At 40.1% G+C, this 138945-nt stretch overlaps 3 protein-coding genes and 1 pseudogene across 8 annotated transcripts; 3 read left to right on the forward strand and 1 right to left on the reverse strand.

Moving 5' to 3' along the window:
• The first annotated feature begins 29127 nt into the window (after positions 1-29127).
• Krt24 (keratin 24) lies at positions 29128-33776 on the forward strand. The gene is made up of 8 exons (XM_047545306.1): positions 29128-29862; positions 30841-30923; positions 31317-31473; positions 31719-31880; positions 31974-32099; positions 32441-32658; positions 33114-33226; positions 33434-33776. Exons 1-8 carry the CDS (start codon positions 29299-29301, stop codon positions 33535-33537), a joined length of 1527 nt encoding a protein of 508 aa, XP_047401262.1. The 5' UTR covers positions 29128-29298; the 3' UTR covers positions 33538-33776.
• Positions 33777-55023: 21247 nt separating this feature from the next.
• LOC124979274 (39S ribosomal protein L52, mitochondrial-like) lies at positions 55024-67654 on the reverse strand (annotated as a pseudogene).
• Positions 67655-72846: 5192 nt separating this feature from the next.
• Positions 72847-81202, forward strand: Krt222 (keratin 222). 3 transcript variants are annotated; one of them, XM_047542787.1, is made up of 6 exons: positions 72847-73007; positions 76022-76150; positions 77071-77291; positions 79114-79190; positions 79373-79508; positions 80188-81202. In XM_047542787.1, exons 1-6 carry the CDS (start codon positions 72912-72914, stop codon positions 80414-80416), a joined length of 888 nt encoding a protein of 295 aa, XP_047398743.1. In that variant the 5' UTR covers positions 72847-72911; the 3' UTR covers positions 80417-81202. The 3 variants fall into 3 exon arrangements, with proteins under 3 accessions (XP_047398743.1, XP_047398744.1, XP_047398745.1); XM_047542788.1 differs by having other exon boundaries at positions 72869-73007; positions 75972-76150; XM_047542789.1 differs by having other exon boundaries at positions 72873-73089.
• Positions 81203-87346: 6144 nt separating this feature from the next.
• Positions 87347-106324, forward strand: Smarce1 (SWI/SNF related, matrix associated, actin dependent regulator of chromatin, subfamily e, member 1). 4 transcript variants are annotated; one of them, XM_047546327.1, is made up of 12 exons: positions 87347-87794; positions 89230-89356; positions 89769-89820; positions 89998-90041; positions 93086-93190; positions 98057-98137; positions 99198-99329; positions 99604-99775; positions 102335-102507; positions 103147-103248; positions 103897-104107; positions 106046-106324. In XM_047546327.1, the coding sequence occupies exons 3-12, from the start codon at positions 89814-89816 to the stop codon at positions 106252-106254; spliced, it is 1236 nt and encodes a 411-aa protein (XP_047402283.1). In that variant the 5' UTR covers positions 87347-87794; positions 89230-89356; positions 89769-89813; the 3' UTR covers positions 106255-106324. The 4 variants fall into 4 exon arrangements, with proteins under 4 accessions (XP_047402283.1, XP_047402282.1, XP_047402284.1 ...); XM_047546326.1 differs by lacking the exon at positions 89230-89356; XM_047546328.1 differs by lacking the exons at positions 89998-90041; positions 93086-93190 and having other exon boundaries at positions 87351-87794.
• The last annotated feature ends 32621 nt before the right edge of the window (positions 106325-138945 follow it).

Below are 138945 nucleotides of genomic sequence, written 5' to 3' on the forward strand. Positions count from 1 at the left end.
CTGCCAGGCATTGCCCCTGGCCTTTTACAAAATAACTTGCTCAATCCTTACAAAAATTCTATGAAGTAGGAACAAGTATCTTCATTTCAAATGTGAGGAAAAGGAGATACAGGGATGTTAAATCATTTCCTCAAGGTCTCAAAGCTAGTAAATGGTCAGATAGAAAACTATGACTCCAAATTTTTTTTTTTTTTTAAGCACCATGCCATGCTGACGTTTTGAAATTCGAGCAGTTGAGTCTGATGGAAGTGGCACAAGTCTTTGGCAACAGATGACAGATGAGGGTCTTGGTGTTAACAGCAGAGGAGCAGCACAAAACCTCTACAGCAAAACCGGGGAGAGAATCTGGGTTGTATTGCTGGTAGCAGGATGCGGCTGTAAGTCTGTGACAGAAGGTGTGGAAAAAGCATTGGCCTGGTGAGGTGAGCTTCTGGGGCCAAACTCCATGGAAAGTGGGTCTCTAACTAGGGCAGCTGTTTGTAAGCAAGGGGAGATAATAAACCAGCCATCTGCGACCCAGAGACTGCATCCAGGTCAGCACTTGGACAGTGACTACTTTCCCTATTGTTTCTCAGTGGGAAAAAGATGTAAATTACTTTTCTGAAAGTTTCTCCACGGTGTGACAAGTACAGAAGAGATTCTTGCTGTGATTATGTAAAATACTGCAAAAAAATTTGTGCACTAAGCGACATGTTTATTTTGTTTCCAAGATCTAGCAGAAGTTATTTGCAAGATGGTAAATTGATAATCGATAAGAGCTGGCTTATTACTGTTGTGTAAAATGCAAACTAAATTATCAGATAAAATAATTAATTATAGAAAGCAAATAATAGAATAAGTAGAATTGACAAATAAATAGGATAATAGTAAGTCAATATAATCACAATAAGTGAATAGTAAATGAAACAGGAGCACCAACTATAAACTAGTATATTCATCATAAACAAGACAATGAATTTAAAATAATTGGAGTATCATTATATAATATATAATAGAAGCAATAAATAAAACAGGCATTGAATTTATCTTTGCCTAAACTTACTCTGAAGCTATCAAAATTATCTTTTTTCATTTATGAAATCTGCACTATTGAAGGAAGGTGTGATTCCAGTTTATTCAATCATACATTTTGATCTGACTTCCTTTTTGGATATACCACCAAAATCTACAAAGCAACGTAAAGGAGGGTAGTCTTTGCATGTCAGTAAATAAACAAATAAAAATGTAAGTGTCTTGAATCTTTGTTCAAGCAATACCTCTAAAGTCTTAAGGAAATAACCTCTCTGAATCTTAAATTTTAAATGGAGGAATTTGTCTAAGTTCTTTGTCCTTTCTAAATGGTAAATAACTTTCCTCATTACATTAGATAACAGAAAAAACATATTTAACAGAAAATATTTTGGAAAAATTCTTTTTGAATCAATTTTAGCCACTTTCCAAAACAATTGTTATTCAAATAGTGTTTACCCACAGTACGAAGAGGAAGTCAACTGACATCTTAGAAACTTGGATCACTGTTGACCCAAATTGAAACACATGACTTGTCCCAAAAAGGAATCATGCTTTTTCTGCCTCCCCTCCAAAATAATCATTTTCCTTAGAGTTTATTCTAGTGAAAAAACTCAGAAGACAGAAATATACATTTTTCTGTTTTAGTTCATTTTAATTTTTTTTGTTCCTTTTAATTGGGCAGTGAGATGGAGGAATATTCCAGTAGTAACATAATTCCTGAGAGGAATACTTCCCTAGCTGCAGATCTGTCTTGACATTTGAATGATGATAAACACAACATGAAATTTTTGTCAAGCAAAACTAGAAGGAGGCTGAAAAACAGTAATTGATACAATATTTAGCACATAAAATGAGGGTGCAGGCAGAGGATATCTGTTTCTTGGTGCCTATCATCTGCCATTTGCCTGCCTCTCACCAGTCCATCTCCTGCCTTACTCCTATCCATCACCCAACGCACAAAGTTCACCTCCCGATAGTCCAACAACAGTCAGCAAACTGATCACCAACCACCAGTGGAGCACCAGCTGCCTGCTGTTGCCTGCAAGTTCTCTGTCACAGTACCTGCAGGTTTGATTACACGTGGCTGCCGCCAGTTTGAGACAACATCCAGACCCCGTAGGACCCCTGGCCGGACAGACTGAGCCCCATCTCCAGGAACCCTCAGCCCAACCAATCACTCCCTGCCTCTGGGGCCCTCACATCGACTGACTGCTCCCTGCCGCCAGGACCCCCAGACTAACTGACTGCGCGCTATCACCCGGACCCCAGACCAACTGATTGCACCCAGCCTCCAGGATCCCACAACCACACCAGGACCCCTGCCTGACCAACCACATCCCGCCTCCAGGACCTCCTGCTGACCACAGCCACACCCTGAGCTGCAGCTCCCCATTTGCCAACACGTTTCAAAACCAGAGCAGCCATCTTGGATAATCCTGGAAGCCGTAGCTCCGATCTTTAGGTGGGGCAAATCCCATCCTGAGACGCCTGCTGGAGGCTTGAAGCTCATTGTCAAGTACCTCTCATGCATCAGGCTACTGAACACTGGGAGGTTTCATTACTATATGACTGTTATACTACAGAGTTTCTTTTTTCTCCTCATTGAAAAAAATTAAGTTTTTATTTCTTTACTTTTCTTGCTCTCTTTTCCTTTTGTTTACCTGTTCCCTCAGAGTCTCTTTCTCCCTTTTTTGCATGCTAACATCCAATTATCTTCTGATTACACTCTCACCCTTTCTATTATCTAGAACATCTGTATATTCTTTTCTTATCCCATTAACAGCCACATTCCACATCCCTCTGCATCCTCTTTGTCCTCCACTTGAAACTGGAGACCTTATTGCAAATCTGTTTGTCTTACTGAAGATAATATTTGAACTCATTCTGTTTATTATGACAATTTTGTTATTGTCCTCATAGGGGCTATTTGGTCTAGGATTGCATAGTGTCTGACTTGGGCACTACTAATATTGATCTCCCCTTAAAGAAAGGGTTTTGGAAACCTATAGGGCCACTATAAGCCTATAGGGGGAAATGTGCAATACCCCAGATCTGCACTGCTAGAGGGGAAGATACATGAACAATATGAAGAAACAAGGGAAGAAAATGATCCAAAAAAATCTAGATTCTATAGTAATAGAATCCAATGACAGTATGTTAGAAGAAACATCAGAAAAGGACTTCAGATTATACATGATTAAGATGATTTGCGAAGCAAAGGATGAAATAAGAGAGCAAATACAGGCAATGAATGATAATACCAATAAGCTGAAAGAGCAACTGCAGGAAGCAAAAGATCATCTCAACAAAGAGATAGAGATTCTCAAAAAAAAACAAACAGAAATCCTTGAAATGAAGGAAACAGTAAACCAAATAAAAAACTCAATGGAAAGCATCACCAAAAGACTAGACGACTTGGAAGACAGAACCTCAGACAATGAAGACAAAATATTTAATCTTGAAAATAAAATTGCCCAAACAGAGAAGATGGTAAGAAATCATGAACAGAAGCTCCAAGAACTATGGGACATCATGAAAAGAACAAATTTAAGAATTACTGGGATTGAGGAATGAACAGAGATACAAACCAAAGGAATGAACAACCTAGTCAATGAAATAATACCAGAAAACTTTTCAAACCTGAAGAATGAAATGGAAAATCAAATACAAGAGGCTTACAGAACACCAAATGCACAAAATCACAACAGATCCACACCAAGGCATATTATAATGAAAATGCCTAACATTCAAAATAAAGACAGGATTTTGAAGGCCGCGAGAGAAAAGCATCAGATTACATATAGGGGGAGACCAATGCGGATAGCAGCAGACTTCTCAACACAGACTCTAAAAGCTAGAAGGGCCTGGAACAATGTATTTCAAGCTCTGAAAGAACATGGTTGCCAACCAAGAATCCTATACCCAGCAAACTTCAGATTTGAAGATGAAATAAAATCCTTCCATGATAAACAAAAGTTAAAAGAATATACAAATAGAAAGCCTATGCTACAGAATGTTCTCAACAAAATATTCCATGAGGAGGAAATGAAAAACAACAATGGAGGTCAGCAAAGGGAGAAACTACCTTAGAGAAAAACCACTCAAAGGAGAAACCAAGCCAACTTAAAAACCAAAAATAAGCCAAATGACTGGGAATACAAATCATATCTCAATAATAACCTTGAACGTTAATGGCCTAAACTCATCAATCAAAAGACATAGACTGGGGGGGCTTTCAAGATGGCAGTCTAGAGGGTGGCTGCATTTCATGTTGCTCCAGGACTCAGGATTCAAAAGAGAGATATTGAGAGACTTGGGACCAACTCAAAGCCACCGGGTGAGTCTCTCCCGTTGGGGAGGCGACCCGGATGGGGCGGTAGTCCCGGAACACAGGGAACTTTGTGAAGTAGAGTTGCCCGGCGAGACGCCCCTCCCACCACTGAAGCAGTGAACACGGACAACTGGGAGCTTTCTAGAGGAAGCCGCTCAGCACAGTGCTTGGTTTCAGAGTAACCCACCGGGCTTCAGCGGCTGCCCAGAGGAGGGGCCGCATAGGCAGGCGATTAGGTGCAGAGCAGGGTCCCAGGACCTAGGTGGCTTCTCGGTGGAAGAGCTGCAGAGACAAGCTGAGGGGCGGAGCAAAGGTTCCAGGACTGCAGGGAGATTCTCTAAGGAGAGGCAGACTAAGGAGACTCCTCTGAGAAGGGTGAGGCTCCCAGGCCCAGGAGGTAGGTCCGGGCCCCTGGGAACATTGCAGAGGAAGACTGCCCAGCCCAAGCGGCAAGATACCCCTCCCCCCACTGGAGCAGTGAACACAGACAGCTGGGAGCTTTGCAGAGGAAGCTGCTCAGCACAGCGCTTGGTTTTGGAGCAACCCGCCAGAGATCTGGCGGCTGCCCAGAGGAAGAGCTGGGCGGCGAGCTGTTTGGACTCAGAGCAACCTCCTAAACAACAAGGGGGGGGCTGCCCTGAGAAGGAGGAGGTGTGCAGTGAGTTGCTTGGTCTCCAAGCAACCACACAGAACACCGGGTGGCTGCCTGGAGGAAGAGGTGTGTGGCGGATCGCTGGGGCTCGGAGCATCTGTACGAGACTCCAGGTGGCTGCTCAGAGGAGGGGACGCATAGCCAGGCGATTAGGTGCAAAGCACGGTCCGGGGACCTAGGCGACTTCTTGGTGGAAGAGCTGCACAGAGACAAGCTGAGGGGCGGAGCAAAGGTTCCAGGACTGCGGGCAGCTTCTCTGAGGAGGGGCAGCCTAAGGAGACTCGTCTGCGAAAGGTAAGGCTCCCAGGCCCAGGAGGTAGGTCTGGGCCCCTGGGAACGTTGCCTGAGAAGGCTGCCCTGCCCAGGCGGTAGTTGTGGATTGAGCGGAACCTCCAGGAGGGGAACAGACCAGCGAGACCTCCCCACCGGGTGAGTCTTCCCCGCCGGTTGAGGTTTTCCCACAAGGATGGTAAAACCAGAGACACAGGCAAAAAACAGGCCTTGCCTCAGCCTGCAGCCTAGTTCCCCGTTGGATGACCATTGATCAACAAGTGGAGGCACCTCTGCCCACTAGCAGGGAATATACCCCACCTGAAGGTCACCACCCCTAGAGAGGCAGCCTCCTTGTGGAGCACCGCATTATCAACTTCCTCCAAGACTTCAGGCTACTGAAGGATAAGAGGGGATATACTAGCAATCTTCAGGGACATTATAAGTCAAGAGAGGAAATCTGCAACATCTCAGCAGTCCACTGATACCTGAACAATATGAGAAAACAAGGGAATGCCTCAAACAAATCTAGATGTTACATCAATAAAATCCAATGACAGCATGGCAGAAGAAATGTCAGAAAGGGAGTTCAGAATGTACATAATTAACACGATAAGGGAAGCAAACAATGAAATGAAAGAGCAAATGCAGACATTGAATGATCGCACCAATCGACAGTTAAAAGAGCAAATATAGGAAGCAAAGATCATTTCAATAAAGAGTTAGAGATATTGAAAAAATAAACAAACAGAAATCCTTGAAATGAAGGAAACAATAAACCAAATTAAGAACTCCATAGAAAGCACAACCAATAGGATAGAACACCTGGAAGACAGAACCTCAGATATTGAAGACAAAATATTTAACCTTGAAAACAAAGTTGAACAAACAGAGAAGATGGTAAGAAATCATGAACAGAATCTCCAAGAACTATGGAATATCATGAAAAGGCCAAATTTAAGAATTATTGGGATTGAGGAAGGCTTAGAGAAACAAACCAAAGGAATGAACAATCTATTCAGTGAAATAATTTCAGAAAATTTCCCAAATCTGAAGAATGAAATGGAAAATCAAGTTCAAGAGGCTTATAGGACTCCAAATACACAAAATTACAACAGACCCACACCAAGACACATAATAATGAAAATACCTAACATACAAAATAAAGACAGAATTTTAAAGGCTGTGAGAGAAAAGAACCAAATTACATTCAGGGGGAAACCAATATAGATATCAGCAGATTTTTCAATCCAGACCTTAAAAGCTAGAAGGGCCTGGAACAACCAACCAAGAATCTTATACCCAGCAAAACTTACCTTCAGATTTGATGATGAAATAAAATCCTTCCATGATAAACAAAAGCTAAAAGAATATACAAAAGGAAAACCAGCATTACAGAACATTCTCAGCAAAATATTCCATGAGGAAGAGATGAAAAACAAAGAAGCAAATCAGCAAAGGGAGGAGCTATCCTAAAGGGATGTCCATCGCTTCATTATTCAGAAATAATTTTCTGAAATTATTTCATTGAATAGATTGTTCATTCCTTTGGTTTGTTTCTCTAAGCCTTCCTCAATCCCAATAATTCTTAATAAAGAGGAACCAAGTCGTGTCAAAAATAAATAAATAAATAAATAAATAAATAAATAAAATGAGTCGAATGACCGGAATACAAATCATATCTCAATAATAACCCTGAATATTAATGGTCTGAATTCATCAATCAAAAGACATAGACTGGCAGATTGGATCAAAAAGAAAAATCCAACAATATGCTGCCTGCAAGAGACTCATCTCATAGAAAGAGATACCCATAGACTAAAGGTGAAAGGATGGGAAAAAACATACCATGCACATGGACTCAGCAAAAAAGCTGGGGTATCCATCCTCATTTCAGATAATGTGGACTTCAAGCCAAAGTTAGTCAGAAGTGATAAAGAAGGACATTTCATACTGTTTAAGGGAACCATAAATCAGCAAGACATAACAATCATAAATATCTATGCCCCAAACAGTGGCTCATCCATGTATGTCAAACAAATCCTTCTCAATCTCAGACCAAAAAGACCATAATACAATAATACTAGGTGATTTTAACATGCCTCTCTCACCACTGGACAGATCTTCCAAACAAAATTGAACAAAGAAACCATACAACTCAATAACACAATCAATAATTTAGACTTAACGGACATTTATAGAATATACCATCCAACGAAGAGAGAATACACTTTCTTCTCAGCAGCACATGGATCCTTCTCTAAAACAGACCATATATTATGCCACAAAGCTAATGTTAGCAAATACAAGAAGATAGAGACACTACCTTGTATTCTATCAGATCATAATGGATTGAAATTAGAAATAAATGCAACAGTAAAAACCAGAAATTACTCCAACACCTGGAGATTAAACAATATGCTATTATATGATGAATGGATAACAGAAGATATTAGGAAGGAAATTAAAAAATTCTTAGAGGTAAATGAGAACAAAGAAACATCATATCAAAATCTCTGGGACACTATGAAAGCAGTACTTAGAGGAAAATTTATTTCATGGAGCGCATTCAATAAAAGAAGTAAAACTCAACAAATAAACGACTTAACACTACAGCTCAAAGCCCTAGAAAAAGAAGAACAGACCAACACCAAAAGTAGTAGAAGACAGGAAGTAGTTAAACTCAGAGCTGAAATCAACGAAATTGAAACAAAAGAAACAATACAAAAAATTGACAAAATAAATAGTTGGGTCTTCAAAAAAATAAACAAAATTGATAAACCCTTGGCCACACTAACAAAGAGAAGACGAGAGAAAACCCAAATCACTAAAATTCGGAATGAACAAGGAAATATCACAACAGACACGATTGAAATACAAAACATAATTAGAAGCTATTTTGAAAATCTATACTCCAACAAAATAGAAAATTTCGAAGACATCAACAAGTTTCTAAAGACATATGAATTGCCTAAACTAAACGAGGAGGACATACACAATTTAAATAGACCAATTTCAAGTAATGAAATAGAAGAAGTCATCAAAAGCCTACCAAAACAAAGAAAAGTCCAGGACCAGATGGGTTCTCAGCCTAGTTCTACAAAACCTTTAAAGAAGAGCTCATTCCAATACTTTTCAAAGTATTCCATAAAATAGAAGAGGAGGGAACTCTCCCAAACTCATTCTATGAAGCCAATATCACCCTGATACCTAAACTAGACAGAGACACATCAAGGAAAGATAATTTTAGACCAATATCCTTAATGAACATCGATGCAAAAATTCTCAACAAAATTTTAGCAAATCGCATACAAAAACATATTAAAAAGATAGTGCACCATGATCAAGTGGGTTTCATCCCAGGGATGCAAGGTTGGTTCAACATCAGGAAATCAATAAATGTAATTCACCATATCAATAGACTTAAAGTCAAGAATCACATGATTATTTCAATAGATGCAGAAAAAGCATTTGATAAAATACAGCATCCCTTCATGCTCAAAACACTAGAAAAAGTAGGGATAGTGGGAACATTCCTTAACATTGTAAAGGCCATCTACGCTAAGCCCATGGCTAATATCATTCTAAATGGTGAAAAACTGAAAGCATTCCCCCTAAAATCTGGAACAAGGTAGCAATGCCCTCTTTCACCACTCCTATTCAATATCATCCTTGAAACTCTAGCCAGAGCAATTAGACAGACCAAAAAAATTAAAGGGATATGAATAGGAAAAGAAGAGCTCAAACTATCCCTATTTGCTGATGATATGATTATATACTTAGAGGAACCAGGAAATGCCACCAGAAAACTTTTAGAACTCATAAGTGAATTCAGTAAAGTAGTGGGATATAAGATCAATGCACATAAATCTAAGGCATTTTTATACATAAGTGATGAATCTTCAGAAAAAGAAGTTAGGAAAACTACCCCATTCACAATAGCTTCGAAAAAAATAAAATACTTGGGAATTAATCTCACAAAAGAGGTGAAAGACCTCTACAATGAGAACTACAGAACACTAAAGAAAGAAATTAAAGAAAACCTTAGAAGATGGAAAGATGTCCCATGTTCTTGGATAGGCAGAATTAATATTGTCAAAATGGCCATACTACCAAAAGTGCTATGCAGATTCAATGCAATTCCAATTAAAATCCCAATGACGTATCTTATAGAAATAGAAGAAACAATTATGAAATTCATCTGGAAGAATAAGAAACCAAGAATAGCTAAAACAATCCTTCGCAGAAAAAATGAAGCTGGGGTATTGCAATACCAGAACTTCAACTATACTACAAAGCAATAGGAACAAAAATGGCATGGTATTGGTACCAAAATAGACAGGTAGATCAATGGTACAGAATAGAGGACACAGACACAATCCCAAATAAATACAATTTTCTCATACTAGACAAAGGTGCCAAAAATATGCAATGGAGAAAAGATAGCCTCTTCAACAAATGGTGCTGGGAAAATTGGAAATCCATATGCAACAGAATGAAACTAAACCCATATCTCTCACCATGCACAAAACTAAACTCAAAATGGATTAAGGACCTTGGAATCAGACCAGAGACCCTGCATCTTATAGAAGAAAAAGTAGGTCCAGATCTTCAACATGTCGGCTTAGGACCAGACTTCCTCATCAGGACTCCCATAGCACAAGAAATAAAAGCAAGAATCAACAACTGGGATAGATTCAAACTAAAAAGCTTTCTCTCAGCAAAGGAAACTATCAGCAATGCGAAGAAAGAGCCTACAGAGTGGGAGAAAATCTTTGCCAATCATACTTCAGATAGAGCACTAATCTCCAGAATCTATAAAGAACTCAAAAAACTCAACACCAAGATTACAAATAACCCAATAGACAAATGGTCTAAGGAAATGAACGGACACTTCACAGAAGAAGATATACAAGCAATCAACAAACATATGGAAAAATGTTCGACATCTTTAGTAATAAGGGAAATGCAAATCAAAACCACCCAAAGATTCCATCTCACCCCAATTAGAATGGCGATTATCAAGAATACAAGCAACAACAGGTGTTGGCGAGGATGTGGGGGAAAAGGTACACTCACACATTGCTGGTGGGGCTGCAAATTAGTGCAGCCACTCTGGAAAGCAGTATGGTGATTCCTTAGAAAACTTGGAATGGAACCACCATTTGACCCAGCTATCCCACTCCTTGGCCTATACCCAAAGGACTTACAATCAGCATACTACAGAGATACAGCCACATCAATGTTCATAACTGCTCAATTCACCATAGCCAGATTGTGGAACCAACCTAGATGTCCTTCAAATGATGAATGGATAAAGAAACTGTGGCATATATATACAATGGAATATTACTCGGCCATAAAGAATGATAAAATTATGGCATTTGCAGGCAAATGGATGAAATTGGAGAATATCATGCTAAGTGAGATAAGCCAATCTCAAAAAACCAAAGGAAGAATGATCTCGCTGATAAGTGGATGATGACACATAATGGGGGGTGGGAGGGGTTAGTTTTAGGGTTAGAGTTAGGGTTAGGGAGGGGGGCAAGAATGGGGGAAGGAAGGACTGTATAGAGGGAAAAGAGGGGTGGGGGGAAGGGAAAATATAACAGAACGAATCAACCAATATTACCCTATGTAAATTTATGATTACACAAATGGTATGCCTTTACTCCATGTACAAACAGAGAAACAACATGTATCCCATTTGTTTCCAATTAAAAAAAAAAGACATAGACTGGCAGAATGGATTAAAAAGAAAGACCCAACAATATGCTGCCTTCAAGAGACTCATCTCAGAAAAAGACATCCACAGACTAAAGGTGAAAGGATGGGAAAAAACCTACCATGCACATGGACTCAGTAAAAAACCGGGTGTTTCCATCCTTATATCAGATAAAGTGGACTTCAAGCCAAAGTTAGTCAGAAGGGATAAAGAAGGACATTTCATACTGCTTAAGGGAACCATAAATCAGGAAGACATAACGATAGTAAATATTTATGCCCCAAACAATGGTGCACCCCTGTACATCAAACAAATCCTTCTCAATTTCAGGAATCACATAGACCACAACACAATAATTCTGGGTGACTTTAATGCACCGCTGTCACCACTAGATAGATCTTCCAAACAAAAACCAACCAAAGAAACCATAGAACTCAATTACACAATCAATAACCTAGACCTCTAGACATATACAGAATAATCCATCCATCAATGAGCGGATTCACTTTCTTCTCAGCAGCACATGGAACCTTCTCGAAAATAGACCACATGTTATGCCACAAAGCAGCCCTTAGGAAATGCAAAAAAATAGAGATAATGCCTTGTGTTCTATCAGATCATAATGGACTGAGAATAGAAATCAATGACAAAATAAAAAACAGAAATTACTCCAGCACCTGGAGACTAAATAATATGCTATTGAATGAAACATGGATAACAAAAAAACATCATGGAGGAGATAAAAAAATTCTTAGAGATCAAAGAGAATGACAATACAACATATCAAAATCTCTGGGACACTATGAAAGTGGTACTAAGAGGAAAATTCATTGCATGGAGCGCATTCCAGAAAAGAATGAAAAGTCAACAACTAAATGACCTAACATTACAGCTCAAAGTCCTAGAAAAAGAACAGAATAACAGCAAAAGTAGTAGAAGACAGGAAATAATTAAAATCAGAGTTGAAATCAATGAAATTGAAACAAAAGAAACAATTCAGGGAAAAGAGAGGTGGGAGGGGTGGGGGGAAGGGGAAAATAACAGAATGAATCAAGCAACATTGCCCTATGTAAATTTATGATTACACAAATGGTATGCCTTTACTCCATGTACAGAGAAACAACATGTATCCCATTTGATTACAATAAATAAAAAGAAACAATTCAAAAAATTGAAAAAACAAAAAGTTGGTTCTTTGAGAAAGTAAACAAAATAGACAAACCCTGAGCCACACTAACTAAGAGAAGGAGAGAGAAAACTCAAATTACTAAAATTTGTGATGAAAAAGGAAACATCACGACAGACACCACTGAGATACAGAACATAATGAGAAGCTACTTTGAAAATCTGTATTTCAACAAAATAGAAACTATCGAAGACATTGACAAATTTCTAGAGACATATGCTCCTCCCGAACTGAACCAGGAGGACATACACAATTTAAACAGATCAATATCAAGCAATGAAATAGAAGAAGCCATTAAAAATCTACCATCCAAGAAGCCATTAAAAATCTACCATCCAAGAAAAGCCCAGGACCAGGCAGATTCTCAGCCAAGTTCTACAAGACCTTCTAAGAAGAACTCATTTCAACACTTCTCAAAGTATTCCAGGAAATAGAAAAGGAGGGTACGCTACCAAACTCATTCTATGAAGTTAATATCACCCTCATACCTGAACCAGGAAAAGACACATCAAGGAAAGAAAATTTTAGACCAATATCCTTGATGAATATAGATGCAAAGATCCTTAACAAAATATTGGCAAACCATATCCAAAAACATATTAAGAAAATTGTGCACCACGATCAAGTAGGGTTCATCCCTGGAATGCAAGGATGGTTTAATATCTGTAAATCAATAAACGTAATCCATCATGTCAATAGACTTAAGGATAAGAATCATATGGTTATTTCAACTGATGCAGAAAAAAGCGTTCGCCAAAATACAACACCCCTTCATGCTCAAAACACTAGAAAAAATAGGGATAGTAGGAACATACCTGAACATTGTAAAGGCTATTTATGCTAAGCCCAGGGCCAACATCATTCTTAATGGAGAAAAACTGAAACCATTCCCTTTAAAAATGGGAACAAGACAGGGATGTCCTCTTTCTCCACTTCTATTCAACATTGTCCTCGAAACTCTAGCCAGAGCACTTAGGCAGACTAAAGAAATTAAAGGGATACAAATAGGAAAAGAGGAACTTAAGCTGTCACTGTTCGCTGATGACATGATTCTATATTTAGAGGATCAAAAAAACTCCTCCAGAAAATTTCTAGACCTCATCAATGAATTCGGCAAAATAGCAGGCTATAAAGTCAACACGCATAAATCTAAAGCATTTTTATATGCAAGCGACGAAACAGTTGAAAGGGAAATGAGGAAAACAATGTCATTTGCAATAGCCTCAAAAAAATAAAATAAAATACTTGGGAATCAACCTAACCAAAGAGGTAAAAGATCTCTACAATGAAAACTACAAAACGTTGAAGAAAGAAATTGAGGAAGATCTTAGAAGATGGAAAGATCTCCCATGTTCTTGGATAGGCAGAATTTGTCAAAATGGCCATACTACCAAAAGTGCTATACAGATTCAATGCAATTCCAATTAAAATCCCAATGATGTACCTTACAGAAATAGAGCAAGCAATCATGAAATTCATCTGGAAGAATAAGAAACCAAGAATAGCTAAAGCAATCCTTAGCAGGAAGAATGAAACAGGGTGTCGCAATACCAGAACTTCAACTATACTACAAAGCAATAGGAAGAAAAACGGCATGGTATTGGTACCAAAATAGACAGGTAGATCAATGGTACAGAATAGAGGACACAGACACAAACCCAAATAAATACAATTTTCTAATACTAGACAAAGGTGCCAAAAATATGCAATGGAGAAAAGATAGCCTCTTCAACAAATGGTGCTGGGAAAACTGGAAATCCATATGCAACAGAATGAAACTAAACCCCTATCTCTCACCCCGCACAAAAATCAACTCACAATGGATCAAGGACCTTAAAATCAGACCAGAGACCCTGCATCTTATAGAAGAAAAAGTAGGTCCAAATCTTCAACTTGTTGGCTTAGGATCAGACTTCCTTAACAGGACTCCCATAGCACAAGAAATAAAAGCAAGAATCAATAACTGGGATGGATTCAAACTAAATAGCTTTCTCTCAGCAAAGGAAACTATCAGCAATGCGAAGAGAGAGCCTACAGAAATAGAGCAAGCAATCACGAAATTCATCTGGAAGAATAAGAAACCCAGAATAACTAAAGCAATCCTTAGCAGGAAGAATGAAACAGGGGGTGTTGCAATACCAGAACTTCAACTATACTACAAAGCAATAGTAACAAAAATGGGAGAATATCTTTGCCACTCATACTTCAGATAGAGCACTAATTTCCAGAATCTATAAAGAACTCAAAAAACTCTACACCAAGAATACAAATAAGCCAATCAACAAATGGGCTAAGGATATGAACAGACGCTTCACAGAAGAAGATCTACAAGCAATCAACAAACATATGAAAAAATGTTCACTATCTTCAGTGATAAGAGAAATGCAAATCAAAACTACACTAAGATTCCATCTCACCCCAATTAGAATTGCGATTATCAAGAATACAAGCAACAATAGGTGTTGGAGAGGATGTGGGGGAAAAGGTACACTCATACATTGCTGGTGGGGTTGCAAATTAGTGCAGTCACTCTGGAAAGCAGTGTGGAGATTTCTTAGAAAACTTGGAATGGACCCACCATTTGACCCAGCTATCCCACTCCTTGGCCTATACCCAAAGGATTTAAAATCAGCATACTACAGAGATACAGCCACATCAATGTTCATAGTTGCTCAATTCACAATAGCCAGATTGTGGAACCAACCTAGATGTCCTTCAATTGATGAATGGATAAAGAAACTGTGGTATATATATATATATACAATGGAATATTACTCAGCCATAAAGAATGATAAAATTATGGCATTTGCAGGCAAATGGATGAAACTGGAGAATATCATGCTAAGTGAGATAAGCCAATCTCAAAAATCCAAAAGACGAATGATCTCACTGATAAGCATATGATGACACATAATGAGGGGTGGGAGGGGGGCAAGAATGGAGGAAGGAAGGACTGTATAGAGGGAAAAGAGGGGTGGGGAAGGAAAAAATAACAGAATGAATCAAACCTCATTACCCTATGTGAATGTATGATTACGCAAATGGTATGCTGTTACTCCATGTACAAACAGAAACAACATGTATTACATTTGTTTACAAAATAAAAATAAATTTAAGAAAAAAATGAGGGTGCATTTTGAATTTCTATTCCACCATGATGTTACAGCCCTGTACTAACCAGTACTTGGCTAGTGGCCACTCCAAGAAGAGTGCCTTTGGCTACTGCTGCCTTGCTCAGTCCTTGAACAGGATCAGTTCCAAGAAAAGAGCAAGGAGAACCCTTGCTTATAAGGAGCCAACAGTCCTTACAGTTGGACAGTGAGTTTTTTCTTAAGAGAAATTTGGTTCTATCTCTGCGTCTGTCTCTAGGTTCCATTTATTCATCCATTCAAAAACATGTGTTTAGGCCAGACGCAGAGGTGCACTCCTGTAATCCCAGCAACCTCAGAGGCTGAGACAGGAGGATTCTGAGTTCAAAGCCAGCCTCAGCAACTTAGAGAGATCTTGAGCAACTTAGCAAAAAGATAAGAAGGGCTGGGAAATTGGCTCAGTGGTTAAGCGCCCCTGGGTTTAATCTGTTCTTAATACTGAGGATAAATAAAAGGTTTGGTTTCATTATCCCTCCAAACTCAGGCTGACATGTAATTGACATTGTAACAGTATAAAGAGATGGGACCTTTAAAAGGCGATCTTTAAGATGAATTAAGGCCTTTCTCATAGAAGTGGGTTAGTTATCACAGGAGTGGGCTCTTGATGAAATGGTAAATTCAGCCCAGTTCTGTTGTCTCACCCAGGGGTGCTTCCTCACTTTATGATCCCTTCTGCCATGTTATCATGCAGCATGAAGGTCCTCACTAGATGCCAGTTCCTCAATCTTGGACTCCCCAGCTTCCAATCTATAAATCTCTGTCCTTTCTATGAATTACCCAGTCTCAAGTATTCTGTAACAGCAGCAGAAAACAGACCAAGACAACAAAACAGACCTGTTACCAAACTTGGGTTCTTGGATCCAGAGAGGTAGAAATGATCCATAGCCTCAGAAAGAATTTAAGCACAGGCAAAACTTTATTCAGGACTTCAGATAGAACCAGACAGAGACAGCACTTGGGGGACAGAGATTCCAGGCTGGCTTCAGCCAAGAAGAGGGAATAGCATTCATGGCATCTCCGGGGTAGGCAGGAACTTGGTCTCTCGAGGCCATCACACGGAGAGGTGGGACTCGAGTCCTGCCTGCATACCTCCTCATCATGCTGCTTTACGGGTGGTTTACTTTGCTATCAAGGTAACTGCGGGTCACTCCGCTAACTAACTCTTCTATGCCCGTGCTTGCCCCACACCACCTGGCGTTGCCCTTATCGTCTGGAAAGTCTCTAATATTATTCTTTTCAGAGCTGGTGCACTTTTTAACTCCTAATTTTCTAGGATGACTGTTCACCCCATAAGACTGAGAGCTAGTTTGGCTGTCTTATTTCCCCTGAAAAGTGTTTATCCCTTTGTCCTAATGGGTCCTGTTTTTGTGTGGGTGGGGTTGTTTTGTTTTGTTTTGTTTTGATTTGTTTTTTCGGTACCAGGGGACTAAACCCAGGGGTGCTCGCCTACTGAGCCACACCCCCGCCTTTTAAAAAATATTTTATTTAGAGACTGGGTCTTACTGAGTTGCTTAGAGTTTTCGCCAAGTTTGCTGAGCCTGGCTTTGAACTTGCAATCCTCCTGTCTCAGCCTCCTGAGTTGCTGGGAAGCGTCATGTTTTTCACAGAGGGTTCCTGACCGTGTCAGACCTCCCTGCAAAAAAAAAAAATTAGAGTTTACATTTTAGAGGAGGAGGGGGGAGATGAAAGATGACAAGATAAATAAATGAAACAAAGTATGCTAGTGATAAATGCCAAGGAGAAAACTGAAGTATGAAAGAGAGATATAAAATATCAAGGGGATGGTGTGGCACATACCTATAATCCCAGCTACTCCAAAGGCTGAGGTAGGAGGATCCCAAGTTCGAGACCCTTCTGAGCAACATAGCAAGACCCTGTCTCAAAATAAAAACTAAAAAGGGATGGGTATATAGCTCAATAGTAAAGCACCCCTGGGTTCAATCCCCAGTACTAGAAGAAATAAACATCAAGGGGATATAAACTCCAAAAGGCTGGAGTTAGAATTTAAGATCTGTTGTCTCTCAAAGTCCTTCCTGCATGAAAACTGACTAAGACCTGAAGGAAGTGAAGAATCTAAACCATTCCAGTATCAGAGGGAAAAGCTTTTCAGGGTGAGCAAACACAAAGACCCTGAAACCTAGAGCATTTGAGGAAGTGGTGTCATATGAGTGGGAGGTACAGGAGGTAAGATGGGGATACTTTGTCTTTTTTTTTTTTTTTTGTGGTACTGGGGATTGAACCCAGGGCCTTGTACAAGGATACCAACTGAGCTATATCCCCAGCCCCACTTTGTCTTTTATTCTGAGTGAGATAGGAAGCCTCTACTTTAAGTAGAGTTGCATAGTCTTCTTGCAGGCTCACTCTGCTCTGTTGTGAATAGTTTGGGGATGTGGAGCGTTCAGGAGCACAGATGAGTTAGGGGGTACTATAGTATTCCTGATAGGGGCTGATGGTAACACCAAGGTTTTGGGCCTAGGCAACTAGAGAAGGAAGCTGTCATTAACTCAGATGGGGAAGGTTGCAGGAGTTATTGGGGGTCAAATTTTAGGGTCTCATTGTTGGACATATTGAGTCCAATTAAGACTCATATTGAGAGGCAATTAAGTATACAAATGCCAATGTCAAATAGGTAATCACATTTGCCAATTTGAATTTCCTGGGAGAAACCTGGTCTAGTGATATATTTGGAAGTCATCAGCACAGGAATGGTATTAAAATACACACATTAGAAGAGGCCACCTGGAAAATTAAATAGATAAAAAAGAGAAAATGTTATCACACAGGTTTATTGGGTCCCTGCATCAGTCACATGTGAGAAAATCCAAGGCACACACAATATAGTCAATTAGTATCCCCCTTAGTAAGTCTGATTTTTATAGTATTCAATTTAAATTGAGACATTCTGATCACCTGTATAGCTCACAAATGTGCAGGATTCTTCTGGGAAGAGTATAAAGCAAGATTTACTAAAAGCCTTAAGCTTTTGCATACTGTGGCTTAGTGTCTGTGTGCAACAGATTCTAAGCAGAGATTGCTTGTAAAGAGTTTATTGGAGAGTAACCCTGGGACTAACAATGCAATTGCCACAGAGGCCTCGGCTGGTCCAATTCCAGGGGCAGCTAGAGATGGGATGGCTCTCAAAACTGCCCCACCTTGAGGCAACATGGCCTTTATGTCCCCTCACCAACCAGTCATTAGATATAACTGTTCCAAGAAGGGAACATGACCACAAAGGAGTGAGATTCCCTGAGAGGGTCTCAGCTGAGAGTCACAATTCCCAGTTCTCCCAGTAGGAGGGGAATGAGTGCCCCAGTCCTACAGGGGGTCCTGGGCAGTACACCCTGCACTCACTGCAGCCTGAAATCCCACTCTTAGAGCCCATTTGAGAGAAGAGTCATGGATGCCTGCAGAGATTGAGCTATCAGGATGCTCAGCACAACCTCATTTCAACATTAGGTCCAACATTAGTGGAATGGTTAAATTTGCCTAATAGTGCATCCAGTTAAGGAAAGAGTCAATAATCATTAAAATAATGCTATACGACAGGAGTCAGCAAATTTATCAGTAAAAAGTCAGATAATAAATATTTTCATTTTGCAGACTCTATGATCTCTGTTGCAACTATTCATTTCTGCAGTGTGAAAGCAACTACAGACATTGTGTAAACAAAGGGGCATAGATATGTTCCAATAAAACATTATTTACAGGTTGGGAATGTAGCTCAGTTGGTAGAGTGCTTGCCGTGCAAGCACAAGGCCCTGGGTCCAAATTCCAGCACGGCAAAAAAACAAAACAAAACATTATTTATGAAAGCAGATGGTGGGCCAAGTATAGCCCACAGGACTTACTTTGGCGGCTGCTACTATCGAAGGAAATGATTGATTTGGGAACATGCTCAGGATATTTTAATAACTGAAAGTCACACTGTAAAATATTTAAAACATGTATGTCTATGTACACAAAGCACAAAGCATGAATAGGAAAAAAGGATAGTTTGTATCAAGAAAATGATGTATAGCAACAAAAAAAACAAAATTAAAAGAAGAAATTTTAATCTTTAGTGAAATATGGTAAAAGCCTATCCTGACGCTAAGGAGATCCTGTGTACCTTACCAACCCAGAGTCTGGATTTGGATGGCATTTAAATCATCTCCTCCTGGCTGTGGCTTAGCGCCACCTGCTGTTACTAGAAGATAAGAACATTAGCCCAGCCTCCCAGGGGGAATGGAAGCCAACCAACCACCCACTAGGTTAGGTCTACATTGTTGAAAGTGCCCCTATTATATCAGGAGTTTTCACTGCAATTGTCCTGTGTGGCCATCCAAGGGCTGATGTCCCCAGTACATAAACTCTTGAATGGATCTAATAATAGAGATAATAATATCAATAAGAACTAGGTACATGATACATACCAGCAATTCATAAAACAGGAATGGCCAACAAACATAATGAAATGCCCAATCCCCAACATCTCTATCCATCATAGGAAGGCGAATTTAAACAAAGAAATGTCATTTGTAGCATCAAAACAGATCTTTTGCTTAAATATAATAAATACTCATTTTTAGCAAAGGTATCAGGGAAAAGCACCCATACCTTGCTGAATGGAGTATAAATTGGAAAAATCTTCAAGAGAACAATTCAGCAACAGATATCAAAGTCTTAAAAAAACTATCCTAAGAACAAGCAGTTCCATTTCTAGGAATTTATCCTTACATAATCAATTATTAATATATTTATTCCCATCAGCAATGTATATCAGAGTGAAACCTTAGCCAAAATAAAATGTCCAACAATAAAGAATCAGAAAGCTGAGTTGTGAAACACCCATCAGTGTCCATCAAAGGACTGTCATGCAGTCACTAATGTTCATGCATTGACCTGAAAAGATGTCAATCATTTACTGAGAAACAAAAAGTAGGACTTCAAGTATTATACACAATATGACCCATTTGTGTAAGAAAATAATTGCATATATATGTGCTTATAAAATCTAAAACAATATGCACCAACATGTTAACAAGGCTGTTCTGGGAGAGTAGAAATATAGGATAGTGGATAGTGGAAATAAAGTAGAATTACTTTCTACTGCCTATTTGCATGCATTTTCTAATATTCTGAAATAAGCATGTATTACTTGGAAAATTTAAAACTCTCTAAAGAAAAAACCTTTGCACATTTAAGTGTTTTTACAATGAATATTCTATTCATTTTCAAGAAAAAAAATACAAGAAAGTCAAGTAATAAGATAGAAACTAAAAACAAGAAGGAAAAAATTATTTGAGGAAAGAAGAAACTAGAATTAAGGGTTGAAGCAGGGACAAGAAAAGTGTTCTAAAAGAGGCAGCCCTGGAAAGGTAGTAAAATTTGGGTTCATAGAAAGAAAAGTACAGGGTGTGGTGGTAGGTCTTGCTCCAGGACCAATCACATCAAAAGTACTTCTAGAAATACTCAGTCACCTACAGAGAATGGGTCACAAGTTGGTACATACATATCATCCATTAGCCCTCTGTAGAAATGCTTGTATTCACTCTATACCCAGAAGGGCAATGGCAGGCTTTGGACTTGCTCTTGTATGCTACTGTGGGAGGGGCACGAGGTCTACCTGGCACCTTTCAACCAAGGTTTCCTGGCACCTGGCTTCTCTGTCTCCTCCTGGGCATGAGCACTAAAGGAGAACAATTGCTTGCTAGAACCTGCATCTTGCTCCATCTAATCAGCCCCACATGAAAGCTGAATCTTGTTCCTTTTCTCCACTCATGGGAGGATTTGGTTAGGTAGTTGATATTCCCTACTGGTTCCCCTCCATGTTCTGTTAACTCTATCAGGTGACCCCTGCGACCTAACCCCACAGCCAACCCTCCCAAGACTAGCCTGAATCTGTAACCTTTCCAAACAGATGCTTGCTGGTGGCAAAGAGGAAGCATTAAGAGAAAAAAGAGAAAGTGGAGCCAAGTGGTAGAATAAAATTTACCAGCAATTATCCTGAAGAAACATAAATTTGAACAACTACTCACAAAAATACCTTCCCTAGTGCTAAGGATACCAAGTGACAGTTCACAGGTTATAGCATTATAATAAGATTTGCATGAAGAGGGCAAAGGGACAGTTGTACATTACCTGTGTCATCCTTCTCCCAAGCTGAGGTAGTAGAGACCAGAAAGATAACAATTGCTTGGGGAAAAGAGGGAGACGCAAACAAAAGACTTTGCACTAGGCCCCACCACAGCCTCTGGAAGATCCCCACATCCCCTGATTCAGGCTAATACCCATGAACTGAACCTATAGACTTGTCACAGAACCAGGCAAGAACCTGTAGCACCTGTAATGGACGGGATCTGCAGTTCATGTCATTGTCAGCCAACAAAGCAGTCCTGGGCCCAGAGAAACCTGTGGAGTCAGCATCAATGGCCACAGGGCTTTGGGCACATCTCAGCATTACACCAAACTTAGCAGTCATGGAATTCCAGCCCAGCACCAGGCTGACCACCATGATCCTGAGCTTGGGACACTCCCCTAATGCCATCATGACCCCAGGCATGGGGACCATGACAAATGACCTGCCTGGGATCTGTGGGCAGAATGAATTGTCCTGGTATAAAGGGTTTTTCTAGATGAACCCAGTTTGCAAAAACTGGAATACGTGACTGTTTCTTCAAAGGCACAGTCATCAACAGACAGTCACAAGGATCGAGTATAATCGGGGAAATATGACATCTCCAGGGAGACAAAGTGCCAGTGATGGACCCTGAACAGATGGAGCTGTAGGAACTGCTGGGCAGTGTATTCAAAATAACTGTTTTAAGGAAGCGCAGCAATATGAGGGAGACAATAAATTAGTAGAATGAGAAATTTAACAATGAGATTGAATTTTTAAAAATATCAAATAACCTACTCAGGGCCGGGTGCGGTGGCACATGCCTGTAATCCCAGCTGTTTGGGAGGCTGAGGCAGGAGGATCACAAATTCAAAGCCAGCTTCAGCAACAGTGAGGCGCTCAGCAACTCAGTGAGACCCCGTCTCTAAATAAAATACAAATAGGGCTGGGGATGTGGCTCAGTGATCCGGTGCCCCAAGTTCAATCCCTGCTACCCAAAATGAACAAACAAACAAAAGTGTAAAACTGAAAAATATAACAAATAAAATGAAAAATGTAGTAGGGAGCATTGATAGAAGAACCGATCAAGCCAAAGAAAGGGTCTGTGAGCCTAAAGATAGGTTATTAGAAAGTATACAGTCAGAGGAGGAAAAAAAAGAATGAAAAGAATGAAGAAAGTTCAGAGGATTTATGTGACAAAAAGCAAATGTTTGAGTCGCTGACATCCAAAGGAGAGAAAAAGAAAGACAGCAGAAAGCTTATTTAAAGAAATAATAGCAAAATTTTTTCAAAGCCCAGAGGAAAAAAATAAATATCCAAGTAAAGAAAAGTCAAAGGTCCCCATTCAGAGTCAACCAGATCCAACCCAAAGATGACTTCTAAGACATGTTATAATCACACTGACAAAAATAAATAAATAAAAAGGGATCCTGAAAGCAACAGGAAAAAAGAAGCAAATCACATATTAGAGAGTTCAAATACCCCTCACGACAGACTTCTCAGCAGAAACTTTGCAGGCCAGGAGAAAGTGGGATGATATATATTCAAAGTGCTGGTGGGTATCGGGAGGGGTGCTGCCAACAGAATACTTACCGAACCCAGCAAGGCGTCCTTAAGAAACCAAGGAGAGATGAAGACATTCCCAGACAAACAAAAGTTGAGGGAGTTCATCAGGATCAGACCTGTCTTACAAGAAAGGAGTTCTTGAGGGTGAAAGAAAAGGACGCTAAGGAGTAACAGGAAAACACCTGAAAGTCTAAAACTCACCAGTAAAAGTAAGTGCACGGTCAAGTTCAGAGCACTCTAGTACTGAAGTATAAATCCCTATACCTTCAATGTGAAGGTTAAAACACAAAACTACTGAAAATAATAATAATCTACTAAGTGATACACAATATGAAAAGACATAAATCATGCCCCCGAAATTCACAATGTGACTGGACACAGTGGCACACACCTGTAATCCCAGCTACTTGGGAGGCTGAGACGGGGGATTGCAAGTTCAAGGCCAACCTCAGCAATTTAGGGAGATCCTATCTCAAAAAATAAAAAGGACTTGGGTGTAGCACCCTGGATTCAATCCCCAGTACAAAAAAAAAATTAAAAAACAAATCAAAATGTCAGAGAGAGTGAAATTAAAGTGTAGAGGGTTTTTTTTTTTCCCCTTCTTGCAATCAAAGTTAAGTTACTATCAGTTTAAAATAGTCTGTTTTGACTACCAGATGTTTTTCATAAGCCTCAAGGTAACCACAGAGCAAAAATCTATAGTTGATACACACACAAAAATTAAAGCAAGGAATCCAAGCAAAACTAGAGAAAAAAAGGAAGACAGTAAGGGAGGATTAAAGGATCTACAAAACAACTAGAAAAACAATTAACAAAATGGCAGTAGTAAGTCCTTATCTATCAATTATAACCTTTCCTGAAATGGATTAAATTCTTGTATCTAAGACAAAGTGAATGGATTTAAAAAAACAACAACTACATGCTGCCTACAAGAGACTCACTTCACCTAAGGACCCACATAGACTGAAGGTCAAGGGATAGAAAAAGACCCTTCAAACCATACTGGGATCAAATAGACAATAAAACAAAAACAAGTCTGTGATCCCAGTGGTTACAGAGCCTGAGACAGAAGGATCACAGCTTAGCAAGGCCCTAAACAACTTAGTGAGACTTTGTCTTAAAATTCAAAAAAAAAAAAAAAATTTAAAAAAAATTTTTTAAAAGACTGAGGATGTGGTTCAGTGATAAAGTGCTTTCAGTTCAATCCCCAGAACTCCAAAAAAATCAAAAACTGTAAAAAAGAAGACAGAAGGTAATTAATTATATAATTATAAGGGGGTCAGTACAGCAAAAAAGACCTAATTATAAATATATATACACCCAACATCAGAGCACATAAATATAGAAAGCAAATATTAATGTATATAAAGGGAGAGAAAGACTGCAATACAATTGTAGTAGGGGACTTCGACACCTCACTTTGAGCAACAGACAGGTTCTCCAGACAGAAAATCAATAAGGAAGAATCATAGCAAACATTCCATCCAACAGTTGTAAAATATACATTCTTCTCAACTGCCCGTGGAACACCCCCCAGGACAAACCACATATTAGACCTCAAAATTAGTCCTAGTGCATTTAAGAAGAGTGAAACAATGCCAGGTGTCTATTCTGACCACAGTAGAATGAACTAGAAATCAATAACAGAAGGAACTTGGGAAGCTCACAAATATGTACAAATTAAATAACATGTTCCTGAACAGCCAATAGATAGATCAAGAAGCTAGAAGGGAAATTTGAAGAAAAAAAAATTGGGACACATAAAAATGGAAATCAGCACTGCTTTTTAGTTTGTGACTTCTTTGGGTCTGACAATAGCACCAGGCTGGAATCAAGGAAAAGATGTTCTGGACCCACAAGAGTGGCCTCTCAGTTCCCATGTTATTGAAAAACTTCTTTTGTTTTTTCTTCCAAGCTAACCAAAAAGCTAACGGAAACAATGATTCTGTATAGGGGACATCCCAGGTGATCTTAAATGACCTTCACTGACCCTCCCTCCCCACCACCATGCACCTGGAGAATCACAAACCCAGGATCATATTTTAAAAAAAACCACAACAACAACAACAACAACAAAAAAGGATATAGAAAACAAAACATAAAGTAAAAAGACAAAATAATCAGTGATCCAAGATGTTCACAAAGCAAATCAGGCTATAATTTTTTTATTCATTTGAGGAATATTTATCACCATCTAAAATATTTATAAAAGGGTCAATTCAGCAAAAAGACCTAACAATTATATATATCTATACACCCAACATCAGAGCACATCACTCATCACTACAGTGAGACTATCCAAACCTCAGATCTGTACTGCCCATTTCTATGTGTTGTGTGGCACAAAGAAGTTCTATCAACATTCAACAAAGGTTCTATGCCCAATTACTTCTCTTAATTATTTTGATCTTCTGCCTTACTTGAAAAACACATAATGGAATATTCCCCAGAATGAGTAAGAGATAGAAGCCCTGAGTTCTATTCTCAAATCTGCAAAGATCTGTCAGGAGCAATATGCCAAACCTTGCAATATTTGGTTTTCTTGCTAATCTAAATACATGCAATATGTTAAGCTGAAATTTTAAAAATATTAGTCATCTGCATCATCAAAAAACAAAATGTTAGTGTTTGCTATATGCAAATCATTGGGCACTTTTTACAAAAAAAAATTATATTCTATAGAAGGCTGAGGCAGGAGGATCCCAAGTTTGAGGCCAGCCTTGGCAACTCAGTAAGACCCTGTCCCAAATATTAAAAATTAAAAGGGCTGGACTTGTAGCTCAGTGGTAGATCCACTGGTTCAAAATCCAGTACCACACAAACAAAAAAATCATTTTCTATAATGAAATGTACTTTATATGATTCTTTACAAATCAAAACAAATTGCTATTTACAAACTATTAAAAACTGCATATAACTAAGGGCAAAGAATTGTTCTGGGAGTCCAAATATCCGGGACTCAGGTCTTTTTCTTTTAAACTATCATATATCAAACAACTCCTGCCACTTGGGAACATTTTATTTTACTGGAACTTCATCAGAATCTTGAAGCTTCCAATGTACAGATGAAAGAAATTCCAAGAACTAACTTGTTATCTTTGGCAAGTCATTATTTCAAATAAAGACAGAGTATTAAATTTGAGGTTGTCTCAAAACAATGGCAACTAATGTTTACTAAAGAATTCTAACACTTCAGTGAAGAACAGAATTGCACTTATACACCAATGTTCTAGGCAGTTTGCAAATCACAGAATTAAGATTAGCTTATTCAACAGATTCGTCATCGTTTAAAAGAAAAGTCACATAGAAACAACAGAAAGAAAGCACGAAATGCATTTAAGGAAAGAGGAACAAGAAGAAAATCCTGTGGCTTTGCTGTATGTTGATTTTTACACTGATTCATTAGGCAAAGAATTTGAGGCAGTGATAGCTGTTTAAATCATGAACGCCCTTCCTGCCCGTCAATTCTGAACAGACCTGGGGAAACATAAGAACTAAATTTCAAAGCTAAATTTACAAAGCAAAAGAAGAGATGGAAGATGAAAAAAAAAGCTATAACTCAAATGATGGCTATAGAAAAACTCCACCAACCCCAGGCGAAGTTCAGAGGGAACAGATAACGTTAAATCTTGTCCTTTCTCATTCTTTCCATACGAAGCTCTTTCCCCCCACACCCAGCCTCTTAAATTTCTAAGTTCCATCAAATTTCCTTCACTTAGCTATTCTTTCTTTCTTTGAATTTTCTCTTAGTCAATGACAGTCTTTATGAAAATGAAAAGATTCTATTTCATAATTTAAAAAGGGAAAGGAACCTGATGACTGATCATCGCATCTCCAGCCAGCATTTGCATATCATTTTATCGTTAGCGTTTAGACTGCCTTCTTGATTCCACCATTTGGGGGAAGGATAAGGAAAGATGACCAACATATTATGCTTTGGACACTTTTTTTAAACCACCGTCTAAGGGTATCGTGGCAATTATTCCCAGTTTAACCATTTAAAAGCTTGCAAAACATGGGCTGGGGTGTAAGCTCAGTGGTAGAGCGCCTGCCTCGTACGCATGCGCAAAGCCCTGGTCCCAGTTCCAAAAGAAAAAAAATAATCTGGTAAAACACATAATAGACCCTGAAGAGATGCCACCCTAAATATGAGAAGTAGCATCATGCCAGTGTGAAAACAGTACAGGTGCAGCATAAAACCTGATAACCCAAAGGGCTCCATAAAGGGAATCCCCGCCTAACTTAATAACGCATCCCAATAAACGCAGTTTAAGAAAAAATTAAGAGAAGCCAGGACACTGGATAACAAATGGTGGAGTATACAGATTAAAGTATGTACGTAACTCAACGGAGACTGAATAGACAAGGAAGAAAGTTTTAAATAAACGCAAGTCAACTACATAAGCATAAAGCCAGAGGCTAAGATGTATTTTTGGAAGCATCTATGCTTTTTTTAAAAGACACCTTTTAAAAATTGTGGTAAGATATAGACATAACATAAAATTTGCCATTTTCTTTAAAAACATTTTAGTTGTAGATGGACGCAATAACTTTATTTTTATGTGGTACTGAGGATCTAACCCAGTGCCTCGCAAGTGCTAGGTAAGTGTTCTACCACTGAGTCACAACCCCAGCCTGAAATTTACCATCTTAGTCAGTTTTTTAGCACACAGTTCCGTGGTGGTACATACACTCACACTGTTGTGCAACCCATCTCCAGAACTCTTTTTATGCCACGAAACTAAAACTCTACACCCACTAAACGACTCCTTAACCCCCATCCACTGTTCTGCTGTCTCTATGAATTTACTCTAGAAATTTCATATAAGTGGAATCATATAGTATTTTTTTTTGGTAGTGGAGATTGAACCCATAGGCTCAATACCACTGAGTTAAGGCCGACCTCAAACTTGCCAACTCCCTGCCTCTGCCAGCCCCCGCCCCCGCCCCCGCCCCCGAGTTGCTGGGATTACGAGCATGCGCCACTGCACCTAGCAAAATTTTAAAAAGACAATTTTAAACCAGAGAAACTACAAACTGAAATGAAAGGAAATTGTCAAGAGTACTCAGGGACAGCACACCACCAAGCAGAAATGGAATTGGAAGGGCTGTGGATTTCAGAGCAGACACAGTGACCCCAATCATAACCCGAGTTATCAGAAGTAGATATAGATCCTCTTTTCTTAAATGTCTTTTTTAACAAAAGCAGAAAAACTGGAGCAAAGAGATTTCAACATCTGTGAACTGACTCCAGGAATAATATGTGTTATTAAAAGTGTGTTCAGATCTTCAACTCTGGGCATCTTTCTTGCAAAAAGTGGAGAAAGTCAACATCATGTCTTTGCTTCTTAAGACCTGAGAAAGGGGTTGGGGTTGTGGCTCAGCAGTAGAGCGCCTGCCTAGCATGTGTGAGGCACTGGGTTCTAATCCTTAGCATGGTAAATAAATAAACAAGATTAAAGTCCATCCACTACTAAAACAGGATTTTTTAAAAAAGATCTGAAAATGAAGGAAATTGCTATCATTATGTCAGACTAGAGTTCAATTGAAGGAAAAGCATATTTGGGGCATCACACCAGTACTCTGACCCCCTACTAAATCAAGTTATCTGAAATTTGGTCTTTCTTAGACATTACCTACTTCAGCACAGGTGTTCCTGGGATCTAACAATACTTACCTGGAAGGCTATCTATTTAAGTTTTCATTAACAGCAAAAACATATCAAAATGCAAAAATCTAACTGCATAAATCTTAACAACCCTCAAAACAGGCTGATTGAAATAATCAAAGAGAATACTTAATTAAATCTGGAATTAACCCTGATGTCAGAGCCAAATTCTAACTTTTGACAACAATACGGACAAAAAGTTCCGTGTTGGAAATTTTTCATTCTCGTCATTTTAATTACATGTGATAATCTGCGGGTGTTCCCTGCAATTGGGAAGTCATGAAGCAAATTTAATGGAATTATATTTTCAGAAAAGAATTACCAGTCATCTAAATCTCTGAAAGGTTAAAACTATAATTCTGGATTTTTTTTTTCTTTGCTCCACCTTTTTTTTTTTTTTTTTTCAGTATAGTAAATGCCCCAGGGCTCTGACCCAGCCTTAGAAAAACAGCCAGTAGAGTGGGTTCATGAAAAAGAAATTATCCAATTATGGATTAGCAAAACTGTAACAGGAATTAAGAAGTGACAAAGAAAAGGAACACCCTGGAAAAGTGTGTATATAAGAGGGGAGAAGACAGACTCCACAGACTCTTCCCCCAACCTCTCGTATTCACTGGGACAAGCTAAACTTTGCAGGAGCAACATGTCTTGTTCTTCTCGCATCTCCTCCTCCAGGGCTGGTAGCAGCAGGGTGTCCACGGGCAGAAGCAGCGTCAGCAGTGGAAGCAGATGTGGTCTTGGGGGCAGCTCTGCCAGAGTCTTCCAAGAAGGAGCTGGCAACTGTGGCCTGAGTGGGGGATCTAGCAGTGGCTTTGGAGGTGGCTTTGCAGGAGGCTTTGGTAGCTGCTCAGTAGGGGGTGGTTTGGGAGCAGCCTTGGGCTCTGGGACTGGTTTTGGTGGGGGCTCTAGATTCGGCAGCGGTGCTGGTAGAGGGTTCTACAGCCATGGAGGTAGTATGGGAGGTTGCCTGAGCGGTGGCGTTGGTGATGGGGGGCTTTTCTCTGGAGGTGAAAAGCAAACTATGCAGAACCTCAATGACCGCCTGGCCAATTACCTAGACAAGGTCAGAGCCCTGGAGGAGGCCAACACTGATCTAGAGAATAAAATCAAGGAGTGGTATGACAAATTTGGGCCTGGGTCTGGAAATGATGGTTCTGGAAGAGACTACAGCAAATACTATCCAATAATTGAAGATCTCAGGAACCAGGTGAGACACTATCTGCGGCTGTTTCCATGACGTATCTTTCACTTTTATTCAACTCTTATACTGTAATGAAAATTCAAAGTCAAGGAATTATTTGAAAATATATTTGTTTGTCATATATGCAAAATGGTACATGGTATATCTTAATGATTATAGCCCACTATATGCCATCTAACTGCATTAATTTTCTGTTTGCATCTCAGATTTGAGTGTTTCTCCATAAGAGTAAAATGTTTATCATGCCACACAGCTAACATGTATGTATAAGACTGATTGCAAAGAATCCATTAGTTGAATCTAATTATGTCATGGTTAATTCTAACAGAATAGCACATTTTAGTGTCTTACTAGATTTAAAAAGTCCTTGGCACTATTTTTCTTCCTAGAAAATCTAGTACAAATACTGTATGAGGACGTAATGGAACCTAAAATGCTTAGCCACTGTTGTATGGGAAATATATTTTAAAGGCATTTTTTTTTTTCCTAAGTGAAATTCAACCTTTGTCCTGTGTTCTGAAAGAGCTCATGGAATAACTGATCTTCCAAACAGTAAAAATACACAGAAGGGCTATGTTCCGTGCTTATTCCTATAAATGTGCAAACTGTTACCTTTTTGCAGAAAGATGTAATCCTAAATATACAGGTCCTAAATATACAAGTTTCTCTTTACTATGTAAGTTTGCAAATCAATTCACCATTAAGAGCTAATAACAGGGCCAGGGTTGTGGCTCAGTGGTAGAGTGCTTGTCTTGCATGTGTGGGGCACTGGGTTCGATCCTCAGCACCACATAAATAAATAAAAACTAAAGACATTGTGTCCATCTACAACTAAGTGTGTGTATATATATATATATATATATATATTTTTTTTTTTTTTTTTTTAAGAGCTAATAACACAGGAGACATCTGCCCTCACAGGCAGGCATGCAGACACAAGGCAAAAGTCATGAGTGAACCTTTCATTATTATCATCTTTTCTAGATCATCACTGCCACTGTTGAAAATGCTGGGACCATTTTGCAGATTGACAATGCTAGACTGGCTGCTGACGACTTCAGACTGAAGTAAGAGACATAAGACTTGGAAACAAGTGTGACGGGAAAAATAAAATTCAATCCATTTGTTTAAAAAAGAATTTTAAATATCTTTCTGGGAATTATGACCTAAATTCAATGCACAAACATCCCACGGGTAAACTTTAGAAACCAACATTCCAGGAAAAAAAAAAAAAAAAAGGAGGCAAGTGGAGGATGAGAATTTTATTATAAATTACTAGACATGATTACGACTAACAGACATCTGTTTTTCCTTATGGGGAGAAATCATCAGAGTAAATTTAGTAGCCTTCATTTATCAAAATGCAGAGAGGTGAGAACTTTCTCGATATGTAGGCAATGCAGGTACTCTTTGAAATATATCAGGCCAGCTCACTGCTGCCTTCCTGCTGCCCCTTCCAGGTATGAAAACGAGCTGTGTCTCCGGCAGAGCGTGGAGGCAGACATCAATGGCCTGCGGAAAGTCCTGGACGACCTGACCATGACCCGCTCTGATCTGGAGATGCAGATTGAGAGTCTCACTGAGGAGCTGGCCTACCTGAAGAAGAGTCACGAGGAGGTAGGGACCAGCTCGTCCACAGTGAAAGTGCTGACTTCCATCTTTTCCCTCACATCTGTTTTATAAGGATAAGCTCAATGAAGTTTCCACATCCAAAGACCAGAAAAAAAGTAATCATGAGCATAGCATATCTGAACTTGATTTTTTTTTTCCCCTCCTCGGTGTCCTAATTTCAAATTTGTGTTAGCGCTGCCCACTATTGCTTCTCTATTAGCATCACGGTGATCTTTTCTCCTTGGTGCCAGGAAATGAAGAGCATACAAGGAAGTTCTGGAGGGGACGTGACTGTGGAAATGAATGCTGCCCCAGGAACTGACCTGACCAAATTATTGAATGACATGAGGGCACAGTATGAGGAGCTGGCTGAGCAGAACCGCCGGGAGGCAGAGGAGCAATTCAACAAGCAGGTAGCTCCTCTCTGTGGGGCAGCTAGGCCTACAGCTACCCACTTCTGCTCCTGTCAGAAGTGCTGAGAAGAAATGCATTTTGTTTCTATTTAGAGTGCGTCCCTACAAGCACAGATCTCTACTGATGCTGGAGCCGCCAGTTCCGCCAAGAATGAGATAACAGAACTGAAACGTACCCTGCAAGCCCTGGAAATTGAGCTTCAGTCCCAACTGGCCATGGTATATGCAAACTGCTTTTCAAAATCTCCAACAGGGAGTTAAGCAAATGCACTTTTTTCTTTTTCTTTTTAGAGATGTTCACTAGTCACATGATAAAAGCAGCGTTTGGGAGAATTGTACGGTGGTTCTAGAACGCATAAAGCAGTTAATGTACTCTAGTTCCATAAAATATTTAATTTAAAAGATAATGCCAACAAAAATTAAAGAAGCAATGATTAATCAGTAGAGGTTGTTATTGGGTGAAGGTACACCTCTAGAACCATATAAATTTTTTTTTTTTTTTTAGATATCATCCATTGACTTATCTTCATGATGAATTTTTTATTTGCTTTTTCTCTTAGAAAAGTTCCCTGGAAGGCACTCTGGCTGACACAGAAGCTGGCTATGTGGCTCAATTGTCAGAAATTCAGATGCAGATCAGCAGCCTGGAGGAGCAGATCTGCCAGATCCGGGGTGAGACCGAATGCCAGAACACAGAATATGAGCAACTGCTGGACATCAAGACCCGCCTGGAGCTGGAGATTGAGACCTACCGCCGCCTGCTCGATGGAGAAGGAGGGTAAATGAAAGTCAGAAACGTGCCAAAATGCAGACTTTGGTGAATTCGTTGTATGAAACCGAAAAGAGACACTGAGCTTGGACATGTAGTTATAAAGTCCCAGACAAGGTCCAATCAAAAGATATCCAAGCTGGGAAGGGTGATTCATTCCTATAATCCCAGCAGTTTCTGAGGCTGAAGCAGGAGGATCTCAAGTTCAAAGCCAGCCTCAGCAACATAGGGAGGCCTTAAGCAATTTAGCAAGACCCTGTCTCAAAAAAAAAAAAAAAAAAAAAACACTGAGGATGTTGCTCAGTGGTTAAGCACCCCTGGGTTCAATCCATGGTACCAAAAAACAAAATGAACAAAAAATAAATAAAAAGATACCCAAAGCTTTATCATGGAGAATCCCCAGCATGGAGGGTTTTCCTTATTTTGCAAACTACAAAGGAAAACACAATTCTTCTTTTCTCTAGTGGTTCTAGTTTTGGAGGATCTGATTATAAAAACTCAGGATCCAGAAACATAGGATCCAGGGATTCATTACCAGGTGACTCAAGATCTGGAAGCTCTTCTGGTCAAGGAAGAGGTAGACTTTTTTTTTTTTAATGTTGATGATAACTTTTTAATTTTTAAATTTTACTTTTAAGTAAAAGCATGGTTTGCCTGTCATATTAAAGCATATACTGTTGTTTACATAATCCAGACAGAACACCCTTAATGAACGTAATTGAATTTCTCTTGATTTGCGTTTCTGTGAGTTCCCAGACTGACCTTGTCATCCCGTGATTTTCAGATCCCAACAAGACAAGAGTCACTAAGACCATCATAGAAGAGGTGGTGGATGGCAAAGTCGTCTCATCTCAAGTCAGCAGTATTTCAGAGGTGAAAATAAAATAAGCAGTTTCCAGGTCAACAGGAGTGCCTGTCAAAGAAAAAAAATCAAGAAAGACGCAAGCGAAGATATCACATCATTCTAGTAATCATCTAGTCTTTCTGAATATCTCCATGGAAACACGTCAGTCTAAAAATAGATGACTAGCCAATTTTTCTGCATCCTCTCATTTCTTTATTAGAATGCTCTCAAAAGTTGAAATGACAGCCCTGCTCTAATTGCTTCTGTGCTTCAATAAACTTACTCTTGCAAGTTTACAAAATCATTGCCGAATTGTTTTTCTTTTGTGATCTAGCTGCATCATTCTGTTACTCAAATTAATTCACTTTGGTGTGCCTTCTTCATAAAATCAGTTTTACAAAACTTACACATCTTGTATGTGGACATTTTTGAACATTGCACAAGAATGGAGTGACACGGTAGATTAGATTAGACCTCAGTGTCCCTAACACTGTGCCAGCAACTTAACACACTAAGAAGAATGAGATTATTTGAATCATCAACTCACCAACAGTGAATGCCCTATTTTTTGTGTGTCCATTGCTAAAATGGGGCATTTCATAAGAAAAAAAAGAGAGAGAGAAACGTAAGCTATGTCTCCTACTCTGGCAAGCTTATGCTGTGGGTGGGGAGGAAAGTTGAAACACAAAGAAGATAATAGGAATCAAGAGGTGTAAAGAGTAAAGGACTTGATTTCACAATATTCACCCGAAGTGCCACAGGAATCAGACATGACATGTTTGTAAGATGTTTTGGAGACGAGCCCAATAAAGAGCCTTGGGAAATAAGGTTGGATTATGGCACAGTGCCAGGTTTCCTAAAACCTTGAAAGTCCCAAAGAGAAATGATCTGGCACTCATTTCTTTGCCAAATCTAACCACATGAGCAGTGGTCACTCGGACAAGCTGGTGTTTCTTCTCCCCACTCTGCATTTCTGACATCTTTTACCCTGTGGGTGTTTACAGCCTCCATCTTTCACTTCAGCAGTATCCCTGGGGCCACAGGGCTCTGACTTGTCTTGCATAGGATGATGAATTCCTTCAACGTAGTGTAGGAAGAGGTACGGGTCACAAGAAGAACCGGTCATAAGACCAAGCCAGGCATTTCCATTTAAGGAATTGAATATAATCAGATCACAAATTAGAGAATCGACTCCATAGCCAGTCCTCAAGAAAAGGACACAGGATATGGCATGAAAAGTCAAATTTAAAGTTCTAAGAGGATGACCCCGAGCATAATTCACGTAATCAGTACCTTCAAATACAAAGCCAATAAGAGCTATATGAGAATATCAAACTTTAATCACGAAAACAAACAAAAATATGTAGTGTTTCCTCTTCTAGGCACATTGAATGAAGCATAAAAATGAACCTAAGGGTACACTGCAACTCTTTAATCTCTAGCCACAGAAAAAAGTGAATAGCTAAGCAGAAAACCACTACTCAAAAAAAACGCAAAGCCGTCTTAAATCAAACGTGTTTTTCATCAAATCATTACAGTAAATAAAACCCTGAATGTTTCTCTTCACTGGAAAATTAAGAAATATGTAATTAAGAATCTGAACCAGCTGATCCAGCCTGGATGTCTCCAGAAATGAAAACCTGTTCCATGCAGTCTCCAGTCCCAAGGGCCATCAAAGCCACCCAAGGAAGCCTGTTTCCATGGGTTCCCAGATCTAGTCTGCTAGCTATGGACTCTGCCCTACCTGGGACCTGTATTTATGGCTAATAGTATCCTCATACCAAGGCAACAGTATGAGGCAACTCAAAATCATCTGGAGGAAAAAACCCTCACTCTGTTTCTTGGCCTGTGTTAAGATGTTGCATTTATACTAAAGGACTGTTCAGAAACAGAAGCATCCAGTTCATTTACAGGTTCCAAGATACTGAGACACAATAGAAGGTATTGCTAAGAGCATCCTTGGTATTTAATACCAACTCTATGGAACCCTTTTGGATCCTGAAATTTATTTAGAGTACTGAATAAAAGGTTAAGAATAGCCAGGCACTGTGGCACACACCTGCAATCCCAGCAGCTCAGAAGACTGAGGGAGGAGGATCGAGAGTTCAAAACCAGCCTCAGCAAAAGTGAGGCACTAAGCAATTCAGTGAGACCCTGTCTTTAAATGAAATACAAAATAGGACTGGGGATGTGGCTCAGTGATCAAATGCTCCTGAGTTCAATCAGTGGTACCTTAAAAAAAAATGGTAAGAACAGAACATTCATTATTAACTGTCCTAAAATTACTTTTGAATGATGTAGGAAGAAAATGTTTATTTTGAAACTTCAAAGTTCAGCTCTCTGGTCAACTTTTAAGCAAGAGGAACACGTTTATTCTGAGTGGACATACTACCCATAGGGAGGAAAAGCCAGTGCCTACATGTATATGGATTTTCAGTCATTGACTTCTGATCTAGAGACTCATAGGATTGTTCTTGTCTCTCTGACCTCAAGGGACAGTGGATAAGAAGGATGAGAATTCTAGAAGTGGCATCTGTCATCACAGATTAGAAACAAGATGTATAGCAGGCAGCACAAAGGAAACAACCAAAGGGTTTGAAGCTCTAAGGAAAGAAGTCCAAACTTGCCTAATGACTTCATGGAATTAAACAGTGTTCAAACAAGAGGAGACAAAGGGATGGATGTAAATCACCCAAAATGTAGCTCAAGTCATATTATCCAAGCAACCTCCCCATGTGAAAAAACACTCCGAGTAAAAAGAAGTCACTTTTTAAAAAATCATAGTAGCTCAGATATGATGCCTGGATAAGAGAATAGATTGGTCAAACCAACCAATTTAATCATCCATAATATTAATGTCTGCATGAAATGATTGCGGGGAGATGAGCAAATACTGGGATAATGCTTCAACCACTTTTTCAAAACAGTAGTATGTAAATGGCATAGAAAGGACAAACCGAAGCTGCATGACAGAGCTACCATGTGTACAAAGCTTGGGCTCCCAGAGGAGAGACGGAGTGTTTATTTTGCTGACTGGATGGCACCTAGGGGAGCTCACAACAAAGCTGCAGTTGGATGTTCATGGCGTGGCTCAGGTTTGCCCCCTAATGACACATCGAGTGGGGCAATGTGTCCCCTCAGAGTTTTGTGCTAGAAGGTTGGTCCTCCGTTTGACAATGTGGGGAGGTGGGACCTTTAAGAGGTGGGGCCTAGTAGGAGGGCTTTAGGTCAGTTGGGGGCATGCCTTTGGAAAGGACTGTGGGACACCAGTTTCTCTCTGGCTTCCAATTTTCAAAGCAGTCTATCCTCCTGCACTCACTCCCACCATAGCTATCTGCCATGAGGAGATGCAACCAGGGAAGTCCTCGCCAGAACTGATACCCTGCTTTGGACTTTCAGCAGACAAAACTTTGAGCTTAATAAACCTCTTTTCTTTATAAAGTTATCCTACTTCGGGTTTTTCATCATAGGTAATAAAAAACAGACTATAACAGGTAGGAACCAAATGATCTGGAGAGAAGGAAAACACATTACAGGTATAAAAGCAATATTGCCATAGCTACTATAGGGGAAAAAAAGATTGCAAAAATGTACCATTGACCATCCTATAAATGTATCCCTATAAAATGCAATTAAGAAGTTATACTGACTTCTGAATAAATTTGTTAAGAAATCATTCACAACTTTTAGGCAAATTTCTTTATCCTTCTCAAAATTGATGCAAGAACCACTCAGAAGTTCCAGCGTGGAAAAAGCTGAGGCTCGGTTCAAAAACACGGGATGGCTGTCAGCAGATGGGGACAATTAGCCGTTCAAGAACAGATTCTTTCCTCTAACCTACCCACCCCAAAACTTGTCCAACATTCTGGAAACAGTTTTCAAGAAGGGGTAACAATCAAAGATAATAAGATACAGAGCTATAATGTGGAGTAGTCTCAGAAATTAAAAGATCAAGGTCACTCAGTTTGGGAAGCCAGCAAATACTTGTCACAATTGTGGGGGGAGGAATTATCTCAGTGCTCAACCATTCCTCATACTAAGACCTGTTAGTTTCCTTAAGACCCTTAGATCCAGACATCTGGTATATGTGAAAAAGTGTTTATTGTGATATTTTCTGAAAGAGAAAATACATGGGAATAGCCTGAATATTCATTAATAAGGAAATGATCGAATAAACTATGTGCATTCAGACACTGGGATATAATGTAGTCTTAAAAATAAATCTGTGACCAGTGTGATTCTACATCATGTACAACCAGAGGAATGAGAAGTTGTACTCCATTTATGTATGATGTGTCAGAATGCATTCTACTGTCATGTATAACTAATCAGAACAAATTTTTAAAATCTTATTAACTTGTTCCTATATCTATGCTATTTTGTTAAATAAAAAAAGCAAAATACAGAGTTCGCACATTGTGTAAACAAACATACTTTAAAAAGAGAGGAGAAACCTATATGTTTTGTATGTGTTTGTATGAGTATAGAAAAACATGCCTGTGTCAAAAGGTTAACAGTGTTTACCTGGTGGTCCTGCTGAGGAACTGGTGAGCAAGAAAGGGAGATCACTATTTTTTTCTTTTTCTTTTTTTCTTTTTTCCTTTTGAATCATCTGTCAATTGCTTGCCCTGGTCCAAGGAATAGACATTACCTTTGCATTTAAAAACAAATTAGAAAATGTATAACTGTATGTGATTCCACTTGTGATATGAAAGCATCACAATAAATGAATAAGTCTTCAATTAGGTACATTTATAATACTTACTATAAATGTCAAGCATAATAATTTTTCAAGAAAACCAAAGGAAGAGGAGGAGAAAAATTAGAAGGGGAAAATAAATTTACATTTCATGAGCACTTACTATGTATATAAATACTTGGTACGCTTTAGTCCACCTAATCACAAACCCTGTGTAGGTCTTACTGTTGCTTTTCACAGATGAAGAAAATGGATCTTGGAGAGGTGAGACCATTTATTCCAAGTCACACAGCAAGTGAGGGAAAGGGAAAGAATTAGAATTTGCAGCCCAGTCTTTCCAATTCCACAATTGTGTTTTTTTCCATTCTACCAACACCAGGGAAGTCCTATAGAGTCATATCCTAAACTCACAGAGTGACCCGCTCTGTGAACGGTACCTCAAAAGTACTATATATGTTTCCATTTTTCCCACACTGCTTCTCTCCCACCTGAAGTAAACAGGCAAGCTTCAGAATTTCTAGAACAGTTTTCTGTAAACATGGAGAGGAGGAAGCTGTTGAGGTCAGAGACCAAAAGAGCTAACAACCAAAAAAAAAAAAAAAAAACCTAAGCTCAGGATTAAAGCAGGATACCTACCAAATGCCCCAATGGCCATTAAAACTAAAGCAAGATTCCAAGTCAAGGGCAAAACCAGAGAGACCAGCTTTCTAAGTAGGACAGGAGCCTCTTCAGAACCTCACAATGACATCACAGGTGGTGCTGAGGCAGAGGGGCAGAGTTTATAGAAAATTACATTTTTATGAGCAAAAAATGCGTAAGATATGGAAGATAAGCAAAAAAACATTCTAAAATTGCCACAGTAATAAAGTGGCAGATCTGCAAAGGATTTTGTCTAAAAACAAAACCAAAAAAAGAAAAAGAAAAAGAAAATTTGGTTTTGATGTATATGTTTTGAGAAATGTAATCACACAGTTTTCCAGCATCCTCTCTCATCCTTGAAAAACCTTTACCAACACATTTATAACTGAGATTATTAACACCGGGAATTTGGTGACCTTGGGTTTTCCATAACTATCGCAACCTCTCTCAATTAATTAATTAAAAACACTCTCATCTTTAGAAACGCACAATGCCCTTGGCTTTTCTCATCGCTTGCATCTATCTGTAAATATATTATTTCAAGTGTTTTTTTGTTAATTTGTCTAAGACCAAGAAGCCACGTTTTTAAATCTCCATGAAGGCTTTTATGCAAATGAGGGCTGTGTTGCACCATGTCAAAATGAAGTAATTTTTTCCCCCGCTACTGGGTGTTCCACACCCAAAAGTTTCCATGAAGATCCAATATCAGTGCTTGTGATTTCTATTACAATCCTAGCAACATAAAAATCACAGAATTTTAAACAAGTTGGGCGGTGATTTTTACTTTAGCCTCCCACCCAGACCAGAAATTCTTTCTAGATAGTTCCCTGAGTTGAAAGTGCCCAGAACTGGGAAAACTCATGACTTTGAAAGGCAGCCCATTCTACTTAAGGACAGGTTCTAGACTAGTAATGTTTTCCTTATTTTGAGCCAAGCCTGTCTCTCTGTGTAACTTCCAGTTCTTTGATGCTGGTTCAGGTCTGAGAAGATATTTTTAAATGACCACGTGTCTTCTTTATTTCTAGACAAAAAAATCATGATTTCTTTGGCCGTGTCTCCTCGGACATTGTTTCCTATACTCTTCATTATCCGGAACACATGTTTTGGATATAATGAACATATTTCCAGTTAAATAGCTCTCTAAAATATGGCACCCAGAATTAAACACAAGGTTGAGAGGCACTGGAGGCTGACCTCTAGGCTTTGCAAAACTTTTCCCCTAGTCTAACACCAGCAACCATGTTTCACTCACAAACCCGGTGCAACTAGGGCCTTTGCAGAGAAACTTTCTCCTTCATTTGATGTTTTGTTTTGTTGACTCTCAAAGAGGTTTTCTGTTTAGTTTTGCTTTGTTTCTCACGGTACTGAGGATTAAATCCAGGGTTTCATGTACGATAGGCAAACACTCTATCATGGAGCTACATCCCAGCCCTTTTATTTATTTATTTTTTAATGTATGAGATAGAGTCTCATTAAGTTGTCCAAGCTGGCTTCCACCTTGAGAGTTTCCTGCCTCAGCCTCCCTGCTACTGAGATGACGAGCATGCGCCATTTCACCCTTAGAACTTCATTTTTTAAAATTCTACTTAGTTTACAAAATCTTACTCATTTGGAGTCATCATCTCACATTGAAAGATCTTTTAATACATATTTTCACTTCTCTCATTTAGCATATTAAATAAACTTTTTTTATTTTTTAAAAAAACAACAAAAATTAAAATACAAATAGTATTTCACTGATACCCCTATGCTTGCACATAGCAACAAATGTCATCTTGATATATATGTTTTCTAAATATGTCATTTGAATATTTTGTTATAAGTGTTGTTTCAATTTTGACAAAATTTTAAGAAATGTTCATTTAATGAGCAGGGTGTTCAAAGACATAGGAACAAAGATGTACTCTCCCTTGAAGTAAAACGAAGCTAAAGCCAAAGAAAGAACATCATCTGCACCAAGTTTATCTACCAGAAAATACTATCTTTCTGTGCGTGGCAGCTTCTATTAACTATGAGAGATAGAGAAAAGGAAGGAACGAAAGAAGGATCCTCCATCAACCTATGGGTTTATCTCACTGTTTTTGACAGTACATGTTATACAGAAAAATGCATTTGATAATATGGAAATAACGGAGTTCTGTTCCCCAAAACCAAAGAACTGCAAGGAGAATGAGATACAGTCACTGCAAACCCTAAAGAAACGCACACATTTGCTTTTTAACACTAAATCAACCACGGCACTATATTGTATCCATTTCTCCATTCCTCTTTCACTTTCTTGAGGGTTCTATACTTTTGTAAAATAAGGGGAAAGTTACTTATCATTCGTCATTTCAAAATTCCAAGGCAGGATTTGAGGAGATTTTTAAATTTTGTTTTTTTACAATTGACAAAATTCCAAAGGGGAAAAATAAGAATATTAAAATGAATCTGACAATTTCCCTTCCTAAATTTTATTCTTAAATATTCCTCATAATAAATGCACAGGATACATAAGCTAAGGATTCACCATTATTACTTCATAAGAAATCCTTAAAATTCCTGAAATTTTAAATTGTGTTATCATGTAATTCCAAAGTAAAATGAATTGTTATAGGCACCGTCCATGAAAACGTGTGAAGGCAAAAATTCCATAATGGAAAATCAAGTTTAATTAGGCTGATAACATATAAATATCAGCCACTTCATTTTTTTGATATAAAATAATAAATACCAGAAGGGGTTTTGTGTTTTTTTGTGTGTGTGTGTGTGTGTGTGTATGTGTGTGTGACTTTAAGTAAATAAGATGCTTTGTTGAGTTTAACAAATAATTAATAAAATAATAATTTAGTATGTCACTAAAAATCCTTAAAGTGATTACATCAGAGTTGAGACAACCAATTTTATCAATAATAAAAAGGAATTACTAATTGATAATTCCCTGAACACCCTTTACATGTGTTGAACTTTGCATGGTTGAAGTCCCTTCATCATGTCATACTCTGCCCAAAAATCAAGTCCATGGCCATTAGATTCTGGTCATTGGAAAGGAAGAATTTGTAGCAGAGAAATGTGGTGTAACTGGCTCCTCAGGTGGAGATTTTTCTAAAACCTTTGGAGATACCAACTTGGAAGGAGTTGAGAATGGACTATTTAGTAATGGGAACAATGTGAAACCTTAAGTGACCATCTCACAATTTCCCCAGACAAGGTTCGAGCTCTGGAACAGCTGAATGCTGTGCTTGAATATAAAATGGTAAAACAGCATAGGAAATTTGAGCCTGGGGCTGATGCTCAAGAAGAAAAATAAGATTATAAGAAGTATTGCTGTGTTGGTCAGTATTTTAGTCAGCTTTGTGTCACTCTGACCAAAATACTCTACAAGAACAACTTAGAGGAGGGAAAGTTTATTTGGGAGCTCATGGTTTCAGAGGCCTCAGTCCTATTGGTCAGCAGCCTCCATTGCCTGGGTCCAAAGTGAGGCAGAACATCATGACTAAAAGGCCCTGCAGAGGAAAGCTGCTTACCCCATGACAGCTAGGAAGTGGGGAGGAGGGGAAACCACCCAGTCAGTTCTTTCAAACCAGGATGAACTGATTAGGTTACATCACTCATATTCTAATCATCTCACCTCCAAACATTCCTGCTTGAACCCAAAAGCTTTTTGCAGGGGGCACCTTGTATCTAAACCACAACAGTTAGCGTTTGTTACTGCAACAAAAGAGGAGAGGCTTATCTTGTTCTATAGTTGAGAGGTTTCAGTTCCTGACAGATTGGCCCCATTGCTTTGGGCCTGTGGAGAGGCAGCACATCATGGTGGGGAGTGTGTGGTAGAGCAAATTCTTTACCTTATGGCCAGGACATGAAAAAGTAGAAGAGGAAGAAACTGGGTCCCATGGTCCCCTTTGAGGGCATGCCCCCAATGACCAGAAGACCTCCCCCAGGCCCCAGCTCTTAAAGGTCCCACCAGCTCCCAAAACTGCCACTTTAGAGATCAAACCTCTAACACACAAGACTTAGGGAGGACATTTCAGAACCGAAGTATAGCAATTACTGAATAATTGATGAATGTTAAACTAAGGTAAGAAAACTTGACTAGTGCTGAGCAAAAGAATCACACTTTTGGCAATATTTTACACTTACTCCTTTATTTTTCTCGAAATGAGCAATAGAATGTACCTCTTAGTTACATTATTTTTTTCTAATTTGCTTACTTTTATATAGTTCATTTTAAAGAATTATAGAAAGTTTCCAAAAATCAATAAAACTAAGTAAATCACCTGTGGTTATTTTATTCTCAAATGCAGAGATGAATGCTATGAAGAAATATTTAATCAATTATTTAATGAATTTGGTACTGAGGAACCACAAAATATAAAAATATATAAAATATAAATTACATAAAATTCCTTTGAAGGACCTGAAATGAACATGACTAAACATCAGCTTACGGCAGTTCAGAGCGTGAGCCTAACAAACTCCTTAGTATCCTGCTTTTCCAGATTTCAGAGACAACCATTAGCATGCCAACCTCATGCCTCTGACTGACAGCATCAAACCCGAAGCTGAGTACTTGAGAGAAAAGTAAGGTGTGGATTCCTTTTAAAGCACAATGGAAACATAAGCCATGGAGATAATCACAACATGAAGACATGCTTATTTATTATACTGGAATCACAAGTTATAAAGAGTATTTTCCTTTTTATAAAGTAATGAAATCCTAAATGTGGAGAAACATTCTAGCTAAAAATCTCACAGAAACTCATTATCTGTAAGAACACCAGGGTGATTGTAGGCCCAAACAAAGAAGCACCACTTCATTTATGTTTTATAAGTAAGAATTTTTACTTAGGTTATTTCGAGTGAAGTTCTTGAAAAGAGCCATCATTTATTTCTGAGGGTTCTTAATTAATTCACTACTTTGTGCCTGTGTAGAAGGCCCTCAACATGCAAGACAAACAAGGTATGACCACTGTGTCCTAAGATATAAAATACTGAAAAGATTCCTCCCCAAAGCTTTTGGCATCCTGCATGCCTTACCATCCTAACTAACTAAAGGTTAGCATTTCTAAAATATTTCTTTAGCAAGTTTTTCTTTTCGGCACTGGGGATTGAACTCAGGGCCTTGTGCTTGCAAGGCAAGCACTCTACCAACTGAGCTATCTCCCCAGCCCCTAGCAAGATGATTTAAATAAGATATACTAACACAAGCAGACCATTGAAAGCATTTGAAATTTTTTCCAGGTTTGAGACTGAACTGATCCTATGCCCAAAGGCCAAAGTTCACATCAATGACATGCAGTGAGTCCCAGGGATCTGACCTTGCCCAAGACTGCTGAGGGAATCAGATGAAACTCTACCAGAGTCAATTTATCCCAAGAAAAACTAAGAAAATGTATATGCCCATCCACTGAAGTGTAACTTTCCTCTTTCTTACTTAGTTCCTGTTTTCAATTCAAATCTAATGATGAGATGAAGGGAAACACTCATAAAGGAAGTAAATTCTCCTGCCATGATGGTGGAATTCCTTAATGGTTGTTTCCAGAAATTACAGGTCAGGGAACTGTTATAGGTTCTGATGTACATGTAGACATGGTCACAGCACCTAGGGATGTTCTCACTCTGCCCCTCAATGGCACGAGCATTCACCATGAAGCCACACCTAACAGTCACCAAGATGCTGAAATGAGGCTCAACAACCAGATAAACTAAAAATACAGTAAAGCTCAGAAAATCTAGGACAATTTTGCTTCACTGATAAATGACTCTGTTTTGAGAATGGTATTTCAGAGTAGAGTGCTACAACAGCACATTGCTGTTGCTGATGCTGCTGCTGATAATGCTGATGATGCTGCTGATGATGATGCATTCCATTCCAGTAAGACCAAATTAACAGAAGCTGACATTTCAAACCCTGGAGACAGAACTACAGTGTATAGCAGCCCTGGTATATAGAACTCTCCCCCTGGAGAAGTTCTAGCATAAACCAATTCTCTACACAGACAATTTCATAGTTTCACATGAGTTCTCTGCAATATGCTTCTAATATACTATACTCCCTACTACCATTTATTTTTAAAGGATCTTAAGAAAAATCCAAGATCTTGGGCTTCTTCAATCAGTAAATTGCACAAGAAATTTTCCATATAATGTATGAAAAATCTGGAAGTCAAATTAGTAATTGCACACATGAGGCCCAGTTTTGCAAATACTTTGGCCACAGAATTAGCTGAGATACTGAAACTGTCAGCATGAGATTGCCGTTAGGGAAATGTTGGCTCATATTCAGAATGAGATCACCTCCTCTCTCGCCAGGTAGGTGGTAAGGCAGGGCTCCTGTTTAAAAGCTTAAGAGAATTAATCTAGATAAAATGTCTGAATGTAGGTCAGCTAGGATTCCATTAAATATCCAGAAGTATATGTGCTCTTTTTTAATTAAGAAGATTTAATACACTTAAACTTGAGTAACAGTGTTTTGCTTTTAAAATAAATTTTCAAGTACACTCTGAAAAAGTAAGATTGTTCATGATAAGCACTTACTCGCCATCCAGTGTTTTGGGATCAGTGAGATAGGAACCAGGATAGCAATGTCATCTTTTTATCTTTTGGAAAATACACATTAACTATTGAGAAACTTTTATTAAATTAAGTTGCATTAGCAAGTTGCTATATTTTGCACTGATCTGGTAGACCTGAGCCTCGGTGCCAGGCTGTCTGTAAACTCACTAAGTAACCTTAGATAAGCAACTGTTGGAAAAAATATCCATCTCTAGGCCTCCTTTTTCTTCATCTATAAAATAAGAAGTTGGTGAGTTGTACGTAAGGTACTTCCTGGCTCTAAAATCTGCAACTCTGTACAAGTGAACTTTTTTAAAAATCAGAAAAATATCAAGATGGACATTACAGGGAATTCAAAGGAGATCAAACTCACCCTCATTTGAGTAGTTTCCTGAAACTTTTGTAATATATGAAATCCTAATGTCAAGTTTTAAAGCAGAGTGTCTCAATCTTGACTCCATAGATATTTGGACCTAACAGTTCTTTGGAGGTAGAGTCGATTGTCCTGTGGGTTGTAGGAAGTTTAGCAGCAACAGCCATGGCCTTTACCTAGTAGATGCCAGTAGTATCTCCCTCACTTATTGTGACAACCAAAAATATCTCCAGCGGTTGCCAAGTGAGAAGGAAAGCTTAATGCTCCCTCGAGAATCACTGCTATATCTTAAGAAAGCAGGATTTTCCTACTCCAGGAAAGCAAATCCTCACTGTAAATGCAGCTAAGGTATGAAAGACGCAGGGGGTCTGAGAGAGCTTCTTCCCATGAAATCACAAAACTCCACCCCCTGAAACATGGTACCCACATGGAAGAGATGATCTCTGTTTTACTTGACCAGAAGAGAGTAAACATCTGTACAATGTGTATTCTCTTCTTGGAAAGTGAACAGGAATATCGTCTGTTACTAATCTACCCAAATCACGTTTCACTTCATCTCTTCTCTTTAGCAAACTACACCCTATCCTCAGAAGACATCTTTGAAGACTGCCCTATAACAGAGTGAGAGGCCAAGTCCCAGACTCGGCTTTTGCCAACCCAAGTTCAGGTCAGCACCCTGAAGACCCAGCTCCTTCAAGTCCACCCTGAGAACGAGAGACAGAACACAAGCCAACCACAGTTCCTGGACATCAAGACACACCTGGAGAATGAGATCGCGATCTGCCACTACCTGCTTGAAGGGCAGGACTGGTATGTGAGAAGCTTCATGTTTGGTGAAAACGGGGAAGGGAATACTGGGGACAAGAACAGTTATCCAAGTTATCCATTACTCTTACTTACTTTTTTTTACTTTTTTTGGTACTAGGGATTGAACCCAGGGACAATTAACCACTTAGTCACATAGCCACATCCCGGCACCCCCTTTTTTTCGGTATTTTATTTAGAGACAGAAACTCAATGAGTTGCTTAGGGCCTAGCTAAATTGCTAAGGCTGGCTTTGAACTCCCAATCCTCCTGCCTCAGCCTCCCCAGCCACTGGGATTACAGTTGTGGGCCACCACACCTGGCTTATATTCTTAATTAAATGCAGCGATGTTGTACCTCTGGGACTGCACAAACTTCCACAGGGCCCATCCATTAAGTACTATTCTCAATACCTCATCTCTGCTCTGTGGAGGCAATGACTAGGGACTTCATTTAGGAACCCAGCTTCTAGTCCCACACTACTGCCAGGTTCAAGGTACTCCGTGGACTTTGCCTGATTGGACTGAGACAGGGCAGAGCTGTTGTTCTACCCTCCCTTCTATGTCAACAAGCTCATTATATTCAACACACAATAGTCTCAGTAGTCTTTGGAGTGATCCCATTCAAAAGAGGATAAATAAAAAAATATACAAAAAGCTGAAGTTCAGTGGTTCCAATTTAGAGCTCTTAAAAACCATTCCAGATGTTATAATTTTAATGAATACCTAAAACAATCAAAACAAGACTGCAACACTATCATATTTCTTTTCAGTTGTAAGTTTGAACCTGGATCAAAAAGAAATAAAATCAAAGGTAAGTTCTTTAAAAAAAAACTTTCCTTTATCCTATTTCATTTTCTTCAGAATGACAGTATACCCCAAGGTCTGAAACTGTTTTTATATGAAAACATTATTGTATTAAGCAGATAAAGTCATCTACAAATCAATACTCAGAGGAACAGTAATACTGAGACATCTGTCAAAGCAGCACTGTAATTGTTTTCTTTCCAGTTTGCACCTTGCTAAATAATAAATGATGTCTTAGAAGCCACTATTACGTCACATTTAAGTGGTTTTGTTTTGATGCTCTTCAATTCAAAATGTGAGGAGACATTTGCAATTATATTTACTGTGAAAAGTCAAAGGAAGTGAAGAGGAAGAGGGGATGGACTAAGTGGAGGTAGTAAGATACTTCAGTGAAGAGGGAAGCTCCACCAAACCAGACGGTTTAAAGGTGCAGGTTAGTTGAAGGCCATGTTTCTCTAACCGCGGGCTGCAACTCCTGAGTTAAAAAGACTGGGATACAATCAACATTTTTAAATGGAATAGAATGGAAAATATCAAGGTACATGTTACGCATGGTATTGGTTTAAATGGTTTTTCGTATAGTTGATAAATTGTAAATATCATTTTACAAAAGTTTTCATCCTACAAATGGGTACACATTGTGTATTGGTTACATTTGTGTATTTGGGTCACAGTGAAAAAAATTGGAACTTTTCCCGCCACCTGTCTGAACCTGTCAGTCCATCGTCCACACCGTAGCCACCCCTCCTAACTGCAGATCACGTCCTCCCAGTGCTTTGCAAACACACTCTCTGCTTCCTCGCTGCTACTGCGCGTGGTTTCCCATGGCCTGGGACACCCTCTGCCATCTGGCTCCAACCTACTTAGCTCTCCTTCCTCTTTCCTGCTAACCACCCCACCCCCTGCCAGCGTAGGTGCCATAAGCCCCAGCCAAAACAGCTTCCCATTGCACCCTAAACTTTCCCCTCTCCATAAACTACATGCTGCCACTGTTCTAAGCATTCTATGTGCATCAACTAATTCCACGCTCACTATGACCCTGTGAGGTAGGCTGATGCTCTCTCCATTTCACAGATGAGGAAACTGAGACACAGAGCAATTAAATAACTTGTCCAGGGCAGCTGCCAAGGGAACTTTTCAAGTTTCCAACCTCAACAATCTAGCTCCAGAGCCCATGCTCTCAATACCATGGTAATTTTTTCTTTCCCTTATTTTTTTTTTCTTTTTCCCCCTCTTTTCCACCTGCTCTACCCAGCAAACTCCTATTCATTCTTCAAGATCCAACTCAAAAGTTGCTTGATTTGTGAAAACTCCCTCCGTTGCCCCAGGCAGATGTGGTTTGCGCCCCCTACTTGTGCTTACTACCCACTTATTACTATTTATTTATTATGCAACATACAGTTTGTGAGTTCCAGGCATCATGCCCAGCCCTGGAGGATCCGGGATGAAGGAAATATTATTTCTGCCCCCAAAGCCTCCACAGTCCATCAAGCAAAAATTAAAAAGACAATATAAAGTGTTGACAAGGATGTGAAGCAACTGGAGCTCACATCTGCTAGGAATGGTGGGGGCAGCGGGAGAATTGGAGAATCTGAGACAAGATTTGGTTAACTATTAGCGTTTAAGGAGCTAAGACAAGGTAAACAAAAATTTTAAAATTTTGTGGTGGAATAAAAATTAGAAAGTTGTAGTGAAGAAAAGAATTAGAAGGAAAGATGATACAACAAGTCATAGGTGTACTGAGTTTGACCTGACCGTGGAACGCCCAACTGGAAATATCCAATAGAAAAAAACAGAGAAGCCAGGTATGGTGGTTCACACCTGTAATCCCAGCAACTCAGGAGGCTTAGGCAGGAGGATCCCAAGTTCAAGACCAGTCTCAGCAATTTAGTGACCTATCTCAAAATAAGAAGGGGAGGGGATGCAGCTCAGTCAAAGCTACATCGGTTCAATCAAAAAAAAATGGAAATTAGAAAAACTAGAAATACAAATAGACAACTGCTTACAAATTGTGCCAAGATATATACAGAAAGCATGGGAAACACAATAGTCTTTATTTCTATGAAAATCCATTATCCCTAACAAAAGTCCTCACCAACTGATAAATGTTCAAAACTTGTGTATGTGTTTCTAAAATCACTTTACAATGATCAAAACTTTAGAAATTCAAAACTAAATATTATATCTTGAGATGTGAATGATCTCAACCCAAGAACCACACACAGAGGTCCTTTCCAGAAGTGAGTAACGTGCAAAAAAGACACGTGCCATGATCAGAAAGGAATCCTGCAGAGCATGGTGTCACCTGAAGTATGCAAATACAACAATAAGGTGGTACCACTAAGCACACAGAGGTTTCAGACAGAATCACACCAAGTTGAAAAGATGGTAGGTTCTATTTTGTTCCATCTCTAAGATGAACGCTCAGGATTTCTCAAAGAGAACTGAAAACACTTCACTAATTCTGAAACAGTACCGACTTTAATGACCATCTGCTTTGAAGATATGAGTCACCAATTTGTGGCCACTTGCAGAGGTTTCAAAGATAATGATTTTTAAAGGTAACTGAGCTTGTGGCGCCTGTATGTCAACATATCAGATTCGTCCTTGGAGTCAACAATGACAGATGGCACTGAGCCACCCATGAGTTGTGACACTTGAGAAAAACAATTAAGAAGGAGCTGAAGCTTGATGACTTAGTATAATGAATTTCTCCCAAGGCAACAGTGTGAAAAATATTTATCAAAGGCGTGGCCAAGTGTGGAATAACTAATCTACTATTCTTGCCCTGCCAATTATTTTGTTTTTCATATAGGCTGGATTAAATTTCAGAAAGCTCATAAATTTCCAAATATAAATGTTTGGTCTTTGAGCCAAAAGACAACTGAAAATCTACTAAGCTTATTTTTCTTTTTTTTCCTGAATGGGCCAGTGGCATAAGAAGTCAAAGAAAAACAGAAATCCAACAAGGGGCCAAAAACTTACAAGGAAATAATAAAATGTTCACAAATTTCAGAACACTGGGTTTCACCAAAGAGCATGGCGTAACAGACTCCAAACTGTGGGAGATCACACAGTTGTAAATGAATTACACACTCTCTGATCTTACTATCAGACTATTTCTCAGAGATGACACAAAACTTACTGATGGCTAACGATACAAAGGCACCAGTACAGTAAAAAGCTAATGGAGCTATCCCAGGTATCATACAGAATGATGTAGATGAAGGAATTCTGTTTTCCTCAGTCTTTAGGATGAACACTGATGGGCGGGTGTAGCGTACTTGCCTAACACTCACGAGGCTCTAGGTTCCATCCAGTACCACGAAAAGAAAAGAAAAAGGGCGGGAAAGATTAACACCAAGGATTTATCAAGAAGTACTAAGCATATCCCTCTAATTTCCAAACAGCGTTGACTTCAATGACCATTTCCCAAGGCATGTGTCACTGGTCTTGTGGCTACTTTGGGAGGTTCCAAGGGTAATGGTTTTTGAGAGTAAAAACTGCAGATCACAGCATTTTCTCCAAAGGCTCAAAATTATTTACAGAAGTAGAAGTATTATATTCATGTAAATGCTATGATCTATAGAGGTAATTAAGTTGCCTTAAGCTGAATAATTACTGGTTATACCGTATTAATGTCTTTAATCTGAACATGGTCTCACGCCCAAAAGGAAAAGATTATCATTCCATCCTAAATATACAACAGTAATCCCTAAGTGAGCAACTCCTCTTCTGGTTATGCAATTAGAAAACCAAAGCAAACTTGAAACTTGCCATGAACATTTCCAAAACTCAAAGTTGGGGGTTTTGGGTTTATATTTTTGTTTGTTTGTTTAATATTGGGTTTTTTGCTTTTGGTTTTTTTTTTTTTTTGGTTTTTGGTTTTGTTTTGGTTTGGGGTTGTTTTTTGTTTTTTTGTTTTGTTTGTTTTGTTTTCATTTTGGCATTGGGGATTGAATTCAAGGTCTCATGCATGCCAAGCATGTACTCTACCACAAAGCCACAACCCCCATCCTTCAAAATATATTTTTAAGAGCCATTTAACGACAATCAATTCCTTTTGAGGATAAAACAAAAAGTCGATAAAAGATTGTCAACTCTTATGTTCACTCATTTTTTTTTTTTTGAAGCATTTAACTAAGCACTAAGTCTAGGGGTTGACCTGAAGAGGGAATTAGGGAAGTTTCCAAAGTAATATAGGACATGCACAATTTGACCTCAAAATGTAAGAACTGAGAAGAGTGGATGGAATTAATAAAAAATATTAAAGGATGTGATTCCTCATATCTGGCTATGACTTTGCATTCCTTCTGCATATTTCATATAAATAGAAGTCTATAAAATGGGATATTTGTGCCGGCCAGTGTAAGGTTTTTACTGGTGCAGTGTTACACCATAACCTGTGCTGGGGCTTCATTCCCTATTGTGACTGGTTCTTATTTCACTGTATATACCTAGCACCAATTTGTCCATTCGCCCTTTAATGGAAACTTGGGTTGTTTCTACTTCTTGGCAATTATGAAGAGTGTTGCTATTCCAAAAGCAAATAGGTGATTTCCAGGGAACTGGGACAGGGGGGAATGGGAAGTAGCAAATTAATGGGTATAGGTTTTCTTTTGGAGTGATGAAAATATTTTGAAACTTGATAGCAGTCTGGGTTACAAAACACTGTGTATGTCCTAAATGCCAGCGGACTGTAGATTTTACAATTGATTTTATATGAATGCCACCTCAATTCATTTTTCTTTATTTCAAAGCAAACTCTCTTGCACCTGTCTTCAATAGTGTCCCGTGTGTTAAGTGACAATAAGGATTCAACTTGTCTAGACTGTAGCCACCTTACATGATAACTGCCATGATTGCCCCTGGTCTGTGTTCCCGGCATAATTTCCCAGTTCACACTAAATCATTAGAGTGGTATGTAGAACTTTTCCACTGGACCCTGGGAACATTCACACCAGAATACGCCTGCAGTTTTTGAGATTAACGAGGTACACTCCAGCTTGGATGAAGTCACTTTTGTCCTGACCATTATGTAAACCCACTTCCACTGACCCAAGTTGTAGGGATCCACCTGTTTTGCTCTTGCCTAATACACGTATCTGTTTGTAAAAAGCCTAATAAATTGCATTCTGTGCAACCCTGCCTCTGCCTGCCTCTTTCTTTTAGTCTCATTGTGGCTGGAAGAGGTCTGAGGAGTCCCAGAGAGGGGGACCTCAACTAAGGAGAAGTAGGATCCTTGACATATATGATGGAAAAGAATTTCTGCACACCTCAGAGACACAGAGATATATTTAGGAAAACAGATACACACTCAAGAGAGAATGGGATCGTTTCAAGAGTGAAAGATGGCTTTTAGAGTCTTAGACTCTTCTTTAAAAGGAAATTTGGTGAGGGATGGACATGAGAAGGTATGCGGGGATGACCTCAGTCTGGTGATCCCAAGACAGTTTATGATGCTCTGATCATACTCAGAATCCTTCTGCTGGTATGATCTTTGACTGATCAGTAGATAATGTTGGAAAGTCCCCTAAACTATACATTTCTTAAAATGCCCTCTCTTTGCTTAATCTATTTATTGCATGAGTTATTTAACAGTGCACAAAGTAATTTTCAGAAATGAGTGTATTTATGGTCATTTTAAGATTTACAGATTTGTCAGAAATTTGGGGATCACAGACCTAGGAAAAGAACTAACTTGGGGAATGACAGACCTAGAAAGGTATGTACAACTTCAGATTAAAATTATATTTTCTTGTCCTTTCTTTTCATCTCCTTTCTACCTATTTTTTTTATTTCTTCTATCCTCTCTCATCATGGCACCTTAGAGTAGGTTCTCACACACTGGGACTGGGTTTTTCCAGAACAACTGGAAATGGGATTATGTCACACATATTAAATAAATCGCCTATAACATCTATGGATGCACTATCCTTCATGGCTGAAATTGGAATACTACCTCCTCCATGAAACCCATTAGGAAAATATTATTTAAAACAAATTTCTTCCAATTCAGAAATTCTCTCTACAAAGGTAGAAAGAAAGAAAACGAAAGAAAGAAAAAAAAAACACTTAGTATCAATGAAGCTTTAAACCAGGATGTGATGTGTAAGCAATCTAAGAGAGTCCAAAGACAGAAAGAAAACTCACCATTATACAGCCCAGCAGATACAACTCACTAAATACATGTTCTCAAGACAAGCAATGAAGCTGGGTACAGTGGCACATACTTGTAATCCCAGCTACTCAGGAGACTGAGGCAGGAGGATCAGAGTTTAGGGAGATGCTAAAATATATAAAATATAAAATATAAAGGGTTGGGGATGTAGCTCAGGGTAAGAGTGTTCCTGGGTTCAATCCCCAGTACCTCAGTGGGAATGAGGGGGCGGGGCAAGCAATAACTGGTTCTCGAGTGAGATGACTTAACAGCACCATTTATACCCTAACTGCACTGGATAATTAGGGTGGCCATCCATGTTAGTTAATAGGCCTGATATGAAGAAAAAATCAAATTCCTTATATCTTCACAACAGGAGATAGTTTTGGAGCAAAATGCCTCCTACCCTCCTGCAGAACCTGGGAGATAGAGGTGTTCATTTCCTTGGATGTTTACACCCCAGTGAGATGGTTCCCAGGTGCTTGAGAAAGGCATTCCTTGGTGGTGAAGCTGGCTAAATGTTTTTTCCAACTTTGACAAAGGCTCACTTACATTTCAAAGAGATAGAGAAAGAATTTGCAATTACATATTTTCTAAAATGAAATACTTTAAGGGAAGGAAATAGAGGAGTGTTCCTTCCCTTATTTTTAACATTAAGAATTAAACTTCTTGGGACTGGAGTTGTGGCTCAGTGGTAGAGCACTTGCCTGGCATGTATGAGGCCCTGGGTTCAATTCTCAGCACCACATATAAATAAATAAAATAAAATAATTTGGGCTGGGGAGATAGCTCAGTTGGTAGAGTGCTTGCCTTGTATGCACAAGGGTTCAATCCCCAGCACCACAAAATAAATAAATAAATAAATAAATAAAAAAGAATTAAGTCTCTTGCTTTTTTTAATTTTGTGTTTGCCCTTATCAGCCTCCTTTGAACCCCTACAAAGTAGTGCTGGGGGTGTAGCTCAGTGGTAGCACATGTGCTTAGCATGCTAGAGGCCCTGGGTTCAATCCCCAGCACACACACACACACACACACACACACACACACACAAGTACTTATTCCCTCTTCAGAAAAGCTTTCTTGTGGCACTTTGCACTTTATCCCTTGAATTGGAGGAATTTAGCAGGGTCAGTGTCTGGTCCCTTCTCTCTTTTTTTTTTTTTTTTTTTTTAATTTTTTCTTTCATCAAAACATTTATTAAATGCCAATTGCACATGGCCAGGCTGTGTAAGGGCTATTCAAGATTTACATGCCTGGCTAAAAACAGAAAAACTGTTGTCCCCTGTTCACATTGACAGAACAGCTACTGCTAAAGAGTTGGAACAGTCCTATGGCCTGCAAAGGAAGGGATAAAAATTCCAGAACAAGATTCAGCTGAACTGGAATGAAAACAGGGATGAGGGCACTGAGCAAAGCCTCCCAGGCAGTGACCTTATAGACTGTTCTTCTGGGTATCCAAGCTCTTTTGCTCTGAAGACAAATAGGACACAAAGGTTCTCTTCTGTCTGGGATGAGACATCCAGGTGATGGAAAAGAAAGCCAGAGAGAGGTTGAGGTAAGGAACAGGAATTGTTTTGTATTGATGTGGAAGTAGGCTCTGTAGTGAAGCCCTTTGGGTTTAAGAGCATGTTTCTGCTTCCTTTTTTCTTCCTGCAACTTCTGCTGTCTGAGCTGCCATGCCTGTATTCCAGCATCCATTTCCTGTGACAGCGGTACAACTCGTCTTGCAAACTTTTCCCTTTGGGTTTTTCTTCGAAGTTGGCCTTTCATTGGGGGAGCAGGGCGGCCATCCGCATAAGACCAGTCTGGGAGCTCCGTGAGGGGCCCATAGCCAGAAGGGTTGGCAGCCAGGCCCTGTTGGAGTCTCCACTGGCTGCCAGCCCAAGCCGACACGCTGCAGTGCAGCCTCCGCACACCTACGGAGAGCAGACTCCCTAAAGCCTCTGGTCCCTTCTTGATCTCTCATGGTGCCCAGTACACTGCCCAGAACCAAGCCTCAGAAAAGACCTTTAACGGAGATCACTGTGGCAATGAGTATCTTATGTTACCATTTGGGGAACTCCATAAAGGATACATAGGATTACTTTATACTGTTTCTTAGAACTGAATCTACAATTTTCTCAAAATAAAAAGTTTAATTAAAATGAGAAAGGTCTTTGAATAAATAAAAGCATGTATTATAAACCATTGAATAATCACTACAGCATATTATAAAAAGAAATACAGTTCTGATTGAGGAAAAGGAACCCCACAGCATATTCAGGGGTAGGTTTGGACTATGTTAAAGGGTAAGTGTTGGGGAAATAATATCAGAATGCTACAACTTGTTGTACAAAGAAGAAAGTCTGTGAGAAAGACCTCCGTAGAAATTTTTTTAACAAAATAAAAATTTTTAAAGAAAGAAAAAGAAGTCAACAAAGGGAAAATTCAAAAATGGAAAAATGTACATTCAAGGCCCTAAATTGTCTGGAATAAACTAAACTGGGGGTGTTAGTAATGCCACTGTGTGCGGGACACTTAACAGAAGACAGCAGCCAATGTCATAATGGAGAATCCTGAAGGACATCTGTCAAATTGGTGAGGATCAGGCACTTAGTGTAATTTTGGTGTCCAAGTACCTTCACCTGCTGCTTGCAAAGGGCCCAGTAAATCAAGGACAAGTTTCTGGGGCAAGAAAAAAAAAATTTTTTTTTCAGCAAGACTGCAAAATCAAGAAGATGGTGGACCAGCATCCTAAAAGACCACCTGAACTCAGTACAAGGTTTAACGTCCTTTTATCTTTAAGCAAGTGAAAAAGAAGAAGTGAGGTTTAGATTAGTTAAATAATTAATTGTAAATTTCTGGGCACCTCTCCAGTGGTCTAGAAGAGGATGTTGCAAAACTTGGTGGTTGTAGTCTGTTGATCCTAATGCCTCTATAAATCTTGAAACCATCTAGAAGGAGACTAATAACATAGTGCTCAGCTCTATGACCTCCAAAATTAGTGACTTTTCTTTCCATCTTTCCCTTCCTATCTCTCTCTCCCTCTCTTATCTCTTTTTCTGTACTTAGGGATTAAACCCAAACCCAGAGCTTTACACATGCTAGGCAAGCTCTCTACCACTATGCTGTACCTCCAGCCCCCCAAATTAGTGATTCTTCCCATATTTTTTATTGCTTCATAATAGTTGTACATAATGGTGGAATTCATTGTTACATGTTGATACATGCACACAATATAACAATATAATTTGGCCAAGGTCATTTCCCCAGCACCTCTCCCCAATTCCTCCCCATTTTCCACTCCCTGGCCCCTTTCTTCTACTGATCTCCCCTTGATTTTCATGAGATCCCCACCCCACACCAACACCTTTCTTTTCCATTTTCCTCTTCAGCTCCCACATATGAGAAAAAAAACAAGACTCAACTTTCTGAGTTTGGCTTATTTCGCTTAACATAATGTTCTCAGGTTCCACCCATTTTCCTGCAAATGACATAATTTCATTCTTTTTATGGGTGAATAAAACTCCATTATGTATATATACCACATTTTCTATATCCTTTCATCCATTGACAGACATCTGGGCTGGTTCCATAGTTTGGCTATTGTGAATTGTGTTGCTATACACATGGGTATGCATGTATCACTGTAGTACGCTGACTTAAATTCTTTTGGATAAATACCAAGGAGTGGTATAGCTGGGTTATAGGGTGGTTACTTGCCTAGTTTTCTGAGGCACCTCTATACTGATTTCCATAGTGGTTGCACTAATTTACAATACTACCAACAGTGTAAAAGTGTTTCTTTTTCTCTGCATCCTCTCCAGCATTTATTGTTGTTCGTATTCTTGATGGCTGCCATTCTGACTTGGTTGAGATGAAATCTCAGTGTAGTTTTTGATTTATACTTTCCTAACAACTAACGATGTTAAATATTTTTTCATGTATTTGCTCACCATTTGTATTTCTTCATTTCAGAAGTGTCTGTTTAGTTCATTTGCCCATTTATTAATTGGGTTATTTGGTTCTTTGGTGATACATTTTTTGAGTTCTTGATACATTCTAGATATTAATCCTGCCAGCAAAGATTTTCTCCCATTCTGTAGGTTCTCGCCTGACTTTCTTAATTATTTGCTTTACTGTGCAGAAGTTTTTTTTAATTTGATGGCATCTCATTTATTAACTCTTGGCATTATTTCCTGAGCCTATTGAGGGTTCCTATTGAGAAAGTCATTGCCTGTACATAGTTTATGGTCTAATTTCTGGGTCTTATCCAGAAATTAGAGTTGACTTTTGTACAGGGTGAAAGATAAGTACCTGGTCTCACTTTTCTACATGTGGATATCCAGTTTTTCCAGCACCATTTGTTAAAAAAAAAAAAAAAAAAGTTGTCTTTTCTCCAATGGATGTTTTTAACAACTTTTGTCAAGGATCATATGACTATCTGTGTGAGTTTGTCTCTATGTTTTCTATTCTAAATCATTAGCCTACATGTCTGTTTTCACACCAGTACCTTGCAGTTTTTGTTACTATAGCTCTGTAGTATAATTTGAAGTCAGGTGTTGTGATGCCCCCAGCATTGCTTCTTTGGTTTAGAATTTCTTTGGCTAAAACTCAGAAACTCAAAGGTTGAATGTTTTCTCTCATATGTAGAAGATAGAGTAGAGGAAAGAATTAGACTATATAAAGAACAAATACAAATTAATAAACAAGTGAAAGGAAGTCTAGTATAGTAGAAGAAGGAGAAGGGAGGGAGGGAAAGAGGAAGAGAGAAGGGGGCAATCATGAACTGAAATCAATTTCCACACATATATGAGTTTGTCAGGATGAACCCAACTACTATGTATAACCATTAAGCTCTAACAATTAAAAAAATAATTGCTTTGGGTATTCTGGGTCTTTTATTCTTCCAAATGAAGTTTAGGACTGTTTTTTCTAGTTCTGTGAAGAACGTCAATGGTGTCTTGATGGAAATGGCTTTGAATCTGTGTGTTGCTTTTGGTAGTGTGGACATTTTAACAATGTTAATTCTGACTATCCTTGAACACGGGAAGTCTTTCCTTTCTGATCGTCTGTGTTTTCTTCAATTTCTTTCTTCAATGTTCTATAGTTTTCATTGTAGAGATCTTTCACTTCCTTAGTTAGATTTACTCCTAGGTTGCTGGGAGTTTTTTGTTTGTTTGTTTGTTTTCTTTTGAGGCTACTGTACATGGAATTGTTTTCCTGATTTCTTTCTCAGCAGATTATGGGTATATAAGAAAGTTATTGATGTTTGTGTGTTGATTTTGTAACTTGCTATTTTACTGAATGTGTTTATTAGCTCTAGCAGTCTTCTGGTGGAGTTTTTTGGATCTTCTAAACATAGGGTCATATCATCTGCAAATAGAGATAATTTGACATCTTTCTTTCCTATTTTTATCCCTTTAATTTTCTTCTCTTGCCTAATTGTTCTGGCTAGAATTTCTAGTACTGTATTGAATAGAAGTGGTGAGAGTGGATATCCTTGTCTTATTCCAGTTTTAAAGAAAATGCTTTCCATTTTTACCCTGTCACTATGAGGTTGGCTTAGAGTTTGTTGTACATAGCCTTTATGATGTTGAGGTAGGTATCTTCTATCCCTAGTTTTTTTTTATCATGAATGGAGGCTGAATTGTTAAAGGTCTTCTCTGCATCTATTGAGATGATTAAGTGATTTTTGTCCTTAATTCTATTTATGTGGTGAATTACATTCGTTGATTTGTGTATGTTAAACCGTCCTTGCATCTCTGTAATAAAACCAACCTGGTCATGATGTACAATCTTCCTAATATGTTCTTGAACACTATTTGCTAATGTTTTATTAAGAATTTTTGTATCTGAGGTCATCAGGAATATTGGTCTATAGGTTTCTTTCCTTGATGTGTCCTTATCTGGTTTGGGTATGAGTGTGATAATGGCCTCATTGAATGAATTTGAAAGTGTTCCATCCCTTTCTATTTCATGGAATCATTTAAGAAGCATTGGCATTAGTTCTTCTTTAAAGGTCTGGTACGATTCAGCTGAGAATCCATCTGTTCCTGGGCTTAACTTTATTGGAACACTTTCTATTACTGCTTCTATCTCATTGCTAGTAAATGGCCTGTTTAAGTTTTCTTTGTCTTCTCGATTCACTTTTGGCAGATTGTATTTATCTAGAAGTCACCATTTCTTCTAGGTTTTCCAATTTATTGGAATATATGTTTTCAAAATCATCCCTAATGGTCTGTCTGGATTTCTGAGACATCCATGGTGATTTCTCCTTTTTTCATTTCTAATTTTATTAATTTGGTTCTTTTCTCCTTTTCTTTTGGTTAGTTTGGCCAGGGACTTATCCATCTTCTTTGTCTTTTCAAAGAACCAACTTTTTGTTTAATTGATCTTTTGTATTGTTGTTTTACTTTCAATTTCATTGATTTCAGCTCTGATTTTAATTATTTCCTTCCTTCTACTGTTTTTGGAATTGGTTTGTTCTTCTTTTTCTAGGGCCTTGAGATGCATCATTAGATTGTTTATTTGGGTTCTTTCTGATTTTCTTATGTGGGCACTCCTAACTATAAATTTTCCTCTAGAACCATCTTCATAGTGTCCCAGAGGTTCTGTTATGTCATATCACTACTCTCATTTTATTCTCATTTGATGTCTAACTCTGATTTGTTCTATAACCCATTCATTATTCACAACTGTATTGTTTAATTTCCATGAATTTATGTATTTCTGCAGATTTTTTTGGTGTTGATTTCTAATTTTATTCCAGTATGATCTGACAAGATGCAAGGAATTACATTTTTTTTATTTGCTGAGAGTTGCTTTGTGACCTAAAATATGGTCAATTTTGGAGAAGGTTTCATGAACTACTGAGAAGAAAGTGTACCAGTTGTTGTTGGATGAAATATCCTATATATGTCTGTTAAATCCATTTATAAAATTTTTTAGGTCTAAAGAGTCTTTACTGAGTTTATGTCTGGATAACCTGTCTATTGGTGAGAGAAGTGTGTTGAAATCTCCCAGTACTAGGGGTCTCTCAGAGGTTTTAAGTCAAGTAGTGTCTATTTTATCTAATTAGGTACACCAACATTTGGGGTGTAAATATTTACTATCATTATGTCTTCTTATTGAATTGTTTCCTTTACCAGCATGAAGTGACCTTCTTTGTCTCTTCTGATTAATTTTGGCTTGAAGTCTGTTTTGTAAAAATAGATACTCCTGCTTTTGGGGGATTCAATTTGCAAGGTTATCAATTCCCATCCTGTCACTTTCAGCTTGTGACTGTCTTTGCCTATACGGTGAGCATCTTGCAAGCAACATATAGTTGGGTCTTGCTTTTTAATCCAGTTTGTTGGCCTATGTCTTTTAGTTGAAGAGTTGAGATCATTTACATTCAATTTATTATACAGATATGTTTATTAATTATTGCCATTTCAATTTCTTTATTGTCCTATTTCTCATTTGCATGACTACTCTTCAAGTGAGAATTATCCATTTGTGAGCTCTGTGGTTTTTTTATTTCTTCTGTGTGAAGTATTTCTTTAAGAATTTTCTGTAGTGCTGACCTAGTAGTCATGAATTCTTTTAGCTTCTGCTTATCTTGGAAGATTTTTATTTCTTCTTTAATTCTGAAGGAGAGTTTTGCCAGATATAGCAAATTTTGTTGATACTTATTTTATTTCAGGGCTTGGAACACATCATTAACAGTCCTCCTGGATGTTAGAGTTTGTGCTGCAAGGAGTCAGGAAATCATAACAAATATTGTCATACTGTCCTAGCAAGCACCTACTGTGTGGCATGGGTGTACCTAGCAGAATGTGAATGAAATAGACATAGAGAAGATGGTATCCAGGAGAATTCAAGTCAGAAAAATGAAGGGAAATCCAATTTGCTTTCCTTATGAGTCTGGAGAATCACATTACCAGCTGAGGAGGGTTGAAAAGTTGAACAGGCAGGAGTAAATACCCTTGGGGACTAAGCTTTGGAAGGTTGTATTTGTGAGCAGCAGAGCATGTGAGGTCTGTGGAGGGTTGGTTTCACTGTCCCATGAATAAAATTCTTGGGAGGCTCCTGAGATCCAGACTCCCAGCAGAGATCAGCATCTACCTGGCCACACTCCTAGAGTGTAGAGTGATCTAATCTCTCTGGAGCAAATGCCATTCAACAAAGTCCCTGAGGGTTGATTAGACCTGAGCCATAGCACGGCCTCCTCAAGATGGCTCCCGCCCTAGTTCTCCATTTGCCAGTGAGAAACAGAGCACTTTTCAAACACCACTTCACTGTGCAGCCTCTGGATCAACGAACTTCAGGCTGCTTTTCTGATCTATAGGTGTTTCCATGACAAATTGGTCCATTGTGTTTCTCTCTAATTTTATTGTTCCTCCCCTCTGCAGTGAACCAGCAGCACCATTGCCACTACTGCAACTGGCTTGGCTCCAAGGTCCTCTTTCTTGTTCTTTTCTAATGAGCCAACATTTCTGAATCTCTAAGAGTCTCTGTCTGATACTGAATTTCAGTGAATTATTTTTCATCCATTTCACTGAGAAGAAGGACTCCCACTGCTTGAATCTTGAGACGTGGATCAACTGGAAATACAGCCTTCCTCTCTAAATTGGGGATTTTTAAAGTCAACTAAAAGCAAGTTTTCCTAAATCAACCCAACAAAAATCTTCCTTCCAGGGATCAGAAGAGAAAAGTAAATATTATAGTGCAAGTGGGCCCAGTGGATGGTGAACAGTTTCAGCCTACAAACTGTAACTTCAAAGGCAGAGACTTTATCAAGGCAGTTCCACTGCCCACCCCCCCCCCCAGACATTTTTTCCCGGCTTCCCTTGCCTAATCTAACCCCTTTACGCGAGTCTCTCCAACATAGGCGGGAACAAATCCAACTTTTAAAAGAACTAAAAGCCCTTGATGCCGAACTTCACTCACTGGCCTTGGGCACAGAGTTAACACAAACTGGCCCCAAACCCCTTAATACTCGTAAGGTGAAGCCGCATGGTCAGCCTGTTCTTGCCTTTCCAGTTACTCGCAGTCAAGCAGATCAGCTCGCACAGACTAAAGCAGAGGGTCTAGAAGGAGGTCAGGAAAAGGAATCAGGGGAGGAACAAGAGGTAGAACCAGAGGGAGAACAAGAGGAGGACCAGGAATCAGGGGATGAGGAGGAGCCCACCTCTGGACAGAGTGGAGCCCTTGGTTCTTATAAAAGGCTGAGCCTCCGTTTTCTTGAAAGACTTAAAAAGGCTTGTGCTCAGTATGGCCCCACTGCACCTTATACACTGGCCTTGCTAGAGAACCATAGTACACAATGGCTCACCCCTAATGATTGGAAATTTTTGGCCCAAGTCACCCTTAGTGCAGGTGACTCCTGTTGTGGAACGCAGACTTTAAGGAATACTGTCAGGAAACTGCCCAAAAATATTCAACCAAGGCTTCCTCTAAATCCTGGACCTATGTTAAACTAGTGGGTAATGCACCATTTGATACTAACCCTAAACAGGCGTGCTTCCCTTTTTGCACGCTTGGAGACGGCTCCCTCAAAAGGGCTCGGCCACCACCTCCCTAGCAAAAATTCGTCAGGGTCCTGACGAGCCTTACAGTGACTTTGTTGCCCGGCTTAATCTAGCTGCGGAGCACTTACTTGGACCAAGTGAAAATGAGAGCTCCTTTGTAAAATATCTTCCTTTGAAAATGCCAACCCAATATGTCAAGATGTTCTTCGGCCCCATAAAGATAAAGGGGACCTTTCTGACTTCATTAGGCTGTGTGCCGGGATAGGAACGGCCCATACCATGGGTCTCGCTATTGGCGCCGCCTTCACCAAGGCCCTTCACAACCTTGGCCCACGTACTTGCTTTACTTGCAAACAACCTGGCCATTTTGCACGAGAGTGCCCAACAGGGAGACTGGGTCAAGGACCCATATCTCCTCAAACAAGGGCTAAACCACCTACGCTCACCCTTTGCCCTAAAGGTGGTAAAGGTCGCCACTGGGCCAAGGAGTGTAGATCCAAGATCAATGCCCTTGGACAGCCTATTCCCTCTAATTTCTCGGGAAACTCCTCTCGGGGCCAGCCCCTGGCCCCGACCGCCCCCAGAACAAACCCAGGGACAATAAGGTTTGTTCCCTCTCAGACTCCCAACCCAATCCAGGCCCCCTGTCCTTCTCCACAATCACCTCCCTCCAACGCGCTACTCCAGGCAGCGCAGGATTGGACCTCTGTGCCTCCACCGATACAATATTAGACTCTATGCAAGGACCCCAAATAATACCCACTGGGGTTGTAGGCCCCTGAAGGGCCGGAGCACGAAAGGCAGGGGGTGTATAAGAGGGAAGTGGATTTTTAAGAGGTGGCAGGTCTGGAGAATGGTGTTGAGCCGCTGCCTCCTCCAGGGTAGCCTCCTCCTCTGGGGTCACCTCATCATAGGGATTTAAAACCGGATAAATCTTAGGGGGATTTTTAGGGGACTCTTTTGGTAAGGTGGGGTCTGGGAGGGTCCCGGGGTCTGGGAGGGTCCCAGGGTCCTGAGAAGGCTGAGTAGGGGGCATTTGAATACTAACCGAAGGGCATGCCAAGGGGGGGCGAGAGGTGGATTGCATTGCCTGCCGGTTGGTAGAGCATGGGACTCTTAATCCCAGGGTCGTGGGTTCGAGCCCCAGTTGGGCGCCAACTGTCCCGACCCGCGGGACGTCAACGCAGGACGGCAAACCTAAGAGAGAAGGAATGAAGGGACAAGAGACACAGGGAGTGACAGCAAGACAGGAATTCTGATCAAGCTGCAAATTTTTATTGTTCTCAAGGGTATTTATGCTGAGGGAATGAGGGGTATGATGAGACACAGGCTGGTTGGCTGTGTTTTTCTTTTGGGCTCCTGATAAGGTGCAAGTTCACGCTGGCGGGCCATAGGCAGAACTATCAGCCGGGAGTGGGGAGGGGGCACGCTCTGGGAATCCGTCAGCCTTCAGTTGCAGGGTGCCTGAGTCAGCTGCAGGGTGTTTATGCAGGGGAGGCATCCGCAAAATGCTCCCTGGGCTGCTGCTTATCATAAAGGTCAGAACGTCCTCAGAATGAGAACTTCTTCTTGGTCCCTGACAGTTCCAGATGAAATGTTAGGCAGCAGTTAGTGATAAGCAGGGAAATGCGTGGAAAAGTCACAGGTTTACTTTAAGTTATTCTCAAAGTTTTCTTTAAGTTTCTACCAAGGCAGATGAATAAATAACTTGTATCGAATAACCTGTAGAAAAACAATGGTAGCCAAACCTTGAGAATAAACAAACAAAAGTAAAAGGAGCTAATGGAGGGGACATATCAAGAAAGATTTATGGGACTAACTCTTGACAGGATCCATAAAGGTCAAGATAAAGTCAGAAGTTATGGCTATAGGTGCTTCCATTGGAAGGGAGAGCTCTTTATATTTCAGGCACACTAACGTAGCTTCTAACAAATCACTGTCCACAGTACCCACATTAACATAGGATTGGCTTGTAGATGAAGCCCCCCCATATAGGATGGCCACCGCGACAGTTCCAGAAAGAACCAACTAAAGTCAAAAACTCTACTGTTGGATGTGAAGGAGGAGTTGAACTTCTGATCAGTGAAGGTTGCTGAAGAAGGACCCCAATTCTCAAGACAACCACAGAACAGTAATAAATTTGAAGAGGGCATCGTCCCCTTTGAGACACTCTCTTGAGAGCGCTCTCTGCTTGAGCCCGTCTCTACTTTTGCCCTACTCCCCCTTCGATTCTACATTACCTTCACTTATAATAAAGTTCTCTTGCATGGCTTTTGCTAACTTTAAATATTTTTTCATTGGAGCACAAGAACTGAAGTTCAGAACCTTGACTCCTCGCTCTCCTGGACAAAAAAAATGGAATGGAAAAGTGCAAATTGAATTCTGAATAGTCCAATTAGATGTTCATAGTCTACAAAGTTAATGGAATAACATGAACTGAATTTTTTTTCATTACTGGTGACTGAACCCAGGGCCTCATGCATGCTAATAAATGTATTCATAATACACTGAACCCATATATAATCTGTCTCCTAAAATAACCTTGCCCTCTAAGCATTTGCATGTGTTGGACTAGTTCACAAGTTAGGAAGAGAAAGCACCAAGGAAGATGCCAGAGAAAATAGGACCCAAAGGCAAGATCCCTGATTGGAGAAATTGCTGTTTTTTTATCCTTGTTTTACAGCAGTGAGAATAAGTCCAGTATTTGCCAGGAACAAGACTTTGTGTGTCATATGTCCCACTTAGTCACTCCATACAAAATGCACATGCAGGATAAATGCACAGGGAAGTGTTTCTCATACACACCGAAAGCCTGATGAAAAATCCTGACCAATACATTTCATCACAAAACTCCTTATCAAATTGCATTCTCAACTGATACATGAAACACAAGATTAACCTCTATCATGTAAAGGCATGCTCCTGTGAGTAGAAAAATTAATGGTATAACAAAGAAGCAACAAGTCCTTAAAGGCCTATTGTTTGTAGCAATTTTTTTTTGAATTTAAAAAAATGCTTTTTTGCTGACTATCTATAATCCTATTAAAATGTATGCTTGATTAAAAAGAGATGTGTTAAGCTGCTAAAGAAATCACACTTCATAAATGAAATAATACCCAAGCTCTATGAGATTATCATCCCATATTAAAAGATCAGTTGGACAGGAAGAAAAGAGATTCATAATCACAACTGCCTGGAGGGAAATGCCACTTAGCAGAAAGCTGGGTTGCCATCCATTCTACCCATTATGCTTTTCAGAAAAAAAACAAAACACAATATTTATATGGCAGACAGGCAAAACATTAATCAAATTATGATTTGTCATCCATAGATACAAGGTTAGATACTCCGAAGGGTGAAATACATGTGCCCAAATGCATAAGAACAAATTAACAAGCATAAGAATAAATTAATAAGAATTATTTTATTAATTATAATTTATTGATCATAGTTTATTAATTATTAATAAATCAATAAGAATAAATTAATCTATTACTTTCCTTTTGGTATTTTCTCTTTATAACAAAAATCCCATTCTTGTGGGTGACATTCTTAAATGATCTAGAAGAAGAAATGTTATTTCCCCTCAAAATTTAATACCAAACTCCTATTGTGTCACCCAGTTAAAAAGTCAATAAGATGGAGGCAGGTACATGTCTGATTTGCTGGGATTTATGAACATTGAAAACTTGAGGAATATAGTATTTTTGAGCTACTTATCTATCTCTTGATAATTTGCTTCCTTCACCTACTTCAAGTAAATAGGAGCTAGAGAAGATACAACCCAGTTGCATTTATGAAGTTTGTCTCCTCTAGGTTGAGAAAGGAGAAGGGATGAGGGGAAAAATCAAAATAATTACTTAAAAGTGAAAAAAGTTGATCAATCATTTGGTATGAACTAAACAATGAAACTAACTATAGCTGTTTGACTCAATTAAAATAATGCAACTATAGATAAAATACTCAAAACTCATTCATTTGCAAGCTTAATGTTGCAGATTTAAAAAAAATTTTTTTTTTCACACAATCGGGAGATTTAAGTGATGTCCAAATCAGTTATCATTTTCTGGGTGATTTTTTTACTCTGTGCTCATTGTCTCTGGGGAAGGTGAAACAAGTCAAATTGCTTCCCAGACCTTGGTCTTAGAGTGAAGGGGACTCAGAAGCCAGCTCAGAGTTCAGAAGAAATGTTTATCTCACATGTATTTGTCATCTGCCTTTTCTATGCCACACACAGAGCCAGACAGTGGTGATACATCAGTGAACTAGACAGACAGGTTGCGTGGCTTAGTTGCTAGTGCTAAGAGCCAGGTTCTCCATCCCACCCAAAAGAAAAGAAATTCTTCCTATAGCCTGAAAAGAAAGGCAAGTTTGGAAGATTGCCAAGCCCACGCAAAGGTGGGACCCAAGAGACAAGAACCCAGGGCCTGCTTCCAAATCAGAGTCCCCACAAAGCAGCAAAACTGGAGCAAGTTAAGGAAAGTGACCATTTAGGAGAACTGCACTCTGCTTCCTGGATTGTAACCCCAGGAAAGGGACAAGAGCCAAATAGGTTATGACTGCACAGTATGTTGGGCAGATGGAGCCAAAAATGATCTACCTGCTATTTCCATGCCACCAGCGTACAGAAGCATCAGAACGCTTTTCATGGCCTCAAGCATGGGAAAGATGTACAGAGAGGACAGGTGGACATTGTAGGAACAAATACAAAGTAAAAATAAGAGGCTTATTTTCCCCTGTTGAAAATAAGAGACTTCTCCTTTCCTTTTTCTTTAAGCATGTATTATATTTAAATATATATATATATATATATATATATATAAATTTTGTATATTTGAGAGGTTTTGTTTTGTTTTGCTTTTTTATTTTTTGGTACCAGAGATGGAACCCAGGGGAGCTTAAACACTGAGCCACATCCCCAGCCCATTTTTTTATATTTTATTTTGAGACGGGATCTTGCTAATTTGCTGAGGCTTTAAACTTTTGATCCTCCTGCCTCAGACTGCTGAGCCATTAGGATTATAGACCTGCACCAACCCCACCTGGCTATTTGAGGCTTAAAACATGATGTTGTGGGATACATACAGATAATAAAATGTCACTGTAGTGAAGCAAATTAGTTTGTCTATCCTCTCACATAGTTACTTCCTTTGGTGACAAGAATGGAGAAAATCCATTTACTTAACAAAAATCCCAACTATCCACCGAAGTCCTCATGTTGTACATTAAAGCTCTAGACTTTTTCATCCTGCATATCTGCTAATTTGAATCTTTTGATCTTCAACTCTCTAATTCCTTCCCCCCCACCCCCACCCTCACAGAGGTAACCATTATCTTATTCTCTAACTCTGTATATTTAACATTTTGGGCTCCACATGTAAGTGAAATCATGCAATATTTTTTCTTTGTGTCTGGCTTATTTCACTTAGCATAATGTCCTCCAGGTCCATCCACGTTGCATCAAATGGCAGGGTCTGCTTTTTAAGGCTAAGTAATATTCCATTGCATATACATACCACATTTTCTTTAGCCATTCATCTATCGATGGACATGTAGATCATTTTCATATTTTTGGCTATTTTCATAACAATGCTGCAGTGAACATGGGAGTGCAGATATCTTTAAGTGGTGGTGATTCCATCCCTTTTGGGTATATGCACAGAAGAGGGATTGCTGGGTCATATGGCAGTTCTATTTTTAATTTCTATAGGAATTTCTACATTGTATGTGCCAGGCTAAGCTCCCACCAACAGTGTTCCTGGGTTCCCTTTCCTTCAAACCCTTGTCGATATTTGTTATTTCTTGTCTTTGTAATTATCATCATCCTAAGAGTGCAAAGTGGTATCTCCTGGTAGTTTTAATTTGCATTTCCCTGATGATTAATAATGTCGGGCACCTTCTTATATATCTGTTGGCCATTTTTATGTCTTCTCTGCAGAAATGTTCTAGTCCTTTTCCCATATCTTAAACAGATTGTCTTTCTGCTACTGAGTTGTAAGAGTTCTTTACAGCCAGGCATGGCTGTGCATGCCTGTAATTCCAGCAGCTCAGGAGACTGAGGCAGAAGATCACAAGTTCAAGGTCAGCCTCAGTGACTTAGTGAGGCCCTAAGCAACTTAGTGAGATTCTGTCTCAAAATAAAAAATAAAAAAAGACTGGGGAGTGGCTCAGTGGTTAAGTGCCCCTGGATTCATCCCTAATACGGCCCCCCCACAAAAAAAATAGTTCTTTACACATTTTGGATCTTTATCCCCATCAGATTTGTGGTTTACCACTATTTTTTTCCCAGTCTTCAGGTTGCCTTTTCATTTTCCTTGACAGTTTCTTCTGCAGAATCTTTTTAGTTTAATGTAGTAGTCCCACTTTTTTTTTTTTTTTTTTTTTTTTTTTTTTTTTTTTTTTTTTTTTTTTGCTGTGTAAACTAGACTCCTAACCCATTTCCTCTGGAGAAAGAATGAGAGAGAAATAAAAGGAAGGGAACTACCTTCCTTGTGTAACAGTGGTTCCCAAATTTGCTGCATTTTAGACTGACTGGGGGATATGTTTTTTTGTTTTGTTTTGGTTTTTGGTTTTTGTTATTTGTCTGTCTTCTTGTTTACAATTCTGGTGTCCAGGCCACATTCTGAGCTCATTAAGTCAGAATATCTGAAAAGGAGATGCACTCATCACTATTTTTTAAAGTAATTTTTCTTCGAGGAACTTCAATGTGCAGACACACAGACATCCTGTGGATGTCCCTAGAACAGAGGTCCTCAACCACAGCATGTTAGCAGTTGTGAGGTATGTTATAACTAACTTGTTCCTATCAATAAGGTATATTTCTAACAACTAGGAATAACTTGTTCCTATTAAGAGAGTACATTTTTAAAACTAGAGTGAAGTCACGATCAACCCTATAAGAATGACACCCTGCCCATTTGCATTCTGAGGTGATATCTGAGCATAAGAGAATAGAGTGCAACCACGGCTTATGCACCAAGAATGCCATGAACTCCAATTTAGCATGCACCATAGTCTTTGATGAGCTATTGTTACTATTGTTTTAATAAAAAGTAGGATTTTTTTGTTTTGTTGGCAGTACTAGGGATTGGACTCACGACCTTGAACATGCTAGGCAAACACTGTACCACTGAGCTGTATCCCCAGCCCTTCTTTTATTTTTTCATCTATATATATATATATATATATATATATATTTATATATATTATATATATAAATAAACTTATATATATAAAATAAACTATATATAAAATATATATATAATATTTATATAATAAAATATATATATAAACTTATAAATATATATATATATTTAGTTGTTGATGGACCTTTATTTTATTCATGTTTTTCTATGCGGTGCTGAGAATCAAACCCAGTGCCTCACATGTGCTAGGCAAGTGCTCTACCACTGAGTCACAACCCCAACCCTTATTTTTTTTATTTTTAATCTCATTAAGTTCCTCATTTTTTATTTTTGATCTCACCAAGTCACCCAGGCTGGCCTCAAATTTGTCATCCTCCTGCCTTAGCCTCCTACGTAGCTGGGATTGTAAGCATATGCCACCATGCTTGGCTAAGGGCAGTATTTTTGAAAAGCCAGAGTAGCAATATTTTTCCTTGAAAAAAGGTAATTCAAGATCCTGAAATAGTTATTTTCATTATTCACATGCTTGTAAAATAGACTTCTAAGATCTAGACCCACCCCCCAAAAATTTGACCCTATTTCCCTTATGCATGCATCACTATGTGAACACTATTTCCTAGTATGTGTGGAGTGTCCCAGTCCTGGAACTTTCATCTGAGTGAGCCAGTAGGGCCCAAATTTTAAAGCTGCATTTTTCAATACCATAGCCTCCAGCCACGTGGTCATTTTAACATGGCACTTTAACCATGTTTTTTCCAAACTGAGATGGGAAATATAAAAAAGTATATATTTTGAATTTCAAAGACAGTATCAAAAATAAAAAAATGTAAAAATCTCATTAATGTTTTATTTTGGTTACTATATTTGGGACATCTGATGTTAAATTAAAATACAATATTAACTTCACTGGGTCCTTTTTATATCTTTTTATATGCCTAGTAAAACTTAGAAAGTTTTTAATTCCTTATGTGGTTGGCATTTATGGTCCATATTGTATTTGTAATAGCAATGTTTTGGGATTCATAGGAAACACCTAGGAAACTTGTTCGAAAGGAAGATTGCCAGGGCAGACCTTCATGGAATCTAGTTTAGTTCTCTGTTTTAGGAAGAGACAAACAGATGCTTATATAAAGTAACAGGAAGCACTTAACTTATTGCTTCTGAATTTAAGAGTTTAATTCATCACTTTCTTCTTTCTCCTCGCACTCCCAATGCCTAATTCTCTTCATATGTCTTAGTCTTGATTACCAAGAAAGGGAATCAGTTTGGCCTGGATGCTCATCTGTGGCCCCTCTTTAGTCGGAGCTTCTTGTATCTAAGTCTCTGAACAAGCTATGGAGTTATGACTGGTAGGAGGGTGGAGGAGATGGATCCAGAAATGACCTGGAACCTCTCCCCTCCACAGGGGTTGGGGGTGAGCCAGCTTGGCTTAGAGAGGATTGTGGAAATGCCTTATACAGATCGACCTGGCCAGAAATAAACTAATTCAGAAATTGTAAAAGCTAGATGCATATGCAAAGGTTCTGGGAGCACTAGAGCCAAGATCTGTGCTCTATATACAATTCAGCCAAGTCACTCTATGAGTGTCAGCAACAGATCCATCCACAAAAAATATGTCAGCCTCATCTAACAAGCAGCTGGCCAGATGGAACAAAGAACGTAAGTGGGAAGAGAGAGAATACAGAGGCAGATGAAGCAATGGAGCACAGCCAAGCAATCCAAGTTCCAGCCCCAGTGATGCTACTGCATCACGGAACCACCTTGGGCAAGACGCTTAAACCCCCCACCCCCAGCCTTGTCTTCTCATCTTTACAGGCCAAAAATGTCAGGGATTGGGAAGATTGAATGGAATCACAGGCGCGGAGTGTTCCCTAAATTGGAAGATCACCAGCGGGGCGTTCCAGGTATGAGCTGTCATTAACTGCAGTTTACTAATGAAGGAGTGATCTCCCAATAAATCTGACCTCAGTGAATACAGCCCCTCCGAGGACCAAATGGCTCCATCCCTTCCACCTTGTCCAAACACAGTAAATGTTAACCCGTGCCTCCCATACTCCATGAGCAGTTGCTGCTAGTCTTGGCTTCGCCTGAAACATGCCTTCTGGGGTTTACCTCAATACATCAAATTCTGCTCTCAGGTCCTCAGACCACTTTGAGAGTTGCACAGTTGAGAGAAATAGTCAATTGATCCTGTAGCTAATGACAATTGTCAACTTAATCCGATGGTAACTTTTTCCAACAACTGTTAGAATATTTAAGATTTACAACATACCCCAATGACCCAACCACAGCCTTTCTGTTTAAAGACTCTAAATGGGGAGTGAAACTATAAACGAAAATTTTAGCTATCCTGTTTTGGGTCCAGATTTATTTCCATTTTGGGAAAGCAAAACATAATTTTCTGAATGTTATGTCCCATTTCCTTTCCACCAAATAAATGAATGACCCCCCACCCCAACACACACACACCCTATGAAGTGCTCAGGAATGCGAAGGGCATTTTTTTTATTCCCTGGCCTTCGTGGAGATTCTGACATTTTTACGATACCCATGACAATCAGAACGAATGGTTGGCCCTTTATTTGTATCATGGATTAAAATCCACAAGGATTTCCGAGGCTTCTGAAAAAGGAGCTCTGCATCTTTAAGGCTCCGCGCGGGGCCGGCAGCTCTCAGCGACGCAGGCAGGGCAGGCTCTGCCGCAGCAGCGACTCATCCTATCGATAAGGTTCAGTTAGCCAAGGTGGAGGATGGGAAAAGAATGGAACTGTCCCAGCTCCTCAATGAGATCAGGGCAAACTATGAAAAGATCCTCACCAGCAATCAGATAGAGACGGTGCTCTCAACAAGGATCCAGGTAATGATTTCATACAGACAGGCACCTCCCAGGATAAGGAGACAGTCCATGTCTACCCAATTCCTGTCCCGGCCTCTCTGAGGTACAGTATTTCCTTTTCAATGCAGCATATACTGGGGAAGGAACCGTAGGTTTTACTGCAATGTGACTGAAACTATAGGGGGAAATACTGCGGTTATACTATTAAATTACCATTCAATAAATATTGATTGATACATTTGATTTTTAGATAAATTATGAGGTTACTTTCATTAATAAAACATGGGGGTCAACAAGCAATAAAATGGTGCACTCTGACCTCTTTTGGATGTTCCTCAGGAAGGAAGCATTTCAAATACCCTTCAAAGAGAGTATGGAGTTATTTATAGAAATTATTTCAATAACATCTTTAAAAGGAAAGTAAGATTCGTTGGCATGAGCACTTTCTGGAGATCAAAATGTTCCTAAAAGGTTTCTATGATCTGTTTAATGAGTTTGGTTTTATACTAGATTGTTATAAAGAGAAATCATCTGAGTAGGGAACAGGGCATTCAGAACCATTGATATAAATTATGACAATCAAAATTTCCCAAATTGCTAAGGGACTCTTCACTTAGAGTATAGATTTTTTGTTTTGCACTATCAAATATGTTTATTTCCAAAATGCAATATGTAAGCAATATGTATTTTGAAAAGACAGAATCAACTTAAAAGCTAAATCCAATTTCACATGGTTTTCAAATAATGATCACCTTTAGCAATGAATTAAGGTACTAAGTCTTTAAACAAATTTAGGAACAAATATTCAAAAATTTAGGGATTTTGTTTTGGGTTTTGTTTTGTTTTGTTTTGTTTGATCATATCTGAGTTCAGGTTCTATTTCAAATATCCAAATACATCAGAAAGTTTACTTAAAATCACCAAAAGAGAGAAATATTGTTATGAAATCTCAGGTCTTTATTCCATTAGCAACTCATTTTAGTAATATAAATTTTATCTCTGGGTAACATTTTCAGTCCTCAAAAAGAATGATCATTACCTGAGGCTAAGCAAAGTCACCAAGAAATTTGATTTAAGGGTTGGAATAGGACACTCACTTTTTTTTACAATGAGAAGGCAAAAAAATTATTAGATGACAACTTCTGAAAATTATAAACCAAATAAGTACTTTGTTTTGCAATAGTAGAAATGTAAGCTTGGTTTACAAGACTCAATGTTGAAATGAATAAATTTGAATTAAAAAGTAAGATTACAGTAAGTTTAGTTCAGTGTTTTAATACAAAAGTTTAGAGAATTTTTTCCCAAATTGCTCAGAAAAGTCAAACAGAATAAGTTCAAACAAAGCCTGATTATTTAATTATCACTAAAATAGCACAAGGTCCTGGGTTCCATTCCAAGCACCAAAAAAAAAAAAAGAAAAGAAAAAGAAAAGGAAAGAAAGAAGAAAATCACAAAATAGAGCAATATAAGCAATTTAGTTACCAATATAGTTACCAATAAGCCAACCAAAACTCAGTGGACTTAAATAACCATGATATTCTGTGTCATGATCCTGCGGGGTGACGAGTCTCAATAGGGAGATTCTTCTGCCACACGTGATGTTGACTGGGATGCAGTGATTGGGGCACACCTGGCCTGGAACCACCAAGGTGGCTCATTCATGTGTTTGTCACTTTGACAGGCATTGCTAGGAGACTGGCTCAAGCTGGAACCACTGAGCCTGTTTCTCACTTTCATCACTTCAGGGACTCTCTCCATCTGGCCTATCTACCTGATCTCTCCAACAGGGTATCCAAACTTGTAACATGATGGCCCAGGGCTCCCAAAAGCATAGAAGTGGAAGCTGTCAGGGCTTCTGATCCCTTAGCCCCAGAACTGGTCCAGTATCAATTCTGCCACTTTCTACCAGTTGAAGTGGGAATCTCACGACCACCCAAGCTTAGCTGCCAGTTCCACATTCAGAATCCAAAAGACCAGTGGACACCAGCATTTTTAACGCTTTTTACATTTCCAAGTTTCTTTACGTTCTCTTGGTGATTGCTGTGGTATGTGTTCCTTGCTGTATGACTTTGCCAAGTTGACACCAAGAACAAGTAATCAGCAAACCAAAAGAAACATAAGGAATTTTGTCCTCTAATGTCTTGCCCTGAACTTTACTTGCAGCCTTTTATTTACTCCAATTTCCTTTAAACAAAATCTATTGTACAAATTAATTTTTTTAATTTTAAAATGTGTTTTAGAAAGACATAAAAGTTGTCATTTTGACTTCAAACTATTACAATCAATTCAATATATTGCTCATGCTGTTCTTGGGGCCAAATGTTGAGAATTCTGTTAACAGACACTTTCTTTTAATTCCAACATCAGCAGGAGAACATTTAAAACAAACTTTACTACCCCAGATTCCCCAAATTAAGATGCCTTCTAATCAGATCATTTTGAAAAAAGGTAAATAGTGGGTTTTCTTAATACAGAAATCTATTTAAGAACCTTAATGCCTATGATAACATAATTCTCTAATTACTAGTAATATACCTTCCAGTAGTATTTACTCCCAGTTTGTACTCCTCGTCCCAGAATTGATCCCATTTGGAAATATAGAGCTGTGTATCTACTTCTAAGAAACAGTCTATAAGAAAATATATGGGAAAATAATCGTTAGTTTTCAATAGTTCTTCCTTAATGATCCATAAATAATGGAAAGTTAAGAATCAGAGGTGAAAAATTTAACTCCTGAAAAGAGGGGATGTTTTCACATGAAATTAGATGTATTTTTTCATACCTCAGAGATTGTTATATTCAGAAGGGACTTTTGAAATCTCTTTACCTGAGACAAAGCTGGGCTCAGCACACACATATTTAATTAATTCGTAACTAAGCAGAAGGGCACACATGGGTAATATAATCATTAAAAGAAAAAAAGGATTTGATTTCTGTACATTTTTTTTTTTTTTTATAATTGCTTTTACCCATCCCATTTTCAAGAGCGGCTCTCCGTTTTTGTTTGTCGTTGGATGTTGTGGACTTTCTTCCAGCTAGAAGAAGATATAAGCAAAAAAATGGACAAAGATGAAGAGGCTTTGAAGGCAGCTCAGGCAGAACTCAAGGAGGCTCGTCGCCAGTGGCACCACCTGCAAGTGGAAATCGAGTCTCTCCATGCTGTGGTGAGAAGGGGTCTGGAAGCAGCTGGCCCCGTGCATCCGCGGTGGTGTTTGATTGAGACGGGGGAGGGGGCTGGGGCCCAGAATAGTGAGGGCGCTAGCCCAGCATGCATGGAGAAGACAGGAAAGGAGGAATGCCCCTTACTTCACAGTGACAAACGGGAAATCGAGGCCACTCAATTCTATCCCTGACCCTCTTTCAACTACCCACCATGGCACTAGCTGCTATCAGCTCACTCAAGGTTTAGTTCCCCTGCATAAAAATGAAGTCATACTTGCATGTCATCTTAGGGTTCTCTAGTTGTTGAAATAGGGGAGTCCTGGGCGCTTATTATCATTCCAAGTCTTACCAGCGAGCTTCTTTTATTCATGCCATTGACATTTCTAATATAAGTTTTGAAGCCTTTTCCTAAAAAGCCTTTGATAAGTACATCTGCTCTGTCTTTGAGATTGAATATATTTTCAGTACTTAAAAAAAAAAATCAATACCCAGAGTGACAATAAGTTAATCACAATATAGAGGATTTCTTTTTGCCACAGGATTCCTTTGAAATCTAATAGGCTCTCTAGTTATATGTATAAAATACAAATACGTTTTAGAAATTTGGAGCATACACAAAGCTGTAGGATAACATCTCTTGCACAAATGAGACAATTAATGCAACTGCAAGTGGAAATTGAGTCTCTCAATTGGGCTTGCTGGTAGGAATTTCCTAGCATGCACTAAGGTCCTGGGTTTGGTTCCCCAGCACCAAAAAAGAAGAAAAGGGGGTGGGGGGTGGAATCACACACACGCGCGCACACACACACACACACACACACACACACACACAGTAGAATGAAGTAGAATGAAGACATTGCAAATCAGATTTCAGAAACACATTTTGTATCACTGATTCACTGATGAGCATCTCTACAAACAGGAAAGGGGCCTTGAAAACTCCCTGCACGCCAGTGAGCAGCATTACCAGATGCAGCTGCAAGACCTAGAGGCTGTGATTGACGGACTAGAGAGAGAGCTGCAGGAAGTCAGGCAGGGCATCGAAAGGCAGCTGCAAGAGCATGAGATGCTTCTCAACACGAAGATGAGACTGGAACAAGAAATAGCAACTTATCGCCAGCTCCTCGAAAAAGAAGAAATCAGGTACCTAATCTGCTTAGCTAGTGACAAGGAGTCAGACACACAGAGCCACTTATGTCATTGTTGATGTAGTCATAGATAACAAATCTAAAATAAAAACCCGTCATCACCATGACATATTTACTGAGTTCCTGCCACAAAATAGGATTAATACATGCTGCACAGAATACATGGAAGAACTGTTTACAGCTGGCTAAAACTAGGAACCACATAGACAAAATTGACTGTTAAAAAGTCAGAACAAAGTGCAAACAATTCTTGATCAGTACTGAAATGATCTTTCTTATTTCTCTCTTGAATTGCTGTTCATCTCTTTTAAGATTAATTCTATAAACCATCTACAAAGAAATTTTGGAAGAGTCACATATTAACACCACGACTCCACCCAAAGGGCTCACCCCCCACAACACATTAAACATCAAAATAACAATAACAATGTAATTATATTACAACCAAGGAAAGCAAAACAGTTTGGAGCCATGATTTAGAAGACTTCCAGATGTGCTGATAGGAAAAGGTACCAAAACAGGAATTCTTATTTATTCATACAGTTTCAAAATTTGCAATCCCTTATAAGGTCAAATATCTTTGAACATGGTACAACCTCCAATTCTCCATGTTCCCATAAAAAGAAATCTTTATTCTTGCTTGTTTCATAATTCCGAGTCCTTTACAAAACTAGATGAAACAACTTTTGCCCATAAGTTTTGGCATTTATTTAATCCTTTGAAAAGCATTAACTGAACTTAGAAATAATACTGCTAACTAATTGTGTGACTTTAAGTTACTTAGTCTTTCTGTGCTTTAGTTTTCCCATATAAAATGAGAATAATAACGATCTCATAGGATTTCTGTGAGGATTAAATGTGTTCATGTGTGTTGAGTGCTTAACTGGCACATTTTAAGTGCTAATGTAGATATAGTTTTATATAAAGTTTAATATATATGTAATAATACATATATAAAATGTTAGATAAAATGAACAGTTGGGAATCTAAGTCCTAATCATTCAAGATGTTGACAAATCGGTCTTCAGTATTTCTGTAAGGCAACTTTCTAAACTGTAATCATTCTACCCAGGCACAGTGGCACATACGTGTAATCCTAGCTACTCAGAAGGTCACAGCAGGAAGATGGCAAGTTTGAGGCCAGACTCCTCAATTCTGAAACCCTGTCTCAGAAAATTTTTTAAAATAATAATTATTTTTAAAAAGAGCTGAGGATGTAGCTCAGTGGTAGAGCACTTGCCTAGCATGTCTGAGCCCTTGGGTTGGATCCCCAGTATCAAAATTTATAATGCTATACTTAAGAAGTACAAAAAAATCAAGAAAAGTATAATGAACACCCATGTACCACTTCCTCTAGTTCAAGAAGTAAAACACCTCCAGTGTTGTAGCCGTTCCCTGGACACCTACACCACATCCCCCAGTCCGCTTAGCCTGACTCCTGAATTTGATGCTGATTAGTCTCATGTATTCCTTTTTGGTAATTTGTATATATCCCTAAACAAAGTCTGAAATTGTTTTACATATTATGTCAACCTTTATAAAGGGGCCTTGAAAACTCCCTGCACGCCAATGAGCAGCATTACCAGATACAGCTGCAAGACCTAGAGGCTGTGGTTGAAGTTGCATTTTTCTTTTTTCATGCAACATTATGCTTGGGAGATTCATCCACCAAGATACAATATAGCCTTCATTCACTTATTTTCTTGACCGGATATTGCATTCATTGTATGAATATACAATTTATCCATTTTCCTATTTGTTTCAATTACTCGCTAATACAGTGTTGCTCCTTATAATATAGTTCTTTCCAATTTCAGATATTATGGTTGTATCCAAGGTGGGAAAAAAGATCACAAACCTACCACAAGTAAAGTTGGTTTTGTTTTACCTTCAGGTGAGTTTCTTATATAAATAAACTAAGTTGAAAGGTAAGGCGCCATATGTAGGGATTATAAGGAAATTAAATCCTCCAAGGTAGCAAAAGCAAGTAATAGTGGAATAAAAGTTTAACATGTAATTTTAACTGTGATAGTACTTTAACATTATAATTTAATGTCATAAATAACATTTTTACAGCCATTATAAATGAAATATCTTTTTCAACAAAACTCCCACAAAAGTATGAGAATGAAAAAGTGGAAACAGTGACCAGACAGGCAATATTAAATGGAAATATTGTGAAGGAAAGCACTGAAGCTCATGGCACTATTCAGTAAGTAAAATAACTTTCATTAAGAAATAAGAATAAACATATGTAAAGAAATTAACTTCCATCAAATAATCCCAGTAATTAATTTTATTTTAATGTTTCTAAACATACTTTTAACATCCAGTGATTTTTAAACTGTACATAAATATGGTACATAAAAACTTTTATGTACATAGTATGTACATAAAAACTCAGATGAGTTGGGTGTGGGGGTGCATGCCTGTAATCCCAGCACTCAGGAGGCTGAGGCAGGAGGATCCCAACTTTGAGGCCAGCCTCAGTAATTTAGCAAGGCCTAAGCAACTTAGTGAGACCCTGTCTCAAAATTAAAAATAAAAAGGACTGGGAATGCAGCTCAGTGATAAAATACCTCTGGGTTCAGTACCCAGCACCAAAAAAAAAAAAAAAACTGAGATGAAAGAGTACACAATCAATTCACCATTTTTTCACCATTTTTTTTTTTCAAAAAATAAAACCAAAACAAGAGAATTCAGTAGAAATTCCACAGGATTCCTTAGAAATTAAATTCCTGTGATTTTTAAAGTCCTGGGTGTTAATTCTAAAATCCACAAATTATTGAATTATACAAATTACTTGATATCTTTTTCATAGGTTTGGAATATTTGTTATATATATTTATATATCCATACTTCTTATAGAAAGGTTCACTTTATCATTTCAGGACAGAGAAAGTGGATGAAGTTATTAAAGAATGGGAAGGTTCCTTCTTTAAAGATAACCCTCGATTAAGGAAAAAATCTGTTTCTCTTCGGTTTGATCTTCATTTAGCAGCCACTGATGAAGGGTGTTTACAGACTAAACAGGATAATCTGCCAGACATAGAAGTCAGGCTTATCATGAGAAGATCATGCAGCATCCCCTCTATCAAACCTCCATCAGCAACTAGTTAATCCAAGGATTTGAATTAACATTTGAGTTACAAATGACATTAGGATGGATCAGAGTGGGCCATGCTGACCCCTTCTGTCCCAAAATGTAAGTTATTAAGTATGTATGGAATATGTTACGAGCAGTGTGTGATTGTGATTCTCTTCGGAAGAGCACACACACATTAAGGGATAAAATTTCTCTGAATCCAATTATGGGTATGCTTTTAAGAGAGGGGGAGCTTAAAAATAAAATCAGAAATTCAGTTTGGTTTCTATTTTATTTATTCTCCAAAGTCTTCTCTTTCCCTGGAAATTTTATTAGAGATTGTTAGAGTATTTAGTTGGCTTCATTAAGTCTGTAATGTCATTCAATGGCCAAACACTGTAAAGAAAAAAGAATATAGTTTGTTTGAAGAAGACTGTGTTATGTGAAGAGTCACACTGAGTTATTCATCATTATTCTATAACTGGCTAAAACAGAAAAGGGTTGTTCTAATTTTTAAAACAGCAATTATAAGCAAACTTCTAAGGGGAGGCTCACTAGTCACTTCAGATTTTTCCTTTTGAGACAATCATTTGGACACTGAGAAAAATAAGAGAAGTTCTTTTCCGTGAGCAATTCTGAGCAAACTATAGAACATAAATACCCCAATGCTATTTTGATGATTGAATAAAATTAATCTACATCTGAAATTTTTTTTGTAATCAGGATCTGACTTTCAGAAGAGTCACTTTATTAAAGGAACTTTAAGGGTTGTGTCCTTCTACCACCAAAAAAAAAAAAATCAGAAGGCTTACGGTACAAAACTTGAAAAGCAAATTGAAAGGTTTCTTAAAGTTAATAGAACGGTCACCCAACCTCTCATCTCACGTTATATATCCATAAAGTTGAATGTGATTCAAGAGTTTACTCTGAGTCTTAGAGATGATACTATATGACATAATATAAATTTCCTGCAGTAATTTATGTGAACGAAGATAACAGTATTGTTATCTAAGCTAAAAGTGTTTATGGGGTTTGTTTTTAAATTGTTCAAATGGTAATAAATATGGATAGAAAATATATTTGTGAACGTGAAGTATTGTTGCAAAGTTTTTAAAACAACCTAAATTGTTTAATACAGGTATATTTATTAAGCCCTTTACTAATAAATACCTGTTTTAAAACATTAGAAATTTATAGGCTATTAATTTTTCTCTAAGCAGAAAAAAAATGGTTGAATACAACTCACCGACTTTTTTCCAGCTCAAATATCATATAAGGGCTACAGCTATGTTCGCATTTTAGTACAGTCTTTAAAATCTCTCTCTCTCTCCATCTCTCTCTCTCTCCACTAATATGTGTGTGTGTGTGTGTATACATGTATATATTTATATATATCAGTAAAATGTATGTTTTAAACAGAAGAAAATTATGTTAAATAATCTTTTAATCTTTAATATAATATAGAGACATTTTAAATTTTCTTTCAATGAATTCAGATTCCTTTAGCCTGGCTTATTTTATTTAGTGAGAAGAGATAATTCTTTTTTTTTGTTTTGTTTTGTTTTCTTTTGTCAAGAATACAACAGCATGTGAAGTGCTCATTCTTGCATAAGCATCTGACCTAAATGCACCCTATACATAAAAATGTTTCATTCGGGCTGGAGTGTAGCTCAGTAATAGAGAGCTTACCTAGCAGGGGGAGGTCCTGAGTTTGATCCTCAGCACAACAACAAAAAAATAAAAATAAATAAAAAAAAAAAAAAAAAACAGAAAAAGAAAAAAGAAAAGAAAGTTTCATTCAATATTAAATGTTACAAACTTTACTAAAACTTTAAAAATGCAATCATATAAGGTATTGTACTGAAGTTACTATACTAAGCAACAGCAATCATAACAAGCAATATACCTAGTGTAATCTATTGCAGTGTTAAATCCTTAGTGCTGGGCATTATGAATGTAACTGTAATTGCTTGCTATAGTAATTCTCCTATGCAGCTACTGTGTGTATAACATATACATTTTAAAAATACAGCATTCATATTTATAATAAAGTTTTATGGGCTTTGAGGCCTTTTAAAATTGGGATATGAATTTACTAAAGTAAATGACACCACTAACAATAAAAAATATTGAAACATGAACTCCAAAGCTGCCTTGTATTTGAGTTTGATGCATAGTTCTTTTAGTTCAAAGATATTTCTGCATGGTTAAGCAAAATAAAGAGAATTCACTCACTTGGGGAATCAAGAAAACTGCAATTACGGAAGATAGATAATGGTTTTCAACTTGTTTTACAAAATATAAATTAAGAATAGTATGCTGATGTTTTATTCTAATAAAAAAATCAAAATAGTCATATGATTCTGGGGAAAATGTAATAACAATAGCCACCATTTGCAAAGTGTTTACTCAAATCCAGACACTACGCTTAGCAGACACATTCACAGTCCCTGATCCTTACAACACTCCTACAGAATACTACTACCCTTGTTTTATAGATGAATAGAATCAATATTACCCCATCGCTCAGAAATCTTTCAAATGCATGTTTCCATAACAAAATACAAAAATAAAGAGTGATTCCAGCTATTTACAATAGTAGGATCCCAGCCCTGGCTCTGACAGTAACTACACAAGAGGAGTATTCATGCTAAATTCTCTGGGCCTCAGTTTTCATGCTTGAAAACAAGGGAAAGGTGATGCTTGCTAGTAATTCCCTACCCTGTCGGTCTCACAGTTATTTGAAATAATATCCATGTGAAAATATTTGGTAAAGCACTGCTCAGATGTCAAGTACTATTTGGACAAAAGTTGATTCTGGGAGTAAAGAATTTGTGAGGAAAATTGTAGCTGACAATGATTAAGTAATAGTTCAAAACACAATAGATAAAGATAATATTTCTGAATCTTTGCTTCCAGAAGAATTATTCTTTCCAAGTAAGTCACCCAATTTGAACTGTTTTGACCATGAGAGTTTTTAAAATACAAAAGTGTACTGTAAAGACCATGAACGATTATTATATTATTTTAAGCCATTAAGTTTTTAGATAATTTATGTGATAATATACAACTAATACTGCATATAAGCATTTTGCTTATTGATTTGTTAGAAATTTGTATATCATCAAAGTTCATCGCTTGTCCTTCAATTTGTTTTAACATAGGTTTTTTAATTTAAGAAAAAAAGACTCAAGTAAAAAATGATTAGATTAGTTTTGAAAGTTTCAAATGGAAACTTATTATAGTACAGGGGCCAAAATTAAACTCCCAGTTATATGTATATACATTACAAATGTTATCAACACATGAAGTCAAAGGAAAGTTTGTCCAAAGAGCAGATTTGCTTCTATGTTTACAAGGATATAGCCAGTATATACACAGATTGCCAGTCAATATTCATGGACACACTGCAAATAAAGATTCTGAAATGAGATATATATGAAAATCAATACAGGCCTTTCCCAATGGTCCTCACACACTGAGACTCTAGACCAGGATTGCCGAATGTTTTCTGTAGAATACCAGATCACAGAACTTTCAGGCTTCTCTAGTCACAAGATACCCAAAGCAACTATGCAACTCTGCCCAGGTCACTGTGATCATCCATAGACAATTATGCAAATGATGGGTGTGACTGTATCCAAATAAAGTTTTATTTACAACCTAGATTCGACCTAAAGTGATAGTTTGACAACACTGGCTAGGTGTCTGAGTGGTAGAGTGCTTGCCTAGCATGTAGAAGACCCTGGTTTGATCCCAGAACTGAAAGAAAAAAAAAAAAAACCACCATTTTGCCAACCCCAGCCTAGACCCTCAAAACTATCCATTAGATAATGGCCCCATAGCCCAGGTTCTCTAGTACCATCCAGTTTCCAAATATTTTCATCCTTTTACACAACATGAGCCAAAACTCATGACCAAATCATCAAGGTTATTTTGAGGGTAACACAGAGGTTATAAAAGCAAACCATACTTTGTCAAAATCTATAAAAGAGTGTGAATCACTCTGTCTTGGAAATTTGCTGGGTTTCTGTATTTCACAACTATTTATAGCAATAGAAATTGAATGCCCATGGTAGCTCTGACTGTGTTCACAGAAACAGCTGAGAAAAACTGCCTGTTTCACCATTTTGCCCCTATCTAGACTTTTATAGACTATCACAGGTAGAGCTCTGTTCTCCCTTTCCCTATTTTTAGGTGAAAGAATCCACTTTAAAAGCTGCATCAGAGTTGGGCACAGTGGTACATGCTGGTAATCCCAGCTACTTGGTAAGGCTAAGACAGGAAAATCACAAGTTTGAAGCCAGACTCAGCAACTTAGTAAGACCTTGTCTTAAAATAAAAAATAAAAAAAGGGCCGGAGATGTAGTTCAGTGATAGAGAGCCCCTGGGTTCATTCCCCATTACTAAAAAAAATTTTAAAACCTGCATCAGGCCAGGTACAGTGGTGCACGCCTGTAATCCCAGTGGGCTCAGGAGACTAGGACAGGAGGATAGTGAGTTCAAAGCCAGCCTCAGCAAAAGCAAGGTGCTAAGCAACTCAGGGAAACCCTGTCTCTAAATAACAGGGCTGGGGATGTGGCTCAGTCATAGAGTCTCCTGAGTTCAATCGCCAGTATATACCCCCCCAAAATAAAACCCTTCATCAGAACATATTACATACAAATTCCATGGCATAGTGGTTGATTCAACATCCTTCTCAAGTCACAGTCCTCTTTGAAAATCTGATGAAGTTATTAATCCTCTATCTGGGAAAAGCACATTAAAAGTATATACAATTTTAATGGCTTCATCGAACTCCTAGAGCCTACTCATGGACTACTAAGTGTCCAACGACTGCAGGTTTTTCCTTGTTTTCTCCCATTTTCTTCTTTTTCCTTCTTCCTTCCTAGCCACAATCCTTTCTTCTGCTAATATGGTCTCCTCACCAGCTTCTTCCCACAGTACTATAGAAAGAACTCAAAGACCTGGGCTGGAATCCCAGTTTAATTACTTACTAGTTTTGGCTTCCCTGTCTTGGGGGAAAGAAAGTGTGAAGGTGTCAGAGAGGAAAGCAGGCCAAGTGCCTGGATCTTGTTGCCAGAATGGAAACTAAAGTACTCTGGCCTATGACTGTATTTGGAGTTTACTACTTGACCCATATGATGGCTCCCAACCTTTGTCATTACATGTGGTAACAGTCATATTAATGCTGCATCCCATATTTTCCAGGAATTATCACATTTCTAAATATGTATCCCATAGTTCACAGAAACATCCCTGAGTATGTAAGATCACATATTCTGTTCTTTGCTTTGGGGAAAATAAACTCTATAAGTGGAATATATATTTCCATGTTGGATATTTCACCCATCAGTTTTATTATCTTGAACCCTAGGGAGGATTTTTTTTTCCTATTATCTTTTTATATATATTCTTCCTTTTTAAATTTTTAAATTTTTCAAATCTTAAGGAGTAGAAAGAACCAAAGAAGGAAAATCAGATAGTCATTCATTTATTTATTCCACAAATACCAAGCATCTACACATAGTATGCACTGTTCAAGATTTCAAAAGTTCCCATCCTCAGTCAGCTCTCATTCTGATAGGAAGCAAAAGACAATAGACCAAATAAATGTATAAATATGAAAGTATGTTTTGTGATAAGTGCTATAGAAAAAATAAAAAATAGTCCATGAATGGAGAGGGGGCTTTGGGGAATGAACTGTGATTTTTAAGTAGGTCAAGAAGACTTACTATAAAGGTAATCTTTGAGTAAAACCCACATGAGAGGAACTAGGGGTGTTGCTGACTGGGAGGCATGTGCTTAGCACATTGGAGGCTCTGGGTTCACTCCACCCCTTAACCCCAAAACCCAAAGAAGAAACCATGCTGGAGTTGCTGTGCAAGGTCAGAGTAAAAAGATACTGGATCCCTGCTGAGGTTTCCTGTATCCTACATTCACCCTTTACTTGTTTCTTTACATTTAAAAAGCAATTTCATGTTCATTATCTCTAGCACCACTCAAGCTGCCTGATATCATTTGACGACCTCTCATTTGGTCAACATACCCTTCAATTTTATTAATTTTTATTCAGAAGTATAAAAAAAAATACTGGAGGTGGAAGAACTGGGTGGAGTATCACTTGTGGCTGTTTTTTCAGATTTCTGGAGATGCCCCAGTTCTGCTGGCACAACCAGGATGGGACTAAGTGCAGCCCAAGAATTCCACCAGTCTCTAAATGTCAACACTGTTCTCAGGTAACTACAGGTCAAAGACCCCATCTGTTCATTCTCCCTCCAGTGGCCCACATCAGCCAGGTGTTTATATACTCCATATGGTAAAGTACAACACACCAAAACATAAAAGTACATATACCAAAGTGCTAGCGATTTGATGGAAAGAGCCTGGAATGGGCCCAAAGGCTGCTTCAAAACATATTTAGTGAACATCTAGGAGTTAAATCATTAGTAAGCACAGGCCATAAGATGGCTCGTGCAGATGCCTAAACCTTGGCTTTCAAACCTTCGCGATGTATTTGCGATGGCAAACACAATCCGATACAAAAGGTATCAGGCACAGGACTACAATAATAGTTATTACTCAAGAGCCACGGGGAGTCCAAAAGAAGGATTATTGGGGGAAAGTTCCAGAGGACAGCATAAGAAGCATTTGAGCTAAACAGAGTGGGGACGGTAGCTGCTGAGAGGGAGCTGAATGCATCAAGGACACTCCACCTGGTGCCGAGGGGACTGACGTCTCTGGGCCTTGGCTCGGAAACCTGTAGCAATCACATTCTAGAAGCGCTTAGAAAACTGCAAAACTCCGTGTTGCTTTTCGCCAAGGCCGTTAAGGCAGAACGCCCCGAGAGGCGCCAGTGAGGACCCAAAGGCGCGACCCGAATCCTCTGCGGCTCCCCGCTCCGCTACTAAAGTGCAGTGTAGACCCGTGCTCAGAGACGAGAGGAGAGGGAAGGCGCCGAGGCGGGGAAGCCGCGCCCCCAGGCCCAGCCCGGCGCAGAAGCCCGGCCTCGGAGCCCATCGCCCGGGCCCTACTGGGCCCTACTGGCCCCTCGGCCGCCACCCCAGCGCCGCGGCCGCTCCCGCCGCCCAGGGCCGCGAACCCGCGCCCATCCCGCGGTCGGGGGCACCCCGCCCTCTTCGCCGTGACGAATCGGCTCCCGGCTGGGACACTATCCAAACTCGAGGAGTTTTGAGGAAACTGTACGGCCTGAAAAAAAAATCCTTGACTCTACTAAGCATCGCCGCATCCTCGCCAGAAGGGTTATTTTTCGAAAGCGAGCCGGGCGCGGCCGGGAGAGAAATCGAGCCGAGTGTGGAAAGTGCGAGCGCGGAAGCTCCGGCGCGAGGGGCGGGGCGAGTGCGGGACAAAGGGAAGCGAAGCCGGAGCTGCGGGCGCTTTTTCGGCCCGCGGGTGAGTGTTTCCAAGTGGGCCCGACCCGGTCGGGAGGGTAGCAAGCCGCGGTGTCCCCGCTTGGCTGGACCCCGAGTTCCCGCGGGTTGCTGGGGTGCAGGTCTGGCCGCGGGGCCGGAGCTGGGGGCCGTGCGGCCTCCTTGCGGCCTAGCGGCGCGAGGGTCGGGAGGAAGTCCCATCGGGGGCCCCTCCTCCCAAGCAAGATTTGTCCCCTCCGCTAGTCCCCCCAAACGGGTCTAGGCGCCTGTGCACATCCCCTTTACGGGAGTTGCCAGTGCAGTGGATCCTCCACGACATAGTTAGGAAACGACCTCAGAGGAAGGCTCTGGAACGAGGCAAGCCGGTGGTCCGCACCCCCCGAGAAGGTGGTGCCCCTTTTTGTTCGGGCAGCGACCTGAGGACTCAATGTGTGGCTTGGAGTGAGGAGCGAAGGCTCTGAAACCATGTGAAATCCAGCTCTGGCACTTCCGGGCCATATGGCTCTGGACAAGTTACTTAAACTCTGAGACTCCCTTTTTCATCTGTAAAATGGGGATAGCAGTATACCTTGTTGTGACTGGTGAACAAGATCATGTAATAAGCTGTTCTGTATTAGGTAACTATTCAACAAAGACTTAAGAGCAACTGTTTTATGCTAGGTGCCAGATTATATCCAATGTAGACAAATGTACAGGCCCACTCTTAGAACTTACATCCTAAAAAAGGAAAGCAATCATTTGAAGGTATGAACAAGGAAGTGTAATGTACAGGGAGCTTGTGGCAGTTTTTGTCAGGGCTCCCCACAGCAAGGTCTACAGCATGTTGACAGCTCCTCTAATGTGAGCAAGAAGGAGAATCGCACCAGAGTGGAAGGCTTCTGCCTGTTCTTTAAGGAAAGAGGGAGAGACCTAGATTGGACCATTGAGAAAATAAACTATTTCCACACCAGGACTCATTCCTGATAATCAAGGCGTTTCCTTAAAATGCAAAATGGAAGCAGAAAATTATGTTTGTTTTACATAATGTTGAATGAAAGTACTCCAGTAGTCAGAAATTCGCTTGCTTGCCTTTCTAAAAATGAGTTTGTCTCTTTACACCTTACCATTTGTGATGTATATTGATTTAAGGAACAGGCTCACATGTGTCTGTTCGTGTGATGAGCTAGTAACACTTGGACAAATTTTTTTAAGAACAGAGCAAGGTATTGGGAATACAGTAATAAATTAGATGTTCCCTGTTCCCTAGCAATACACAATCTAGCCAGATGGACAGATTTTTTTTTTAAAGGTTATAAGAAACAGAATCTTAGCTCTTTGTGCTACGAAGGAATAGATAGGGAGCAATTAATTCTGCCCAGGTAATTTGTCAAGAAAGTGCCGTTGAAGAGAGAAATTTTGAAATGGGCTGTGAAGGAAGAGTAAGAGTTCTCAGGTAGACTCTCAAAATTTATTCCTAGCACTTTTGAAGCTGTTTACCAATATAAGGAAACGAGAAGTTCATCATCCTACCCAGTTTCCTTTTACACTGCCTCCAGGAATAAAAGACTGCTCTATTTAAACAGAAGTTCTCATCCCAAAAGCAAGGTAACTGACCAGGGAGCTGTCATTATCTGGTAGGCCTTGTTGGGGTCACCCTGATAATACATCACATTCTATTGTCATTATTTTTTTTATCGGTCTGAGTAAACGTTTACATGGCATCAGCAAAATGTTTTCCATACAAGACGTGGCTTGGTATCATAAGCAAAACCCTAAAAATACATTTCTAATATTATTCTAAATATCCCGGTAACTTAGTCATTAAATTCTGATCAACCAGATGACCTATAAGAACTAGTTAAAATATGCAAAAGACTTGATTACTGGCAGATAATAGTGAAGTGATTTTATTCAGAAATACCAATTAAACTACCCTATTCTTTAGGAAAACATTTCTTATGCTTGCTGAGTTTTGATTCTCTTTTTTTTTCCTTTTTTTTCTTTTTTTTTATTTTAGTGTCTCAGATTCATTCTTAAGGAACTGAGAACTTAATCTTCCAAAATGTCAAGTAAGTTTCAATTTTTATATTTATCAATCTATGTTAATAAGAGACTAATGCCCTAGCAAATGGGAATTCCAAAATACTCTCATTTTTTTTTTCTTCAAAACAGGACCATTGGTAGTTTTGTTGCATAGTATTATATCTCAGTTGTTTACAAGAAGTTATTTATTTTCTTTCAAACAGAAAGACCATCTTATGCCCCACCTCCCACCCCAGCTCCTGCAACAGTAAGTTTTAATTTTCTTGTTAATGTAATAGCCAAGTCTGGCCTTGATACAAAAACCCAGATGTCTTCCAGTGACAGTCACTCAATCATCACAGCCACAGGATGAAAAATTCAGCTAAAAAACAGCACTTCCTACTAAATAAAATAACTTTGCATCTTTAACTTGAACCAACCCCAACATTTAAAAAAAAAAAAAAAAAAACTTTGAAATTCCAACCAAACTCCTATGCTCTATTTTTGTTTTTTTTTAATTGGAACTAAATGACAAGTTTAACACTTCTTTCTCATTAATCTTCACTAGTAAGATTCTTTTAAGTTGATATTTAATGAATATTCATTCTGGCATTATTTATTCTTTTTTAAACCTAACCTTCAACTGGTTACATTTTTATCTCTTGTCTATATATAAAATTTTCATATTAAATCAAACAGTAAAACTTCTAGATCTATAACTACACTAATTGTAATTCTTTATTTTCAAGCTGTTCAAGTAAGGATTTCATTATCTGTGGGTCAGATCTTGCTGCTGAATTCTCAATAAATTATGTTTGATTGGTTTCTGAATTGATATATTTCAGAGTGGCTAAATAATAGTTGTGAACTGCTTTTTTTACCCTGCAAACTCTGGCCCAGCTTGATCAGCATGTAAAATAATTGTCCGACCCACAAAACAGATTTAACAGTAACTGTTCAGGCCTTGATGAAATGGCTTCCTTGTTGGTTTTTTTTGGGGGGGAGGGATTTGTTGTTGTTTTGATTTTTAAAAAACACTGTTAACATGACCATATCCTACAAAATCAGTTGTTTAATAGCCACTAGATTTTCCTTCCATACCCCCTACCACCTAAATTGCAGGCTAGTGTATGTTTTACTACTAATTAGGTCCTTGTATAATTTTGTTTCTCCACTAGATAACTAGTCATATTTACTAATCCTCAGATATGTTTTAGTTTATCAACAATTTGTTTTTCTTTAGTAAGATGCTTTTAAAAAGAGATACTGTGTCATATTTTCTCAGTTTGATTCATATAATATGCAGTCTCTAAAATTAGTTCCAGTAAATCTTAAAGTCCTCTTTGGTTCATTTTCTTTCTTAAATCAAAGAACATTTCTTACCACTATCTCCATGACACTCTCCTAGTGGCTATACAGGTGGAGTTGAACAATGGAGATTCTGACCTCAAAGAGCTAACCATGTACTTCAGCTTTGGAAATGGTATAAATATGTTTTAGTTTCAATTTTTTTAGTTCCCTTATTTTTCTCGCATTTTTGCCTCATAATGTTAAACAGTGATTCTCATTGTATATGCAACCTCTGAAGGTGTCATTTTGATGTAAATACTGCCTCCAACAATGTATAATTATCTTGAGAACAAACTTGATATTTTTGAGATTAAAATGTTTCAAAAACCAAGTATCCCCTTCTGACTTCTCATGTAGAAAGGGATTTTTTTTTGCCTTTCTTTAGTCATATTTCTGTATCATAACTTCACGCTAACACATAAAATATAGAAGACTAGGGATTAGAACATCCAACAGAATGGATACTAAATGAATTATTTTCCTTCCTTATTTTTTTTTTTTTGGTTCCATTACTTCTACCACCACCATCACCACCACCACCTCCACCACCTCCACCACCACTACCACCACCACCTCCACCACCTTCACCACCGCTACCACCACTCAAATATACCACTCCAAGTAATATACACTTCTTTTGTGCGTTTGATACTTCATCTGTGTTTTGCCTACTTAAGTATGTCTAAGTTGCGTCTTTAACTATGTAGGCTAGAAATTGATCAGTTCTCTTTTCTCCTAAAAAGTATCAAATGTACTATCTGCTTGAATGTTTTTGGACACTAAGGATGTGTATAGTGGCATGTTTTAGAAAATTATGTTTGTTTTGTAACAACTAAGGCTTAGTTGGGATGTAAATGTATTTTACATTGTACAATTCAGGAGTGATACATTAATTGCATGTAAAAATGAAATTACCGTCACTTGTTTTGATTGAGTTTCATTAGAAAAAAATACCCTACCTTTAGTCCTCTCCTTGCTATATTCTTTTTATGCATTATGCCTTAATTTTCATGAACATTGGATGTCATGGTATTAATATGTGATTATATCAATACATAAGTCACAAAACCCAAGAATCCTGTTGCAGCAAGCGGTTGTGTTTTGAAAGGGTGAGAGCTTTCAGAAAAATAGATGAAAAAAGAAAGTTCACGTCTGTCAACTAGAAAAGTAGTTCTCATTAAGACTAAATGCAAAAATCGTTCATAATTGATATATGGAAGATGGATCAAAGAAGAGATGGAAGAGAAAGCCTAAAAAAAATCATTGGGTTTTTAAAAGATAAACTAGTAGCCTAGAATGAAATCCATGCATTTCTTACGAGTCTTTGTTTTGAAGTCATATATGTGACATCCATTGAATCCAACATATGTTCTTTTCTATTGACAACTCCTGGCTTCCTGGTTTGAGTCTCTCTTCATTTCTCACATTATATAAAAGGATTTAGAATTGTCTTGAAAAGCAGACCCATTTCTTGTTTTTATTTGTTTTAATAGATGAATACATTGGTTGGCATCCACATAACTGTCAAATAAATTGTGTTTTGTTTTGCATGTAGTGTTTTCAGATTTCTAGGTTATCACACTTCAAGCTTTCCTATCTGAGACATCAAATATTGCTAAATTGTTTTATGGTACTATTGACTATAAAGTAATCCTGAATGTTTGAAACACATCAGTGTATTGCTTACCTCAGAAAACAAGCCACACACATTCACATTCTCACAAACACCCCTCAACCCCCGCCAAAAGAAAGAAAAAGGCAACAGCGTCACTTGCAACTGGTTTCTCAATGAAAGAAAATTTTAATTTCCTCAATAAAAGAAAAGGAACAATTACAACACATCATTGCTTGTTTAAATTCAGGTTGCTTTTGCATGCCATATGCAGATCATTTTTCATTTCTGTGTTTTCCTCGTTTGAGCTCATTTCTCATTCGTGTTTTTGTCTCATTTGTTTCCATCAGCAAATGCCCAGCACACCAGGGTTTGTGGGATACAATCCATACAGTCATCTCGCCTACAACAACTACAGGCTGGGAGGGAACCCGGGCACCAACAGCCGGGTCACGGTAGGAGAATCAACTATTACAGCCTCCAGCAAACCCCTGGAATTGACCAGAAATGCCTCCAGAATTAGGTCCTTTTAGTCATAAGCACAGCCACTTAAAAAAATTATTAATTTGGCTTTTCAACTATTTTAAACATTATTTAAACAATTTTACACTGGGGGAATAAAAAGCAGTGAGATCTGGATGGATATGTATATGGAAGAAAAGAAAAATCCATTCTGTTTGGTGGTCAATAAGGATACAGCCTTGGGCACTTAATGCTTATACTGTTGTAGACAAACTGAGAATTTATTATGGTTAAAAATACCCTTTTTGAGATGAAGTTTCTTTTATTTTTCTAAGGTAATTGGCATTAGTCTCAAGAACTTTGTTTCTTAGTAGGTGCTGGGTTTTCAGACCTGACTTTTTCAGGGCTGAAAAGCTTTTGGCTGGCCTTGCCAATATGAACCGCTACACATAATAATTTGTCTTTTGGATTTAATTGTCAACCTTCTAATTGAGACTCATTTCTCTCCAGTTGAAAAGAAAAAAGACTTTTTTTAGCGTCACCCAAAAAAATTGCAAAATAAAAGTTGAATGAAATTGAAGTATCAGATTAGATATGTACAGCTAGAAGTACATTTCTAATCAACAATACAGGAATGTGATTTCCAAAACTTAGGCTGTTTCATTTAAGTGGTCAACCTGAGATAATTAAAATTGGATGATATACTTCAAAGTTTGAAGTTTAGGTTGTAAATCTTAGTAAATCCAAAAGTCAAATACATACACTGGAATATGGTGTTGATGAGAATATATACAATGCAGAATGGCTGTAAATTTTTAATACTTGGTTTTTATTTGCTGTATTCATAAGTAATAAATAAATGCCTTCAATTAATGTAACTACCCTCTCACCCTGTAGTCAAACTACAGCTGAAAGCTCGTAACTATCAACTATATGTCTATCTTGGTAAGCACGTTGCTTATCTTGATAGGTTTTGTTTGTCTAATTTTTTCATTGTTTCTGCATAATTTGTACTTCATAAGCATATCAAGTTTTATGTGCCATGCGTATTTCATGGTATCTTAGAAGAATTCTGACAGTGTGTTTATGTATGCATTTCACAATGCATACAATTTTTATGTGCATCAGTACATGTTTTCCCCTGGCCTAAATGTATGGTTTCACAAGTGTAATGGATGACTGGGAACATTTTAATTTAAACACTGAATAGAGTCAATTTTGGATTATTCATGTTAATGCAGAAATTTATTCATGGGCAACAAATAATAGAATGATTATGTTTAATAGCTCTATACAGTCAGCTCTTGATTATCTATGTTAATGAAATAGGCATAGAAACTTAGATACTAGAATGATTTTGTCAGTTTGTGTATGTAAGCATTTTGTTCTTAACTTGGATGTAGTTGTTGGGATTCTCTGTTGATAAAGTGAGGTCATTTAGTGGAGACTTAGGAAGAGAGAAGTGTAGTCCCTCTGTCTGAGCATTCATTCATTTCTCCCCTTTACATCCTGGCAAACACAGAATCCAGCATTCCAAATGGGCACTAGCTTCAAAGTAGGTTAGTATAAGAGAGTTGTTGAGCATTGAAGTTTGGTGTTTGGCTCTGTTCTTTGTGTTATTGTCTCTTTAATAGCAAATTAAAGGGTAATCAAATCAAACTTGTGTGAAGGACATAAAACTGGAGGTTTAACACTACCTTTTTTGTATCTCTAAAGTGTGTTAGGACTTGATAGCTCTGATTTTGGCCATTATAAAAGTATTTTAATTTTAAGATGACCCCAGTTATCACATTTAGGGAGGGGGAGGTTCTCCTGTTTAGTAATTTGTTTGGAAATTACCTTAGTCAGTGATTTGATGGATGATGGTGTGAAGACCTAAGAAGGAGCTTCCTGTAGGCCACACAGAAATTTGTATTTCCCTCAAGACTCCAGAACACTTCATTAGTTTCCAGTGAACACCTTATGTGGCAAGTTGACACCTTTTGGAGTGCTTAGAATAGCTTTGAGTTACAGTTCACTTCTAGATATTTCTTCTTTCGGATGATGATTTGCATCTCTTAAATACAGATGTGTGTACAGATTGAGATGGAATATTTGAGACATCCTGTTTTCTCTACTTTAATGGGATATCTGTACCCTTAAATAAATCTTACCAGAGAAACAGCTAAGAATTGGGAAAGAAACAATAACAAAAAGGTCTAGGTAACCAAGATAAATTTCACAAAATTTTGGACCATGTTCCTTACATTTCCTAGGGCCTTATCACGTAAGCACAACTTTTAACAATCATAATCACTTGTCAGTGCCCCTGCCTCCCCAACTCATTGCAAATTGGAAAGAGAGGGTTGCTGCTATAGATTGGTTTCCTGATAGCAACAGAGGATCAAAAAAGAAAGCTCAAACACTCCAAAAGCTACCAACTGGGCCATTTAGTGAGAGGGCCAACTATAGTTTTTCACACCTCAGAAGGTGACAGCAAAGCAGTGACTCTTTTTAATTGACTATTATCTAGAAAAGGTTGAAAATGTTCAGTGCAAACTGGATTTTTTTTTTTTTTTTTTTTTTTTTTAGAGTAAAGAAATGTTTAAGACATTGAATAGATGTCTGTCTGGGGTGTTAAATAAATTGAGGGTGGGTAATGATATAATTTTTTAAGATGCCAAAACCAACTGGTATTTAACTTTATTATTTTGGATTATTTTTTATTATTATACTTGTTGTTGGTTTTTTCATTTTGCATTTGTAAATTGGTCACTGTAATGAAAATATGACCTCAATATGTGGATGATTTGTGTACCTTTCTTTGGAAGAAAGAAACAAATAAACAAATCCATTAATGTTATAAAATGTGATTCTTAGAAAAATTCCAAAGAGCAAATATTATTATACTTTGTTTTTTAAATGTTTTGATTCATACTTAAAGTTTAAAAATATAAATATTTTAGAATTCTTTACCTCTTTAATTTTTAAAAAATTAGGGGCACAGTTTTGAGTTGGGGTTGTAGCTCAGTGGCAGAGCGCTTGCCTAGCATGTATGAGGTACTAGGTTCTGTTCTCAGCACCACATATAAATAAATAAAGTAAAGGTCCATCAACAACTAAAAAAAAATTTTTTTTTAATTAGGGGCACAATTTCAACTTTATTTGTCCACTTTGTGGACTTCTGAAGGTTTGTATCGGATGAGTTTAAATGTTTTTTTTATCAACTTAATGAATAAAGAAGCAAATTTGGTGGGCCTCTTCCTCTGAGTCCATGACCTAAGGTTAGCCTCCAAGGATTTTTCCTCCTTTAAAAGAACTCTGTAAACCTTGATTGAGAATGTCCCATTGTTTACTGCTCATACCCCCACTGTTGACTGCTCCCCTGGCTCATCTCCATTGCCCACTGCTGGCTGAAAACAGGATCTGTTTTCATGGGCACCAGCATGGGCATGCCAGTAAGAACACTTAGAAAGAAGACCAGAAAGAAAGGAGATACTGCTTCAGGGATGAAATGTTTTCTTACAACTTCATAGGTAAAGAAATAGAATTACTCTAAAGTATATAAGGACAAAAGGGAGACCCTAGTGTAGGAAGAGGAAATATTTCTTGCTGACATTGGAAAAGGGCACAATCATGCCCAGTCCCTGAGCCCTTGAACAAAAAATAAGGTTATGATTTATCACAGCAGCAACAGAAGGGTAAGAGAACAAATTATCACTTTAGTTTTTTAATAAAAATTTGCCAATAAAGTTGGGACTTCTTCCCCCAAGCCTGGCAGGGAAAATTGGTATCATTTGGGCATGATTTTTATTGTTGTGGGTTCTTAATTAAATGCAGTTATATATGCTAAGAGAAGACTTAGAAGTTCAGAAACAGGTGTCCTTGTAGTGACTGGCTTTACCTGGGACATCTACCAGAAGCCCTGATGGTGTCTCCTGCCTAGATCTCAGCCCATGGAACCAATCACTTACCTGTCTCATTCCTTTATTTCTTCTCACCCACTTTTTTCTTTCCTTTTGAAAACTGTTTTCCAGTGTCTCCTCGCCTTTCTTTCCTCTGTTCCCTTTTTCTGCCATCTTACCTTTTCCTCATATGTCTTTTACACAACACCAAAAATTCTTAATAGAATGGCACTTCTTCATGTAAGACCTCAAAAATGACAATCAGGCCCAGCGTCTGCTGTGGCTCTGTTCCTGGAAACTTACTTGCTCCTCACTGTGATTAGGTTGGAGGACAGAGAAAGATGGGACTTTAGTTCATCCTTCTTGAAAACCACTGGATAATAGGACATAGCCTTTGAGAGAAATGAAATCTTTAATGCTAAAGAAGATAAGAAAGTTTGTAGAGTTTTCGTTGTTTTTGAACCTGGGAAGCAGTTTTTGTGTTGTGTTTTGTATGAAGGTGTTTTCCTGACGTACCAACAGATACAAGGTCTCCTGTAGGTAGTGTGAGTGTGGTAAGTGCTGAGGGTTCAGATTCTGCTGCAGATAATCAAGTGTTGACTGTATGCGTAATGATAATTGCGCAAAATAAACGGGTGCCAGGTAATGTTCTGAATGTAAGACGTTTGCTATATAACCATATATTTTCAATGTATGGATTATTATGTAATATTTTGTTCTTACAGCCAGGTTGTCAAAGCAGTGACAATAAACTGCCAAGTAAAACATTACAATTGCATGCTTAAAGTCATTTTCTTTTGATGTGAACATTTCTGAATTTGCAGTGATAGCTATTTTCCGTGGAGAAAATATAAGAATCTTGTATCCATGGACGAGTAGAAGAAAGGCGCATTAGAATTTTTTAAGAGACTCTCTTTTCAGGTTGCTGGTGAACTTCTTGCAATTGAATAATGAATATATTTAACTCTTTTGTAGGCATCCTCTGGTATTACGATTCCAAAACCCCCAAAGCCACCAGATAAGCCGCTGATGCCCTACATGAGGTACAGCAGAAAGGTAGGCACCCAGGACTGGGAGGGAACATAGACCTCAACCTCTGCTTCTCAGCCTCCCATGCAGCTTCAGCCTGGCCTAGCCTGTTTTTCCTCTGTGTATTCAGAAGAAGCATAAAAAATTGTCGTTTTTAAAGAGCTTTGTTCCAATTTCAAATTTCAGAACTAAAATCCAACAAGAGGAGAATAACTAAATAAGACAATGTTCCATAGCCATGAAAGTAATGTGTTTTGGAGAATATTAAATAAGAAAAATGTTAAGTGGAAAAAGTAATACAAGATTATTTGTATCACCATTTTTATAGAAATCATAAAAACTACACGTTAGTTTGGGGGGGAACCTAGAAAACAATGGTTACTATGAACAGTAAGCTAATGGTAATTTTTATCTTTATTTTCTATATATTTCCTTGAATTTTCCAAATTTTTTGTGATGAGGTTTATTACATTTGAAAATGTGGCCAATATCTTTTTTAAAGGTATGGCATTTTAACCAGACCTTTAGAAATTTTTTAATTTTTGATCATAATCCTCGCATATGTATTTGATAATATAATTATGTATTGTAATTTAAATTGTATTTTGCAGATTGATGAGTTTTTTGCTAAATTCATGTGAATTTTTAGAGACCTCAGTTAACTTATTAAGTTAACTCATCTTAAGTGTTTGTGGTGATTGGAGATGTTCTTGGTATATCAAATTAAAGTATTTATGAGTGAAATGACATGATGTCTGAAATCTGCCTTAAAATAATCTAGCAGAATCAGGCAGTATGGCATGTGCCTGCAGTCCCAGCTACTCCCGAGGCTGAGGCAGGAGTTCAAGGCTGGCCTTGGCAGTGTAGCAGTCTCAAAAAATAAATAATAATCCATTGGGGTAAAGATGAATGAGATTAGCCAGCTATTAGTAAAGGTCAAAGCAGGCCAACGAGGGTATAGAAATACAGTTATCGTCTCTGATTTTTTTTAATGTTTAAAAGTTTCTGTATTAGAAAGTATTTTGAAATGTTCAAATGTCTATATATTAGGCATCTGAATTGAAATCCCAACTGTTTCCTTTTTAAGGTCTGGGACCAAGTAAAGGCTTCCAACCCTGACCTAAAGTTGTGGGAGATTGGCAAGATTATTGGTGGCATGTGGCGAGATCTCACTGATGAAGAAAAACAAGAATATTTAAACGAATACGAAGCAGAAAAGGTAGGGGGCCACAGGGGTGGGATGGGTACAATATAAAGTGGGTCATCCTTGGCTTGTTATTTATAAACGAAACACAAGATTGGATCAGAAAGCTAAGGCAGCAGTGAGGCTGTCTGCCTGGGCCCAGGCACATTTCTCCAGACCTCAGAATTTTTATCTGTAAAACCTTAACACCTTACCTACATGATGTCTTAAGATATTCAGATGAGATAATATAGGTATACACTATAACCTGCAAATATTTATTATAAACTGAAAAACCTTTGAATTTCAGATAGAGTACAATGAATCTATGAAGGCCTATCATAATTCCCCCGCATACCTTGCTTACATCAATGCAAAAAGTCGTGCAGAAGCTGCGTTAGAGGAAGAAAGTCGACAGAGACAGTCTCGCATGGAGAAAGGAGAACCTTACATGAGCATTCAGCCTGCTGAAGATCCTGATGGTAAGGGAAGAAAAGTGGAATTTTGTTTATGCTTTCTCTGAATTAAAGTATGAAACATCTCTTAAGCATAAGTTTTTATTTTTATCTTAAATGGAAAAGTATTACTTAAGTGCCATTTCAATATCTTGATTATTTTGAGTAAGATTTTTATGTGAATTTCCCATGAGAAAAAGAAGTAACCTTTTCAGAACAGAAAATAGTAAAATCTATATTTACTGTCTATCAAAATCTTTGTACTTGGAACACGTGGAAGACAAAATTTGAGTCACAACTAGGATTTCATCTCCACTACTTTTAAAAAGTTAAATGCCTCCTAGCTATACCCAGCTTTCTTACTGATTCCCTGAATTTGGTGAATCAAAGGCTCCTAAGCGAGAAAGTTAACGAGTGTGTAGAAACATTATGAAATCTCCTTTCTAGTTAATTCTACAGTCCAATAAGAATTTATTAATACAAGTCATAAGACTACTCATGAGGACATACCCACACAGATTATGTTCACACAAATGGCCGAGCTTTCTAATTGGGGTTCCATGAATAGTGTGCAGGTATGCAGATTGCTTTCCTGGTCCTCCATAGTCAAGCAGGGTCTGAAGTTGCAAGGACCCCCAGAGAGAGCCCCCACTGGTTAGGAGCACACCTGTCCACATACCTAGCATGCTGTACTGAACACTGATGTTTTCTCTATGTGCTGCTATGATGTGGAAAAGTTTGGAAACTCGCAACTATAAGCCACAAAAACATCAATAAAATAAAATAAAATCCCATTTCAAAGTAGCAATAAGAGCGGAAGTTTGTAAGAACTTTAAAGAATATACCAACAAGGGAAGAAGCAGTAATATCAACTTAAAGACATGAATAATATACTTAGAAAAACAAAAAGGAAATTTTTAAAAGAATGAACTGGGATATTGACAAAATGTTATAAATACAGACAGTAAAATATACAGAATAGACTGAAATAGAAATAATACTGATGTTAAACAGAATCAGCAGTGCTAAAGGCACTAACATGCAGGTTTTAATTGAAGTGGGATGGTTCATGTAAGAAAAACAGAACTGAAAAATAAAAGATCGTGTCTGGAATTGATAGGAAGAGGATCTGTACAACATAGAAGCTATAAGCAAAAAATTAAGTTTTCCTTAAGTCTCAAGTTCTGCCTGTTGTGTTTTTAAGAGAGGTTCTTAAATGAACTAGTAAGATAGAGTGTAATAAATAAGGTGCCAATGTAAAAATGACTGTAGACCTTGAACCTCATCCCTCAGCACTTGGGAGGTAGAAACAGATTTAAAACCAAGAGATAGGTGGCACTTGCACGAAGACAGCAGCTGCTGACATTAGTAGCAGAGGACTCTCAAAAAGTCCACAGGACACATGCTATGCTCCGCACGAGACACTGAGGGCTTTTTTAAATGACACTTGAGAAACCATCATGTAGCACACTGCAGGCCTCTGCAGCAGGGTTTCCTAAAACATGGTCCCACCCATCACCTCTGGTAGGACACCAGGAAGCCAGGTGCTTCCAAATTTGTTGTAATGTGTTTTGCTTAAGGGAAAGTGTGGTATTTTTCAGATGAGTTAATTTAAAGGAAAATATTAAGTAGATAATAGTACACGTTGTTACCAACTATGTGAAAAACTTACGGTGATAGAACAAAAGCCAAGATTAAGAAAACATTGTGTAGTTATTAAAAGTAAGCATGTAAGCCAGACCTGAAGAGTCCACTAGTACACATTGACAGCAGCTCTGTGCTTTGTAAATTGACAAAAATTAGAAGTAAATCTGGAATCGAATAATTTTTCCTATAAAATTACCTTATGCCTTCATGGTGTTTTTTTGTTGTGGTGGTGGTGGTGGTGGGAACTGAACTCAGGATTGCTCTACCATTGACCTGCATCCCCACCCATTTTTATTATTATTTTGAGGCAGGGTCTTCCTGAGTTGCAGAGGCTGGCCTTGTACTCGTGATCTTCCCGCCTCAGCCTCCTGAGTGCTGGAATGATAGGTGTGCACCAGCACCCCCAGCCTCCATGATTTTTTGATCTAACAAAATGAAAATGCTGTCTAGAAGACTGGTAGAGAGCATTTTTCTCTGTGGTGATAAGCTGATTTTACAAATGATCATTTTCATCAATTTTAAAGAGCTACAGCAACAAAGACTACACAGTTCATATGTTGTTCAACAATATAAATGTCTTCAGTTACTACTGAGAGAGATTAACATTCAGCAGAACTTCAGTTACTGCCATGGAGTGCAGCCTTCTTGTTGATACCAACGCCTAAAGAAATATGATTATATCTCATTTGTGTTTTATCCAAATCCTTCTCAGACTTCATCACTTAACAACTTTATGAGGAAAAACCCTGGCCACGGAACACGTTCTGTCTTCTGTGTGTTTTTTACCAAGTGTCTGCACAGTGCTCCTGTCATGCTGGTCAGGCCCATTCGTCAGACCAATGAGAGCCACAGTTCCTTGATATTAAATGTTAACATTACTACTCTCTCCTAATTATGGTTACTGGCAAACTCATTTCCAGAACATCTTGTTCGTTCCAGATTATGATGATGGCTTTTCAATGAAGCATACAGCCACCGCCCGTTTCCAGAGAAACCACCGCCTCATCAGTGAAATCCTTAGTGAGAGTGTGGTGCCAGACGTTCGGTCAGTTGTCACAACAGCTAGAATGCAGGTCCTGAAGCGACAGGTCCAGTCCTTAATGGTTCATCAGGTAAGGTCACAAACATTTGTTATAATAAATTGGGCCTCTGCTATAAATCCCAGATGACATGATTCTTATGCCATGCATAAAGACTCCTGTTTCATTCTAACCTGTTATGATTTGGGAAAGATGGTTAAGGGAAGTGACCATTTTCAGAGGCTTATTAAGTTTGTCATTAAAAACTGTAGCAAAGGTGGCACCTCATCTCAGCTACTTGGGAGGCAAGTTTGAGGCCAGCTTCAACAACTTGGTGAGACTCTGTCTCAAAATTTAAAAATAAAAGATAAAATTAGAAAGACTGAGGATTTAACTCAGGGGTAGACTACCCCTGGGTTCAATCCCCAGGACTGATAGAAGGGAAAAAGAAAAGTAAGTTCCTGAGTCCTGAAATAGTATTCTTTAATGCTTACTTTATTAATCACATTCCTCTCTCTATACTTAATTTTATATTTTTTAAATTATAGCAAGATTCATGTCATAGATGATTAAAATTAAAAATGTAAAATGTTATTTGTCACACTATTTGAAAACATGACCATTAAAAAAATGAAGTATGTTTTCTATGTTTGATATTTGATTCAGAGAAAATAAGTAAGTAATCATAAAATTCTATGAGTAATCATAAAATTCTGGTTCTATGTCTTACAGCGAAAACTAGAAGCTGAACTTCTTCAAATAGAGGAACGGCACCAGGAAAAGAAGAGGAAATTCCTGGAAAGCACAGATTCATTTAACAATGAACTTAAAAGGGTATCCATTTGATTGATGTGTTAACTATTTTCATCATTGTTCTTATAACTTTCTTTTTCCTTGTTCTTTTTTCCAAAACTGTTCTTATTGAATCTTGTTCACTTTGAAACAGGATTAACTTCACTATACATATAAAACCTGAAATATCTTTATAAAGTTATTCACGTTTTCTGGAAAAAAAATGCAATAAATTTGAGATATCATATAGTATACATGTATGTGTTAGGTCCATAGGTGTTAGAGTCCTCTAATATTTTAAACTCCTATGCAGTCATGAATTATTTTCACTTTTATTGGAATTTATTCATCAGACTTTTAATATAGTTTGCAGTTTGTATTAGAACAAGTAAATCTTGCATTTGGTAGTCTGAAATATAAGTTAGAAATTTTATGAATAATTCTGTATCTCAGCATTGCCTCTCCACTCTGTAGTACTTAATGTTACATGACTACTAAACATAAGCAGCTTTCTTATGTTTAGACAAAAGAGTTTCAGGGAAGACTGGGAGCCATGTTTTTTTTTTCTTTTTTTTCCCACATGCATATATTTATTTCATAGGCAAGAAAACCCACTTTGAAGCAATTTATCTAGTTCAAAGGTTATAAGAAGAGAACATTACTAAAAGTGAGTTTTTTTCTGACTACTAGTTGTGTGGTCTGAAGGTAGAAGTGGATATGGAAAAGATTGCAGCTGAAATCGCACAGGCTGAGGAGCAGGCCCGCAAAAGGCAGGAGGAAAGGGAGAAGGAGGCAGCAGAGCAAGCCGAGCGCAGTCAGAGCGGCATTCCTCCTGAGGAAGAACAAGTGGCAAACAAAACCGAGGAGAAGAAAGATGACGAGAACATTCCAATGGAGACAGGTAAGCCATGAGACTGGAGGGGAAACGCCAGGTCCTCTTACAGCTGTCTGTGATTTTGATTTGCTTTGTAAATGCTTTTCAGAGATCACTCTCTGGTCTCTTGAGTAATTCTTTATGTGACCTACCCAGTTCTTTCCAACTCCTAATCTCTACGGTAGGCTCACTGAAAACATTGGTATCACCGTGGAACACCAGTGATACATTGTCATCAGTCCTGCTCTCTGAGGTCTTGTCGATTGTGCTGTTTTCTAACTTGAAATTATGAAGTAGACCCTTATGACAGTTAAGGACCCTGGCCCTGGGGCCACACAGTTTGGGGACTAGAACTAGCACCTCAGCTGTGAATCAGTTTTTTAGTTTGTTTCCTCATTTGGAACATTCCAGTACTACCTCTGTGAGTGCATTCTGGTTCTAGATTTAACATGGTGTTAACACTCAGTATTTTAACTTTTAAGGCTCATATTAATTATGCAAGACGTGATCGATGTTCTTAAGATTGACCGTCTTTGGTCTCAATGATAGTGTCAGGCAAAGTAAAGCCTATGGGCCAAATCCTGCCACCACCTTTTTTATAAAAAGTTTTACTGGAACACAGCCACACTGGTTTGTTTCTATATTGCATATGACTGCTTTGAGGCTACAGCAGTATAGTTGAATAGTTGGAAGACTGCCTGACCCACAAAACCTAAAACATTTACTATCTAGCTCTTTACAGAAATAAAGATTGATGATCCCAACCTAGAAAAACCTACTTCCAGGTAAACTGATATTCCCAAATAACAGCATCCTGCAAGGTAGAAAATGACATGTGGAACTTGTATAAAGAACTGATTAAATTGATTATTGCTTGAAATTTCAAGATCACCTTACCTTCTGGTACTATTTTGAACCTACCTAGTGTACCATGTAAATAGGATTAAGCAGAGAATAGTGAAGGGAATACAACCAGAGGCTCCTTGGATCATCATTGCCAGTAGTCATGCTTGTACTCAAATGACAACCATTTGGAAATCATTTAATAGAATATAAATACCTTCACCAGATAGTTCTACAAAATATAATTCAGTAGATTAATATTTCACAGTCAGATTTTAAGTTTTCATCTTTTGAGCCTCATTTCTGTTTTTATAAACTTTTTTTATCTTAAATTTGAAGCATGAGCACATTTTTGTGGTTAAAGTAAAAGCTTGAGAATCAGGGTATGGATCTTTTCTCATTTTGCAACTAGACATTACTCAGTCCTTCTCCTCTGTTTTGTCATCTGTGAATGGGGCCTATGAGTCTTTACTCAGATTCTGTCCTTATAGCTTAAGAAAAAGAAATGAAGAAAATTGAGACTGTAGGTAAAAACCTCATGCTCTTAATTTCTTATAGGAAACCGCCCAGTGTGACTTTTAACAAAGTATCTAAAGTATCAGCATGATGTTATTTCCACATCTGCCCTCTCATTTAATCCAAAAGCTGCAGAACAGCACTGTTCAGTAGTAATATGTCACATGACATTTTTGATTTCCTACTAGTGACATTTTTTAAAAATTAGGTAAAATAAGTGACATTAATTTGATGACATTGTATCTGACCCAATATATCTTAAATAGTATTTCAACATGTAATCAGCATTTTTTAAATTATCAACTTTTTGACATTCTTTTTTTCTCAGAAAGTCTTTGAAATCCAACATGTATTTTATTCTTATACTACATCTCAATTCAAAAGCTAAATTTTCATCAAAAGTATCTGATCTGTACTTAGATTTTTATAAACTTACTACTCAAAAGTAGATTTTCAAACCCCAGATTGTTCCCACATACAAGCTCCTCGCTTGCACTGGCCCCTTGACCTGTGGCTGGTGGCTGTCATATTGGACAGCACAGCTCTGTGCTGTCCATGTAGAGCAGATGTTTGTCTCAGGACTGACAGTGACACGTGTGATTACAGAGGAGGCACACCTTGAAGAAACGACGGAGAGCCAACAAAATGGTGAAGAAGGAACGTCCACTCCAGAGGACAAGGAGAGTGGGCAGGAGGGGGTGGACAGCATGGCGGAGGAGGGGACCAGTGATAGTAACACTGGCTCAGAGAGCAACAGTGCAACAGTGGAAGAGCCACCAACAGATCCCATGCCAGAAGATGAGAAGAAAGAATAATTGTTGCCTTGTTTTATGTGTCCTAAATACTTTTTTAAATGAAAAAAAATGTTTTTTGGTTTTAATGGTGTTATGTGGTCTGTGTATTAATTTTTTCTTATCTGTCTCACACCACCAAAGGCTTTTGGACCATGAGCGTCATGAGCCCAGAGGCACAGTCAGTCACCTTTCTTAGCATTGTACAGATGGCTCCTTTCTTTGGATCTTGTTGCTAGCCCTCAACTGCTGAAAGCCTCAGAATTTAAATTAATTGGGAAAACACCCACCTCTTTAGAGAGTTATCCTTTGATGCTGCAGAATCTCCTCTTAAAATGCCTTCCTCCAGCTCACTTGGGTGCTTACCAAAGCCATAGCTTTAAACCTTCCCAGTCCCCATCAACAGCTTCCTGAGAGTCCCTCTACTGGGTACTTGTGCACAGAGTACATTCTTGAGAACACAATCATGTGTGGGTGTGTATTTTTTCACTTGCCCTTTTTATTTTAAATCAATGTCAGATATCAAGAATTGTGTTAAGGGGTACAGTGTAGCCTAGAACTACCTACCCTTGGATCACACTGATCCAGAGTAGCTCCATGGTTAGAGTAGTTACTAGCTTATGAAGTAGTCATTAAAGCAAACATAGCACATGTATGTTATCTATACTGCTTTTTGTTCTGGTAAATACTGGGTGCATTCTGGTAAATTCATCCTTTGTACTGGGGGAAATAAAACACTTTTTTACCAAGTTTTCCAAAGACAAAATAGATCACAAAGTTAAGGAATGGAATGTTCTTGTAATAGTCTAGATAACTTCAAAATGATTAGCCCATTCCAGAAGAAAAACAACTGGGAATTAAGTTCATCCACATGAAATTGTTTTACAATATACAAAACATTCAAAACCTCAAGGCTCCGGATCCCGTAGATCAGAGCCTACCTACCTTTTTGATAAACTTAATAAAGTCTTGGAGACTAGAAGAAAGATAGTTTGTGACACGTATGCTTCCTAAAAACTAGAATAGATTTTTACTGAATAGTGGTATATCTGATGGTATATGTTTCTTAAAGGTTCCAAATGTAATAAAAAAATGAAAAAAATGGTCTCAGTGTTTTTAATGCCCTAAATATTTGTATACAAGACAAACATACAGTTTTGTCTCTGTAGTGCATTGACAGTATGGAGTGGCCACTCATAGCCATTTGAGTTTACATACTTGCGGCCCTTGTCTGTAAATGCTGCAGTTAAGTTAATTTGCACAAGACATTTGTGAAAATCAGTTTCCTTCTATGATGGTCATGTTACATATGGAGGTCGGTCTGCCTCAAAAAGGGAATAGATTTCCACAGTAATGTAAGAAATCTATGACTTTTAAATTATCTTTGAAAAAACATGGCTGTGCTTATGGGGAGAGAACTCTGTACTGGCATGCCCTCATTTATGATGAATTCACTTGCTGTGGAGCTCACAACACCATTAGTGACTGTGACCCCTCTGCTGTAGTCTCTTGAGAGGGGAGGGAACCTGATGTTGGGTGCAAACCTCCTTTGACATCTGTTTTTCTAAATAATATATGGAACTTCCTGGTTCCTTGTGGGTGAGAGAATCTATTAAATGAGTCCATTTGTAGGTGTTGGGTATTGCAGAAACCCTTACCTGATCCCAGACAAATTGGACAGCCTCCTCTGATACAGTGCAGAGAAGTTAAATAATAGAAGTGGAAAAACAGTGCCAGAGCAAGATGTCAGATTGTTTATCAAAGTCTCATTAAAGAGGACAGAAGTGCTTCCTCTGCTGAGCTGGAGACAGATGGCTCTGGGAAGTCCAAGTCTACCTAGACCAGGCCTGTCCATGCAATGCAATACTAGCAACTGGCTGAAAAGTGAATTAGTCAGGTGGAATTTGACAGGTTTTAACCTCAGGGGGACAGAGCAACTTAAAATTCTTTGTTAAGGCGATACTTTGCAGAGGTAGATGTTTCTTAGTTTTAAGAATGTGGGATATAACACCTTCCATTTTTTTTTATACCCATAGACTGGACAAGTAGTTTAAACTCTGAGCCTGTTTCAACTATAACATAGATTGAACTACTTTCTGTCTCGTTTCTTCAAATAGCCATGATTTTTAATGCATTTATCTTGAGTAAGAATGCATAAAAAATGAGGGCTTAAGTTTTACTATTGTTTAACAAATAGAGTTCCAAGTCTCCCCAGGTTTCTCACTGGAATGCCAAATTCTCTTAACTCCCCTCCTGCCAATAAGCATATCTTCTTTAAATGACCCTCCTACAGTAGTACATGGTAATTACAGTCATGCACTGTATTTCCATCAACAAATGACCACATATAGGATGGTGATGGCCCCATATGATGGCAATGGAGCTGAAAAATGCCTGTTACTAAGAATTTTTACTGTGCCTTTCCTACGTTTAGATACACAAATGCTTGCTACATGTTACAAGTGTTAAAATTACCTACAGTATTTATTTAATGCAGTAACATGCTGTACATTACTGTCACTAGGAGCAGTAGACTACCATCTAATGTATATAAGTACACTTACCATACCATTTGCCCAACGAAATCACCTAACAATGAATTCTTCAGAACATCCCCATTGTTAGTGACATATGAATATATAGGTGCTAACTTATTTTAACATGATAATGTAAATATCGAATGGAAAAGATACAATAGATTGACTTTTAAAAAGACATCTCAGACCATGTATACCTATTAAAGTTTAACTAGACGTGTCCAAATTTTTAGTTCTGATCCTCTCCATTTAGATTCTAGTTTGGGGTGTTAGATGGTGCCGACGGTACAAAACTCCTACTGCCTGCAGTTAAACTGAAGCTTTAGTTTTGCATGTGAACAAGCAGAAAGCTGAGATTACTTTGTTAAATCATTTCAGAAATAGTTCCCCTGCCCCCAAGCACTACTATACATGGTCTCCCCACCTGGTTTCAGCCAGTGTGTATTTTCTCTTGTATTTCACCGCTGGGCAAAGCTTACTGGAAGAACTACAGTTGACTTCTTAATGATTTGCACATTAGAGGGTTTAATGTCTTTACAAATGAAAAATACACTGTGCAGTAACATGCTAAAAGGAACTCGGAGCCTTTTTAAAAGAAATCATGCTGGATTATAATGTGACTTACTGTGATAATGTCTCTTTGATCATTATGGTAGGGAAAACACTTGAGTAGAAAGCAATGCCTTAAAGTTTTTAGTAATCGAAAAACTGCTTATAAATGTCTATTACCTTGAACCACAGGAGATGGTCAATTTAGGTTTTTAATCTAAAAACCTCAGGGGGACAGAGCAACTTAAAATTCTTTGTTAAGGTGAACTGGTGCAAATGTCAGTTTTTCAAATCTGGCATGAGGAAGTATTGAACATGGTCTGGAAAGTTCATTTTTTCTTATTCCTGTAATTTCTTTATATCTCATGTGTTCTAATCACAGGAGTCTGATCTTTGACCAGTTTCAGCCTAATAATAATACTGCATTTTCTACTCCAAATATAAGCTCTTCCTGGTAGCTTTCTGAGTGTGAAAAGATGGTGATTTACCAAACTGGCCTATACTTCTCTAATAACCTTACTACATATTGTTAAACAAAACCCTGATTACAGTGCAATCTCTATCCAGCATTTAATAACCTGGTTTTTAAAATATGCTGTGGTAAACATAGAGTTAAACTTAAATGGCTTACATTCTTACTGTTTTAACACCAAGAAGGGTTTTTTGCACAGATTCAGGAATAAAAATTGTTATGTGGTGAAGGGAAATTCCCAAATGAACTTTTTTGTTACATAAAACAGTAACTGCAGGTAGCAGCTCGCTTTGCTGAGACACTTGAAAGTAGGAAAGGCTGCCTCAGATTCCTTGGCATAAATGAGAGGCTGTTAAGGCAGTCACCTCCAGCGCCCACCAGCACTTGGTCCCCAGGTCCCCAAGGGCATCACGTTCTGCCTAAATAACTTTCTAGTCTCAGAGAGCCCTTCATCTCTTAAGAAAGTTCAGTCCTTCCTTAGTTATCTAAAAGTATTTCCTTTCACTGAGCTAAAATCTGTCTTCCTATAATTTCAGCCCCTGACTGATATACCTTGGAGTCAAAATGAAATAAATGCCATTCTCTTTCAAGTAAAAGATCTTCAACGATTTCAAGACAAGTGCCACTTGAGATCCTCTCAGGAGGCGGTTTCCTTCTCATGGCCCTGTTGTCTCTCCTCCAGCGTCTCTTCTTGGTGAGGCTAGAGGAGAACTAGGCCTTTGCCCCACTTCTGAGGTCTGGACCACTAAAAAGCACTGTTTTCTCTAACATGGTGAAACTTGTTCCTCCACAGTGTAGTGCACTTAATCAAGGAACCACGTCTCTAGATCTCAGAAACCATCTGTCTCAAACAAAGGGCTCTATGATGATCTCAAGGTTCCCTACGATACAAAAATTTTGTAATCATATTATAGATTTGAACTCTAGGAAACAAGTGTGGATGAATATTTTCATCTTTAGCAAAATGGGGAGCAAGCAGGTTCGATTTAACAACTCAATACTTCTCAAAATTCAGTCATTTGCATACCACCATCACAATTTTTACCATTTCTAGGTATCATCTGTACTACTGTTACTGAACGGTTTCCTTTGAAGTACCTTCTTCCACTTCATTTATCTTAAAAGGAAACTTTTATATCAGAAGAAATATAAAACCATTGTCTTATGTCATAAAAAGTTTATAATTTATGTGAACACAAATACTTTAGTAGGAGTTATGTTTATACTTAAATGCAAACTATTTCAAAGAACTCATTTAAAATACCTACCTACCATCCAAAAATCACCTCATAGTAGTCTGAAGAATGCTTACTGAAGAAGGCTGCACTAATGAGAAGGTATATTTCCTGCCACCTGGAGGGGCAGGAATGTTATTTTCTAAGAAACTGTCCCTGGGTCATCAGCAGCTTATAACCCAAGGGCAAACTAGTAGAAGTTATTTCCATGATCACCTAATAATTAAAGTCAACGTTCATTAAGCATTTACTATACACCCATGTGCTTTTTATGTATTTCCTGACTCCTGAAGTTAACATTAGAATGGATCACTTTACCAAAGAAATCTATGATTATGATCTTGGACCTGAGCCGATCCATTCCTACAAACCATTATTCCTGGAGAAGGAAAACCAATAGCCAGGTGCTGTGTCACGCTTGTAATCCCAGTGACTCCAGAGGCTGTCTCAGGAGGACTGCAAGTTTGACATCAGCCTCAGCAACTTGCTGAGATCCTGCCTCAAAATTAAAAAATAAAAAGGACTAGGGATGTGACTCAGTGGTAAAGTGCCCCTAGGTTCAATCCCCAGTATGGAAGGAAGGAAGGAATAAGCTCAGACTGTAGCACAGGGTGCTAACTGATATGAGACTGGAAAGACTCAAGACAAAAGAATCCACTTGGAGATCAGTGTTCTTATAATGGGAAATGTATGTTTAAAATCCACTTCCTTTTAAATCATCTCTTTCCCTCCCTCCAGAGCCAAAATGGAAAACTTCAGAGACTGAAAACAGATGACTTACAAAGCTCGCAATGGTGCAAAATACTGTGCCACACAGAGAACCACCTTCATGTCTGATATACGGTGTGTTCCTGTTTGTGTTTTATCCCTGTTGTGGTTTCCTGTCAATATGTGAGCAGTGGGTAACCTTTTAAAAGACATCTTCACTTGAGTCTCAGAAATTTCAGGAAATACCGATATCAGATGGACGTTATCTAGAGTTACCCTGTGAACTTTACCCCTTCTTCCCATGCTGTGCGACAGGCCTTCCTCTTCCTCAGAAAACATACCTACCTACACATCCTAGGATTCCAGATTCAAAGCACCTCCCTGAAGCTTTCAAATGCCGGGCACAGTCTAGCTGGGTGGTTCTCACACTGGGCTTCAGCATGTCTCCAGGAAAACTTCCTGGAGCCCTACCCGTGCCTACTGGATTGAAGACTATCAAGGTGGAGCCCAAGAATCCAGTGTACCAGAGTTTGGCTTAATCTCCTTCTTTTAGAAAAGGGGACACTGAGGCCTAAAGGAGAGAAGCAAATGGCTCAGCTAAGATCTAACTATTTCAGAGCCAGGGCCTCAACTGTTCTTTACAGCTTCTTCTGGAGAGAGCAGATCCTCAGGATACTGAAAAAACATGCTCCAGCCTGATTGAACCCATCTTTGCCCAGGGTCTGACATCCTTCAACATGTGGTACTTTTTACTGTTTCCCACCTTGCGATTTATTAGAGCAGAATCGCTTTCCCTGCAATTAAGTCCTACTTCTCTTCCTAAATAGCAGGTGATCACACTATTGGGTATCTTATCTTTGTCAGTGTCTCTAGACCTCCCAAACTAGTGGGACTGGTACCCAGGACCTGGGGTTTGTGGACTCTCCAAAAGCAAAACTCATCTAATCCGACCTAGAAAGGATGAAATCAGCCACATTTAGAGAGGCCGTGAAGAACTGAGACCAGTGGTACAGGCTTTATTATGGTACCTGATTCAAGTTCAGTTTTTAGTTTTCTCATCTGCACGAGAGGGAAAAAATGACTGCAACATCAATTTCCCAGGGTGGTTTCAAGAAGAAAACGAGATTGTGTGAAAAATACTTTGTCCATTGCCTGGTACACAGTAAACATCCAATGAAACTTTGTTGGTGTTGCTATAGTTACGGTTATTGATGATGATGATGATGATGATCATGCAAAATAGAGGACCTGAGAAGACTTGGGAACTATCTAAACCCATTCTCTGAGTGTATCTAAATACCACCAATGAAAGCCACAACTTCAACTACTGTAGTGTAATTCCAGCTGAAGCAATACTGGGTTAACAGAATAGGCAGTCAGTTTGGAGTTAGAAAAAAAAAAAGAAGTGACTCGATTCTTCCACAAATTAATGTTGAATCCCTACAGGTGCCAGGTTCTGGCCTAAATGCTTTGCACACACTATCTCCTTTAACCCCACCCACAACCTTAGTAGGGGATGTACTATTGACATCAAGCCCATTTTGCAGACGAAGAAACTGAGTGTCCAAGATCACACAATTTATGGTGGAGACAGAACTCCCACTCAGGTCTTCTGACTTCAGTTCTGTGGATGATAGAAATCCTAAAGCAAACTCTCTCTCCTCCGCAGCTCTTTAAAAGCACCAACCCTTCCCCATACCCTCTTCAATTCTCAAAACGATTTTTTAAGAGCATGAAGGGCTTTAAATGATTTCTCTTGATGGAACAATAGGAAGGACTGTTATCCTGAGAGTCACTTAGCAAATATTGGTGCAGATGGAAACATTCACGTGGACAGCATTGCAAGAAATAAGTTGCAGCTCTGTCTTCAAATCACTTTGTGGGTGTTTTCAACCGGGCTCTCCTGATGCGGTTCTCACAGCATACCTAATGAACCGTACATATTGCCTGAAGTCTGTGGTTAAACAATAAAGAGTGAGCAAGTGGAAGAGTTGGTGAAAGGTCCAACCGTGAGAGTCTCTGCTCTGAACACCCTGCAACCCAGTGGAACATCAGCAACCAGACATGAGAGCAGTGCTGATGTGAGCGAGCTCCCAGGAAGCCTGCACCCACTATGAGCATGTGCTGGCGTGAGACTGGCTTCAGCCAGGCCAACACCCAAAACGGGATCTGTGAGGGTCTCCTTTCCCACTAGAATTGTAGCAAGCTTCGTTTTTCATTTGAACCCTTTGAAGATAAATTGTATGTTTTCTCACTCTGTTTCCCAAGTGAGGAAGGCAGGATCGGGTCTGTAAACCTGGGGGAAAGGGATGGTTGATAAACACTTCAGAACACATTGACGGAGTTCAGGATACTATGCCCAGACCATGGTGTACTGGGATATTGAATATTTTAAGCAGAAGGTGTTTGAGAAATGGCAGGTACAGGAAGGACTTTCTGAACTTCTCCTAAAGCAGGTCGTAAGACACTCAACTGAGAGGTGGCCTCCCGGTACCCAAAGGGAAGGGCATCCTTATCCCTGAAAAAGAGGGACACCAGAGGAACTAAACAAACCTTGTCATTCCTCCCCCCCCCCAATTTAACCACACTTAAGTCACACCCCTTTTGTCCTGTCATATATTCCCGTAGCTTCTCACCCTTTAAACCTACTGGAGACAAACTCAGGTTTAACCATTTCTTGGGGACTTCATTTCCGTCTAAGTTTCCTTTGTTGGGTAAAACTTGTAGTAAATAAATGTGAATGCTTTGTTCTGGTGAATTTGCCTTTCATTACAGAAATCCAGTCAAGAACCATCCTAGAAGGGTGCAAGGAAAGGACAGATACCGCCCTCCCACTTCGAAAGCGAACCAATGTTCTTGGCTCTGGCCTAAGTTATTCGAGGTCAATGCAAACTGGAGCATCCTACCCTTGGGATGAAGCGAGGACACATTCCGACGCTTGGTGGCCTGAAACTAACTACAGTTTATTTAGTCTGCTTTCTCAGAATCAAGAAATGAGGGCTGTGAGCACGGACTTCTGCATGATCATCAGTACGTGACAGTTGTTCTTGTGGCCAGAAATAGATTCCCAAATCTGATGGCATTTGTGTGACGCAATACCATCTCCCACCCGGGAGTGCGCAATCCATGGGCACTGCCTCCCGTTTGCCTCCAGCGCCCTCTACAGGACCTTGATAGAAACTGGATTCAGGGAATAGGCCAAAGCCCCTGTTCCCATTTGCCTGGGACTGAGGCGCACATTCACTGCTAAAACTGGGCAAGTCTGGGACAAGTAGGTCACCTTACTAGAAAGGGGGTGGGAGGGATACCCTGAGCCATTCAACCTCCATCAATTTATGGTTGCATGGGGGGAAGGTAATAGAACCGAGTCAAAGCCCCAAAGCCCCAGGAACAGAACGATGTGTCAGAATCTGCAGCCCAAGCTGGGAAAAGAGCCTAGTGACTGACCAGTTTCCTGTGAGCTATGAATCATTCTTCTGACTTTCATTCACTGAATAAACAACTTCTGACACCCTTTATATGTCAAGGACCCTCCTTGGCACCAATAATACCAGATCCAGTATGACGTGGCCCCTGCCTTTCATCTGGTGGAAGAGACATCTGTACAAATGACTACATAGAGTACAGTGGGCAAATGACCCCAAGAAGGAAAATATTTGCATAAATGTGCCCCCAAAATGCCTTTACCCTTGTGAAAGGTGGGGAGCTCATTTCCTTAAGCACCTGGGCACAGCAGGAACCATTTAACAGGGGGCAGGCCCAAAGCCAAGGAAAAGGCAAACTAGAACACCATAGCTCCACAGCTCTGTCTGGTCTCCTGGTCCTGACAGTTCAGAAAAGACAGGCAAAGACCTTGGTTTAAAGTGTGAACGAAGCAATCAAATTTCCAGCCACAGGATGTTAATTGAGTAAATGATCATACTAAAAATAATTCACACCTTGATGATGGCAAGAAAGATTATGTAGCAACATGAGGCAATGCGCATGCTACCAGACTAAGTTTTCTCAAAAAGTAAATGTGTATTAGGCTTCTAGCCATGTCTGACTAAATATGTATCCAGATGAAACCTGGAGAAGGAGCCAGAAACTGAATCCTGTGTGTACAGTGGTAAGATTAGAAGTGATCTTTCATAACCAGGTTTAATACAACTCGATCATTTTTATAATCAATAAAGATAAACATCTTTAATGCTATGAAGTTCACATGTACAAAATTCTAATAAAGATGCAGTTTTTAAAAACACAATTACATATGTACAATTATATGTCAATTAAAATTTTTAAATGGATTAAAAAAGAAAACCACTGCCACAAATTAGACCTTTTACAAAAGAAAAACACCAACAATCCTGGATTAACACATTTGAAGTTACCCAGGAAGGGAAGAGAATAAAACTTTGCACAGGGGAATTAATCATCCTCTCAACTCGTGGGGCTTATTATGTCCTTCTTCCCGCCCTACTGACGCCACAGGTAGTGTGAGAACACCCAGGCCAGGAGTGAATCTGCCACCCAAAGAATGCCAGGTTGGCTGAGCTGCCTCCAGGCGGCTGGGAAATGTAGTAAGAGGCCAGTGTCCTTCCAAGAGGTGATCTTTGGCACAGCAAATCCAGGATTCTGTCAGAGAGTCGGAGACTGCTTCAGCTGGGCCGAGCAGCAGCTTCTCACAGAACTTGGGTTGTCCACAATGACCAAGGAGGGACAGAGGCCACCAGGACAGGTTCTCAGCTGCATAGAGCCTGGTTTTGTGGGCCCAGTGCCAACTAGAGGCGTCTACACCAGCATGCTCCGGCCCTCGCACTGTGGCTCCACTGACCCTTTGGTGGCACTGCGGAGAAGGGTGGCGATTGTGTAAGTTTAAAAACAACAGAATGCTTCCTGCTCACCGAGTGTCAGAACTCCCAGGATGTCAATGAAATCACAACACATTAAGTTCCCCACCCAGGGCCTCTCCTGGCACCCAAGGCCTCTCCCCAAAGAAGGCAGGGCCTTGATTGAGAAGAAAGAAGTAGGTATTAATTAACTTGTAGGAAATGTGAATCTAGTGGTTAAGTCCACTCTGTACCTGAGTGCTTCATCCGGAAAAATGGCTCAGGGTCAGAGGTGGTGGTCTTTAAATTCTGTCCCATGTGTTCATTCCATGTCACTCCCCGCACTCAGTACCACAGAAAGACAGGAGAATCTGGCATATACCTGTCTAGATCATTTCCAGCCTCACACGACAAACTGACCCTTGTCCCAAACCTGAAGACTGGATAGAATTCTATAATGCCAAGACTGTTTACAAAGATTTCTGCACCCTTTCTCCTTCCAAAGCATCTGTCATTCTCAGGTGCCCTGACTAGGTACCCCTGAGCCCACAGTCTGGATCCTGATACAGTTTCCAATCTTCCTAATCCCTGGAGGGAATTCGCCATAGCTGTTCCTTCCCAGCTCTCTTCCCAGGCTCTTCCTGCAAACAGACTCTTCTCCAGCAAAGAAGAGTGGACAGCGCCCATCCTCTGTGATCTGGAGGTGGATCTTTGTTTCCCTTGTGTCCATTCAGAACTTTCTGGTGGCAACATAAAAAGCCAGGTGATGGGGGGCAAAGTCAGAGATGAGGGAGACCTGGGTCCAACCCCAAGGAACTAGAACCTCAGAGGCAGAAGAAACAGAAAATCTTCCGGCACCTGTCACGGACGTGAGCCAAGAGGATGAGAGGGAAGACCCTCCTGGGAGGTCAAGGAGGGGCTCCTGGCAGTGAGGCATCTAACTAGCCCCCGAGGGCAGTGGAAGTGAAGAGTCGGACACTGCGTGGGGAGGGACTTCTGGGCAGAAAGTGCAGAGCAGAGACGGGAAGGAGCCCAGATCATCTCAAAAGGTGCAAGGGCCGGCGTAGATGGCCTCACTCATCCTGATTCCCAGCCCAAATGAAATCTCAGCCTCCACCCAGTTGCCTGTGTCTGGGAGGCCCAGGGGCAGGTCTTGGAGTGTGTGTGGGAAAGGGGTCCTGTGGCCCATGAGCCTACGGTGCTCATTTTCAGCCCTGATAGAATGCCAACTGACCCTTCCCTTCTAGCAACCCTGATCCCAACTTCTCCAGCCCCACGTTCCAATCCCAACCAAGCCCAGACCTATAGGTGCAGGAGAAGATTACCATGATGTCCCCAATCACAGCAAATCTTGCCTGCTCTCCATGTGCCCCCTATTTTCAGTTCATACCATAGCTTTTTCCAAATAGTAACCTGAACTCCTGGGGCCACCCTAATTTCAAACACACTGGTCCCTTGGCCCTCTGGACCTTCGCATTTGCCCAAGCAAGCATTGCTCATTTTCAGTGCAGTGTGGGGTCACCAGAGCAGGGGGTAATGGGCTGGGAGACTCTGCCCTGGAACTTAGCCACAGGACTTCAGAGTGCAACTGTGAGGTCACCTTGGTCCTCCCCTGGCACCACCCCTCCATGCAGCCGTTGTAATGTATTGTCCCATGTCCATGTGTGTCTGCAGGGGGAGGCTGCAGGCTCTGGGGGAATAAGAACTCTCTCCATCCTCCATCTTCTCCTCCTTCTGAGAAGGTAACAAGGAAGGCTAGAGACACCCACTGACTGGGGAAGACACCCCGATCTTGATAGCAGATACTGCAACTGGGAGCTCTCAAAGGCCTTGGGCTTTGGGGTGAGGGATCCCCAGCAGCCAGCAGAGTCCTGTGGCTGAGAGAGATCAGCAGATGGTGACTCGGGCTGGGAAGTCTAGCTCCTCTGCCTTCCTTGGCCAAAGGGCTCCATCCAGAGGATCGTCAGCTCAGATCCCAGTCTACCTTTCTGCTGCCTTTGCTCAACTTACCTGAAGAAACTCAGAAACCTCAGAGCCTCCTCAGAATGGCTCCACAGAATCCACTTCTCCCAGAGCAGCCAGTCCCCAGCCCCAGCCTCCAGCCCAGGAATGCCCCCTGTCTACAAATGAGAGTGTCATTGGGGCAGCTCAGAATTCTCCTCCCACCTGGGGGAGCTCTGAGAATCAAATGAGGCAATTCACGGAGCTACAAAAAGTTTGCAGGGTTCTTCAAGCCCAAGGGGGTTTTTGGTTGTTGTCTGCAGGGTGAGAGGTGCTATAAGAAAATTCTCCCCTTCTCTTTTCACTTCCTCTTCTCTCTCTTAACCCTGGGAAGGGGAAAATCACACAAAGATTAGCAGCTGACTTGTAAAAGAACCAAAACAACATTCTTTTAGTTGCATTTTAACAGTATCTTCTGGCAGCTTCCACGCAACTGGGTTCTGGAGTTCCCGGCTCAAGGCCAGAAAAAAAAAATCACTGCATCAAAACAAATTGTGGTGTTGGAAGAAACCCAAAGGTCCTCCAGTACAAAGTGCCACAATACAACCCTGCCCAAGGGCCTGCAGCCCGGGCATGGGGGTTCCCAATGAGAGTGAGTGTTGCCATATTCAGGCAGCCCTGTTGCAGATGATGTCTTTACGCTGCACTAAACCACAAGGAACTGTGGCAGCATTTTGAGGGTACAAAGAACTCAGGAATGCCCTAATCTTGTCCAGCCTGCTTCCCCTGACATAAGGTCCCAGGAACTCTAGGCCAAGGATCTAACAGGAGCAAATGGGGGTCAAAGTCCCACCATGGCCTGCGCTGTCAGCACCCATGATGTCGCCAAGCTCCGAGTCTTCCTGGGTTTTCTGAGAATGACGACAACAAATCTTTCTGTTGTGTATGTACTGCCACACCAGGCCTGAGGGTGAGCGAAGCTGAGCGGGAACGACAAGGACAAAACCGAGGGAAGGACGTGTTCAGAGGGTCTGGGAAGAAGGAAGGTGATCAGTGCCGAGGCGTGGATGAAGGGTGGCCCCACCAGACCTTTGAGAGTCACCAGGCCTTGTCACCTGTTCATACTCTGCCTGGATGCTCCTCACTCCATCCACCCCAGCCTGATGAACACCTTACCCCACTCTCAAGGTGTAACCCAGAAGTGTCCCCCTCGGTGAAGCCTTTGCGAGACCTCTTCCAGCTCCAGAGAGATGCTCTCCGTGTGTGTCTTCTGCTTAACCTGTGTCTTCTGTCTGTGGTCCCAACGTGAGTCAACATGGTGTCCCCAGAGCCCAGCTCATAGTGGGGATGGAAGAATTATTTATTGGCTTTCCTCTTTGTGCCCACAATGACAAATATGCAGAGTGTCTTACAGAACAGAGATGAATAGATATATATAGATGGACATCAAGGGGTTATAAGGCTAGTCTCTGGCCAGACCTAAGGACAGGCACTTATCTCAGACCACAGGGCTTAATGGTAAAGCAACTATGCTACTGGAGGCACCAGTTCAACTCAACATTTGAGAATCACTCATTCAACCAACATTGACAGGACTTCTACAATGAGCCAGCTCTGTTCTAGGTGCTGGGGGCGTATCAGTAAACACAACGCAAAGTCCCTGCTCTCGGGGTTTACATCCAGTGGAGAACAAGGCCCGCTGCAGCTCCTGTGTTTCATACACACTTACTTTTTCCCTTTACACCTTCACCTTGCTCACCCCAGCTTGCCTGACTCCAGAATTCAGGGGTCTAGTGATCCCAGCTCCTTCCAAGAGAACCCGTGTACTTCAGCAAGAGCCAGAAGAGTGTACCGTGAAGGGTAACTGCTGAGAAACGTGAGCTGGCACCATTTCAGCCATCAGGGACAGATGTCCAGGGGCAGAAGGGCAGCTTTTTTTTTTTTTTCTTCCTTGTCCTCAAATCTCACCCTGCATCTCCTGATAGCATCTTCCACCATTGAGTGGAAGTGGCCCTCCTATTTTAATTAAAGTGAATTAAATAGAATCAGCTCTCATAATCAGATGATGCAGAAATGTCCTGACAGCCACCCTGGCCCCGGGCACCCTGCCAATACTGAGCCTTTGGTGTGTCATTGTCCTTGGTTTCCTCTTCAGGCGCGTCACTCGCTCTTCTGGCTACCTGGTTTCCGGCAAGGAGTCTGTTAGCCCTTGCAACTGTGTTTTGAAAGCATTTGGAAAAGACATTGCCAGCCTCCAGCATGACTGACTTCTGCAATGTGGGTGCTGTTCTTAGGCAGCATTTCCCACCTTCCTGGGTGGCGTGACTATCTTACGAGGGGCACTGGAGACAGTTGCTGGAAAAGGCCTCCCAAAAAACACTTGCACAGAATGAGGGGGCGCATCAGCCCTAGAGACCTAGCCAGTGTGAAGACTCATGAGAGGGGAGATAAAAGAAGGAGGGAGAGAGAGAGAGAGAGAGAGAGAGAGAAAGAGAATGCAGGAAGGGGACTATTTAAAATCATCACGTGGTAAATTGTTGCAAAGCAATAAGTCCTTTTGTATAGCAAATGTTCTCAATTGGGTTTTCACGATGGATTGGTTAAAGGTTTGAAGCAAATCACATTCTTCCCAAATTAACTTTTCCTGTTTCCTTGCTAAAGTTGAGGGACTGATAGCTCCTGAAAGTAGCAATCATTTACATAACCCTTTTCATACCCACAGCACCAGGGAGGGCTACCAGTACAATCCCTCGCCAGAAGAGAGCATTACAATTCCGCAATCTCCCAGAATTCAAAGAATGGTGTTGCCAAACAAAAACAGTGTGTGCGTTGCGTTTCACGGTTAATACGTAACATCCTCCTCATTCCGCTTCTGTTTCTGCCAGTAAATGGAGCTTGGCAGGCCTGTTATTTTCCTTATAATGCCAAATGATGAAATTGGTCTCCCAAACACAAGCCATCATCATTATCACAAGTGTCTCAGAAGGAGATAAGAAGGTGGCCTCTCTCCCCTGCAGCTGGGAAGGAAGAAGTGTCACTCGACATTTAAAAAAAAAAAAATCAGTTCAACCCTTCAAAGAATCAGATTTGATCAAACATTAGGTTGAAAATTTTCATGAGAATATACATTTTGCTCTTCTGGGTAAAGTACAGATTTCCATGAATATTCATCACTGCTCCCAGCTGGTCCTGGTGAGAATAAACTATCTCTGGGTGCATTCATTCAACAAAAGGAGTCTGGTAAAACAACTGAGACTTTAGAAATGGTTGCTAGATCCAATGAAAAGAACCCCCTCGATACCTGTAATTCTGACTGGTGTCTCCCTCGAAGATGGAGATCATAGCATAACTGATACCTCTGGATCCCTAAGTCGTTCAGTGGGCTTTTTCTGTCGAATCACAAGAATCATTGGCCCTTTTTCTATTTCTACTTTGTAGAGTGGAGCAAATGAAACCTAAGACTTCCCTGGCTTTATGAACACAATTTGAAAAACTCAGTTATTGCAATGAACAGGGTGATGCATGCTTTTCCTGTGACATGACCTATCAAGATTGCTCTAGATCTGGGTGGCTAGGCCAGATCTGTGCTCTCCTCACTCTCCGCCGCCTCCCTCCTCTAAAAGCCCTCCTGGGCCAACTTGAGCTTCTTTGGATCCTTCCAAGTCTTCTATCTGAAAAAAGACGATCTTTATCACTCACAAAGTCCCTCTCTCTTTGCTTTGGTTTGCAGAAGATGTCTCCTAATGGAATGAGCAGTGATGAAGAAAAATGGGGTATGAAGGATAGGAAAAGCAGTGATCATGAGTCACTAAATTTCACTAACAGAAAGCAGCATGTCAATTAAATCTGTGATGGGTTGAAGCTAGGCATGGTGGTGTACACCGGCAAACCCAGCAACTTGGAAGGCTGAGACAGGAGGATCACAAGTTAGAGGCCAGCCTCAGTGACTTAGCAAGGCCCTAAGCAACTTAGTGAACCCCTGTCTCAAAATTTTAAAAGGGGGGAGGGGTGCTGTGGATGCAGTTCATTGTGAACCTCTGGGTTCAATCCCCAGTTTAAAAAAAAAAAAAAAAAAAAAATATATATATATATATATATATATATATATGGCTCATCAGGTTCAGTCTCACCCTGTAGAGTCAATTTTGAATTTCAGTAGGCCTGTGGGATCTAATTAGTCAGATGTAAATTATGGAGCTGGCTCATTCTTGGGACCTTTTAGGACTTCTCAGAAGCAGCAGCATCCTCACGTTCACAATCTATCTCCCTCCCACCACCACCCAGAAACACACATTCTCCTAAGTATAACCTGCCTGATTCTGAGAACTCTTCTTCTTGGTTCGCTTTTGGTGAAGTCTAAGCAATCTCCAAGCCCTGGGAGCTCATGTCCTTCCCTCCTATAAGATCACTATTTCTGGGAAGAGTCTTCCAGTCTCAGCTGATCGAAATCCCACCATCCATTGGTTAAGTGTATTCCATAGGCCCTTCTGGTGAACCACTGTGCAGCCTTATGATGTGGTACTGTGGGTAAATATTCAGTCACAAGGAGGATGGTGCATGATCCATTTGTTATTTGAAAATAGCAAGTTAGGGGACAATGGGATTACAAAGCATGAGTTCATTTTTACAGTATTTATTTTTTCTTTTCAAAAAAGAATTAGAGAGATAGTCATCTCAAAGTAGTTTTTTATTTACCTTTTTGTGATTTTCAACATTTTACAGTAAGTTACTTCCGTCATTGAACCAAGGTAAAAAGAAAACCTTCTACCTTTTATAAGCTGACTTTTGACCCTCTCCCCAAATTCACATGTTGAAGTCTTAACCCTTGTGAAGTGACCGTATTTGAGGATAGGACCTTTGAATACATAAGTAAGGCAAAATGAAGTCATATGGGTGCCCCAATGCAATGTGACTGGTGTCCTCATAAGAAGGCGAGATTGGGACCCAGATATCACGGTCCAGGTAGGGCGACATCCACAAGTCGCCAACTACAAGCCACAGAGGTGGTCCCCAAAGTAACCAACACTGCCCAACCTTGACCTTAAACTTCCAGCCTCCAAAACCGTGAGAAAATTAACGCCTGCTGTTTAAGTCACGCAGCCTGTGGTGCTTTGTTAGGGCTCCTGAGCAAACTGACATGCCCTTCGAAGGCCAGCTTAAATGCCAGCCTGTCATGAAAGCTCAACTTCCCCTCCTTCAGCCTCCTGTTTCTAGCACATTTGTGTGATTCTACCTCACTTAGGGTAACTTCTGCACACCCTTCTCCCTGCTGGGCTACTTAAGGACAAGGTCCCTGTCCCATTTGACTCTGTCTACTCCACCACTGCTTGCCCAGATGGCCAGGGGGGCTCAATGGGAGACTATTGAAATAAGGACAGAGGACTTCCCTGGGATGCCAGTAGGGGTCAGACCTCTTAGAAGGTTCCCGACACAGGTGCTGGCTGGTGCTAGTGCTGGTGTGTGCATGTGTGTACGTACATATGTGAGTGTGTGCGTGTGCATGTGTTTGTGTGACACGTGTGTGTAGTGTGCATGCGTGTATGAACACCTGTGTGCGTGCACGTGCATTGGGGGAGGGTGTGGTTGTTCCAGGAGGGTACCACCTTTTAGCAGCTGTGTGATCTTGGGGCAGTCGCACTTCACACCTAAACCTTAAGAGTTTACCAAGCATTTTCATAGGCATGCTCTCATTTGGTTGTCATAACAATCCACCAGGGTTACATATTATTTCCTCCAGTTTCATAGGCGAGGTAACATCCTCAGAGAAGGTGGGGAGCAAAACATTTAGAAACAGTAATAGACTTGGATGTACTGAGTGCCCAGAATCACCGTAAACACGTCACATGCATGCCTTGTCCCTATTAATCTTCAGGATGAACTTAGGAGGGAGCAATTATTACTAGACCCATTTTACAGATAAGAAAATTGAGGCCCAGAGGAGTTGCCTAAGATCACACAGCTACAAAAGGGTGGAGCTGAGATTCAAACCCAGGTTAATATGGTTCACAGCCACACTTAGACCAATACGCTCTGCTAACCTCTCCCCACACAAATAAGCAAATAATGGATGCTAAATGACTGGAACAGGCAGGTGTTGCTCCAAAGTTCTTTTAGCACTGTTTATGGCGAAGAGTTTCACAAGTTAGATTTAACCACCCAGTACAATCCTCTACACCCCCGTGAGCCCCAGGTATGTGCCAGCCCCTAGGCTGGAAGGCACTGGGATACAGAGAGAAGTGAGAGAAGGACTCTGTCCAGGAATTGTCACCTAGGCAAGGCAGACTGGTATTTAATGACAGTGACCAAGAAAACATGAATCAATTTAAGGTTCTGTGTGGGACTTTGTGGACAAAGCCCTGGTCCCAATCCTGCCACTAATTTTCTATGACCCTTTGAGCAAATCACAGCCTATCTCATGGCCTCGACTTTTATACCTAAAAACAGAGTTACGGGATATGTACTGCAGAATACCTTCCAGGGGCTACTATCTGTCATGTACACCTAATTTCTATTCTTCCGGGCCCAACCTTGTGTTTACAGACAACCAAAACCCTTAACCCTGACAATTAAAGAAAAACAATCTGTTCATTGAAGAAGGAGATGGAAATAACTTCAGTGGCCAATTCCACCCTGTGCCAACTCTGGCCCCGGGATGAAAGGCCCAGGTCGGCCTCAGTCCTCACCCCTGGGATGGGTGACATTTCAGAGGAGATGATCTATATGGAATGACAATGCAGGCCCCAGGGAGAGCCGGGGGAAGAGGGTTGAGTCCGTAGCAACTCAGCGAGGCCAACAGCAGCCCTGCTGAACTCAGAGCTACACCCGGGGAGGCCTCTCCTAACTGCTGCCTCTCCTCCCGGACCCTCTCCCACAGGATCAGGTCCCTCAGAAGTAGGAAAAATAGCTCATCGGCTTAATTCTTGTAAGACGCAAGAGGCAGTCTCAAGAAACTGACTCAACAACGTTTTCTTATACGAGTGCACAGCTTGAACAAATGGGACCCTTTCCGTGACTGTGTCCCGTTGACCAACAGAGTCGCTTTAGATTCTGGAGCACCTTAGCACCTGTTGTGCATTGGGTTTCTTTTCTTGGTATGTTTTCCTTTTCTTTCTTAATGATGGAGGAAAATAAACCCGCCTACAATTTAGACTGAACACTTCACCTTCCAGCCCAGCCTCCAAACGTGATGCTGGGAAATTTCTGCTCCAATAAGATGATCCCTTCTCTGAAAGGGAAAGAGGAAAATGGGCTCCTCCTTCCGTAGGCCCTGCATTCTACAATCCCTGGCGCCTGCAGCATCGCGGGTCCTCTCCTGGTGCTCTCTGAGCTGCTGGTTCTCTACAGCTCACCCAGTATGGCAAGGGGCTGGGTCTCTGCAGGAAAACCTCACCTTCCTGAGCTGCTTCAGAACCCAAGGAGATGTGGTGAAAGAGAAAGATTTCTCCGCAACAGTGCCCACAGGGCTCTGGGGCCTTCACGAGCTAAAGTCTGTGCCTGGTGAATCTCTTACTGATGACCCAACAGGACAAGTGACCTTCCTGCCACTCATTCAGGGCAATAAGAAAGCTATTCAAGTCAGTTTTGATTCATCTGACAAATGTCATGATCTCTTTCCACCTAGCGCTGTATTCTGTGCTACAGATACAAAATCGAAAGATGCAAGTCTCTGTTTCCAGAAACCCAAGGTCTAGTGGGGGAACAGGGGGGTCTTTATCCCTTCTTTCCCACTCTGGCTCCTCCCACAATCCCATAATCCTGAGAGCAGATGGTGAGACCAGCTGGATTGAGTCAACCTGGACAAACCACTGCATTGGCTGTTGCCTGACACTTTTAGCTAAAGACCCAGTGGAATCTGAGAGGTTTCAAATTCGTCACAAGCTTGGTCACCTTAGGCACCTTCCACATAGCACAATTTAGAATCATGCTCCTAGTAAGGGTTGGGTTTACAGACAGTTGGGCACACCGCTTGCACCCTGGAGAACAGAAAATGATACAAGGCAGGGAAGGTGCAGGAGCAGACACTTAGGCCGGGACAGGCAGCCAAGTCTGGGGAAGTGTGACCCCAGGTTCCATTCTCTGGGCAAGGGTCTGGAGGCCTGGGCCAGGGGACTGGAAAGTAGCAACTGCTGCTGCCTGTCCTTTCCTGGTTGGGAGGTATGGAAAGTGAGTGGAAGGATTGCTGAAGTGATTCAGGCAAAGTCCATCACACCCCAATAGCAACTTGGTGCCAAAAAGTCAGGTCCAAATGGAGTCTAGTCAGGCACATGACTCAAAAACTGTTTGTGCCCTGTGTGGACTAGAAGCCAACACTGAGACCTAATTTCAAAACCCAGCACTGCCCCTCACTTGCTCTGCCCCCTTGGAAAGTTCTCTGAGTTTTTCAAGCTTTAGCTTCCTTATGTATACACTGGGGGACGTCACAAGCCCTTGCCCAGGGACTGTTATAAGGATAGAATGAGAAACGGGTGGCAACCACTTTATTTTCAGCTACGTGGATCCTTCCAATCCTCCCACTTAAAGATGGCCTCTGACCCACCGGGAACTTACAGCACAGCCTGGCTTTATCCTTCATTTTCTGCCCTTAAAGGGAAAATCCCCATTTTTGATTCATACCCACAGCAACCAGGCAGAATCCAAACGATGAGTGAGAATTTAAATGGTTCTTGTGAGAAAGCGGGGAGAAAGAAAGGACTTAGAAACAACACTGTTGGGCTGGGGAGATAGCTCAGCTGGTAGAGTGCTTGCCTTGCAAGCACAAGGCCCTGAGTTCGATTCCCCAGTACCACCAAAAAAAAAAAACACTGTTGGCAGAAATATACAACTCCTGCCAGCTACCCAAACAAGGACAAAACCAGACTGAACTGATGGAGCCTGGAATCCAGTTTGCCAGTTCAAGTGCAGGGGACATAAAAGATAGACTTGCTGTGACTCAAGGTGTGGTCCAAGGATGTCACCTGTGAGCTTCTTAGAAATACAGAATCTCAGACCCTGTGCCAGACCTGCTGAACTAGAATCTGAATTTTAACAAGACCCTCACATGATTCCTATGCACACCACACTTTGAGGCAGGCTGGGCTGTGGTCCTCCACCTTAGCTGCACCCTGGAATCATCTGAAGCGCTTTTAAAAATCCTGGTGCCCAGAATACCTCGAATCGCATTGATTTTTGTGGCTCACCAGGTGATTCCAGCAGGCAGTCGGAGTTGCACGACAATTTGCAGTCAAGAATCTGAGGTCTAAGGGATAAATGGACCTGCCCAGGAGCATACAGCAAGTGAGTGACGGTGATTAGGACTTGAGTCCGAGTCCTCTGCCTCCACAACTCTCTGCACTCCTCCTTGTTGCCCTACAGAGGAGTTTGGGAGGTGAGGTGAAGTGAGGGGGAGCATCAGGCTTCCCTTTCTGGCTTGGCTTCTTCATGATTGAATCCTTGATGTCAGGTCCCAAAGGAGGAGCTCTGTAGATATGGGTGATCTTTTGCCTTTGGATTCCCTGATAGACTATGGCGGTCTCACCTTCCCAAACAGGAGGTAGCAGGAGCCTGGGACCAGGCGGGAATCTGGTTCCTAGCCGGTAGCCAGCCTCTGGACTGGCGCAGCCCATACCCTCACCCAGCAGCCTGGCCCTGCCCTTCCCACAGCCCCCCATCTTCCCAGAGACAAGGAGCACCCAGGGGCTGTCCCCCCACCAAACCCCACAATTCTGAGAACTCAGGTGAGGTTTCTGAGCCCCACAACCTCAGCTCCTGGCTCCTCTCAGAACTGCCGGGACAGGCCCGTTCTCAAGTCAGCAACCGCGGCCCTCTCGAAACCAGCAGGGCTAGAGGCGCCTTGTGACTTGTTTTGCTATTTTGTCAGGGTTTGGGGTGTGTGTGTGTGTGTTTCAAACCTCTGATTGTCTCCGCTTTGTGTCTTTCTCTGGCGTGTTTTTGAAGTGGCTTTTTGTTATTCTGCCTCCGCTCACTCATCTTTCTCGGCAGCCGTGGAAAACACTTGGCCTGTTCTGCTCTCCACTCAACCCTTGGATTCCATGTAAACAGCTCGCCTGGCGGCTTGACCAGGCTGCACAGGCAGGGAGGGCCTGGGCCTGTCGAGCCTTTGAAAGTAAACATGCGACACAAACATCATCCCCATGCTCAAGGAGGATGGTGTAGGCACAAGAAAGCAGAAGGGACTTTCTAGGCACACAATTTTGCTATTTCTAGACACGCTTTTATTCAGTTATTCTATTGATGGCCCACGGAGATCTGTTCTGCCAGCCGTGGGATAGACAGGAATAAGGGCTTCCTCCTTCCATGAGCCTTAGGCCTGCTAGAAGGAGAACACTCACATGCCAGAAGCCTTTCTGGTCTCTTTCCTCTTCTGAAAATTGCAGGGGAGACCTCCATCTGCTCTGTTCAACATGGTAGCCACTAACCATATGCAACTATTGAGGGCTTAAAAAGTAGTTCATGCAACCAAGAACCTGAATTTTTTAGGTAACTTCACTTAATTTAAATGAAATTTAATAGGTAATAGGTAATAGGTTGTCATAGAAAATTGGGACAATCCAGAAAAACAAAAGAAGAAAGTTAAAAATACCTAAAACCCACTACCCAGAGATAAAGGGTTAAAACATTTAGGTATATATTCTCCCAGATATTTTCCCATGAGTATAACTTTGTTTTTTGGGTTTTTTTGAAAAATTGAGATCATACTATTCTACCTCTTTTGTAATAGGTTTTTGTCACTTTTCTTATGTGACTAACAAATATTCTTATACCATAAATTTAATGGTTACATGGCACTCAATATTATGTCTAGAAAATACAACTTATTTATCCAAATCCATATTAATATTTTCCCCATTTTTGCTACCATTTTACAAACATTGCTATGAACATAATAATGGCAATACCTCTATTAAAAGTCATTCACTAATACCTTATGAAAATAGAAGATTAAAAAAATGGTCTCCAGAAGCAGTGCTACAATTATCCCTGGGAGGCTGAGGCAGGAGGATCACAAGTTCGAGGCCAAGCTAGGAAACTTAACAAGACCCTGTCTCAAAATAAAAAATAAAATCAGGCATGGTGGCGCACGCTTATAATCCCAGCACCTCAGGAGGCTGAGGCAGGAAGATCACGAGTTCAAAGCCAACCTCAGCAAAAGCGAGGCACTAAGCATCTCAGTGATACCTTGTCTCTAAATGAAATACAAAATAGCGATGGGGATGTAGCTCAGTGGTCAAGTGCCCCTGAGTTCAAACCCTAGTACCCAAAAAATAAATAAATAAATAAATAAATAAATAAATATTAAAAATACATAAATAAATAAAAAGGACTGGGGATGCAGCTCAGTGGTAAAGTTTCCCGGGTTCAATTCCCACTGCTGGGTGGGCATGGCGGGGGCGGGGAGCCAAAGGCATACACAATTTTAAGACTGCACCTGAATGTTGACCAAATTACTCTCTAGAAAAGTTGAGCCAGTTCACATGCCTGTCAGCAGAGCCTGGTAGTGCCTGTGTTTACAAACACAAGATTGAACTTTTAAAATTTAACAAGGTTTGGAAAAACTGTTTTCAAGAAACCATCAGTGGGCAACTCATTATTTTGAAGTTCAACACGCCCTTAATGAGCACTGACTATATGCCAGGTGGTACCTTAAATACTGGTGATTCAGCTGAATGGAACACATCCCTGCCCTCCAAGATCTCAGGGCAGGGGAGAATTAAGGGCTTGGCTTTAACAACATGGATGCTAATTAGGCAGCAGAAGCACACAGGGAAGAAAAGCTCATGATTCTCCCTGGCAACGCTGGGAAGTCTGATGGAGCAACATCGGATGAGTACAGGCTCTGACTCCAGGTAGGAGGTGGCGGTAGGTGGTGGCAAACACCGAAAGGATCAGAGGCACAGGGAAGGGTATCATTTCCATCCTCCAGGGCCTCCTACCTTTATCAGCACCCTGTATTTGGGCGGTTTTCCTGGGGTCTATCCAACAGCTTTGACTGCAGCTCTCAATCTTCTCTGGTTATTTGAAATGGGGATGGCAGATGACTGGGTTGCACTCTCCACAAAGTCACCTTCAGAGACTACTCGACCAAGGCCGACATCGAGCATGGTATGGTACGCTTTTAATGAGCTGAGTATCTTTCGGAGTATTCACACCTTTTTAAGAAAAACCATTGACTTGCAACATCATTATGCCATTTTTTTTTAAAGTTGATGAAGTCAAAGTCACAGGACAAAGGTCAGGGTGACCTCGATTACCCAGGCCTCCAGACCTCAGCCCACCTCGTCCACCATCACTAGGATGGGAAGTGCCAGCCCTGGATAGAGATGGAAGCAGTCAGCTGAAGTTCTGGTTCTGCGACTTAGGACCTTGAAGGAATGTGCTTCATCTTGCCGAGTCTACGAAATATAGTTTGTAAGAAGAGGGGGAAATTAGGGGTAGCGGGGAAGCACTGTGTTTTTAAAATAATAATAGTGACAACCACCTTTGACTCCCATCGGTGCGGGCCCATGGCCAAGCTGGCCAGTCCCCTTGGTTCTCTTTTCGTCAATCTCTGTGACCCACAAACACATACACCCTTTGAACCAGGTTTCTTTAGTTCTAGCATTTCAGGAATAACGCAAGTCCCCGAAGATGACCTTTCTTAAGAAACTTATTGAAGAATGAATTAAGGAACTTGCCCAGTCGTGTCTCGGAGCAGGAGGTAGGGAGGGCATGACAACCACTGGACCCTTTCCACCCGCTGACCTCCACTTTTCCCTAATTCTGCCTTATGACGTCAGAGACAGGATGAAATTTCCCTACCTACCCTAACTTCACCACCTGCTTCTCCCCTGCTCTGTGACGCATGATGTCCCTGGAGAGTCCCCCACATCATCAGAACAAAAACAAAAACAATAGAGAAAAAATACCAAACCTTCCCCCTTCCCATCCCCCACCCCCTCAGTCATGGGTCGCCCACATCGTGGGGGCTCTTTGTTGCAAATACTAGAAATGAGATGGGCTTTTTATGTTTTTTTTTTTTTTTTCTTTCTTTTTTTCTTTTCACTTCTGCTATTTAAACAGAAGTGCCTGCCAGGGACCGAGGCTCTAAACCCATGATAGTTCAAGTTTATTTTTGGATTTCTCAACTGAAGAAATCTACAAAGTACCAAAATGGGATTGGGTGATTCAGTCACGAAGAAAGCGGAGGAAGGGAGTGACTGTCCCCAAGAGGCAGCTTGGGGCGAGGTGCCTCACTAACGTGATTTCAATTTGCCCTCACTGTGTCTCTTAGATGAAACCCTAGTTTGGATTGCATTTTCATAGATAGCGAAACTGGGGTCCTGTGTAGTCAAGTGACTTGGTCAAAATCAAGTCTTAAGTATCAGGACCTGATTCACAGCCAGCACCACTGAGCCCGAGGTCTTTGTGCTGAGCTCCCCTCCCCACCCTCTCCCAGCCCTGCCCCCATGGCTGTTTCACCCAGATTCATCCAGACCCTCTTTCCCTGTGTGTTTGTCCTCTCTCTGTCCCAGCCTCTTCCTATACTTTGCCCTTTTCTGCTTTGGAACAAAAATAGGGCCAATCAGAGAAGATTCTAGAAATTTAAATTAATACACACACACACAAAGCAAAGGCACATGCCTCATTCTAACCCATTTATCTGACGGACTCCTGGCTCCTGAGAATCCTATTGGGGAAGATGAAGGTGAGGAAGAATTCTCTAACGGTGACACAGAAGACCCCCAGACTCCGAGCTAAGCAGATCAGGGTTGGAATCCCAGCAGCGGCTCTTAAGGGACTTAATGTCACTAAGCCTCTGCTTCCTCATCTGTATGACCATCTGGAAGGTTCGTTGAGAGATCCAGCTGAGATCACGTGAGGGAAAGGACCCAAGTCAGACTCAAGCATCCTAAAAATATCTCCTCCTTCCCCTCCCCCCGTCTCAGGATTGGGGTACAGAGCTGACACCAGGGAGCCTGGCAGGCAGAGAGCTGTGCTAATTCTCCCTGAGAGGCCCAGTGAGGTTCATTCAAGCCTGCCTCAAACATTTGTAGGGCCCAGGCACCACCTGCCCCAATAGATACCTTATATGTCAAGTCAGTGGACTGTTACATAAAAGAGGCTCTATTTCATTTTGAAACTATCTTACAAAATGGCAACAACAACAAAATTCATACTGATCTGAAAGACCACATTCAAATTTAGAATTTTGAGATTCCTTGGAGAGCTCAACCCCGGCCCCTGGCTCCCTCGCAGTCTGCACCCCCAGGCTTTCTGCCTGGCCCCCACAACCAGCAGCCCTGGGTCACTGCTTGAGTCTAGGGGCGTACACATGGACTGTGCTGTTGGCTTGGAAGAGGCCAGTGAAGACCCGAAAGTGGCTTGGTGCTCTCGGAATTCCAGGAGAATTCCAGGAGGAACACAGCAGGGTGGACACAGACCCACCAGGGCCCACCCTCCACCTGACCGAAAGGAGAGAAGCCTAAGGAAGACCAGAGAGGGCCTCTGAGGAGTGGGTTCCTCCACCCACCTGAGGGCAGCACTGTGTTTGTTCCACAGGTCCTTTACCTGCAGCTCTAAACGGGAATTCACATCGAGAGCCAGAGCCACCACAGGGACCTCGTCCTTCTTCCTGAGTTAAGCCACAAACATGACATTTGAAAGGAAGCTATACTTTTGATCACCTCAATCTACCTGCAATATCTTTGTCTTTCTCCACACCCAGGACAGGGGCCAAGGAGGGGGAGAGTCCAACATGCAACCACTCATATTTGCACACAGAACCTCTTCTGCTCTGTTTTTGTTCTTTGTTTAAAAAGTCTTTACTCCAAAAACTATTGACAGAAACCAGATCAGTGGTTGCCAGGGGCTGAGGGTGAAGGAGGGGGCTGACTACAAAGGGACATGAAGAAATTTGAGGAGGGAGGGGTGACGAAACTGTTATCTACTTTATCTTGCTTGTGGTAGTGGTTACACAACTGTATGCATTTATTTAAAAAAAAAAAAAACTAGAACTGTACACGAGAGCAGGTAAATTTTACTATACATAAATTGCAGCTCAAAAAATTATGTAATGAAAAGTTTTGCTCCAAACCATGTTTTAAGAATGGAGTAGGATTATAAAGGGGGAATTATTCAGGCATATAAATTAACTTCCTGCAATGTGGCATTTAGGATGAGTCATTATAGTGGACATCTGTCAACTGTCATATCATGGTTGCCCATTCTTTTATAAATAGCCTTCCTTTCCGGAGGAAATTCCCTCATTATTGTCCTACCTCCCCAGTAAAAGTCAAGAACTCAAACTCCCAGCATCCATTGCAGCTAAGACTAGGCATGTGACGAACTCTCCACCAATCAGAAGCACTCATACAGATTTTAATTCAGGAGTGAGCACTGTTTGGCCGCCAGGGAGCTTCCATTTTTGCTGATGTGGAGGGAGCAGAAGCATTTGATTTGGGGGTTTTCAGAGGTTGTGAAGTTGAGTTCCTTGTTCAACTAGTATAGTCTAGGGGGAAAAAGAATGGAAGGGGAGTTCCTTTCCAGGCCTGCTGCTTTGGGAAAGTCCAGGACTTCTCTGAGTCTATATTTCCTCATCTCTAGAATGGGTTTCATGATGCCTACATCGCAGGCTTATTGTGAGATTACATGAGATGATTCAGGATCTAGCATACAACAGGTACTGAGTAAGTACTAGCTCCCATCCTTCCTCATACAATTAGTAAGATCCTTGAAATTCGCGACCTGCCTATCAGTCTGGGGGCTCCTAAAGGCCAGCCTATGTCCTCTCATCCAGTCTGGAGGCTTCCCCAGAGGAGGGACCCCAGGAGCTTTACTCAGAGGCCAAAGGTAACGCTGATCTTTGAGAAGCAAGGGCAGGTTGCCACACAGGTAGGTAGAGTTAGGCCCTGATGAGCTTCCATCTTCTGCCCAATTCCTCCCTAGCAGTACCAAGGAATGGCCACTATTTTAGGAGCCCTACATAAAGCCTGTTTGGGGTCAAATTCATAGAATTATGCTTTGGTTTAATTTAACACCATCTGGTTGAGCACAAAGAATACACTGTATAAAGTATGTAAGAAATAAATATGGTGCCACTTAATTGACACCTGATAAAAGGAGAAAGATGCACGCATGTCTGTGATACAAATTTGCCTGAGAGATAACATGACAGTAGTGTGAAGAGCATTCTGTGGGCTCCAGGCCTCAGGAATTCTTCAGGAGTTGAGGGCTATTAGGGCTGGGTCTTGAATGACAAGTGAAAATCAGACTGAGGGAAAGGGAGCCAGAGGTACCTTTGCCTAAATGAAGAGGTTGTGCTTTCATCCCTCTGGGGTCGTTGGTCCAGAGCAAAGTTGGCCCAGAATGGTTGCAGCACAAAATGGGTACAGGTAGGAATACAGGAGATCAAGTCCAGAGGTGTGGAATGGGCCAGGTTAAGAAGGGCTTCGAATGCTGTGAAGGGGGCACAGGAAGAGGAGGAAGAAGACACTATCTCCTTAAAGGATTGTGTGGGAAGGAACAGGATGGTGTCAGGACTCGCTCCATCTTTTCTTTCTAAACAAAACTCTGCTAGGATTCCTTAAATGTACATAACCTGAGTTCACAGCCCCTCCAGGAGATAATCAATGGGATCCCCAAAGATGAGACCAGAGAGGACTGCCAAGATCCTCTGGCTCAATGCCCAGATGAGGAGACAAGAGCAAAGGGCCTGACGGAAATGTAGCTGGCAGATCTAAGACTGGAACCCCACAGTCTTTTCCACTGAGACAGATGGTCTCAGGCTAAACAGGAGTTAAGACACAGGTTTTCTAATCATTAAAATGTGCACTTGCAGTTGTGAGATGGGCTGGCTGGGCCCAGCGGAGGACAGTCGGAGGGCAGGGAGTGGGCATTCTGGATTTTTAATTCATTACTTGCCATGAGGCCAGGCTTATAATTTCCACCCCTAATTTTCACCACAGAGGTTATTTCAGTCCAGCTTCCAGTCGCCATGGCAGGTCACCAAGATAAAGGTCACCACAGGAGTCAACACTGGGTCTCAGGGGAGACACATGGAACCAGAAAGATTCGAGCCAGTCCTCCGCCATATGTAAAGTCTCTGGCTTGGAGTTGGGGACAGATGGACAGCATGGCCAATTCCACCTTCTCTGGTTGACCCAAACTGAATGGCATGAGGTTCTTCTGAGTGGTTCTAGAAGAACCCTGCTTTCCCTTTTACCTTTCCTCAGACGCTTCTCCTCACCTGCCCCCACCCCTTCTCTCAGGGAACTTGGCAACCTAAAAGCACAGCCACAGAAACCTCTCCTCTCGATGCCCAGCAGTGAACCCACGCAGCAAAACAGGAAGCCTCTTCCTGCGAGACAAACCCATTGTGCTCTCTCTGCTCACGTGTCCTGACAAGTGCAGGAAACCGCCAGCGGGTCATGGCAGCAGGTGTTAGGGTGACCTAAGCCCTCCCACCAGCCCATGCTGTGCCCTCCTTCCCTTTTCTTCCCCATCCTCTTGGTCCCTGCAGTCTGACAATCCCTCACCTCCCTCCTGTTGGTCCTTTCCCTCTTAGTGACCCAAGCTCTGATTAAGCTTTTGTAAGGCCCTGAACCCTAAAAAGATTATAGACTCCACCCCAACGTGATTCCTAATATTGGCCAGATAGCACAAAAATCTACATGTGCTGATATTAAAAGAGCTTTTTAGTTCTTCTGATTATGAAATTCTAGGTAAGTTCATAGGAGAACTTTTCTCAGATTTGGGGTATCTCTATCTGGTCGGGGCCCTAAATCCATGCAGATCTGCCCATTGGATTACCTAGCACTGGTGGAGGCCCACTCTCCTTGGTTTTACATAGGCACAGAACATTTTCAAGTAAAATTAAAAAGAGGTTGGAAGTGGGGTCAAAGGTGAGAGTGTGACCTTGAACTTTGCTCATCAAATTACAAACCCAGAAAGACTGGAAGCCATTGGACAATCTGGGTGGAACCTGACAACTGGTCCTTTGACCAGGTCTCCCTGTGCAAGAGAGGCAAGACTAAACCTCTGCAGGCCTAACTCCCTCTAGAAGACTCGGGTGTGGCTCCTCTGCTGGATCTCTTTAGGCCAGGAACCTAGGGATCTCAAGACTTGCCCTTTTTTTTCTCATAACGGGAGGTTGAGTTTATGGTCTGCTCAGTTTTTCTTTATTCTGCAGTAAACAAGGCATCAGTGGGGTGGTCGGACAGCGTGACTGTGAAGGTGACTTCCAGATCCTACTCCTATTCATTCTCAGAAATATTTATTTGTGGGCAAGACTTCCCCAAAGGACAGCAACACACATTCTCAGAGAACAGTGTGGGGTGCCGTAAAGCTTGTCTGAGGGCATCTTTTCCAGGCAGGGAGGGGCAGCCACTGTCAGGCCCTGCAGGCCCTGCTGAGCATCAGCAGAGACAGCTTGACATAGTGGGAAAAGCCCCTTAGCTTGAAGTCAAATCCCTTCTCTCAAATCTGTTTCCTCCATCATAGAATGGAAACCTACCAAACATGCAGTCCTGATGGTCAAATGAGATAAGACCTAAGAATGTGCTTGGACACATGTGGGAATCCCCTGGAAGAGACGGAGATGTGATTTTCTGCTGATTGTCAAACTTCTTGCGGCCAGACCAGGGTTTATGGACCTTCAAGCCCAAACACCTGGCCTACTACCTTGCAGAAGAGGTACTCAGTAATTGGCTGTGGATGAATGGATGACAAAGTGACTTGTACTGGAGACCAGTCAACTGTAGAAATGCTTCATATGCCATCTGTTCCGCACATTCCTACTCTCCTTAGCTGCCACTTTCCCCACAGCCTTCCTGTTTAGCCTCCTGCATGCTCCCCGGTTAGCACTTACTGCCTTATATTATAATTTTGTCTTCTATTATTTAAAAATAGTATAAAATATTTAACACATAAACATTAAAAAGAATAATACAATGAAGATCTTTGTCCATCACAAATAAAGCATCCTCCATAAACACAGTTTAAGCTCCTGGATACCCTTTTCTATTTTCATCCCTTTCTGTCCCCATCCTGAATTTATTGTATATCTTCTCCTGCATGTTTTTATACTTTTAGCCATACTGGTTATGGGTAGTCACCTCTTTATTTGTTCATCTCCTCCATTCTTGTGGGACTGAAATTTCTACCACCCCAAAAATTCATATATTGAAGCCCTACCCCTAATATGGTTTCATAGGATAAGGGGAGTCTAAGGAAGTAATTAAGATTAAATGAGGTCATAGGAGTGGGGTCCTGATTCAATAGAATTTGTGTTCTCCTAAGAAGAGACACAAGAGCACTGTCTCTGTCTCTGTTTCTCTGTCTCTCTGTCTCTCTCTCTCCCTCTCTCTCTCTCTCTCTCTCTCATTCTTTTTCTTCATACATGCACCAAGGAAAGGTCATGTGAAGACATAGACCATAGACAGCGACCTATAAGCCAGGATGAGAGAACCCAACCCTTCCAGACCTTGATCTTGGACTTGTAGAACCATTAGGAAAGAAATTCCTATTGTTTAAGCCAGCCACCCTGTGGTATTTTATCATGGTAGCCCAAGTAGACTAATATGCCCACAATGTTCCATGTAAGTTTGGCAGGGCCAGGGAGCATGCGTGTGTGTTCATTTTTGTATCAGTAGAGTACAGTACCATGTCTGATACATAAGTGTTCATCAAATATGTCTTTTACTTCCTTTTTTTTTTTTTTTTCTCTTTTGGTACCAGGGCTTGAACCCAGGTGTGCATAACCACTGAGCCACATTCCCAGCTCTTTTTATATTTTATTTAGAGACAGGGTCTTGCTAAGTTTTTAGGACCTCCCTAAGTTGCTGATGCTGGCATTAAACTCATGATCCTTCTACCTCAGCTTCCTGAGCCACAAGAATTACAGACATATGCCACTGTGCCCAGTGTGTTCATCAAATATTTCTTGAATGTATAAATGAAGTCACTGCAGCAGAACAGGTGTCTTAGGGTCCATTTTCTCTGCTCTATCATGATACAGGCCCTACTCAAACTACTGCTGAGATTAGCATCTGCAATCAGTTTCCAACAAAGGAACATTAAGAGTAAGGAAGAGGCTAGGGAGATAGCTCAGTTGGTAAAGTGCTTGCCTTACAAGCACAGGGCCCTGGGTTCGATCCCCAGTACCACAAAAAAAAAAAAAAAAAAAAAGAGTAAGGAAGAAAGGCATTCCAAAGAAAGGGATGAAGGGGGTGGTAGTGTCTTAGGAAACATTTGAAGCCACTTCATCAAGCAAACATTTGCTAAGCACCTGCTTATTAAGCATTCATGTGGAACAGACTTCTCTTCCATTAGGCAAAAAGCTTTTGAAAGACCAAAGACCAAGTGGTCCAAATATGCCCCATATATAAGAAAGCACATGAACTCAGTGGGCTCACCTTCATTTACAACCCAGACTACACCCTCACCACAGCTTGGACACAGGGGTGCACAGGACATCCTGAGCTTTGATG

The sequence above is a fragment of the Sciurus carolinensis genome, chromosome 3 (assembly GCF_902686445.1).
Source record: "Sciurus carolinensis chromosome 3, mSciCar1.2, whole genome shotgun sequence".
In the NCBI taxonomy this organism is placed as follows: Eukaryota; Metazoa; Chordata; class Mammalia; order Rodentia; family Sciuridae; genus Sciurus; species Sciurus carolinensis.

What these genes read in the sequence shown, in the direction of transcription:
- Smarce1 (XM_047546327.1), top strand. An exon ending in AGTCCTTAATGGTTCATCAG is followed by an intron (nt 102,508 to 103,146) that starts GTAAGGTCACAA and finishes TATGTCTTACAG; the next exon opens with CGAAAACTAGAAGCTGAACT. An exon ending in TTAACAATGAACTTAAAAGG is followed by an intron (nt 103,249 to 103,896) that starts GTATCCATTTGA and finishes TCTGACTACTAG; the next exon opens with TTGTGTGGTCTGAAGGTAGA.
- Krt24 (XM_047545306.1), top strand. Translation starts at nt 29,299, where the DNA reads ATGTCTTGTTCTTCTCGCATCTCCTCCTCCAGGGCTGGTAGCAGCAGG. An exon ending in AGGAGCAATTCAACAAGCAG is followed by an intron (nt 31,881 to 31,973) that starts GTAGCTCCTCTC and finishes GTTTCTATTTAG; the next exon opens with AGTGCGTCCCTACAAGCACA. An exon ending in CTCTTCTGGTCAAGGAAGAG is followed by an intron (nt 33,227 to 33,433) that starts GTAGACTTTTTT and finishes CGTGATTTTCAG; the next exon opens with ATCCCAACAAGACAAGAGTC.
- Krt222 (XM_047542787.1), top strand. Translation starts at nt 72,912, where the DNA reads ATGGAACTGTCCCAGCTCCTCAATGAGATCAGGGCAAACTATGAAAAG. An exon ending in CTCGAAAAAGAAGAAATCAG is followed by an intron (nt 77,292 to 79,113) that starts GTACCTAATCTG and finishes TTCCAATTTCAG; the next exon opens with ATATTATGGTTGTATCCAAG. An exon ending in TGGTTTTGTTTTACCTTCAG is followed by an intron (nt 79,191 to 79,372) that starts GTGAGTTTCTTA and finishes ACATTTTTACAG; the next exon opens with CCATTATAAATGAAATATCT.